Genomic DNA, 144,179 nt, shown 5'->3' with positions numbered 1-144,179 from the left:
AAAACCTTCAAATTATGATTATTCTGCCATTTTATATATCGGATATATATATATATATACCCCGAACATATATATATATATATAATTTCTGATGAATATATTTATATATATATCTCGAATATGCCGGAATATATATATATGGGATATATATATGTATATATATATATATATATATATATATATATATATATATATATATATATATATATATATATATATATATATATATATATATATATATATATATATATATATATATATATATATATATATATATATATATATATATATATATATATATATATATATATATATATATATATATATATATATATATATATATATATATATATATATATATATATATATAAAATATAAACACACAGTAAAGCCCCTGCATTCACAGTCTCACAAGTGTGGACTCACCTATTCGTGGATTTCTCTATGGAACATATATATGCATTATTCGCTGAAAATTTGCCCATTTGCAGTATTTTTAACTGAGAAATATTCACTAATTACTGTATTTTCATCTCATTTTCATGACTAAATACATTTGTTGTGATAAACATATTAAAATACTCAGGTACCCAGTAGTGCTCGAGTTATGATAATTCGCCTAATGATAACTCGATGGGGTAAGCAATTAATACCAATACGACAATATTTAGAAAATGTTTTTAAATTTCCTGCGGGCACAGACAGCAGCGTACAATCAGGTAGTGAGAGAGAGCAAATTACCACAGATCACCTTCTTTTCCTCCATCTCTTTATCACATCTTCTAGTTAAAAAGGTAAAAGAGAAGATAAATGTATTGTTAGTAACGTTATACTCTTGCGTTAATGCGTACAGCCATAAACAACTGAATGAGAAACTGTTGTTTTGCTTATACCTGAATTGGATAACAACAGCTGTTTTGCTTGTACAGTATTTCAACCATCATAAGGTAAACAATTATCGTAGGTATAGTACAAGTAAGTTAAGTAGAATAGGACTGATATATTTTTACATTATACCCTTATTCGGTATAGATAAAAGATAAGCAAGGAAATATACTGCTAAATTTAAGCTGCCAGTTGTAGCTGAAGCTGAGAAAACAATGTTAAAGCTGCTAATGAATATATATTATCATGCATCAGCAACATGGATGAAACTCGACTACTTAAAATTGGAGAGGAAGTATTTTAATCAAAACTACTGGGCATGAAAGAACACATATTACTGCTACAGTATTTCATTTTCTTGTGTTGGGAATATCCTCCCCATCCGCTTAGGGAGGCATCCGTATGGATCACTAGTGATGGAGGGGGAAATTGGAGCGGCACTGACCTTGACAAACTCTTGACTGTCGACCATGGTCGAAGCCTCTTCCTCAATATCTGCGGAATCAGAGACAGCTTGTCTCTGCTTCTGCTGTTGGCTCGTTTCCGCCATACCCTGTTTATATCCTTCAGTTTGGCTTTTAGCAGCAAGTCTGTTACTGAAGCGAACTGAAGAGAGCCTAGAATCCTTTCCTGGGTACGACAAGAGGCTCTTTTGTTTTTGAGGAACTGTCTGGTTGCTTTGGCTATTTCTTTCCTTTTTGCTGGCGGAAGTGACAGTGTGTGTGTGTGTTTAGGTCTCACTGGATTCCCAACCACTGAAACTGAGTCGCCGGAACTAGACGGAATTTCTTTCTGTTTATTTGGAAACCCAGGTATTCCAAGAAGTTGATTACTATGTAAGTTGCTCTTCGACATTCCTTGACGTTGGATGCCCAAATTATCCAATCGTCCAGATATGCGGCCAGCATAATCCCTTGGGTCTGTAGCTCCTGGACTACTGTCTCTGGCAGTTTGGTAAAGATTCTGGGCGCTATGTTGAGCCCGAATGGCATGACTCTGAACGAGTATGCTTGTTTTCCTAGTCTGAACCCTAGGTAAGGGGAGAAGTTTCTCGCAACCGGAACGTGATAATATGCGTCTGTAAGATCATAAAGGTGGTGACGGCCCCACAGGGAAGTAGGGTCCGTACCTGCGAGATTGTAAGCATGCGAAACTTGTCGCAGTGGATGAATAAGTTGAGACGAGACAGGTCCAGAATTACTCTTTGTTTGTCTGAGTCTTTCTTCGGGACACTGAACAGATGGCCTTGAAATTTCAAGAGTCTGACTTTCTTTATTGCCTTCTTTTGTAGAAGTTCTTTTGCAAAGTCCAGTAAGTCTTTGGATGGAAGATGATGGAATCTGACTGGTGGAGGAGGCCCCTTGCTCCAGCTCCATCCCAGACCTTTTGAGATTATGCTGTGGGCCCATGGGCTGAAGGTCCAATGGTCCCTGAAGAGATATAATCTCCCGCTTACCTGAGGTGTTTCATTGAATGGGAGAGGCCTTACTTCCTCTGATACCACGGCCTCCTCTTCCACGTGAGAGAGGTCTGGATGTTGCTCTACCTCTGTAGGCGGCTCTAGCCCTGCTTCCCCTCACATGCCTATTGTAGCCTCGAAACGTCCCCTGGCTTTCAAACGAGGCGTTGAAAGCTGGGGACGTCACGAAGGCTGGCGGAGCAGAAGCTTGCTGAGCCGGCTGCATCAGTACGAACTGCTGCTGAGGTTGTGACTTAGATATAGAAGGCTGGCCGATCTGTGAGACCGGTACCGCCTGAAGCACTGTTTGAGCCTGAGGTTTCTTAAAGCCCTGGAATCTCCTGAACCTTTTCCTTTCTTTAGGTTGAGGTCCGGAGGTCTCAGAGAACTTCCTCTTGAAAGGAAGGCCCCAACGAGAGCGGAGACTCTGGTTCGCTCTAGTTGCCTCCGCCATGACATTATTGACCTCATCCTCTGGAAAGAGGTTAGGTCCCCATATAGAACTCTTCTTAAGTCTATTGGGCTCATGCCTGATGGTGGCCTCTGCGAAGATGTGTTTCCTGCAGTTCTGTCTCGTTACCACAAAGTCGTAAAGGTCCGATTGGAAGGAAGCCAATAACGACTTCGTGAGGACCTGAAATAGAGGTTCGTCATTATAAACCAATGCCGTTACCTCTGAGATGGTGACGGAGTGCAGGGAGCGACTCAACCTGCACTTGGCCTCAAATTCCGCCTTGAGCAGAGCCTCCGGAATTCTGGGAAGCTGCTCGCTGAATAGGGTGGAGGCACACTCGGAATCGAGTTTCCCCACCGTAAAGGTTGCCGGAGCTCCCAACCAACACTCCGAATCTCCGGGGAAGAGAAGGGAAGTAGAATATGTCTCCTGGAGTTGAGGCATGGGCTTGCCATCTATCCCCGCCTGAAGAGTCAACTCTGCAATCTTAGTAGTGCAGGGGGTAGGGATGGCGTCACCTATGGAGAACATCGTAAAACTTCCCTTGAAGGGGGTAAGTTTCGTGTTCTCGCACTCCCAATCTGTGAGAGCGCGCATCAGGGTGGATTGAGGTTGGTCCCTTGGGAAGATGACTGTCTTTTTAGGGACCTTATCAGACCTAATCCAGGCTTCTTCCGTTAACCTGGCAAAACCTGGATAGGGAGGCACTAGGTCGGCTGGAAAGAACTCCAGTTCCTCCAGTCGACGAGTGCCCAAACCCTCAATGGTCAGTGTGCCATTATGCAGGGGAGCATGCAGGGCCAGCTGCCACGGGTTTCCCTTATCAAAGGGGGGCAGTTTGGAGGCATCCGGGACAACGTGGGATTGTTGTGCTGCTCCGGATCGGATGAATCCGGAGAGCAAGCTTTCCTGGGCCTGCACCTTTTGTGCCAATGACTGCATTGACTCTCCAGAGGACTGTAAGCTTGTGACCAGGTGAGTCGAGAGAACGTTTAGCCTAGCTTCTACCTTGAGTCGATTTTCTGCATCAGCAGATCGACAAAGGCCTCAGAGTCAAAGCTAGGCTGTGGAGACTTAGCCTTTGAATCTCTGGACCTCGACCCCTTAGAAGAGGAGTAGCCTTACTTGAGGACGCCACCGGTTTGGGAACCAGAGACGACCTAGAGGGAGCTGGCGGATTAGACCTTTGAGGTCTAGAGGACTTTGGTAAGTCCTTCTTTTTTAGGAATTTCACCTTGGGCATAACAGACCGAGATCTGTCCCCAAGGTTAGCTGGTTTCAGAAACCCTTGGAAGGAAGAGGAAGAAGAAGAAGGTGAATTAAATAAAGTTCTATCTAAACTAACCTCGCCTGCCTCACTTACCACCCTACCTTCTACCTGTTGGTCATCCACGCTCATGGGCTCCAGGTGGATGTTAATAGCCGCCACCTCTTCCGCCACCTCTCCGCACAGGTTGTCGTCTTGGGAGGGTTGCGTCTCTTGTCTGATCTTCTCAATGAGTGGGGCGGCCAACTCCCTCGGTAATGCGGCGGAGATCCGGGCACCAGGGTAGAGGAGATTACAGATCTCCTCCGAGAGCACGTAGGGGTTGCCGGACGCAACATTCCTCCCAAATCCGCCGACCCAGGTCTTCAGGGTCGACAGCGAAGAGGCACGGATTGCTGGGTTAGACTGGAAGAGAAGGTAGGACTTACTGAAAATATTCTCCCAAATTTTCGTATGTTTCCATAAGAGGCATCAATATCAAAGGGGACTAAAGATTAGCAGACTCTCATCACTTACCGACTCATCGGACGCCAGTTCGTAGAGAGCGTAACAAATTTCACAGCTGTCCGGGTGCCAAATGGTTAGGTCCCCAACATGCACTGCACAGCTGGAGTGCGAGCGGCACACTTCGTGTCCGCACGATTGCTGGAGAACGGCAGAGCACCCTGGCTCCTGACAACGTACCATCTGTAAGTGAAATGATGGTACATGAGTATCATTAAGGCAAGACTCGCCGGACTAGGTCCGGCGGCCAGAGATTACATTAACTTAGCTTAAGGGTGATGATACATGTGAATCAACAAGGCAAAACCCCGCCGGAACTGATTCCAGCAGCAAATTCTAAAACATCGCTTAAAACTACCAAATGGTTAACTTATATAGATGTAATAAGCAGGTATTCTATGACACTCCGCCATGAATAGTCACTGAAATCTCACTGTGTCTCATAATATGGGGACGGCGTAACAGTGGCGGAGTAGGGGGGGGGTCGTATATAGCACCTTCTCAAACGCCCAAGGCGGAAATCATATAATGGAAACCGCCAACAACCGTGACTCATATCCACCGGAGTGGTTAAATGGACAAAAACAACGAAAAATCAGACTAGTCCAGCAGAGAAGTAAATTCTAACATACCCTAACTGTTATTATGCATCCACGGGACAATGTTCGACGCTCCAGCTACTAACCACTAAAGCAATTAGAAGCGAGCTAACGAAACACCGCCCGTATGGGAAAGGTAGTGAGTGGCGGAAACCCGGCGAATAGCGACCGGTCAGGTGGGTAGCACCCTCCGGATGCCGACTATAACCACCATATGGGAGTGCCGAACGCAAGCGAATGGCTTTCCTCTTACGAGGACAACGCTCAGGCAACGTCACTAAAATCTAATCATTAAGGTAAAAAGATGGGGACTAGGCTACATACACGAGAATATGGAGTTAATTAATCCTAGCCTGCCCTCCAAAAACCAAGCTTCTTGGTCTGGTCAAGAAGGCCAGGATTAATGCCACCGGTGTGGGGAGAGAAGGACCTACGTCCTAGCTCAGCCACACTCCCCAAAACTGAGACAGCTTGGTCAGGTGGTAAAATAAGAAGTGAGGATCCCCCTCGCTAGAGGGACTCGCTTACTAGCCTAAACTCACCTTCCAAAACCTGATGGCCTGGTCAGGAGAGCTAGGTAGCCTGAACATCGTGTAAGAGCACTGTCATGCCTAGTCTTGGTAGGTTAGGCTAGTTAACTACCTTCTATTAGAAATAAAACTACCTAGCATATGAACAACCAAAATATAAGAGATAACCACTCATGATGTGGGGTAGCCTAGGATTAAACATATATAAATACATAATATAAATACATAGTTGACCCGACGGCAGGGAAGGTCCAGGAAATATGGGTTATTTTGGTAACGTAAGGTACCCAAAATGGCCTCCCTGACGCCGAATCGCATGCAAAAAATAATCCAGGAATAGATATGTCATCCTTCCTTGTAAAAAACAGCTATCATCATGATCAAATAATTTACACCAACGAGAAGGAACCAGTTCGCTGGTGGAGGAAAGAGACCGATAAAAGGCTCAAATTCTATTGTCAGAAAATGGGGAGCCTAATGCTCTCGTGATACCCGATTCCTCATCTCCAACCAGTGACCTGGTAAATTCTCCAAATAAGCTCCAAACTAAATGGAGTTCAGATAAAAACTAGGAGAATTCGAACATTTATCAGATAAATTGAGACTGAAGGTCGAAAACGGGAAAGAGGCAAACATACAGCCCACGCTCGGCTGTGACGCAGAATTGTTTACACTGGTAAACAATATTTACGTACAAATCAAAATTACGATGCCTCTTGCGCTAAACAAACCAACCAGAATTAGTACTCAACTTAGATGGTGGGAAACTCTCGGTGGAAGACATGATGAGCTGCCAAAATACAGAACAAAATCACAAAAACAAAATTCCACGTGTTCTCGAGGTTGTGCTAAAATTGGAATGACGTGGCGGTCGCGTGATGACGCCTAGTGGGTGAGCGGGGAGGCAATCCTTAGTACGGCACACCCAAATTTGGGACTTTGAGAATAGAGAGGTCTATTGGACGAAGACCTGTGATAGTGGAGTCCACTCACCCCTAGTGCATACCGACACCGTTATGATGAGCGATCCTGGGGTAGTAACCCCGGCATTATTGATAGCTTTTTTCTCTGGTATATTTAGCAATAGTTATACCTATAGAAATGAGTGCTATTGGAACCATTTCACTGGGTGACACAGGTCTTCCCCCAGAAATAGATTTCTCCTTTGTCAAAATCCCTTTTCTGAGTCCAGCCCCGTGTCAGCCGGTGAAATTCCATACTAACACAAATTTCTAGGTATAAATTGCTAGATATACCAGAGAAAAAGAGCTTTCAGGAATGCTGGGGTTACTACCCCAGATCAAGCGTCTTCCCTAAGGAAGACGTCGGTATAACCAAGGGTGAGTGAAAGGATCACAACCACAGAGCTACACTCGATAGACATCCCCATGTCAAAAGCCCTCGAAGAGAGTGGTGAGCTGTTACAGCCCCCATGCACAGGCGTCCGCCAGGCCGGCGACACCAGCGCCACCTACTTCATTCCATTTTCTAGCACGTGACTATCTTCACCGAGATTTTTGTGCTTGTGCTTTTTTGGGTGTTTTCCTGCTTTTTGCCATGTCTTCTAGCAGTTTCACCATCTCTAAGTTAAGTACCATCTTATTGTGGGGTTTTTCGATAAGTTTGGCTGCATCTGTCCATATTTCACAATTATGAGATTGTTGTTTATGGCCACCACGGCGTCCCCTAGCCAGCCATGCCGACCGTGAGGTTGCCCCTTCAGTCTTTTCTGTCGGGGTTGTCTCCTTGTCGTTATATTAATTATCTTTTCCCCCCGGATCTCTTCCTGGCGGTGTTTCCTAGACGGGGGTTTTATTGGAGTTTTATTTTATTTAATGACCCCCATAACGAGTCCCCCCTATAGGGTTCCCGTCATTCCCCGCTTAGGTCTCCCCTCCAGGATGAGTTCCCAGTTGGTCTTACTTATTTACTATTATTATTATTATATATTTTTGCGTTGGTGCTATATATATATATTGTTGCCTCTTTGGGGTAGCGTCAGCTCTATGTCTGGCTGCTCCTCGGAGTTAGGCTATGCACCTTGCATGAGCACATTATTCTTAGAAAATAATTTTTATGTATATTGTGTTTATTGTAATGGTTTTTATTTTATATTGTGTGTGGGTTTTTCTCCCTTGCCTATCATAATGTTAGGCTCGTATTGCTTCCTTGTCCTCTCGCCCTCCTCATAGGTTAGGTGTGGGGCGGATCATCGGGTTGAGGGAGTTTTGTCGCTGTTTCCTCCATGGCCGTTTTTGGGGTGGCAGAGTGAGCCCCCTTTGTTCTCCCCCTTCTTTTCGAAGGGGTAGAGTTCATTGGGTGTGCCTCCTCTAGGCTATTTTCTTTTTGCCCCCTCCTTTCCAGTCCTGGTTGGTTCTCAGCACAGAATTTCTCTCCCTGTTATTCCTTCCTCCACCCTCCCCTTACTCCTTTCCGTTAGCCTAGGCCATGCCTAAGCACGGGTGTTCACCTAGGCTTTGCCTAGTCAGGAGTCGGGCGTTGAGTTCTTGGTCGCATCCCTTCCTTCAGGAGTAGGCTTGTCCTGCCAAGCTCATATTATGTTTCTTGGCGTGGCGTGTGATTGCAGTCGAGCGGGTGAATTACTTTCCCTTGTCTCCTGTTTTCATTCTTCTTAGCCTACTCCTCTTCCCTACCCCACCACCCTCCCTCCCCCCCTCATCTCAGGCCAGCTCTTGCCTTTTCTCGTGCGGGTGACGCTAGATGGTGTTTTCTCCGAGTTGGGGACTTCCTCTGGTGGAGAGATTCGTTCCCTCCCAGAACTAGTCCCCGGCAGTGCTGTGTTTGTTTTGATGTTTCGTTTGCCACTCTCCAAGATCGAGCGGGTTTCGAACATTCTTTCTTTGGTCTTGTCCACTCTCTGTCGGGTTGCTTTGGTTGGGTTGTTGACGCCTGCTCCGGCTTATATTATACTTGGCCTTTCATGACGGGCACCTCACCCACCTTTGTTTCTCTGGCGGGGAGGTTCGAGAGAGGGGGAGTGAGAGGGAGAGAGGGATACCTCCGGTCTCCGGAGTTGATTATCTCATTATTACCATCACTTGTATCTTATATATATTTATATTATCTGGTGGAGTGAGCTTCTCACTCCGCCACTACACTTATTTTATGTGTTTATTGAGTCCGGTGCTCCACCCTGGGGTTCCGCCGTCTTTTTTGCTGGCAGCCCTTGTGGTGGGTCCCTGTTGTCTCAAACTTTCTGTTCCGCCGGAGTATTCCGGTGACCGGGAGTATCTTGCCTTCCACTCTGTTTAAGTTATGGCTTGGTGGTCTCGTCTCTGACGAGGGGTTTTTCTCTCCACCGGAGCATTCCGGTGATAAGCGGAAATACCCTGGCCTTCCAGCTTTAGGTTGCTTAGAGTGGTAGGTTCATGTACTTTTTTACACTTACAGACTGTTCGTTGTGAGGAGCCGGGATGCACCGCTTCTCTCCAGCAACCGTATGGGCATGTGGTGTGCCGGACCCACGCTGGCTGTGCGGTCCGGTTGGATGATCTCATTGTTTGGCACCCCGACGGCTGTGAGGTTTGCTTCGCTCTGTGCACTGGCATCCAGGACGAGTCGGTAAGATATAGCTTCTCATTTCTTACGTCCCTCATATCTGTGTAGTGCTTATATGGTTTTCGGGCTTATTTTTCCGTTCAACCCTAATTGTCCGTTCTCTTACAGGCGGACGAGTCTTCCAAGAAGACTTCCCTTGAGTCTCTCCGCGCCTGGGTGGCTGGGTTCGGAAGAAATGTTCCGTCGGGGAAGCCTTATGTCCTTGACGCGAAGTTGCGGGACCTGCTTTACCCCGGCGCCCGGGTGGCTGCTGCGGTTCCCGAGGAGTTGGCCAACCCCATCATTCAGCAGATCCGGGATGCGACCCAGCCACCCCAAGAGGACATCCTTTATGCGGAGGTGTCGGAGGATGTCGCCGCGTTAGACTTGGACCTGGAACCGATGAACACAGAGCCGGACCGAGTGGTAGGTAGCGAGGTAAGTGAGGTTGCGGGGGCGGGCGCCCTTTTTGATTCCCCATCTTCCTCTGTGTCTTCATTTTCAGGTTTTGTTAAGTCTTCCACCTTGGATGACAGGGCTCCATCAGCTGTCCCTAAGTTGAAGCTGAAGACTTCATGGAAGGCGAAGGGCTTTAAGTCCTCGTCTTCCAGGAAAGCATCTCCTTTCCCCCCGTCGAAGGCTAAGGGTCCCCGTACCTGTAGCCTCCGGGAGCAAACCTGGAACCTCCGGCAAAGGCGCGAGTAAGAGGGCATCAAAACCAAGCCCTCCTCGCCAGCCTGCCTTTGACCCGGAGGCGTTTGCAAACTCGTTGTTCGAGAGGTTCTCGGCGGAGGTCGAGTCAAAGTTCTCTAAAATTTCTGAGAAACTTACCAGCCATGATAATATACTGGTGGGAATGGCTCGCCCCGGCGGAGTCGAACCACAGTATGCTATCCCTGACACGGCTGATCTCCCTCCTTTCGATGTCGGGAACCCCTGGCGTTTTGCCCTTTGTGCCATTCAGCACGAGGGTACTTTGACTGTTGAAGGTCTTGGCACGAGACGGTTAGAGGAACTTGAGTTCTTTCCTCCCGATCTCCTGCCCCCTTACCCAGGCTTCGTTAGGCTGACGGAGGAAGCCTGGGTACGCTCAGACAAGGTCCCTAGAGAGACAGTGATCTTCCCTAGGGAACAAGCTCAGTCGGCTCTCCTGCGCACTCTTACGGAGTGGCAGGCAGACAAAACAAAGCTTACACCTTTCAAGGGCAACTACACCATGTTCGCCCTGGGTGATAAGTTGCCGACTCCATGCCTAAATAAAGTGGCTCTGGCTACGGCTCGAGCATGCTTTGACGGCAACCCCTTGCCTCAATTAAGGGAGACAGACTCCACATCCCTGGTATTCCCAGGGGGTGAGGAGTTCTGGAGTGACGCCCCATCCACCTTTACTGTGGGAAAGCTGGACGCTTACTGTGCGTCTACCCAGTTCAGCGAGCAGCTTCCTAAGCTCCCGGAAGCCCTGCTGAAGACAGAATTTGAGGCCCGGACTAGGCTAGCCCGGTCCTTGAACTCCGTCTGCCTCACAGAAGCGACTGCCGTCTCCTGTGCAGATGAGCCCTTCTTTCAGGTTCTGGCTAAATCCCTGTTAGCAGGGTTTCAGACAGACCTTTTTGACTTCATGATGGCTAAGCTAGAATGCAGGAAATTCATCTTTGCTGAAGCCACCATACGTCATGAGCCTAACAAGCTCATGAAGAGCTCTATCTGGGGCCCTAACCTCTTCCCAGAAGAAGAGGTAGCCAGTGTGCTGAGGGAGGCTACTAGAGCCAACCAGAGTCTTCGGTCTCGCTGGGGTATCTCAGCTTACAAGCGTAAGACCCCAGAATCTGGCGGCCCCCAGACTAAGAGTGGTAAGCGGTTCAGGAGACACAAGAGGCCTCATCATCAGACGGTAGTTCAAGCTGTCCTGGTCTCAGCAGTCGCGCAGCCCTCCACCTCTAAAGCTCATCCCCAACAATATGTGCTGGTCCAACCAGCCCATTCCCTTGCTGCACCCTCGTACGTTGCCTCACCGGCGTACAATCCTACCTATGAAGGCCGTGGGTTCTTTCACGGCCTTAATAGGAGTGCAAGGGGGGGAAGAGGTCGGACCCCTTACAGAGGCAAGTCCAACACCGCCCCAAGAGGTAAACCTGGACGTGGTAGAGGAAACAAACCCGCTTCCTCCCACTGAGATCAGTCAGGTAGGTGGTCCCCTTTACTGGTTCAGAGACCAGTGGTCCTTCAGCCCTTGGGCACACAACATTGTGTCCAAAGGTCTAGGATGGAGCTGGACCAAGGACCCCCCCTCCTCTGATCAGGTTTTACCAGCCACCCTCAAGAGTCCTACAGGACTATGTGGCGGAACTGCTCAACAAGCGAGCAATAAAGAAAGTAAGGCACCTAAAATTTCAAGGCAGGTTGTTCACTGTTCCCAAGAAAGACTCCGATCAGCAAAGAGTGATTCTGGATCTGTCGCGTCTAAATCATTACATAAAATGCGACAAATTTCGCATGCTTACGGTAGCACAGGTACGGACTCTACTTCCGCGTGGAGCCATCTCATCGATCTTTCAGATGCTTACTATCACGTCCCGGTTGCGCGGAGCTTCTCTCCGTTCCTGGGTTTCAGACTCGGGAATCAAGCCTACTCCTTCAGGGTCATGCCTTTCGGTCTAAATATTGCACCCAGGATATTTACAAAACTGGCGGACACGGTAGTTCAGCAACTCCGGTCCCGAGGGATATCCCTAGCAGCGTACCTAGACGATTGGATAATTTGGGCACCAACAGTTCTAGAATGCCGGAAGGCCACGGCCACGGTCATCAACTTCCTGGAGTCGTTAGGTTTTCAACTGAACAGAGAGAAGTCCTGCCTGACTCCGGAGTCCCGGTTTCAGTGGCTGGGTCTCCAGTGGGATCTGTCCTCGTACACGTTATCCCTCCCGCCTCCCAAGCGGAAGGAGATAGCCTCCCTTACCAGGAAATTCCTGAGAGACAAAGCAGCATCCCGTCGGGCCCAAGAAAGAATCCTCGGTTCCCTTCAATTTGCCTCAGTGACGGACCTGCTCTTAAAAGCAAAACTAAAAGACATAAACAGAGTGTGGCGGAGTCGAGCCAATGTCAGGCTCAGAGACAAGGTCTCCTCCATCCCCGGATTTTAAAGGCAAGACTGCGGCCTTGGTCCACAGTCAGCGGCCTGTCCAAAACAGTTCCGCTTCAGTTCCTCCTCCGGCACTGGTAGTTCACACGGACGCCTCATTAAGTGGCTGGGGAGGGTATTCGCCAAAACAAAAGTACAAGGAACGTGGTCTACAATGTTTCAAAGGTTCCATATAAACACCCTGGAAGCTATGGCGGTATTTCTAACCTTAAAGAAAATCCGCCCCCCCCGCCGGATTCATATCAGACTGGTGTTGGACAGCGCCGTGGTAGTTCATTGCATCAACAGGGGCGGCTCCAAATCAGGTCGCGTAAACCAGGTTATGGTAGCTATTTTCTCCCTGGCGAACAAGCACAGCTGGCATCTGTCAGCCACCCACCTAGGGGGGTGCGGAACGTGGTGGCGGATTCCCTGTCCAGGACCACTCCGTTGGAGACGGAGTGGTCTCTGGACGGAGAGTCTTTCAATTGGATTTGCCGCCGGGTTCCGGTCTCCAAGTGGATCTGTTCGCGACGGAGAGCAACTTCAAGCTTCCCTGTTATGTGGCCCCGAACCTGGATCCTCAGGCGATGCCACGGACGCAATGACCATAGACTGGAACAATTGGGAGAAGATTTATCTGTTTCCCCAATAAATTTGCTGCTGAAAGTACTGCACAAACTCAGGTCATTCAAAGGTCAACTAGCCCTGGTAGCCCCGTACTGGCCGAAGAGCAATTGGTTCCCTCTTCTTCAGGAACTCAGGTTGCGGAGTCTTCGGATTCCCAATCCCAAATTGACCCAAACAGTACAAACCAAGACTGTGTCAGCTTCCTCAAGAATTCAGAATGCCCTAGTTTTATGGACTTTATAAAGTTCGCAGCTCAAAGGGGAGCAAACATTGACCCCGTTAACACTGTTTTTAGAATCAGACAAGAGAGATTCTACTCTCAGACAATATGACTCAGCAGTCAAGAAATTGGCCTCTTTTTTGAAGACATCTGAAGCCCAAACCATGACTACTAACCTAGCAGTTACCTTCTTTAGATCATTGTTTGAAAAAGGCCTTGCCCCGGCCACTATTACCACAGCTAAGTCAGCCCTGAAGAAGGTATTCTTATATGGTTTTAAAATTGACCTTACAGATTCTTACTTTTCATCTATTCCTAGAGCATGCGCTCGTCTGAGACCCGTATCACGCCCACATTCTGTTACGTGGTTCCTCAATGATGTGCTTAAGTTAGCATCTGAGACTGACAACTCTCAATGCACTTATTTGGATCTGTTAAGGAAAACTTTATTTCTGATTAGCTTGGCTTCAGGTGCCAGAATTTCAGAGCTGTCGGCTCTCTCTAGAGGTGATGATTTTGTTAGTTTCCTCCCGTCCGGAGAAGCCCTCCTTTCTCCTGATCATAGATTTTCAGCTAAAAATGAGGACCCTCAAGACAGGTGGTCTCCTTGGAAGGTGGTGCCCCTTCCACAGGAGCAGTCCTTATGCCCAGTCTATACCTTAAAGTCTTACCTTTTAAGAACTCCTCAATGTAAGTCGGGTCCTCTTTTTATCAGGGAGAAAGGTGGAACTCTTTCGTTAAATGCAATAAGGCAACAAATTCTGTATTTCATTAAACAAGCTAACCCGGATTCAGTCCCTAAGGTTCATGATATTCGTGCAGTAGCTACTTCCACTAATTACTTTCATAATATGGATTTTTCAGAACTTACCAAATATACGGGTTGGAAATCATCTCTAGTGTTTAAACGCCATTATTTAAAATCACTCGAAGCCCTGAAATTTTCTACAGTGGCTGTGGGGAGTGTCATTTCCCCACCTTAATTATCCATTATCCTTTATCCTTCCCCCTCCCCCCTGCCTCATTTACTTCTCTGGCTGCCCTTCTGGATGATCATGCCTCACTGCCTTGCTCCTCATATTGATATTATTATTGTCTTTTTATTATCTTTTGGGGACTGTATTTTGACATGCTGTAATTTTGGATTGTCTTAGGGGTGCTGGGGTGTTTTTATTTTGCTCCATGTACCCCATATATTTTCTCGTGTTGTAGATGTCTCTCTTATGTTTAGTTATAAGTTCATATTTACTTCTTATAATCTTAAGTATTTTTGAATGTATTTTGCCTTATAATCTTAAGTATTTTTGAATGTATTTTACCTGCCATATTGTTTGGTGTATTGACTTTGTATTCTACTTTTAAGGTCGTATTACTGTATTTTCATGTTAATATTCATTTTTTTATGTGAGAGATATCCTCATTAAATCCATTTCCATAGCTTGTGTTTTTCTTCAGATCACCTTTTGTTTCCTTGTAGTTTGCAGTCTTGGCATGATTCTCTATCACTATTTCACCGGCTGACACGGGCTGGACTCAGAAAAGGGATTTTGACAAAGGAAAAATCTATTTCTGAGGAAGGCCCCGTGGTCACCCGGTGACCCTCCCAGAAGTGGCTTCCGCTCCCCTACTTGCACATGCCAAGCCTGGGGTGGTGCTAGTCTGGAATGAAGTAGGTGGCGCTGGTGTCGCGGCCTGGCGGACGCCTGTGTGTGGGGGCTGTAACGGCTCACCGCTCTCTTCGAGGGGTTTTGACATGGGGATGTCTATCGAGTGTAGCTCTGTGGTTGTGATCCTTTCACTCACCCTTGGTTATACTGACGTCTTCCTTAGGAAGACGCTCGATCTGGGGGTAGTAACCCCAGCATTCCTGAAAGCTTTTTCTCTGGTATATCTAGCAATTTATACCTAGAAATTCGTGTTAGTATGGAATTTCACCAGGTGACACGGGGCCTTCCTCAGAAATAGATTTTTCCTTTGTCAAAATCCCTTTTTTACGCTGATTAACAATAAATACGTAAAGCTTGTATTATGATGAAATGAAGTGAAAATAGCGAATAGAATCATTTTTTTTTACACATAACAAACATCCCTCAAACGGCCAACGTCATCTATTAATGAAAAAAATAGCTATATTAATTTCACAACGAGACGTATTTAAGTTATATTTTGACTTAAAAACAGTTCATATAAGGAAAAGTAACCTTGCCCCATATAAATAAAGTATCTAGAGATTCATTACACTAACTAGAAGCAAGAAAAGCGTTCTGAAGTGAGTTAAACACGGCAAAATAAACTTACCGCGTAATCAATTTCCAAACAAAAACACTAATTGGAATTTATACTACAAGAGCAATATAATATATACAATATTATTGGATACAATGAATTAAAGCATAAAATTTTAAAAGATCCATGGAAAAGATGCATATTCTATGTGTTCATAAGTCACTCTGCATGAACCTCCAGAATTAGCTGTTATTAACAATTACTATACCATGTACCTTTAGAGTATAATTTATAGAGTAGCTAGGCTACCATATTTCTATACATGGTGCTGAATACCCTAGTGTAGGTTAGGCTATATTCGAGATATGTTTTTTCTAACAAACGATCTGTATAAGCATGTTTAGAGTTTTTTTGTGTTTGAACTATCAAAATAGGCTGTTCTAAGTGTTTTTAAAAGGGTTCTAAGTATCCGCGTATTTTAGCTATTTGCAGCGGGGTGTAGTACGCATCCCCGCTAATAGAGGGGGTTTACCTGTGTATGTATGTACTGTATATTTATATAATATATGCTTAAAAAATCACAGTAGATGCACGTGACTTCAGTGTATAAGTGAATCCCACAGGAAAAAGACAGGCAGAAGTTCAGTACCAAGCGCTTTCACGTTTATTGACGCATTTATATATAATATAGGCTATATATATTGTATATACTGTATACGCATATTTAAAAAAGAAGTCAGGTCTTAGTAAAAAGTTTATTCAAATATTCTACTATTTGAGAAATCCTTATCTTTTCAATTAAACAAGAGATCAAGGAGCCATGGCATGCATTTCATTCATAATAAAATTATTACCTTTCAGCCTTAATGCAACTTTTAACAGTTGTTTACATTGCATTTTCTGAGCTCGTCCCTGTGTCAGCCGGTGAAATATCCATCCAGCACATATTTCTAGGTAAATACTTTGCTAAATATACCAGAGAAAAAAGCTATTAGGAATGCTGGGGTTACTACCCCAGATCGATCATCTATAATAAAATAGATGTCGGTATAGGTAAGGGTGAGTGATTGTTGTCACTGCCACAAGACCGCACTCTGAAGATATCCCAATGACAAAACCCCCGGAACATGGGGAGCCGATCCAGCGCCCACACTCACCCGCCCGCCAACCGACGACCCCAGCGCCATCTGAACTCATTCCATTCTAGCACGTGCTTGGGTTTAAAGCTTTTTTTGTGCTGCTTCCTTTTTTGGATAATTTTGGATTATATTCATCATGGCATCAAGTAACTTCACTGTATCTAAGTTAAGTACCATCTTCTTGTGGGGTTTTTACTACTTGTGAGGCTCTTATAGGCCCGTAAATTAATATTTACAGGGTCATATATCGGATGCTCCCCGGCGTTCGCCGCCTCAGCCATGACCACCTTGAAGTACACTCTTGCAGCTGGTTTCTGCAAGGGTTTCTTTCGGTCGCTTATATTTTTATTCAGGTTTTATAATTCCCCTTCAAGAAGTTCCCTTTGGAGATGTTTTTCTATGTCGAGCAGGTCCTGGTACCTTGATTAGCACTGTTCCTTACGGAGGCCTCCTCCTCTTATTTTGGTTCTTATAGTTAATTCATAGCATATACCAGGTTCTCGTTCAAGTAGATTCCCTCTCCAGGGTGGTGCTATCTTTTGTCAGCTTCTGACCTATGGTGTATTGGATGTCATGAATAATTTAGCTTTATTATGATCCAAGCTCAGCGTCAGGTGCAGTCTAATGGCTGCCTACTTCCTGTTCGCCTTGCTCAGTTAGGCTATACGCTTAGCGCAAGTTCTTTTAATTTTGTATATTTATTCATATTACGGGTACTTATATGTAAACTGGTTAATTTTAATGATATTTATTAGAAATGGGGATCCTAGCCTAACCCTCTCGTTCCAATCGGTGGGTTAGGCCATTCAGGTTAGGTTTCGCATTGTCTTAGCTCCCATCTCTCCTGACTATGTCGCTTGAGCGGGGGAGGGAGGGGTAGGCTGGTCGAGGGAGTTCCTGTTTGTTGTTCCATCCGCCTTACCGCTTGTTTTGGGTTTGCTGGAGTATCTGAAACCCCTGTCCCCTCCTCCCTCTGATGAGGGAGAGAGAGAAGACAAACAATGTGGGGTATCTTCTTCGAGCATTGCCCTCCTACCCTATGGGTCAGTTGCTGGTTGGACTATGTTACAGGAATTTCTCTCCCTTTCAACCCTCTCCTTCTTCCTTCTCTCCTCCCCCATTGTCTAGGCTTCGCCTTCATGAGGAGGGTGAGAGTTTGGTGATTACTTTAGATTAATGCTGTTACCCTATCCTTCCCTAGTACTCAGGTGAGTGTCATGAGTCTCCCTACGAATAGGTAGTCGATACGTTTGTTTCGGCGCCCCGCAGGGAGTTACAATCAGTGTGTGGGGGGGTATCCCCCATCCTGTTAACAATAAAACTCGGTCCCACTTTCCAAGTATGGTATAAACCTCCCCCCCCCCGTCTTGCCAGTGGTATGTCATCTCCTCACGTGCGGAACGTCGGTCTCTCCGATTGTCACACGGAGGGGGACTGGTCGGGTTCCCAGTTGAGAGTCACCCACCCTCCTGGGCCCCGTCCTAGTGTCATCCGCTAGGCTAGTGTTTCGTTGGTTCGCTCTCCAGTGGATCGAGCTGTACTCCGATCACTTTCAGGGTTCAAATACTTGCTCGCTAATTCCGCTCCGCCGTCCCCGGCCCTCCCGTTGCCTCCGGTGCTTTTGGTCTTCCGAGGGTTGGCTTTAGTCACATCTAGCTCTCTAGCTGTGTAATGACTAATGGTAATGATTTACCCTGCCTTACCCGCTGTAACCAATTGTCAGAGGTACGGGATCCCGGAGGGGTCTGCGCCGGAACACGGCGACCTCCAGTGTATTGTTATCCTATATCGTTAACCAGTTACTTAGTGCCGTTATAATTTATGCATATATCATGTTTTGCTCTAGTTTTTTACCCCACCGGAATGCTTCAGTGGACCCGGTATAAACTAAGGCCTGCTGCCGGGCTCCGGCAGTATCTATTCTTAAGTAAAATTACTATTATGAGTTGCATAATCCTAGATTAAGGTCCTACTCCGCCGTACTATCTCCGGCGCTCCTTGATCTAGTGTGGTTATGTTTTGCTCTAATTTATCGCTCCGCCGGAATGCTCCGGCAGGTCCGGTATAAATTATTTTAATATACTCCAATACCTACTATAGTTTGAAGTCCTTTAAATTAGTAGGTTCATATACTGTTATTATTACAGACGGTTCGTTGTGAGGAGCCCGGGTGCTCTGCGGTACTGCACCAGCCCTATGGGCATGTCGTCTGTCGATCCCATGCGGGCTGTGCAGTCCGGTTGGATGACCTAGTCGTGTGGCACCCGGACGGTTGTGAGGTCTGCTTCGCTCTTTAGGAGCGTGTCCAGGACGAGTCGGTAAGCTTATAGTTACGGCCTTTAGTTTTCCTGGTATCCTCACTTGTTTAATTTACGTTATGGGCTTAATATATGAATTATATATTTCTCACCAAAAACTCAGTTGTTAAGTCCCTCCCCTCTTCCAGGCCGACGAAACCTCCCGGAGTGACGCCTTGGGTTCTCTTCGAGCCTGGGTGGCTGGGTTTGGAAGGAATGTTCCGTCGGGGAAACCGTATGTTCTGGACGAGAACATCCGGAACTTGCTCTACCCCGGCGCCCGGATCTCAGCGGCTGTCCCTGCAGTAGTCGCTGCTCCCGTCATCGAGCAGATCCGGGTAGAAACTCAGCCTCTCCAGTACGAAAGCCTCTACGCCGAGGTGTCGGAGGAAGTAGCGGCCATAGATCTCGACCTGGAACCGATGAATACGGAACAGGACCAGGAGGTAGGTGGGGAGGTAAGTGAGGTAGTGGGGGCGGGCTCCCTTTTTGATTCTCCTTCTTCCACCGCTTCATTTCAGGGTTTTCATAAGTCTTCTCTTTTGAGGGACGGTGCCCAATCCACTGTCCCCAAATTGAAGAAGACTTGGAAGGCGAAGGGCTATAAGTCCTCGTCTTCCCGCAAAGCATCCCCCTTTCCTCCGGTGAAGCCATGGGATGATAGTCCGGCGGCTTCCACAGGCAAGGCCACTGTCTCTGCTAAGAGTGCGAGTTCGAGGGCAGCTAAGGCTAGCCCTCCTCGCCTGCTTGCCTTTGACCCGGAGGCTTTTGCAGGGATGCTCCTGCAAAAATTCTCTTCAGAGGTAGATGCTAAGCTGAGTAAGCTTACAGAGAGGCTGCAGAGCCAGGAGACCATGCTCTCCGGGTTCATGCGCTCCGAAGGGTCCGCAGTTCATTATCCCGTTCCGGACGCCTCCGCCCTCCCTCCATTCAACAAGGGGAATCCATGGCGTTTTGCCCTTCATGCTCCCCGGCATGAAGATCCCCTTACCATCGAGGGTCTAGGCACGCGCAGACTCGAGGAGTTAGAATTCTTTCCTCCTGATCTGCTGCCCCCCTACCCAGGCTTCGCCAGACTGACGGAGGAGGCTTGGGTGAGATCGGATAAGGTCCCAAAGGAGACAGTAATCTTCCCGAGGGACCAGGCGCAGTCCGCATTGATGCGCTCCTGTAGCGAATGGCAGGCGGAGAACACAAAGTTGACCCCCTTCAAGGGCAGCTTCACAATGTTCTCGTTGGGTGATAAGGTCCCAACCCCCTGCATGACTAAGGTAGCCCTCGCGACGGCCCAGGCTTGCTCGGAGGGTAAGCCGTTGCCTCAGCTCCGGGAGACTGATCCTACCGCTGATCTTCCCGAGAAGATGAATTCTGGAAAGATGCCCCGGCCACCTTTACTTCCGGTAAGCTGGACCCGGAGTGCGCATCCAACATCTTTAGTGAACAGCTTCCCAAATTGCCAGAGGCTCTCCTCAAAGCAGAGTTTGAGGCTAGGTGTCGGCTGAGCCGATCTCTTAACTCACTGTGCCTGGCGGAAGCAACCGCTGTGACGTTTGCGGAAGAGCAACTCTTCCAAGTCCTGACGAAGTCCCTATTGGCAGGATTTCAGGCGGACTTATATGACTTTATGGTAGCACGACTGAATTGCCGCAAATTCATCTTCAACGATGCTACCATCAGACATGAGCCTAACAAGCTCATGAAAAGTTCCTTCTGGGGGGCTAACCTCTTCCCAGAAGAAGAAGTCAATAATGTCCTGGCAGAGGCAACCAGGGCAAATCAGAGTCTGTGCTCCCGCTGGGGTATCCCCGCCTTTAAGCGGAAGACCCCCGAGTCCGGCAGCCCTCAATTATTATTATTAATATTATTAAAGTAGTTTAACCAGACCACTGAGCTGACTTTCAGCTCTCATAGGGCTGGCCCGAAGGATTTGATTAAAATACTAGGTCTAGGCCTGAAGTCCAGCGCTAGGACCCAATAGATCATCCAATACTAAGATGAATGAATTAAAATGAAATTAAAAACTGCACATAGGCACATGCTCTCATACAATAAATACATTTACTCAGACTTCCTTACATACATACTAAAACGGTATATTAAAATTCAGAATATAAATTAAATAAAATGTTAAAAATTCTTCTTTTTTGTAAAATTCAAATGTTAAAAGGATTTTCATATTTTTATTATTTACTTTTTTTTATATTTTGTTAATTAAATTACAGTTCTTCAAGAACATCAAAGTTGGAATGATTGAAAATGTGAAAGATTCTGACAAAATTTCTTTCACTGACCTATTTCCAAAAGTAGACATTCGTTGTCGGTCATACTTTGGACATTCACATAACACATGTCTGACCGTTATTATTACTCTGCATTCTGAGCACTCGGGAGCCGGGCCATGTGGGCTGCTCATTAAGTGCCCACGTGTCAGACGAGTATGGCCTATTCTGAGGCGTGTTAAAATTACTTGTGCGTGTCTCTCTCTTTGATATGATGAACTCCATTTTTTAACATTAGGTTTTATTTCTTTCAGTTTATTACTTTCAGGTTCTTCATCCCATACATATTGCCATTTATTTATGATACCCATTTTTATGTGAGGTGCATAATCAGTAACAGGGATATTCACATTTGATCTTGTCATGTGAGTTGCTGCTTTAGCTGCTTTGTCTGCATCTTCATTTCCTTTGATCCCTACATGCGCAGGGATCCAACATATTTCTACATTTTTTCCATTATTATATAATTTATGGAGATATAATTTAATTTGTTGTACTATATTATTATTTGATTTGTAACTTTGAATAGCTTCTATAGCGCTTCTTGAATCACTGAAAATCACAAAATTATTGAATGATGATTCTTTAATTATTTTTATAGCTGATGCAATTCCATACAATTCTGCTGTAAATACAGAAGCATTATTGGGCAGGAGAACTGATAAGTTTTGTCTTGGGACACTGCAGCATATCCTACTCCGTGTTCTGATTTAGATCCATCTGTATATATTATGTAATGTGGACCTTTTCGGTTTATATGCTCTATTGTATGCTGTCTATGGTGTTCTGTTGTATATGAGTTACTTTTTGATAAACACTTGAGGTGTGTGCAAATTCTCATTTTATTCATTATCCAGGGAGGAGGTGATTTTACTATTACAGGCACTTGTAAATTTATATTCAGCGACTCAAACAATCTCCTAGCTCTAATTGGGAAAGGTGGTGGATGGTTGTTTATAAATACATCTCTTAATTCAAATAGTTTTTTGGTTGGAGAATCACTAGTTTGAATTCTTAAAGCACTTTTCATTGTTACTAGCTCTCTATCGAGAGACAAAGGCAGTTCACCACATTCAACTTGTAACGATGATTTTGGCGATGATCTAAAGGCTCCTGAGCATATTCTAGGGCCTTCATTATGAACAGGGTCTAACATTTTCAGAACTGTATCAGATGCCGAGCCATATGCTTAGCTTCCATAATCAATGATGGACAGAACTGTTACTTTTATACAGCTAAGGGTATGTCTAGTGCTCCAATAGTTTCGATAGTTTTCTAATTAGATTTAATGCTCTTTTACTTTTAGATTTTACATATGTAATGTGGGCTCTCCAGTTCAAGTGGGTATCAAATACCAATCCCAAAAATTTTGCTGTTTGGCCAATTGGTATAGCCTACTATGGTTTCGGATTTTTAAATCTATTTCTTCACCTTTTTTCCACTTTTTATTTTTATAAAACATGATTGCTTGAGTTTTATCGATGGAAAATTTAAAGCCTACAGATGAGGCCCATTCATCTATTTTTATTATGCTTTTATTAATGATTCGTTCTGCATGTTTTATTCTGGATGCTGAATAATATATGGCAAAATCATCCATGTACAGGTTACTTTTAATGCCAATAGGTAGATTTTTACTGATATCATTGATTGCTAAAGTAAACAGTGTTCCACTAAGTACGCTTCCCTGTGGAACACCGTTTTCAAGTGGAAATGTTCTAGACAGATCATCATCAATTCTCACCTGAAAGTTGCGGTTTGTCAAAAAGTTCTGTATAAACCTAGGTAGATGTCCACGGATGTTGTTGTTCTGTAAAGTTTTTAATATAGCATACCTCCATGTGGTATCGTATGCCTTTTCAATGTCAAAAAAGACAGCTACAGTAATTTGTTTTCGTTCAAAACCTCTACGTATATGGTCTTCTAAGTTACAGAGAGAATCCAGTGTGGATCTGTTACACTGTGACCCAAACTGAGTGGGAGTTAAAATTTTATTTTCTCGAATGTGCCATGTTAGACGAGCATTTACCATTTTCTCTAACAATTTGCATAAGCAGCTTGTTAAAGAAATTGGTCTGTAATTAAATTATTTACGTTACTGGGATCTTTTCCAGGTTTGGGGATTGGAATTATTATAGCTTTACGCCATTCATCTGGAAATAAATTTCGAAGCCATAAATGATTATAAAACTCTAATAAGTATGACTTTGCCAAAGGTGCTAAGTGGCAGATCATCTCAAAACAAATATTGTCACCTCCAGGAGCAGATTTATTGCTGTTCGAGAGAGCATATTCCATCTCTGACATACTAAATTTTCTATTATAATATATATCGTCAATTGTTTCAAAATTTATTGTTATTAATTCTATTTTATTTTTTTTTGTGCGGAAGTGTTCATCTAAATTCTTATCACTACTTACATTTGCTAAATTTTCTCCCATTATATTACTTATTTCTTTTGGATCAAGTGTTCTTTTTCCCATCCTTTAATATGGCATGTCTAGGTGGTTTGACATGGGTACCATTTATTTTCCTGAATTTTTCCCATATTTTTTGTATGGAAGTATTATTAGAGAGATCTGATACGTATTTCCTCCATGAAATGATTCTTCCTTGAATTACTTCTTTTTAAATTTTGCAGATATTTTGTTGTATATAGGTTTTAATGTTTCAATTTCTAGTAATAATATAGTAATTTTTGTAAAGTTCTTTCTAATATTGGTAATTTTTTATTCATTTTATTGAACTTTCTATTCAAATTATCTAATCGTCTCCCTATAGAGTGTTTCATATTTATTAATTCTGTTAACTCATCAGACCACCAGGGAACTTTGTGTTTTGTTGGATGGGGTTTTGACTTTGGTATTGCTTTATCAGCAGCATTTTTAATGAAATCAACAAGAAATTTATTAGTTTCATTATGGTTTTTTAAATATTCAAATTGTGGGATATTTCTAGTGTGCATTTCATATCGCTCCCAATCTGCTTTATAAATGTTATAGTGAGGAACATGTTTTGCAGGATTATTTTGCAATAAGGAAATTAGTATTGGGAAATGATCACTGGTGTGCAAGTCATCAATTGTATTCCAATCCAATCTGTCAACTATGCTTGTTGTACATAAAGTTAAGTCTACTGAGGAAAATGTTCCATGTGCTTTTGAAAAATATGTGCTAATTTCCGTCATCATTTATACAGCACATGTCGTTGGAATCCATGAACTCTTCTATTTTACTACCTATTCTATTTGAGTTTGTACAATGACAGTCCCATATTGGGTTGTGGGCATTAAAATCACCTACTATTAATGTGGTGCCTTGGTATTGTTAAGTAAATCTTTAAGTTTATCAATGTCGTAACTTTTATTAGGTTGGTTATATAAGTTATAAATTATGTAATTATCATTTTTTATTCGTATTTTAATACTTGATATTTGCAAGTCAGTAAAATTTACAGGTACTCTGTCATAACATACTTTGTTATGTACATATATAGCAGTACCTAAATTTCCTTCTTCTTCTCTAGATGTAGATACTAAGGTATATTTACCTATTGTTGATATTGTTTTGTTGACATGGTGTAAACATATTATCATTGGTTCATATTCTTTTAATAACCGTTGTATTTCTCCTAGGTGTAATCTGGTCTGTAGACCATTTACATTCCATTGTATAATATAACTATTGAAAATATTTTTTATAGCGGTCGGGTTTTACTCTCTTTTTTTGTATTATCAATTTGGAATTTTTCTAATAATTTACTCACCACATTCATCTGTTTTTCCTTATAATAGACTAAGTGATCAATGCACATGCACCCTTTTTCATGGTTACTCAAATCTGTGTTTTCTTTTTTTCTATATTTCATAAAATTTCTTATAATGTTTGTTAAACCATCTTTCGTTATGCTTTTGTTGTTATTGCATAATTCAATGAAACAATCATTACATCCACAAGTATTATCATGTGTATTTCTCTTTTCATTTGCTCTTGTACCAATTACTGGAGAAGGAGTAATCTCTTCTCCCTTGACATAATCATCTATGGTATGATTCTCTTTCACTTCTTCAGTGTTCTCGACATTTGCCTTCATAGGTTCTATTATTATTTTAGGAGATAAAGGTATATTCTTAGCTTGTTTTTGTTTTTGTTCCTTTTTCATCTCCTTTATCTTTGGTTTAACTGATGTTTCTCTATTAATAGTTGGTTTCTTCGTTTTGGGTGGTGTTCTCTCCAAAGGCCTTTTTTTATCTTTAATTTCCTGTCTATCTCTACCCTCTTCTGATACTTTAGTAGCAGCATCCTCCTGTGTTTCTATCTGCATTAATATTTCAAATGAATTGGATAAAATATTATCCATCTCATTTGTATCTGTTTCTTTATTCTTTAGCATTTTATTTTTTATTTCTAAATTATTAATTTTTTCTTGAGGTTTACTTTTCTGTGCTCTGTTATTTCTATCTGTTTCCGTTTTTGCTTCATTTTTTGCTCTTGTTATTGAGGAATATGAATGTTTCTTAGATGGATCTTGCATTCCTCTCACTTTTAATTCCAATTTAGCCTCTTTGATAGACATCCCTGTTCGTTCTTGCAACATTTTCAACTCTGTATTGTATATGCAGTACACACACTCCTTGGACCTAGCATGATGATCCTGTCCACAGTTTACACATTTTGGTTCACTACATTTCCATTGTGTGGCATGTTCAGTTAGATCCACAATAAGCACATACAGGTTCATTATGACAGTTTTTCTTTGTGTGTCCATACTTACTACAATTTTGACATTGTAGCGGTTTGGGAACATAAGGTCTCAATTCTCTATTTTGACCGAAAATTTTTATTTTTTGAGGTAACTCTTGACCCTCAAATTTTATTTTTGCAATTCTTAATGCTTTATTATTTTGTTTACTTGGTATTATATATACCTCACAGTCTTGCATTTTGGTATATCTCATTTTAAGAGAGTCCAACAGTATATTTTTGTCAACCGGTTCGTCATTATTTTCAGGAAGTACAATAGTACCCTGAATGCTGTTCATAGTGTCATGCTTCTTTACTTTTACATTTACATTGTTAACACTTTTTATTGACAGATAGTCCTCAGACTGGTTTTTTGTTGTGGCTTCTGTAAGCCACGTCTTCATTTTTATTTGTCTAAACGACATTTCTGTCGTTGAGTGTCTTTTTAATAAGAAGTTTTCTAACTTTAGGGCTGAGAATTGCTGTTCTGTTTCCATGGTTAGAAACCTTGACCAACTTCCACTCCCAAAGAGGGAGTCGAAGTGAGTCAAATTTGGGTCAAGACGATATTTACTTTTTTTTGATTTGTTGTGTACTGGAGCATAAGGTTCCAGTGTGATTATATTTGGATTCTTTATTGTTTTTTCCAAAGAAAGGTTGTTACAAGAGGTTCCATCGGTCGTCATCTGTGCCGAGTCACTACCATCAAAGGGGCCTAGGGGTACTTGAATCTTTATTTTCACTTTGCATAAAGATTTGAGGGAGGAGAAAAAAATAACCTGAAAACCTTAAAAGATATCATCAGCCTTTCATGGAGTTCATTCCTCCACTAATGGCACAAGTGAGAACCGACTCCCAAATGTCCACATCCCTACCCTACCCCAAAGGGGATGGCACAACATGATTAGAGTGGCTCAAGTGTAAGCCAACCCGCTTGATAGGACTGAGAGCATTACTAGAATACAATCATCCCCACCCTAATCACATTATGGGCAAACCGGACAGAATGCCGAGAGTCCTATTCCCAGAACTAGACGCCCCTGGAATCCGTGGTCCAGTCTCGTAGAATAGTTCCGCCTGAAAACTCAGGTCCGAACATTATCGGGCAGTTGATGGTCCTGCCACGGTTCTCACTATTTAGCTTCGGATATAAACCCAATCCCAGCTATGATACCTTTTCCTATTTACCAGGTCCAAGAAATTTGTACGAAAGTGAAAATATCCACGCCATTTAAATCAAAAGGTTTGTAGGTGATCCGTCAGGGCCCGGGCTCTTATTCTTCATAAGAACGAAGAAGAAAAGCCAGGGCCCCTTACCCCCTCACCACGTGAAGGAACCTACTTCGAGGGGGGCGGCCCTCAAGGCAGACCTGGCAAACGATACAGGAAGCACAGGAGACAACACCAGCAGGCTGTTGTCCAGGCTGTACCTGTCTCAACAGTTTGCCAGCCTTCTACCTCAAAGGCCCAACCCCAACAGTTCGTGCTGGTGCAGCCAGCTCAACACTCTCTTGCTGCTCCTTCCTTCGTGACGTCTCCGGTGTTCAACCCTTCTTATGAGGGCCAGGGGTCATTTCGGGGCCTTAATAGGAGCGCAAGGGGGACTAGAGCGAGAGCCTCCTTCAGAGGCAAGGCTGCCTCGCGAACCCCCTCCCAGGGAAGAGGAGGTCGCGGTAGAGGAGGCAAGCCTGCTCCCTCCCAGTGAGAACAATCAGGTAGGCGGCAGACTTTATCTGTTCAGGGACTGGTGGACCTTCAGTCCATGGGCCCACAGTATAGCCTCCAAAGGTTTGGGCTGGAGCTGGATCAAAGGACCTCCACCTTTGACCAGATTTCATCAACCATCTTCCAAAGCTCTGTGGGACTTTATGACGGAATTACTCCTAAAGAGAGCCATAAAGAAAGTGAGACACCTGAAATTTCAAGGCAGGCTGTTCAGTGTTCCCAAGAAAACTCCAGTCAACAAAGAGTAATCCAGGATCTGTCGCGCGTCTCAATCTTTATATTCAATGCGACAAATTTCGTGATGCTTACAATCGCACAGGTACGGACTCTACTTCCTCGTGGAGCCGTCACCACCTCTATAGATCTTTCAGACGCATATTATCACGTCCCGACAGCGGAACTCTCTCCCTTCCTAGGTTTCAGACTGGGGAAACAGGTTTACTCGTTCCGGGTCATGCCATTCGGGCTCAACATAGCACCCAGAATCTTTACGAAGCTGGCGGAAACGGTAGTACAACAGTTGCGGTCCCGGGGGATATCGCTAGCGGCATACCTAGACGATTGGATAATCTGGGCATCCAACGTTGAGGAGTGCCGAAGAGCTACGGCCATAGTGATCGAGTTTCTGGAATCCTTAGGTTTTCAGATAAACAGGGCGAAGTCCCGCCTAACTCCGGAGGCTCGATTTCAGTGGCTAGGTATCCAGTGGGACCTAGTTTCACACAAACTGTCTATTCCACCAGCCAAACGAAGGGAGATAGCCAAAGCCACCAGGCAATTCCTCAAAAACAGGAAAGCCTCTCGCAGAACGCAAGAAAGAATCTTGGGTTCCCTTCAATTCGCATCGGTAACAGACCTGCCTCTAAAAACAAAGCTGAAAGACATAAACAGAGTGTGGCGAAGACAAGCCAATATCAAACTCAGGGACAAAGTGTCACTGATTCCTCAAGTACTAAGGAAAAGACTCCGGCTGTGGTCCACAGTCAAGGGTCTCTCAAAGTCAGTTCCCCTTCAATTTCCCCCTCCAGCCTTAATAATCCACACAGACGCTTCGTTAAGTGGCTGGGGAGGATACTCACCAAAAGAAAAGTACAGGGCACATGGTCCACGATGTTCCGTCAGTTCCATATAAACATCTTGGAAGCGATGGCAGTATTTCTAACACTGAAAAAACTTCGCCCCGCCAACCAGGTTCATATCAGGCTGGTGTTGGACAGTGCGGTAGTAGTGCATTGCATAAACAGAGGGGGTTCCAAATCAAGCCGTATAAACCAAGTGATGATAGCCATCTTCTCACTAGCAGAGAAACACGGCTGGCACCTGTCAGCTACCCATCTAGCAGGGGTCCGGAATGTTATTGCAGACTCCCTGTCCAGAACAGCTCCGCTGGAGTCAGAATGGTCCCTGGACAAGGCTTCTTTCGAATGGATCCGCCGGCAGGTTCCGGGCCTTCAGGTGGACTTGTTTGCCATGGAAAGCAATCACAAACTTCCTTGTTATGTTGCTCCCAACCTGGACCCTCAAGCTCACGCCACAGATGCAATGTCCTTAGACTGGAACAATTGGCAGAAAATTGATCTGTTTCCGCCAATAAATCTACTGATGCCAGTGTTGCACAAGCTCAGGTCATTCAAAGGCCAAGTGGCCTTGGTAGCCCCAAACTGGCCGAAGAGCAATTGGTTCCCTCTTCTTCTGGAGCCAAGTTACGATGTCATCAATTACCCAAACCACAGCTGACTCAAATAGTGCAAACAAGGACTGTGTCAGCTTCCTCAAAAATTCTGAATGCCCTGGCTTTATGGACTTTATGAAATTTGCCGCTCAAAGAGGGGCGGATATTGATCCCATTAATACTCTGTTTCTTGAGTCAGACAAGAGAGATTCTACCCTCAGACAGTATGACTCAGCAGTTAAAAAGTTGGCATCCTTTTTAAAGGAATCTGAAGCCCAAACCATGACCGCCAATTTGGCAATATCATTCTTCAGGTCACTGTTTGAAAAGGGTCTGGCCCCAGCCACCATAACCACAGCAAAATCAGCTTTGAAAAAGGTGTTTTTGCATGGCTTTAAGATTGATTTAACAGATTCATACTTTTCATCCATTCCTAGAGCATGCGCCGTTTATGACCAGTTACCCGTCCTCATACGGTTTCCTGGTTCCTTAATGATGTTCTAAAATTAGCCTCAGAAATTAATAATGATCAATGTTCTTATTTAAATCTGTTAAGGAAGACCTTGTTCTTAATTAGTCTAGCTTCAGGAGCCAGAATTTCAGAACTGTCTGCCCTCTCTAGAGGTGTCAATCACATAGATTTCCTTCCATCAGGAGAAGTTCTGCTTTCCCCAGATCACAGATTCTTAGCAAAAAACGAAGACCCTCAGGATAGGTGGTCCCCTGGAAGGTTGTCCTCTTCCATAAGACCTGTCCTTATGCCCAGTCGCTACCCTGAGGGCCTACTTACAAAGAACTCTCAGTGTTTGTCTGGTCCTCTTTTTATCAGGGAAAAAGGTGGAACACTTTCTTTAAAGGCTATAAGACAACAAATCCTGTACTTTATCACAAGCTAACCCGGATTCAGTCCCTAAGGTTCATGATACCCGAGCGGTGGCTACCTCTACTAATTATTTTCACAATATGAATTTCGCTGAACTGAAAAAGTACACGGGTTGGAAATCTCCATCAGTGTTTAAACGCCACTACCTGAAATCACTAGAAGCTCTGAAATTCCCTGCGGTGGCTGTAGGGAGCATTATCCCTCTACCTTAAATTAATCCTTAATCCCTATCCTTTCTTCCCCGCCCGCCTACCTCATTTATTTGCCCTGCCATTTTCTCCTGGACCAGACATGCCTCGCAGCCTGGCTCCTAATATTATAATGTACAATCTTGCGGTGTTAGTTTTAAGTATGTGATATGTTATACTCACTGTGATTTAGTTTTAAGGCCGGAGGTACCCTTATAAGTTTTGTCTTTTATTTTGTGTCAGTACCTCGCCACTATAGTATTAATGTTGTATATAGTTTATTCTCATGTTCTTTATTATAGTATAAATTATATCCCTAGTCATATCTCAGTTGTTCTGCTATACCTATAGTATTTAATTATATTTTGGGGATAATTAAAACTATTTTTAATAATGGTGTTTTTATACATGATCACCTAAATTTTTATCACTTTTAGACTTTCACCAAGACTTGGTATGATTCTCTGTTATGATTTCACTGGCTGACACAGGGACGAGCTCAGAAAAGGGATTTTGACAAAGGAAAAATCTATTTCTGAGGGAGGCCCTGTGTCACCCGGTGACCCACCCAGGATCTAGGTTTCCCTCCCTGAATAGGCATACCAAGCTTGTGGGGGGTTGCTAGCCTGGAATGAGTTCAGATGGCGCTGGGGTCGTCGGTTGGCGGGCGGGTGAGTGTGGGCGCTGGATCGGCTCCCCACGTTCCGGGGGTTTTGTCATTGGGATATCTTCAGAGTGCAGTCCTGTGGCAGTGACAACAATCACTCACCCTTACCTATACCGACATCTATTTTATTATAGATGATTGATCTGGGGGTAGTAACCCCAGCATTCCTGATAGCTTTTTTCTCTGGTATATTTAGCAAAGTATTTACCTAGAAATATGTGCTGGATGGATATTTCACCGGGTGACAAAGGGCCTCCCTCAGAAATAGATTTTTCCTTTGTCAAAATCCCTTTAGTATTCCTGTTAGTAAATAAGTAATGTATATACATTTTTTGCATGACACTATCATGTATAATTGTTATAGGACAGGTAATCATGGAAATATTCTTGACTACTTATAAAGAGAAAAACATTTTACTCTTTACTATGCAGCCCAATAAAAAAATAAATAAATCATCAGACAACAGCATCTAGCACATTACCTTTCTTTGACAACTTACAGCTGATATATTTCTAATGGAGTACTTTTGATTATCTGCTCATTACTGTACCTTCTTTTGGGCCATGATGGACAACACTGAAAAAATCCAAGTGGTTTTATTTTAATTATTACCCTAACATCATGTAGTAAACATTAAAATGATATTTTTATGATAAAATAAAGTTTTGTACATACTTACCCGGCAGATATATACTTAGCTATAGTCTCCGACGTTCCCGACAGAATTTCAAATCTCGCAGCACACGCAACCGATAGGTCAGGTGATCTACCTTTCTCGCCGCTGGGTGGCGGGAATAGGAACCATTCCCATTTTCTAATCAGATTTTCTCTTCCACCTGTCTCCTGAGGGGAGGCTGGGCGGGCCATTAATCGTATATATCTGCTGGGTAAGTATGTACAAAACTTTATTTTATCATAAAAATATAATTTTTGTACATGCAACTTACCCGTCAGATATAGGCCTATACTTAGCTGATTGGCACCCTTGGAGGAGGGCAAGAGATAGCTAAAAACTAAAAAATGGGAAACAACATATGTTGCAGGATAAACAAAAAACCATGGTTCTTACCTGATTGGGCAGAAGACTTCATGGATACTGTCTATGAGTCTGCTTGCATCAAGAGCTTTAGTGAGGATGTGACCTATGACTGACAGCCCTTCTGGATCGTGCCAATGGGGAATGACCCACTTACATGGCAGAGCCTATTATGAATCGTGTCAATGGGGGCTGACCCACTTACATAACGAAGAAGTTCAGGGCGCTTACATCCAGAACCGGCCTCCACCCCCCCAAGGATTTCGGCACCAGAAAAAGCCGATTGTAAAACCCTGGGGAATGGAGCTCTTGAACCGGTTCTATGGCTTCCTTTTCCAGCATTTGATCCACTGCTAGTAGAAGAGCCTGGTTCTTGACGGTATCCCTGTAACTGGCAGATAACTCCCTGGGAGTTGATGTTAAGGGAGGACTTTCCCTGAAGGGGATGAGGTAACCTCTTCTTAGAATAGAGAGGGACCAGTCATCCGCCCCTCTCTGTGCCCAGACTTCGGCGAACTTTAACAGTCTGGAGTACTCGTTTTTCACTTAGTCCTTTTAATCGGGCGAGAGGAAGACCTTCCTATTCTCTCAGGTCTTCTACTTCTGAAGGAGGCTCTTGACAAAGGGCCCCCTCGAAAGGGCTCCTGAAAGGGAGCCTTCTCCTTCTTGGCGAAAGGAACAGCAGGTCTCATTCTCTTTGATGAATGGGCCAAAAGATCCTGGGTCGCCTTCTCCGACAATGAGCGAGAAATCTCCTTGACCATATCTTGAGGAAAAAGGTGGGGCGAAAGAGGAGCAAACAGAAGAGAGGACCTCTGGAGAGGAGACACGGATTTGGTGAGGAAAGAGCTGAAGACCGATCTCTTCTTGAGGATACCAGCTCCGAATAAGGCAGCGACTTCAGAGGAACCGTCCCTCACCGCTTTGTCCAAACAAGACAACACGCTTACAAAATCATCCATACAAAGGAATTCAGGGTCTCGAGTCCTCCTGGCCAAAGCCCCAAGAGATCAATCCATAAAATTGAACACCTCCACAACTCTAAAAAGGCCCTTGAGGAGATGGTCCAGTTCGCACATTCCCCAAGTCGCCTTCGCTGAAGAAAGAGAAAGCCTCCTGGAGGAGTCTACCAGATTTGAAAAATCTGCATCTGCTGATGAGGGGAGACCCAACCCCAAAGGCTCCTTGGTCTCGTACCAAATTCCAGACTTTCCCAAAAGCCTAGAAGGAGGAAAAGAGAAAACCGTCTTGCCTGCTTCCTTCTTAGACTGCATCCACTCTCCGACTCCTTTAAAGGCTTTCCTCATAGAGATCGTAGGGTGCATCTTGACAAAAGAGGAGGGTCTTGCTGACTTGGTACTATCCCATAAAGATCCCGGAGAAGGAGGGGCGGCATGGCAAAGAGAATCTCCAAACTCCTGAATCAGCACAGAAGCCAGTCTTTTATAATCTGAAACTCCAGCGTCCTTAGGAGATTCCTCCTCTGAGACTTCTTCCAATGGAGCAGACGGGGAGGAAGGCTTAAAAGAAGAGGAGCGCCTATCAGGTGAAGCGAGCCTGGATGGAGAAGCACTCCTGTCCAATGAAGAGCGCCTGCCAGGAGAATGGCGCCTGCTGCCGGACTGGCGCCTGACAGGAGAGGGGCTCTTGTCCACTGATGAGAGCCTGCCAGGAGAGGGGGGCCTAATGCTAGAATGCCTGGCAGGAGAGCGGTGTTTGCTGGAAGGAGGGAGTTTATCCCACGAGAGAAGCTTGGAAGAAGAAGAGCGTCTGTCCAAAGGAGAGGTTCTGCGAGGCAAAGTGCGCCTGGAAGGAGAGGCGCTTCCCTCCGATGATGAGCGCCTGGAAGAAGCGCGCCTGCTGGGAGTAGAGCGCCTGCTCGGCGAAGAGCGTCTTCGTGAAGAAGAAAACTTGCTGCTAGAAGGAAGCTTGACAGGAGAAGAGCGACGACTCGAAGAAGGGCGCTTCCTGGAACTCTTGATGGGAAGAAAGTCATCCTTCCTACGAGACGAGGTATCCTTGGAGAGAGATCCTACAAGCGCTGACAACTGCTCCTGGAGGCCGACCAAAATTTGCTTCGTCGACTCCTTAACTCCTGCTGGAGAGGAGGAGGGGGATCTTCGAGCTCTCTTCCTGACAACAGGCGAATCCTCCGGGAAGCGCTCAGGGCTCGAGTCCAAAACCTCTACTCTAGGAGCCTTCCAGGATCTCTTCAGAGGGCGCGACTCCTCAGCCGAACTCCAACCGCGCCTCGGAGAAGACGAGTCAGACGAAGAAAAGCACTTCTTCAGGATGCCTTTTCTATGGCGATCCAAGGCAGCCTGGGACGCAACGACAGGATCTGCCGAAGGGACGCCTGATCGTTGGGGATGCTCTACATCCTCCTTGCGGCTTTTGACATTCCTCCTCCACTGGTCCTGGGAGTTTGGAAGAGGTCTAGGCCTAGGAGCAATGCGGAGCCGATCAGACGCCCCCTCCACTGCACTGGGGACACTGCACATATCACTATCACTCCTACCTTCCTTCATCGCACGCAGTTGCAATTTCATCCTAAGGATTTCCGCCTTCATCGCAGCCATTTCAGAAGACGAATCCACAGGTTTGGTGAAGGGAGAAGGGGCTGAAACCAAAGGATTAGGAGAGCCTACGGTGTTAATCTCTACTTCGTGCTCAGCAGAGCGAGACCTACTCGAGCTTCTAGAGGAAGCCTTTCTAACTCTATCCTTTTCAAGCTTCTTCAAATAAGAAGTCAAAACCTTCCATTCCTGATCAGACAACTTCTCACACTCCTTGCACCTATTGTCCGAAGAACAATCATTCCCCCTACACCTCATGCATACAGTGTGAGGGTCTACCGAAGCTTTCGGCAACCTCACCTTACACTCTTGCCTAACACACACACGAAACACAAGTGTAACAGTGATATCAGACATCTTAACAGAACAAACCAAGAGCAAATCCAAAAAAAGTCCACAATAGCGTATACCAAGCCAAAAATCCAATACGTCACCAAAATCAGTCCAAAAGATCCTCAGCAAGCGAGAAAACGAAAATCAAAGCAGGAGGAACCAACAACAGATGTTGCCGGAACCAGCGACAGAGAAAATCTGATTAGAAAACGGGAATGGTTCCTATTCCCGCCACCCAGCGGTGGGAAAGGTAGATCACCTGACCTATCGGTTGCGTGTGCCGCGAGATTTGAAATTCTGTCGGGAACCTCGGAGACTATAGCTAAGTATATATCTGACGGGTAAGTTGCATGTACAGAAACAAGCATTTATGTTACAAAAATACACTTATGTGACAAATATTACATACTGGTCCACAATGGACCAATTAGCATCATTTTTAGTACATGATGGACTTCCTTCTACAGGTAATATGTATCGTATCACTTCAACATAATTTTCCTTTTGCCTTCTCCTACTTCTTAATGAGCACCATATTCTTTGGAAGCTTCAATTTCAAATCAATAGCCCCTGTGGGGTTGTTCCATATGAATAGTATTTATCTTCTGAATAATAATAATATCTAAAGTGTTGTTATTCACACTGCGAGCTTCTTGGCGCACGCTATGCACACTGGAACACGGCGCTGCTGTCTCCCCTACTGGGGCAGACAAACCAGTTTGCAGGAGGAGGGTGGGTGTCTCCCCTACCCTCCCATTCCCCTATCAGCAGACAAACCAGTTTGCAGGAGGAGGGTAGATATCTAACCTAACCACCCCCAATCCCCTACCTACCCTGCCCCCACCCAGGGTGGTCAAACAGATCTGCAAGAGGAGGGTGGATAGCTCCCCTACCCTCCCATTCCCCTACCTAACCCGCCCCCACCTGGGTCAGACAAACCAGTTTGCAGGGGGTGGTTGGCTGTGTCATGTCTCATCTACTGTCACCCAGGGGAGGACAAACAAGATCCACTTGGATTTTATTATTATAGATAGATAGTGGTAATTCTAAGCCGGCTGTCCGCGGTGAGCTAGACTGTGGCAATTGGCGTTTATCTATGTTATTTTACTTGCTTTACAAGAATTTAAAGTAATATTTTGTCGCCCGGTTGTAATTAAATTGTGATTGACCTTTGAAGACTACACGACTTGAATTACCTAACGCAGGGTAGGTCTAAGCCGGCATTCCGCTGCAAGCCCGCCCCCCCACCTCCATAGCTAATACGGCAAAATTGTAACCTGTAAACACCTCTAGGATACATTATGTTGGTATTTTTAGGGGTGTTTACTGGTTACAATTTTGCCGTATTAGCTATGGAGGGGTGGGGGGCTTGCCGCGGAATGCTGGCTTAGACCTACCCTGCGTTAGGGCAATTCAAGTCGCAGAGTCTTCAAAGGTCAATGACAGCTTAGTTACAGCCGGCCGACAAAATATTACTTTAAATTCTTGTAAGGCAAGTAAAATAACATAGAAAAACGTCAATTGCCATAGTCTAGCTCACCGCGGACAGCCGGCTTAGAATTACCTAGATAGTTTTTGTGGGAGGTAACAAGGAAGGTTGAAATCTTATTTATAAAACACAAATACACATCACACCTGCTACATTTTATCATGGATTTTCCTTTCCAATCTGACATGTTGCATCACTGCAACTCATCATCATACAATGGCTAGTGTTCTATTGTGTCTTGCCTTACCTCCTGTACAGGCTTTGTTGAAGAGGAATCACTAACCTTTTTTGCTCCATTGGCTTATTCTACCACCGAGCATGTACTTGGCTTCCTCTTTTTGGAATTACATTTTTGTGGCATTTTAGTAAAGATTCTGCTACCTCTATTCTCAAGAATATTCTACAGAATAATGATTCAAATCGTTTAGAAGGCAAAAGTCATAGAATACATATCTCATAATTAAATAAAAGCTGGAAAATCTAGAAAATAAAAGGTGATATGCCTTATTTAATCGGATTTTGATTCTGTAGTAAGCTACTAACCCATCCAGCAGGTCAACTCCCCCCTTGAAGATGTAGTCCACCTGCACAGCATCTAGGAATACATTTTCTACAGTATTCTTCCTCTTTTAGTTCTCTCTTTTGCCACTGTATAAGGCTCTGCATTTGCAGAGGTACAGATTAATGACCTTTTGTCTTCCATGGCACTTATCTTTGCTCTACCAATTGCCCTTTCTCTCTCTTCATAAGAACCACGGTTAAGTTTAAAGTGATTCTTTGTATTTAAATAATCTGTAGTCCTTCAATCAATTTTTCTCTCAATGGTCTTAGTGCACATGAGCCTATTGGCATGTTTGCACAAGTAACTAACACACTCGGAGATGTAGCCTAAACCACTTATCAAACAGAGAAGGCACAACAAATTTTATGGAATAATGTGATTTGGGAAAGCCTCAAAACAATAACAGAACTTGCAATTAACTGGATAATTAGGAAGAACTAAAATATTATGGGGTATTATTTTATAAGTTGCCAATACACACTATGAAATTGTAACTTACATTTTTGAAAAGAGCTCTTCATTCTCATTATTTTGAACCCCATAAACACTATGCGCAAATGACAAATAAAGAAATTAGAAAATTTACGACTTATAAGGTAAGAATACCCTCCCCCCCTCCATAGCTAATACAGCAAAATTGTAACCAGTCAACACCCGTAGGTGAAGTTATATTGGTATTTTAAGGTTCTTTTAGTGCCCTATTATTTCCTAGTTATTTTTGCATGAAAAACTCAAAATGGTTTTTTGTGCAAAAATGGCTGGCTGGAGTCTTATTGGCAACTTGTAAAATTTTACCTATTATGGAAACATTATCAAAGATTTGGATGGGTCACGGTGAGGTTAGGCCAAGTCTCGCTGATCAGGTGAGGAAGCTGCGAAAATAATGCTAAAAATGAACAGCCTAGTTTGATGGGCTAATGGGTTTGACTTACGCTATTTGAGGAAAACACATTACCTAAGTCTTTCTCATCAGATAATTGTGCGTCATTTTCATCAGTGACAGGAATCTCATCAGCTGAATCTGTCAATATCACCTGGAAAATCTTCCAGAACACTAACCAGTTATTTTTTGGAAGACTCCAGCCACCTCATACATAATAATTTATATTTTACTTGGGTAAAACATCTCAAAAAAAATTTCTTCTCAATGCATAACCTGCGCAAGTGGTTACTAACAAAGAAAAAATTAATAAAATTACTCCTTGTAAGGCAATAAGGTGCCCACGCGCCTCCATAGTTAAGGCAATACGGCCAAATTGCAACCAGTAAACAGCCCTATGTTAGGTTAGGTTGTTATTTATCCAAGTAGTGGCTCCGCAGCGGCGATTTCCTTCTAACTTCACTTTTTCTACAGTTTTTAGGTTGCTAATTATGGATTTACCTTCAATTTTTGTCGCACGAATGTAATTAACCTGTAATAAACCTCTTAAGTCCATCCAACTGGGGTTTCCATACGCGATCTTTTTGGTTCTTTTAGTGCCCTATCATTTCCTAACCATATTTGCATGAAAAACCACTTGCAAAGATGCTGGCTGGAGCCTTCCGAAAAATTACCCACCAGCCTAATCATACTCTAGGAACAACGAAATAAACAAGAATCCATCACAAATACCATATTATCCGGCGTTGAAGACACTCCCACCTCTATATCGCAAGTTTGGTTTCACCAACAAAATTTCTAAAAAAGAAGAAAAAGCAGTGGCAACTGGCAACACTGAGGGATCGATGCTTTTACTTCAGTTGCAGCGTGCGAACATTCTTCTCTCTCAATGCGATATAGGTTAGCCTGATACAACATACAGAATATTGTAGTTTTTCCAAGTTCTTTTCATTCCGAACGCTTTGTTTATATTTTTTCTCAAGTTCATTGAAGTGGGCTTATCAGCGTCAGCGAACTGACAAATGTGAACACGTAAAGTAGTAACGTATGTGGTATAATGTTTCCAGCCGGGTTAGGTTTCAGCTTTTCCATGGTCAACATACTCCGGCAAATAAATTGAAATATAAAATTTAGGCCAAAGTCCGAGCGCTGGGACCTGTAGAGTCACTCAGTCCTAAAAATAATGTTGTAACACTTGTTAGAAGATGAAATGTAAGATGGAAGAAAGAGAATATGAATGGAAGCATAGTGAAGGGAAAGAAAGCGGAAGCAGTTAGGAGGCGCCGTAACACCGCATTGGACGTAACTCCGGAGGTAATAATGTCTACAGGGAATCAGGGATATTGGTCTCAGTGTTGCCACTTTTCAAAAAGCAAATTCCCACAAAACACAAATCTCTGAAATGGTTGTAAATATACCAAAATGTAATTGGTTCCTCTTTATTATGTGATAATGCTTAAGAAATTTTGCTGTATGAAATCTTTAAAGGAATGATTTTTATGCAAGAACGTAAAAAAAAGGAATAATATTAATAACAATATTAATAATAATAATAATAATAATTATTATTATTATTATATTATATAGGCAAAATAAGGAATGCTCTTCATGAAAACAAAATAGTAACTCTCAAGCATAACTATTCTAAATTAAAGATTTGTGTTTACATTTTTTTAACAAACGAAATCAGGAAATAATTTTCAAAATAAATATTTGTGTGATTATTTCTATTAGAAGCTTGAGCTTTTAACATCATTAGGCTACTAACTTCTGCTATGTACCTGTACCTTTTAGTAATCTGTTGCAACTAACACGTCTTCTGACACATCATCTTCGTCTTCATGGTGGAGTATCCTTTGCTCCAAAATTCTTCACCATTTCATCACTAGGAATGAAAGATACGCACGTCCTTGATTCCAGTCTTAGCCCATATCGTATTTGTAAAATTGCTTCAACTGACCTTGCCAATAAGCGATTTCTTCGCTTGGAATGCACAACTGAGGCATTCGAAAATGGGAGCGAGAATAAGGCTAAAGCCAAGGAAGACATATTTGGAAAGGACTTTTCGCCAACTGAATTTGTCTTACTACTCACTTCAGCCCAGACTGATACTGTAGGCCTACTGCTAAAACAAGTCTTTGGCCATTCTTCAAATCGACACTTCCTTTCTCTCTCTCATACTGGAGTAATGTTTTTTCACCATTCTTTGGTCTACAGTACACCGTATTAGGTGCACTGACGACGCAACCAATCTGCGAAGACCTGCAAATAAATGGTCCGGGCTACACCTAATGTAGTCCAGTTAACGAACAATTGTGCAAAGGTATTTTAAATTGTGTTTACCCAAATAGAATTTTTTTCGTAAGATAGGCTACATAGTTTTTGAGATAACGGAGATAAAATTGGAAATGTACCTCATCACGGGGGGTTTTGCCCCCCAAAACGACATTTCTACACACGTTTTGAGAGAGGATTTTTTTCTGTGAATATTGATGGCGATGCTATCAAATATTCAAAGAAAAAATTATAATTTCTTTAATATCTTTCAAACAAGCACTCTTTGGTATACTGCATTGAGATGAAATTAAAGTGTAAACTTTCCTCTTTGATTTGATATGTTTATCAATTTGTAAAGTGTGAAGATACTAAATAAATACAGGAAAATACCAAGTAGAGTATACCTCCAGTCAAATCACGATGGGCGTAAGAAATATGGCACTGGTATTTGCTTATTTTGTTTGCCCCTTTGGAAGTCTTAAAATACTCACCATCGCTCCTACACATTAGAGAAAACTATATATTAGTGTTATGAAATTTAACCACAGCGCACTGTTTCTTGCTGGTGTTATTAACTATATGATTGCGAAGGATGATGAGAACGTCTACAAGCCAGGGAAGGCTCAATGAGACTAGTTTTTAAAATGTTGACTTAAAAAACTTCTTTATTTACACAATTATTTACATACAAGCACTCATCACTAATGGATGCATGATCACAATGGCATTCTGCCAGTCAAATTATATCGCAATAGCAAAACGAATCACACAGCACACGTTACGTTACGTTACTCAAAATATCAATTACCACACTCGAATAGAAAGGAAATTCATTTTAAATATTTACTACCGGTTTGAAATAACTTACAATTAAACCTCGGTGGACACATTTACAGGCTTCAATTACTTATCCTACCTTACTTGCTGTACAGTAAGTTCCAAAAGTGAAGCTACAAATTTCAAAATTGATCGTACTTCTTTAGAAACTCTCGAGGGTTGCCAGTTAGTATACTTTATTCCAATTATTGTCAGCCTCTTTATCTGATTATTTTATTCCAATTATTGTCATCCACTTTATCTGATAATAAGTATCAGCAATTAACTGTAGAACCACAGAAGGTATTTCCCCAGGGAATGGTCAATGTTAGTTCGATAACTTTATTAAAAAAAAAAAAAGAATTCTCCCCCCCACAAAAGAATTTCCCCGTAGAAACATCTGCGGCATTCAATTTGTGATATCGAGTGTTCACCACTGAGTGGCAGCAGGAACCGAATGCATAAGCACTGCCCTAATGTGATTTGTAACTTAACTTTCTACTTTTATAGAGTCATATTGAAAGTTATTATGATTTCTTTTGGTAAAGCACAAAGAAGTTTAGCAACTGATTGAATGCAATACAAATAAGACACAAGTTGGTGTTGGAAAAAAAAAACGAAATCCAAGTTATATGCGTGTCTAGCATTGGCTACATGGTTAGGCCTATTTCAATGATCAAGGAAATATATTTGCCAGCTTGTTATTTAATAAATTGAGTTGTTTGGATATCTACATGGTTGTAAACATGATTTTCCATTAATTAAGTTTCATTATCAAGTCAGGGGAAATGAGGAAGTCTAGGCCTAAGTTAAGTCAGGGGGAGTGAGGAAGTCTAGGCCTGAGTCAAGTCAGGAAAGTGAGGAAGTCTAGGCCTAAGTCAAGTCGGGGAAAGTGAGGAAGTCTAGGCTTAAGCCAAGTCAGGGGAAATGATGAAGTTCAGGCCTAAGCCAAGGCAGGGAAAGTGAGGAAGTCTAGACCTAAGCCAAGCCAGGGGAAGTAAGGAAGTCTAGGCTTAAGTCGAGTCAGGGGAAGTGAGGACGTCTACGCCAAAGTCAAGTCCAGGGAAGTGAGGAAGTCTAGGCCTAAGCCAAGGCAGAGGAAATGAGGAAGTCAGATAGATGAATTTTCAGTTGTTTTCGGTCAACCTTGGTGGATCTTAGACTTGAATGATTTGGGAACACTTTTATTATTTGTAATGGAAAACCTGTTTGTAATCAAGTTTACCCTTTCAATATTGGTTACTTTCTGTCAGTTATTGCAAACATAATGAAGGAGGGAACTGATTTACCTGTTTATTCAATATTACTGGCTGGTGATTCATAGGTTGGGTAGATAATGTTACGTTTGTGTTGTGGGTCGAAGCCAAAGCCAAAGCTGAAGTAGAGTCCGAATGGTCGAGTCCTAGAAGCTAAAATCAGAACTACCAACCACACCCAACTTCTCTGTTGAATCTAGGTGCATTCATGGTTGATTATGTTTAATGTTACGGAGATTTTCCCTTTATATTCCATTGATACTTGCATGGTTTTATGCATCTTCGCTAAAATAATTGATAATACACTATGATATTAAATATTTGTTTCCACGGTAATGTTGGTAATCCTATGTTGAACGATAATTTCAAATTGTTTCGTTTCTATAGTTTGAAGTAATTACTATACTTTGAAATAATTACTATTACCGTAATTTTTTCTTATGATTGTTATAAATATCATAGATTTGATATTTGTGCATCATATGTTATCTTTATTTTGCTTGATAGAGCTTTCAATGTAAAAAAAAAAGTTTTTCAGCTATGTGTTGTAGTTGCCAGTTAGTGAATTTCGAACAAAATCCTCTCAAATTTGTAGCTTCACTTTTGGAACTTACTGTACCATAGGATGGGTGATATAACAAAGAACCTCGTAGTGCTTACACTTTTGCAAGTTATCTCTATGATGTCCTGGATCGAGAGCCAGCTATCTGAGCTGGCTGCCCCTTTATATGGACGCTCACAGAGGGCGGGAAGGTTCTCTAGCTGTGCCAATGTGTATTAGAATGCTTTATCCAACAAGGCTCAAATTTCAAATATTTACTTATTACTGGTGACATTACTTAGAAAAAATGATCTTCACCCTCACAGGTGCTTCGTTAATTAGCATTCAATGATGTGTAATTACTACTTTCCCGCCAACTGGACACGTCCCAGTTGCACACCAGCCCTGTCCAGATGAGGTCGAGGTACGTCCGTCCGGCCTCATGTGCAATCAGGAAAAACAACGTGGTTTTTGGCGCCCAGGGGCCCAACAAGTTGGTGAAATGCGTAATTTTTCACCATGTCCTTCCATCTACAAAGTGGAGGGCTCATATGATAGGCACTAAATCTACATACTTAACTACCAACTCTCAAAGAAGGAAAAAAAAAGGGGGGGGTTTTCATGCTTGGCCCAACTCCAATCGGGCCCTGTTGTAGCTGGGTCAAATGTGACAACAAACAGCAATAAAAAAAAGTGTGAGTGGCCACCCTTAATCTATGCAATGACAAATACTAACTCAACTGCCTCAATCCTGTTGAGGCGTTCTTCAATATAACAAAGCACTACCTTATCTTACTAAAACGCTCAACACCTGACATGGTCATCATTTCAATTGCAAAAAAGGAACAAATATAATCATTAGTGATGAGTTTACATCATCCACGAACACTGTACATTCTTCACTGTAGCCCTGCACTCGGAGTAGTGATTCATTAGGAACTCGCGAAGTACTTGCTACTTACTATATTTTCCTTCAAGGCTCCCTTATGACTCACACTTGTGTATAAGTTCACCTCACTCGCAATTTTTTTCTGTCCTACACTGTCCCTTCCCGCATCCAATGAGCAATTCTTCTCACTGTGTGAGGGCTGCTTTTCTGTGCGGTCTGGCTTGTTCAGTACCTTCCCCTTCACATCTCAGCGTTTGCTCTTCGGCACGCTCACTACTGTCATCACTTACGACATTGAACACATTTCCATCGAGTCCTTCTGTCTCTTCGACTATCACGCTCACTTAAATCGATCGGATCATTGTCTTCCTCTTTGGACATTTCTAAGGGAACAATGTGATTAATTGCGTGCAGGTGTGCCTCTCCTTCGTAAAGGACCTTGGCTGATCGTGCCACACCCTGGGGGTCAGCATACACTGTAAGGACCCTCTCAAGTGGCCAATCTCTGCGTTTTCTGGATTCGATCTTGATCAGGACGACATCGCCTGCCTTAAGAGGCGTAACTGCTGCTTCCCTTGAATCATGGCACTCCTGTAGTGCCCGTAAGTAGCCATCTCTCTCCAATAATCCTTGAATTTGCTGAGGGTGGCTGTCAGACAAAAATAATGATGACGAAGTTGCTTCGTTGTTAGGGTGTCCCACATCCCTTCGTGGGGCATAACGGGTGGCAGAAGTTGAATCAATTCCCCTCATATAAGGCGAGAAGGCGTAATGACTCCGTCGTCTCTCTTATCACCCGCGTACATCAGGGGGCAGTTGTTGATGATAGCCTCTACTTCTTTTACCAACGTTTGAACCTGCTCTGGGTGAAAGATGTTCCTGCTGAGTGTCGTCTCTAAGGTGCGTTTTACCACATCAATCATTCTCTCGAAGAAACCTCCCTTACAAGTAAAATGGGGGGTTTGGAAGTGCCATCTAATACCTGTATTCCGCAGGTATTGCTGAGTCTCCTCTTGACGATAGATTTCCCTGAGGAAGGTGTCTGCTGCCCTAATTGTGGTGGCATTGTCGTTTTATATTCTCAATGGCGCACCTTGCGACGCCACAAATCTTCTTAGCATAAGTATAAACACGTCTGCTTTCAATGTGTCACAGATGTCCAAATAAACAGCTCGGCTAGCCATACAAGTGATCAGCAGTAAGTAAACCACTCCGGTGTTGGTCTTGATAGGTCTAGTGTGGTCCAATCCCACACATTTGAAGGGTCTGTTCAAGGTGGTTCTTGCAGCAAGAAGTTGCAGAGGTGGTGGGAGTCGTAGTGGAGGCTGGAAGGTTATCTTACACACTCTGTATGCTCAGATCACACCCTAAGCTAAAGTTCTCAATCCAGGCATCCAGCATTCCTGGCGAAAAAGTATGATTAATACATTGACACAACAATGGGCGTGTGTTGCATGTAAATGATTAAGATATAATTTAACTAACTGACTCTTGGCTGGCAATAACAACAATTTAGCTTTGCATCCTACTGCACCAGCAATACTGGAACGGGTATAAATGATTTGATTACAGATAGTAAAGTTCAACTGCTTACACAAACATAGTTACTTATGTGACTGGGAACTTTCATTCCTGATTCTAAATAAGCACAGACAGATGGCAGGTGATGCCTCTGTTCTAAAAAGACAAGTTTGAGAAAGGGGTCAGAGTCTGAACGAACAAATTTCAATGCATTGCGCATTAAATTTAACATACTGTATAAACAAACAAAACCTTACTCCCCTCTATGTGCCATAGTTCTCCCGGCTCTGCAAGTTTGCCTTCATCTCTACAGGACCTGTCGCACGTAAAAAATGGGGGCCATTTCGCCACAGCTCGCTCTGCATCAGATCTTTGGTGTTCATGCTTCGCATGAGGATGTCAGCTGGATTTAACTTGGTGGGGACATACTTCAAATGGATCTCAAGCCGTCTCTGTAGGAATAGAATCTCACCTACTTGATTAGAAATGAAACTATTATGGTTGGATTTTTTAGTCTCTACTCAAGTCTTAGCAACCAAAAAATTGGTCCACACAACCACACAAGCAAAATTCTACAATCCAAATAGGTGACCAGCTAAGTTGAAAGCTACCAATTCCGATTTGGGAATCGACAACTTGCTTTGCTTACACAGCATCCTAGAAGTAAGTAGCTGACTATTTCCTACTGCATCTCTAACATACGTTACTGCTCCGTAAGCCTTACTGGAGGCATCTGCAAAGACATGGAGCTCACTCTGTCTCACGATCACTCCTCTCTCAAACTCCAAAAACTTCCACTGACTCTAACTGCTCGAGTATCTCCTGAGCTTGATGTTGTCTCTCCAGTGACAGCACCTCACCCCATTCAACCCCTTCTCCCCACAAATCCTGCAACAATAGCTTTCCTTTCATGAACACTGGACTAACCAATCCTAACGGGTCAAAATTCGACACGAGCAATGAAAATAACTTAAGTTTCGTGAGTTTTCCATCCCTCACAGACTCATTCATCTTCTTTCCACCCTTCAGACTCAGCGCGTCCTTACTTCTATCCCACTTCATACCTAACACAGTCACCACCTTTGGTTCATCAGCTTCCACTTCTTCATCAAACTCCACCACATTGCTTGCCCAACCTGTTAAGGGCATACCTGTGTCTGCCAACAACACTTTCACCTGCTTGCACTCAGCTTTCATCTCAGGCACTGAATCGTAAGTTTTCAAAAAGTTGTCCACATAAAATGACTTCATCAGCTTTTCTCTCCCATTGTCCCTCAGATGTGTGTGTAACACCGGTTGCAGAAGGTACGGACTGGTGGTGACACCAAAAACCACCACTCTGAAGGCGTAGGTTGCCGTTTTGCCGGGCTTCTGTATGTACTTACGATCTGCGGGGTGTAGTAGGACTCAGAGGGAGGCCTTAATGATATCACTAATGACAGCATAGGGATTTGATCGGAACCTCAACAATAGGTCATACAGAAGCTCGACCAAATTTGGGCCAGTATACAGGCAGTCGTTCAGGGACAATTCGCCCTTACGCCTAGAAGACGCATTGAAAACAATGCGCAACGGAGTTGTGCTACTCTCTTTCCTCACTCCAAAGTAATGCATAAAATATCCATTGTTTCGGGGGTCAGAAACTTCTCCAATGAAGCCTGAGCTCAAATAAGTATCAAGGACTCGCTGGTACGACTCTCTGTACCCAGGATCCTTCTGAAACTGCTTTTCCAAAGCACTGAGCTGCACGGCAGCATTACAGTAATTGTTACTCGGACATTGCATCCCTTTGAAAGGTAAGCTAACCTGATAACCCAATTGCATCTTCACTACACTCTGTTGCACCTGTATCATCGCAGTTATCTCTGGCTCAGTATATTGTTCATCAGGGGAAATACCCAGGGTGTCCAGTCTCCACCAACAATCTACATCATGTTCATTTTTATGATTCTGTGGACTCTCAACATGCACACATTTGATTTCATGACACCTTGCAGTGCCCACTGCAGTGTTTTCCCGTAGGGGGCTACGCCATTATGCCATCTATCCTTACCATTCCAGTCACAAAATAACTAAAATAATCTGCTCCAATGAGAAGATTGATGTCTTTCAGCAAATCACTTTTCACTTTACTATCAGCTAATGTGTATCACTTACCTTCCAGTTGTTTTTTGACGCTTTCTAATCCCAAATTATGAATGGGGGTAACAACATGATCATGAACAACTAACTTTACTCTAACCACACGTTTTCCCAGATGAACTCTACCACCAACAGTCTCGTATTCTCCCGTGACTGACTGAGAAGCAAAGGAGGCTAAATTTAACTTTACCTCTCTTATTACTTTCAATTTCAATTTACAAGCCAATGATGTTGAAATAAAGCTCCTCTGGCTACCAGTATCCAAAAACATCCTGGTAGTAACTGGTTGTTTCTGATTATACATAACTACTGTAGCGGTGGGTAACAAGGTGGTGGGTAATTCAGTAGTTGGTTCATTTTTTACAGTTTTTGTACTGGTGGAAAGTTTTTCATTTCCTTTACTTTTACTTTGATCACTACAATCGGAACTGGCTACAAAGGTCGATCGAGTTCGATTCACACATTTTCCTTGGGAGGATTCAGGGGTGACTGTGACAGTCTTTCGGTGTTGGACTACTGGTCGGGCGACTGTTTGGTGGGACGGACTCGGGTGTGTATGGTTAGAATGATTTCCCGAGAACACATTGTGAGACAATCTATTGCTGCCACTCCCTTTGCAAATGAGGTAGTGATGCTTTTCATTACAGAGTTTACAAGTTCGTCTACTGGGGCATTGATGACTCGCTCGCATGTCCTGTAGCTAAGCAATTAAAACATCTGCGATTGAGTACGAGTTGGTACCTTTTGGCGGCAGCACTGGAAAATTTGGTACACTGATATGCTGTGTGATTACAGTTACAGAATGGGCAATTCTTAGAGCGTGAGGCGCTCGAGTGTACAGTTTCAGTTTGAACATCAAGTGAAAGATCCTCTCCCTTCTGAAGGGCATCATTCTCACATGAACAAATTAGGTAATCAATAGCAGAATACATTTTGTCAAGATTAAAGTCACACTTTCTCAGATGATCAGTAATGCAATGATACATGTCATCTTTTGATAGTTCCTGACACAATAGGCTAAGTAACATACCATGATACAATATTGCCCTGCTAAGCCGCTTAATTTGTTCGGTAAGGGCAGCAACTTCAACTCTGAACTTCCGCAAATCCTGATGATTACACTTAGGCATGGGTAAATCGGCTAACTTATGGTGCAACACAACCAACACTTGGTGCGTGTCACCATAGCTCTCTTTCAACAGCTTTCTTGCTATGACATAGTTATGCTCAGTTATACTCAGGCTGCTAATCAGTCTGAGGGGCTCTCCTTTCAACGATCCAGTTAGATAAGTAAATCTAGTCACGTCGTCTAGATTAGGTTGATCGTGAACTAGCACATAAAAAAATTCTATGAAATTGCTATACTCGCTTCTCTCCTCACTGAAGGTGGGCAAGGGAATCTCCTTAAGTTGTGGCAATTCTTTCTTGGGTTGAACAGAGTTCAATAGGGAACTTATTCTGTCAATGATCAAGGTTATAGCCTTATGAGCGCGGTCTAAGACTTTCTTAACTTCACTTCCAACTTCGGGGTCAATAGCTACTAATGACTGGATGTACGCATCTTTAAGTCTTCCTCATCCGCTTTTACTCCAGGCTATGAGACTCAACGAGGTCTTGGTGTGCTTGGTCTAAAGTGTCTCGTAGCAGGTTAGTTATAGCAGTAAAGAACTTAGGTTCTGTGTGGTTCGTCATTTTGATGGAAGAAGGGTGATTGAATTACGTTAACAATGTGTAAAGAGAAGGGTGTGACTACTTTAATCTGTATAGGAAGAATAAAATGTTTTATTGTGTATGGCAATAAAACTGTTTTCAAACAAAACAAAACAACAGACCAAGACTAACATTACGGCTTTTTACTCTACAGTTTGACGGGCTTATTCATGACGCACGAGTTTTGCGAAGTGATTGGCAAGTGCACTTCTTACACTAAAGATGAAATGAGCATTATTGGCTGTCCAGTTTCGTCGGTACACCCATGCATTCATCGGTGAATGCCTAACCTGATATCTGCTACGTCTAGCACAATACCTTCTCAAACGAGCATTAAAGTTTTTCACATCAGCATCGTACTGTTCAGGATCAATGTTGATGAACCAGCCCCTGGGGGATACATCACCCAGGGACGCCTGGGATGAACTACAAGGTCTCCTGATGCTGCCGGGCTTCAACTCAGACGGACGGAGGAGGGAGATCAGCTTGTTGTGGGAAATTTTCCTGTGGCACCTTCCGCAGGAGGTGAGGGCACAAATCATGGAAGCAGACATGTTCTTGATGGACGAATTGGTGAGCGTTGCACACAAACTCCATGAGGCCACCAAGGCCTCCAGGCACGCCGCAACACCTGCAGCCTGGTAGCAGAAAAAGCCGAAGTGGGGGACACAAATGTGGTATATAGGAAGAAGGTGCCACCACAGCAGCAGAAAACGAGGACAAATCCAGCCCGGTGTTACTTCCATCAGAAGTAACACCAAGAACTGCAGAGCCCCTGTTCTTTCACAAAAAACTAGAAAGGCGGCCACCCATAACAGCAGTGACTGCAAACCTTAGAGAACCCCAGCCAGTAGGATTCCTCAACCACGATGCCACATTGGGACGACGGATGCTGATAGTGTGAGGTTCAAGAAGACAGGTCTGGGTATGACTTCATTTATTTCTCGGAAACCAGGTATACACTGAGGAATGCGGACGGAAAGGAAGTGACTGACCTGCAGATTTCCATGTCATGCATTTGGACAAGAATTTGCATTTGTTAGATGACATATAAATGAGAATAACTTTCGTTACAATAAACGTACATAGTAGTTACATACATCGGTGGAAAGGCTGGACAATAATGTGTATGGAGAGATACATAAAAAATATGAAACAATAACGGGTAACATACTTGGTGTGATTAATGCAGAAATGAAGAGGCGTTTGACGCCTTTACAAGTACTCCCCCCACTAAGAGAATGATTACAGAGATAATTATTGGATGACATGAACTTTAATCACGGAGGCGCTGGGGGAGCAGAAGGTGACCCCTTCTCTTTGGGAACTGTGGGTGGGGGACACCGTCAACTGCTGGATCTGCCGCAGCTGCAGCGCAGCCTCTGGGGTGCCCATGGCCCCTCCTTGGTGGGGCGGCAGGTATGTCTGCAGGCGCGATTTTGAGGGGGGGGCCCCTGGGATGTCTGCCAGCCTCCTCCCTGATTTCGCCGTCCAAAAGGAATGCTGGTTTTAGCCTGTTGGTGGAAACCCAATCCTCCCGGCCATGGACGTCAATGAGATACACCTTGGGGGTCCTGTCGAAGACTTGGTAAGGGCCCCTATGGGGCCTGGTCAAGGGCGGTCGACGGGTGTCTATCCTGACGAAGATGTAGGTGCAGGAATCCAGGCCGGCCGGGCTGTAGGTATTGGTTCTGTCCGTGAAGGTCTTATGGCAGGGCGCGAACTTCTGTGCTAGTTCCCTCAACCTCAGGAGGGGGGTATCTGTGCCGTCGGCGGTAAGAATTCCCCCGAAACAGCTAGTGTTTCTCTGTAGACTTTTTCTGTAGGGGGTACGTTGCCATCTGCCCTCGGTGTAGTGTGGAGACCCAGCAGGACCCAGGGAGTTGGGCCCTCCAGTTTTCGTTGGTGCAACGTGCCATTAGAGCTGCCTTCAGTGAGCAGTGTGCCCTCTCTGCCATGCCGTTTGCTGTGGGTTGTAAGCCGTTGTGCTGTGAAGTGTTGTACCCATCAGGTGTGCCAGGGAGACCCAGAGTTCTGACAGGAATGCTGAGCCCCTGTCCGTAGTAATGCTGTCTGGTACCCCGAAGCGGCTGATCCAACTGGAGAGGAGGGCTTCTGTGCAAGATGCTGTTGATGCCTCCTCCATAGGTGTCTCCCCTGGCCAGCGAGTGGAGCGGTCTGTGATCGTCAGGAGGTACCTGGTGCCCCCAGACTGCGGTAGAGGCCCAACGGCGTCTATGTGGATGTGGCTGAAGCGCTGACAAGTTTGAGGGAAATCACCAATGACTGATTCTGTTTGCCTTGTGAAATTGCTGGTTTGGCATGGGATACAGCTCCTCGCCCACTGGCAGGCGTCCATCCTGATGCCATGCCACATGAACTTTTCTGTCATCAGGTGCGTCATTGTACGCCCTTATGGATGGGAGAGGCCGTGAATGATGTCGAATGTCTGCTTCCTCATTGAGGCGGGGACCAGTGCTAGTGTCGCAGAGAAGCGTTGCGCCCGAACCGCCCAAGGGCACATCCTCCCACTTGATTGCCGTCAGTGCCATCCTGTAGGCTGGTGTTTCCAGGTCTACTGCTTGCTCCCTTGCCAGGTCTTCGTAGCATATGCCAAGGTGCAGGGAATTGATTTCCACTCTTGACAGGGCATCGGCTACTGCATTTCTCCTGCTGGGGACGTAGGTGATGGTGCAACTAAACTTGGAGACGGTGGCCAAGTGCCACTGCTGCCTCGCCAACCACGCATCGGCCGCCTTCGTAAATGTGTGCACCAGGGGATTGTGGTCTGTGAGGATGGTGAATGGAGTGCCGTCCAGCAGGTAATTTGAAGTGCCGCACAGCCTGGTAGATTGCGAGCAGCTCGCTGTCAAAGGCCCTGTGGCAGGTCTCTGCCGGCAACAACTTGCGACTGAAGAAGGCTAGAGACTGGGGGCTGCAGTCGACTACTTGCTTGAGCACTGCTCTGCAGAACGATGTTGCTGGCGTCGGTGGTGAGTTTCAGGGAAGCGGTGGGGTTATGATGTGTTAAGGTGGTGGCACTTGCGAGGGCTGCCTTTGTCTCCTCAAATGCCTGCTGTTGCGGAGTGCCCCATGTCAGTGTTTTTGGCTTGCCCTCCAGGACTCCGGTCAGGGGATACATGATGCAGGCGATACCTGGGATGAATCGGCGATAGTAATTTACCATGCTGAGGAACTCTTGAAGGGCCTTGATTGTCTGTGGCGTCGGGAACTTTCTTATTGCTTTCACCTTGGAGGCTATGGGGCGTACTCCTACTGGGGAGATTTCGTGTCTGAGGGTGTCTGTTTTTTCCGCCCCAAATATGCATTTGTCGAACCTGACAACTAATCCATTCTCCTGCAGGTGCTTCAGGATGGCGTGGATGTGGTGAAGGTGTTCCTCTGGGGACCTGGAGAAGATAAGGATGTCGTCTACGTAACAGATGCAGAAGGGCAGGTCACCCAGGATGGTGTCCATCAGGCACTGGAATGTGGCTCCCACGTTCCTGAGGCTCAAGGTGGAGTAGAAGGTGTAGGTCCCGAACGGTGTGTTGATGGCTGTCTTCAGGACGTCGTCAGGATGCACAGGAACCTGAAAGTATGATTTTAGCAAGTCCATCTTTGTGAAGACCTTGGTCCCGTGAAGGGCGCTTGTTAGGTCTTGCATGTTCGGCAGTGGGTAGTGGTCTGGTGTGGTGACTAAGTTCAGGCAACGGTAGTCTCTGCAGGGCCTCCAGGAACCATCCGACTTTTTACCAGATGCAGGGGAGACGCCCATGGCCTCGATACTTTGGTACAGACGCCCATCTGTTCCATTTCGGTGAAGGCCCGTTTGGCGTCTTGTAGTTTTTGGGGTGGCAGGCGCGATGAAGAAACCTGCTGATCGCGATTCACTGAATTTTGCGGCCACTCCTGTTACCTGTGGCCACCCTTCTCGTTTTTTGTGAAGGAACAGGGGGTTCTGCAGTTCCTGGTGCTTGGGCCGAATCTTCTGTGGAAATAGCACCAGGCCGGGTTCGTCCATGCCCTCTGCTCTGAGTATGTCCACGCCCTCTGCTCCCTTGGTGGTGCTCTCCTCCTGTAGATTGCTTTTGTGTTCTCTGGGTCGTTGTCCTCCGACATCAGGCTACAGGCTGCGAGGGTGGCGGCGTGCTTGGAGGCCTTAATGGCTTTGTGGATTTTCCATGGGAAGGGCGTCTGCATCAGTAATTTGGCCCCTCACCTCCTGCGGAAGGCGCTGCAGGAATATTGTTTTTGTCAGGCTGATTTCCTTCCTGTGCCCATTTGTGTCGACGCCTGGCAGTGTTACTAGACCCCGCAGTTCGTCCCAGGCATCCCTGGGTGATGTTTCCCCCAGGGGCTGGGTTAATAGGTCCAGGGCGTGCTGCGCTCTCTCGGGGACGGGCATGGAATTTGTTTGTATCAGCTTGTCTTGCAAGGCTGTGTACATGACCTTGTCTGGCTGTGAGTCAAGCCATGGGGTAATCTTGTTGAAGACCTCTTCAGGTAGCATCGTCATAGTAACATCTACCTTGGTCTTCTCATCTGTGATGCGAGCCACGTGGAAGTGAGCATCTGCGCGCAGAAACCAAGATGCTGTATTCTGGCACGAAAACAGGGGGGGAGCTTTACCACATCTGGCTTTGTGGGCAAAATGGGCACGCAGACAATCATTTCCGTGTTTTCGGATTGCAGTTGTAATTCAGACTCTACCATCTTTACTTTCACACACCAAAATGCGAGTATGTGCCGTATTTAGTCCGCTAATGGTGTTAGAATTTGAGTGGTCGACGTGAGTCGTGAATGGCGAGGGACAAACCGTTCAAAATGCCAAAACGTACCCTTGTGGGGATGCCGTCATTAGTCCGTTAATGGCGTGGGGTTCCTCCGAGGAAGGAACTTTCAGAGGCCTAGACTGTGTCACTGTTTTGAGTCCGTTAAAGGCTCTCTGAAGGTAAATGTTGCCGTATTTGGTCCGTTAACGGCAGGGCCAAAACCACATGGTTACCTGTCACTGCGGGGTCACCAGTTGTGAGGTTCAAGAAGACAGGTCTGGGTATGACTGATTTATTTCTCGGAAACCAGGTATACATTGAGGAATGCAGACGGAAGGGAAGTGAACCTGCGGATTCCCACATCACGCATTTGGACAAGAATTTGCATTTGTTAGATGACATATAAATGAGAATAATTTGCATTACAATAAACGAACAAAGTAGTTACATACATCGGCGGAAAGGCCGGACAATAATGCATATGGAGAGATAAATACATAAAAAATATGAAATGACAATGGGTAATATACTTGGCGTGATTAATGCAGAAATAAAGAGGCCTTTCATGCCTTTACAATGGACATGGGGCTATGCAGTCGTTATTTCCGCCATAGAGGGAGGACCGTGACCGCACGTCCGGCACTGCAACCGCACTAGTGGCCATATCCATCCTGGGCCATCAATATGAATGGCCCTTTGTCATTGCGGATGTCAATTTCCCCTTACTGGGCACTGATTTCCTCGCACATCATAGAATGCTGGTAGATGTCGGCCGAAAACGCCTGCTGGATACCTGAACCTGCTGCTCCCGACTGCTCTCCACCGGACCGGGAATGCCCGCCGTATGCTCCATCAAACAAATACAGCACCCTCCTGCACAAATTCCCAAATGTCTTCAAGCGAGAACTGTGTCAGGTGCCAGGTATCCCGGCCAAGCACAGCATCCATCACCACATCACCACCACAGGCCCGCTGACACATGCCAAGTTCCACTGCCTGCTGCCCAAGAAATTCCAGGATGCTAAATGAGCGTTCGCCGAGATGGAAAGGATAGGTATCTGCAAAAAGGCATCAAGTCTATGGGCACCCTCCCTCCACATGGTGAAGAAACCAGACGGTTCCTGGAGGCCCTGTGGGGACTATTGTTGGCTGAACCTAGTGACAACACCGGACCACTATTCCCTGCCAAACATGCAGGACCTAACAGGAGCCATGCACGGGGCCAAGATATTCACAAAAATGGATTTGCTCAAGTCCTATTTTCAAGTACCAGTACATCCCGACGATGTTCTGAAGACAGCCATCATCACACCGTCCAGGACATGTACCTTCTCTTACTCCACCTTCGGCCTCAGGAACGCCGGGGCCACATTCCAGCACCTTATGGACAGCATCTTGGGGGACCTACCTTTCTGTGTCTGCTACCCAGGTCCCAGGAGGAGCACCTGGATCATGTCTGGGCTGTGCTGAAACACCTTCTGAATGGATTGGTCGTCAGATTCGACAAATGTACCTTTGGAGTGGAGAAGGTAGACTTCCTGGGACACGAGGCCTCTCCGACAGGTGTCCGCCCCATGGCCTCCAAGGTGGATGCAGTGAAGGATTTTCCAGCACCAAAAACGATCAGGTCCCTGCAGGAGTTCCTTGGCATGGCCAACTACTACCGACGATTCGTGCTGGACATCGCCCACATCATGTATGCCCTGACCAGAGTGCTGAAGGGGAAGCCGAAAGCACTGACTTGGGAAGTCCCGCAGCAAAAGGCAAAGACAAAGGCAGCCCTCGCCAAAGCCACCACCTTAACATATCAAGACCCCACTACCCCCCTGAGACTTACCACCGACGCCAGCAATGTCGCTTGCATAGCCGTGCTGGAGCAGATAGTAGATGGTTCCCCCCGCCCGCTTGCTTTTTTTTTTAGCCGCAAGTTAAAGCCACCGGAGACCCACAACAGTGCATTCGGCAGGGAACTGCTGGCAGTCTACCAAGCCGTGCGGCACTTCAAGTACCTCTTGGACGGCAGCCCTTTCACCATCGTGACAGACCACAAGCCATTGGTACATGCATTCACGAAGGCGGGAGACGCACGGTCGGCAAGACAGCAACATCACCTGGTTGCTATCTCCGAATTCGGATGCAGCATCAGTTATGTCCCCGGCAAGAAGAACCCGGTAGCTGATGCCCTATCAAGAATTGAAATAAATTCAGTCCACCTGGGCATAGACTATGAAGACCTGGCAAAGGAACAGGCTGCAGACCCGGAAACGGCAGCTTACCACACGGCAAGCACTGCACTGAAGTGGGAAGACATGAAATGGGTGAATCCGGATTGACACTTCTCTGCAACACCAGCACAGGCTGCCCACGCCCCCTGATACCCGCATCACGAAGAAAGCAGACGTTCGACATCATCCATCAGGACGAACAACAATGAGCCTGATGACAGAGAAATTCGTGTGGCACGGGATCAGGAAGGAGGTACGAGAATGGGCGAAGAACTGCATACTGTGCCAGACAAGTAAGATCACCCGGCACACGGAATCAGGCATCGGAGACTTCCCTCAACCAAGACGGCATTTTGGGCACATCCACATAGACGTCGTAGGGCCTCTGCCGCAATCAGGGGCACCAGATACCTCCTGACAATCATAGACCGTTCCACAAGATGGCCGGAAGTAACCCCAATGCTAGAAGCATCAACAAACGCCTGCGCGGAAGCCCTACTATAAGTTGGATAAGCTGTTTCGGTATACCGGACGATATAACTACTGATAGGGGCCCGGCATTCTTATCGGAACTCTGGGTCTCCCCGGCATGCCCGGTGGGGACAACACGACACAGTGCAATGGCATACAACCCTGCGGCCAACAGTATGGTGGAAAGAACCCACTGTTCATTGAAAGCAGCTCTGATGGCACGTTGTACTGACGAAAATTGGAAGGCGCAGTTGCCCTGGGTCCTGCTGGGTCTCCGCACTGCACCGAGGGCAAACGGTGAGGAATCTCCCAAAGAGAAAATCTACAGCGAAGCACTGGCCATACCAGGAGAATTCTTTCCCACGGAGCCAGACGACCCGGATACGCCCCTTCCAAGGCTGAGAGAAATTGCAAAGAAGTTCACGCCCTGCTGAAAGACTTTTGCGGACAGAACTCATAACTTCAGCCCAGAAGGCCTGAAAACCTGTACACACATCTTCATGAGGAGCAACACACACCGCCCACCCTTGACCAGACCATATAGAAGACCATACCGAGTCGTCAGCAGTACATCCAAGGTCTACCTCATCAACATCCCTGGGCAGGAAGACTGGATATCTGTCAACAGGTTAAAGCAAGCCTTCCTAATGGACAGCGGAACCCAGGAGGAAGCTGGCAGACGTCCCAGAATTCCTCCACAAAACAAGACCTCGGATGAAGTGATCGACATCCTGAAACGAAGTCGAGGACGTCCCAAGGGCCACGCTAAGGATGTCATCCGCCTGGCAAAACCGCCGGATGATTCAGTAGTCGAAGCTGCCCCACAACGCAGATATCAAGAACTCGGGGTCGGCTCCTGCTCCCAAGAAGATACTGTGATTAACATTCAACAGATCTTCCAATCATTATTTCATAATAATTGTCGGGGTGGGGGGAGTACTTGCAAAGACGTCTTCTTTGGCCATTAATTACGATCATGCATCGCATCTATCAACGCAGCAAGAATCTCATGTATATATTTGTATTTAGAACTTCCTGGCCTTTTCGCCCATATATATTTTATCACTGTATGTACATTATGCCTCTTGTTATTGTTACTTAATTGACTGTTAACAAACACAAACTGCTCTCACTCAGCGTGCGGGTCATGGCGACCGGGGGTCGGGCACCTCGTTTTCGTCCGCACGCTGCTATGTATACCTTTGCCCAGGTAATAAATCAATCAGTGCCCAGTTCTGTCTTCTTTGATCTCATAATGTATATAATGCTATTTGATTGGGAAAACTGAAAAATAGAATATTTATAAAATATACAGGAAGTTGAACTCTGTAACATAACAACAATATATCTTCAATATCAACATGATGAACCTGAATATGTATATAATGTTATTTAATTATGAAAATTGAAAAAACAGAATATTTATAAAATATACAGGAAGTTTAACTCTGTAATATACAAAATAAATCTATAAATGCATTACCTTTCCAAGCTACATTTATACTCTCTAACATAATTAATTCCATACAATGATTTATAAAAATAAAAAATATATATATTGCATAGACCCAAAGTTGTGACTTTGGAATTTCGGACACAAATGATATGTTTATCATCAAAGAGATCAGTATTAGAAAAAAAAAGTTTGCATAATTATAGAAGTTATTATTGTTATTTTTTCTTTGGTATAAAGTTATTACAGTGGTAAAAGATTTGCCACCTGTGGGTAAAGTCAGGAAAATTTGCATGGATATGTATTTCATAAAAGACTGTCTGGGACAAAAAAAAAGGTGCATAATAATTGCTTCTATTATCGTTTTATGTAGCGAACTTTAGCCTAGAAATATAGAGAAGCTGGACTAAAAACAAAGAGAAAAATAATAACTTTGTCTATGAATGTGCAGTCATCCAGTAATATAAAAATCTTGCTATTACTGTTAACTAAGTTTCATACACAATGGATATCTAATTAATAAAACAAAAATCTGCGTGTACCACGCTTCTGAGTCCTATATTGGCTCACAGTTATAGCAGGATACACCTCTGCAACCTGTGCATATATTTGTGCACTCAACTCCATACTGCCTGCATGTGCAGTTTGTACGCATACAATCTGTTTGACAGCCACATTTCACAATTTTCAGCAATTCTGGAGGTGCTATTTTTTTGGTCATTTCATCTTGCATCATTCCTCGTTCAGATATTTTTCATCCCCAACTCAAAGAATCCAAGTCATTTTCGTCTTTTCATTCTCGTATCTGACAGTGCACCCGTAGCAAATGACCAGCAGCATCTGAAGTTGGTCCAAGAGCCTCGGGTTTTACTGCCTGGCGAGCCGGTCCGGAAATTTTGTTATAATATTTGCACACTCTCAGCTCATCCAGAGTTTTGTCTCCTTTCCCACCCAATATATTGAATACAGCTTTTTCTCCTACACACAAGACTATCTTGTCTCTATCCATTTCAGATGATGACAAATCCTCAACAGATCTCTGAATTCTTTATCCTTGCAATATCTGTGAAATACAGCATGCTTCCGATAGAATGTAACCTTGAAGTTGCATCACAAGCTCATAATGCATGGATTGGAAGAATTGACTGGGATACTTCTTCTCCCAGTGGAAGTTGTGATTTCTTGATATCCAAGGCAGTTTTGTCGACATTCGAGGAAAAGTATACTGAGTGGTGCAAGGAAGCTTTGTAATGGAACAGGAGTAAAATTAGCAAGTCAGCGTCTTCCCCGGTGATAATTACAGAATTGTTCCTTGCCAAGGCCAGGGCTTCTGATACTATCTTGAAATCAGCATCTCCATTTGCATGATAAACGTTGACCCCAGCTTCTTCCATCTGATTCCCAAGCATTAGCAAGTATGCCTGTTTATTGTGGTTGTTCAGTAGACACTCAGTTTTATTATTATTTTTTTTTTTACACTGTTAGGGGATTGGTGAGAACTGGGATAATTTTTCTTCCAATTTTCCCATCGCTTCTTCAGAGATGAGTTGTATCTTTAGTGGAGGGATTCAGATAGCCACCATCACACCACAACGAAGTTTTTTGCTGTTCCATTATTATTCAGCAGATGGCGTATGCAAGTTTCACAAATATCTGCAAGTCGGCCTCACACTTCGGTAGCCCGATCATCATTTTTTCTATCAACAATAGCTTTCTGAATTGATTTATCAACTTCTCTATTTTTTCATTTGACACTGTAGACTTTGCCCGCTAGTTTTTCTCTCTGTTTAACCGGAAAACCACACAAGAAACACTCCTCTTTAAAGTTGAATCCCCCAGATGAAGATGTAGTTTTCCTGACTTCGGAGTCACTGGGTGATGTCTTTGGTATTTTAGTATTGAATTTTCTACAGTTGACGTGAACATGTACTCCCGGAGTTACTCTTAGGTTGTCTTTTTTCAGTCTGCTGACTTCATTGATACCGTCTGCACCCTTCTGGTGGATCGTGCTGAAGTTTGATACACATGGCTCTTGACAAATGGGACACATTCTTGAACTTTCCATTCTGTCGATTTATTAACCATTTAATACGATTTAAAATTATATCTGAAAGTCAAATCGGCATAATAGTTTTATAAGAAGTATAACATAAAACAATTAACATACCTTAACAGGTTACAAAGCCTATCAAGTCCTAAATTATTTGGCATCCCTGACAACACAACAGGGACAATAGGATCTTTTATTTTTTTCTTGGGAAAAATCCCATTCAAACTATGCATAGTGCCTAAAATGGGGAAAATATCCTAAATTTAATAAATTATGCTAATTCAATGACTAAATCATCTTCAAATCCCGAAATCTGGTGGTTGTGTCGAATAGTGACCACCTACACAAAAGTTTCTAGATCAGTTTTCCACCTCATGTCATTCAAACTACTAAAAAAGAATCCTACACACCTTTGGGCCGGGGACTTTTTTCCCGTAAAACAACAATGATTTTGCCACAAGAAAAACCAACTTTCGGCGAAACTGTACTGGACTAATGTAGTACTTTAAGATTTTGGTAGTATTGGACGCAGGCTTATGCAGTGAGTTTTTTTTTATCTAAGAAATACAGTAGAAAACGCTAGAAAAACGGAATGATACCTTATTTATACAGTTTAGCTAAAGATCATCTCAAGTTATTTGAGTCAAGATGCAAATCGGATGTGGGCTTATAATAGGGCCTTTCAATCTGTAGCTTCAAAACTGTACAAAAGGCTCCCACATGATATCAGGAAGACTGAAAATATCAAGTCGTTCAAGAAAAAAATTACTTCAATTTTCTTTGAGTATTATATAGTGTGGATATGATAATTAATATGAAGTGCGCATCATAAAAAAAAAAAAACTTTACATATTTTTGCCTTATTACGTATACTGTATGATGACAGCTTGCAGGTCTCGCAGAGCGTCTTCGGTGGAGCGGGACCCTAGAAAAAAAAGGAATAAAAAGTAAACAGTTGCACTTGGCTGAAGTACGGAATAACATGACACCCTAAATAAAACAAAACAAAAGTATTAAAATCCACACAGTACCGATATTACGAATGAGAAAATACACTTTAATCTTCAAAATATGAAAATATTTCGTGCATTATTACTAAGCACAAAAGCGTCTAGAGTGAATTTCAAAAGAAACTATCATAAAAAAACAACGTCTTCCAAAACTTCCACAAGGATTACGAATCTTGTTCTAGTAAGATTTAACCGTAAACCCTTTTAATAGAACATAATTTTATTTTGTCAGATAACAATGCTCCCTTAGAGTCAGGGTAGTTTAAGATGAGCGAAAATACAGGTAATATTGATACATTTAAGTTGCTGCTTGTCCGCCTTTACAATGTGACGAAAATGGGACAAAACTGTCGCATAAAATAAGATTACCTCAATGAACCAGTGTCCTAAATGTGGCACAAACCATGAAATGGATTCGGCACTTCAAGAGCATTCGTCCAGATCCGGTTGAAATGTATCAATGTATTCTATTTACAGTCGTGGACAACTGTTAATTTTATTGTGGTGCTCAGGAGCAGATAAATCACAAGCATAAAGAGAGAAACTCACCTGCCTTGCACCCTGCCGCGCTTGAAAGAATCAAGTGTCTGTTTACATTGTAATTTCTAACACATTCACGAGATGCCTCGACTTAAAGAAAACGGAAGCCTTGATTGTCATAAAAATAGGACGAACGCCCACTACTCAATCATACGATGATGTTAAACATGCCATAAATCAAGTGTAAAGGATAAATTACAAATATGGCACTCTGAACCAAAAGAGGTTAATGATAGTGTCCTCGTGATGAATTTATATATAGCTTTCAAAGTAGTTCAGTTATCCTCATTCATTAGAGTTATATCCTTAACGTAACACAGTAGTAGCCTGAAAGGCTTCTTGTCTTTCCGTTGAACATAAATTACGAACTAATTGATTGATTGATTATGAAATATAGGTCTTGAAAGACCAATCGCCGGAACCCATCAGGATTATTCAGCGCCGATTACGAACTGACGTAAAAATTCAAATTTGTACAACAGGTTCTTGTGAGAATACAAATACCCTCTTAATATGAAAGTTATTGCTGACGGTACGTTCAGATGTTTTGTCCAGTGAATGCCTTTGTGGTACTGCTTGTCAGCTAACATGCGATGGTGTTGAGTCATTACTTCGGTTTAAGGAAGCTGCAGATTGAGTTTACTATATTCCTGAACCTTCTCTCGACATTTTGACAACCTTAGCAATAAACGTTTCCATTTATGTGCGTCTTAAAAATTCCCCGAAATATCGATTGTACGGGCCTACGATTTTAATACTTTCGTTACGCATCTCGTTTTCCTTTTGAATTACAATACTAGTGTTACTCACTAGTTTCACCACGGAGCATCCTCCCGAGAGGATGTCTTCCTACATATAGAGAACCCTTATCTAGAATATGGAACAGAATGCGAAATGAGGATCAGAATCCCAATCCCTATATGAAAGACCGGAACACAAACCTGTCCCTTTTGCTACACAGAAATGTTCTGTTCTCAGATACAGGCGAGCAAAGCCCAACGACACGTTCTAATTTTATTTCAGGAAGTTAAGTTTTAGCAGGCTCGGTAACTGATTTTCGACTGCACCGAAAAGAAGATCATTTTAATATGAACGTAGCTGGTTTTAATTTTCTATCTCGTCCTCTTTGTAAAATCTGAATAATAGTTACAAAGGCAACGGCTTTCAATGCGAGAGCACTGGATGAAAAAGAAACTAAACGGAAAAAACAGCCAGTAATTATACTAGTTAATTCTCATGCAAAAGAAAGGAGTAACAGTCCGGAGTGCGTTTATTAGAACATATGTCACAGATAAAAGCAAAAAACCAACAGCGATTTCAACTGATTAACTTAGGCCAAATGTAGCTTTTCTATTCTTTTTTTAATCCCCTGTGGCTAAGAAACCAAAGTCGGCTCTTTAAAAACTATTCTAGAGACATCAGCATAAGTTGGTCCCCTGCGTGTTGCTTAGTACAATTCCAGCTGACGGTCGAAGTGGACGGGCGGAGGCACAGAGGAACTTGCTCTACGTGTGGGACATCAACGGGAACGTACCGTATTGGCTCAGCAAAAGAGCATCAATATTTTCTGCTACTGTAAGGTATGCTTAATGTTTATTTTGTAAGAGCACACACCAAGCAGAATTCACCTAAGCGAGTTTATGAGATGACCGAATGTCAGTTCATAGCAGAATGCTCACAAGATGAAAAGAAAACTGCTAGCGATTTCAGAGTCCAAACAGATTTCATTATTTTGTTTGTTAGGAAAGCTACTAGCAACAAAAAACGTTTGGAAAGACACAGAGAATTTTTAAGTAAATAATGGACTTTTCCTCTGTGATGACAAATTAATCTGTTCATCAGAGAGAGAGAGAGAGAGAGAGAGAGAGAGAGAGAGAGAGAGAGAGAGAGAGAGACCTGAGGGAAATGGGAGTTGTCAGGGTGACAGTTTGTGGAATTCATCATTTCCACGGAATAGTCTTAAGTGTTTCACGTAACTTGAGAAAATTCGATGGAATACATGGTCTATAGGTCTTGAATGTACATCTCTTGGTGTCGTATTTAAAAAGTAGCTGTCTACACAAAAATACCGAAAAGAGTTGACTGAACGAAATGGGTTCATTGTCCATTAGAAGCTAAGTTGCAGATAAGGCTTAAAAAAACCTTTGAGTTCATTTCTGTTGGTGAGAAGCAGAGAAGAAAATGTCCACTTGTGAATACAGTACTGTGTGATATGATAGTGTTGGAGATCAGAAAAATATCTTCAGCGATTAAACCCTACTATAATTTTTTTGCCGACAAACTTTGCCAACTTTGTAATTTGATTATTTCAAGTTGTGATATAATATTCTTGGCTAAAAAAAAATGATGACTGCAGGAAAATTAACTGTGCCATCATCTGACTTGTAGGAAAACGATGGCTTATATATATATATATATATATATATATATATATATATATATATATATATATATATATATATATATATATATACTGTATATAGGAGATATAAATAACCCATGTTAAGAGCAGCGTAATTCATTGAAATGTGTTTCGTTTACTCTAACCCCATGTGGTCTGAGATCCGCATTCATAACACAAGCCAAGATCGTCGATGACCATAGACGTTATGCCGCCAGAAGACGGAAACAAATATAGACTACAGTGAACGAGGCACCGAACGACAGAGTAATTTATACTACGGCAGGAAAATGAGTTCCAAAGAGAAAATAATTAAAAGAGAAAGTTATCTAAATAAGTCATTCCTGGAAAGTAAGAGCTGAAGAAAATATAGTTTCGGGACACCGGTAACATTAGGAAAAGTAAGCTGGCTGAGAGACGACCAGGAAAGATTTCGACTGTCGATATCTGAGCCAAGATCTAGACACTTGATGTGAGCAGTAGGCTATGAAACTCGGTGCGTGTCTCTAGAGGTGTAAACAGGATGAGAAACAGTACTGTTCAAATATTAAACGTTTCATTAGAGTTAACTGGCAAAGTATATAATTAAGGATAAGCAGGATAAATGGAACTATAACGGGAGGGGCACAGCCTTTATTTCTGGACACAAGAAAGCTTGGAAGGATTCAAAGAGGTGCGAGATGAGAAACAATGAAAAAGAATATCCTAGTATACAAACTGAGGCAGTTTCACATTAATATACAGCCATATGCACAGGTGTGTACGAATACGCATTAATATGTGTGCGTTCGTAACATATGCAAGTTCCCATAAACAGAAATAGATGTGCATAATAAATATCACCGACAGTTTGCAGATACTGAACGAAAAGTCAAAGAAAATGGAATGATTCCTGCTTTTGAATATTTCTCTATCTTCGAAGCACCAAATCCTTTAGTGACAACACGGAAGTCTGTCAGTTTCCCCTTTGCTCTTTATTGCTTTTCCTCCTTATGGTCACTTTGTGAGTACTGAATGTAACCTGAATTAAAGACCTTGCCGTAACCCATAATAATTTTACTGTAAGTGCGTCAGCTGTGTCGCGACGAGTTGGGTTACAGGAAGTTATTTAGTAGCTAAGGAATATTATTTGCAAGCTTGAGCGCGCTCGTTTTGCGTTTGTATGAGAGAGAGAGAGAGAGAGAGAGAGAGAGAGAGAGAGAGAGAGAGAGAGAGAGGCTGGAAATGTCAGACATCCATGATTACTTCTGGCATTTTTTACTTCAAGTATAAAATTAGAAAAAACAAGTAAAATCATTTGCTGTTTAATTTCTGCCTCTCTCTCTCTCTCTCTTTCTCTGCCTGTGTGTGTGAGGGTATCGAGTAAAAGTACGTTAATTTGTGCTTATAACGAATAATTACTTAACGGTGCGTAATGACCATAAGCGTTGCCACGCCTACTCGCATAAGCACACCAACCAACATTTCCGAGCAACGTGATCTGACTGCAAGAGTGCTTTCCTTAAAGAAAAAGAAGAATTTGTGACGGGGTTACGTTTACCAATAAGGCATCGAGTGCCATCGACAGTTGCCAATGGACCTTTGGAGTGAACGAATGAGGAGAAACGGAGCTTCCCTATCGATTACAAAGACAAGTCTCTCACGGTACGGGAAATTTGCTTGAGATTCATAGTATCCAGACGACAGCAGGATGATTGCTTCATTGAAAACAAACTTAGTCACAAGAAACAGAGAAAAATATAAGTTAAAAACAAGAAAATTCTCCAGAAAATGGTATTTAGCTAAGAGCTAATTATTCGGTATCTTTCTGTTTCTTGTGACTAAGTTTGTTTTCAACGAAGCAATTATCCTGCTGTCTTTTGGATACCATGAATCGAGAGCAAATTTCCCTTACCGTTAGAGACTTGGCTTTGTAATTGATAGGGAAGCTCCGTTTCTCCTCATTCGTTCACTCCAAAGGTCCACTGGCAATGGTCGATGGCACTCGATGCCTTATACGGGTAAACGTAACCCCGTCGCATATTCTTCTTTTTCTTTAAGGAAAGCATTCTTGCAGTCAAATCACGTTACTCGGAAATGCTGGTTGGTTGGTGTGCTTATGCCAGCAGACGTGGCAACGCTTATGGTCATTACGCACCGTTAAGTAATTATTCGTTATAAGCACAAATCAACGTTCTTTTACTCGATACTCTCACACGCTAACGATCTTTAACCTAGCCAAGTGAGACCTTTTGGGCACCGCCAAAGAGAATGCACACATTTAGAGGACAATTATATAGTTGCGTTACACCCAGAGCACAGAGAAGTTTGACTACATAATTACTCTAGGGGAAAAATTTAAAGTTAAAGAGAATGAAATCCAAACAAAACAGCTCGTTCGGGAGAATGACGCTGTACATTGTCAGTTTGAACAAATGGACGTTCTCGCTCTTCGCTTGAGGTCCCACAAAGCAACCAAAAATAATTGCTCCCTTACGACCATACAACAACCCTAACGAGAACCGTCTGGGGATTCGTAACGCACAGGGTTACAGTTACGACCTTGAGTAACGGTCTCTTGAGGCATCCTTAATGGTAGACATCGGGTGAACGCTGTCAGAATTGTTCCTGCGCCTTCGCCATTGTTATTGTTGTTATCTTATCCACCCATACACACATACAGAGGCTGGTGGTGTGACCGATGGTAATCTCGCCTACGAGGCGAGTTCTCTCAGGTTCGCCTGTGGATTTGAATGATGGCCTGGGTTCTCGCAGCTGCAAACCCATTGCCACCGTTGACCCTGAGCAGCTGATAAGGTACGTGGTAGTTAGAAGGCTGTAGTAGTCAACGACTAAGATTTAAAAAAAAAAGACTGTAGTTCTAACAACCTCATCCCAAAACCTCGCTGAGAACCAGGAGGCTACCTCCTCTTGCGCCACCCCCTCTAATGAGGAAAGGGACACACGCCCACACACACACACATATATATATATGTGTGTGTGCGTGTGTGTATGTATGTATATCATTCGCTTAGTGGTCACCCATCCACATACGACCCCAGGCCCGACAGCGCTTCATTTCGGTGATCTGAGGAACAGATGCAGCAAACGCAGTACTGCCGATTCCAGTAAAACTGAAAATGATAATGATAGTCTCCGTACCATAATATAACTTTATGAAACGCGTTTTTATGCTGCATATGTTGTTATATCTTACAAATTTGCAACGTAGCTGCCTTCTGCTGCGCATCGGAGTAGACGGCAGCTTTACGAATAACCCGTTTCATACTCTGTCTGTCTCTCAATGACAATGGGAAATATATCATATCACATTACGGGAGAATTTTGGAGGAATGCACCTCTATGATAATGTGAACATCAAAGAGCGAAATAATCTTAACGACCTGGGTGGATTCCAATCATATCGGTCTCAAGTCTTTTCGTACCCTTAACAAGACGTCATTTCAGCCCCAACTTGACATAGCCTACTTCTACCACGAGGAAAGAAAGATTTGAGGCATGGTCTCAAGGGTTACAGACTGGAGTAATTCTGGAAGATTTTCAACTCATCTGCTTATGAATGACTGCTATTGGGTAATACTCGGATAACGTGTAAGGTAACTGAAAATCCGAAAAATAGCCATGATTAATTCACTTCTGGAAATATTTTTTGTACACCTGCTCTCTCTCTCTTTCTCTCTATATATATATATACTGTATACATATATATATATATATATATATATATATATATATATATATATATATATATATATATATATATATATATATATATATATATGTAGAGAGAGAGAGAGAGAGAGAGAGAGAGAGAGAACAGAGAGATCTGAATTTTGCCACCGTAACTGTATCTATGGAGCATCCAGCATTAAGAGAGAGAGAGCGAGAGAGGGCGTGGGCGGGGCTGAGAGGAGTACTTCCTGAAGAGAGCAGAATCAGTAACCATTTCAATTTTAGAAGAAAAGATCACCTGAACAGAGACTGGAAGATTCTGTTTCCTTCGTTAAAAAGAAAAAATGATAAAAAATGACACACGCAAGGCTTGAAAGGAAGAGTCCTCTATATGGAGAATTCCGCTTAATAAATGTGAGAAATACACCTTCAAACTAAAATAACGAAAGCAAAACTGGAAAGAAAGCATTTCCGCTTAGACATACCCCCCTGCCAAGGCCCGGGGAACCTCGTTTTTCCGGCTATTAGTTTCTCTTCAGGAAGTTGCTTTTTTTCCAGGATCAATGGCGCAATTTAATGAAGCATATGCGGGGAAATTGTCAACTAGAAAAAACAAAATTGGATTTAGCAGTCCGTTTAGTGAGGTTTGCTGGACGGAATAGCTTTTCATTTACTTTGATGATGGGGAAGAGGGCGGGCGGGACGGCGGGGGTTCGGGTGTGGGGTGTAAGAGCTGGAGCTGGGGATGCAGCATCAGAAATAAAGAAGTGGCGTTTCACAGTTTTCGTCTTAAAAATTGTGGAGATTAAAAGTGCATACTGAAGCATTAAATGTATTTATTATTACAACAAGAACCCTTCGGAAATTTGCCATTTGGAAATATTTATTTAAAACGTACATAGATTATATGTACAGTTAACAATGCTGCGTAACTGTATGTGTTTCTGCTTTGAATTGTGTTGGAAGACTTACTTCTTTAGTTTAATCTCTTACACCTCTGTACTTTTTCTTTATCTTTGATTTTCTTCCAATCTCTGCATCCCACTTCTTCCCTAAACGTTCTTCTTTCATCGAAGCAGTCATAATTATGTCCCCAGGCTGATTGGTTGTGTGGCCTATTAGTCAGCGATTGGGATTGCGTTGTGGGAGCTAATGATATTTGTTCGGGGCAGAGTGTTAAGAATTCTATCGAAAACTGTCCACGGTTCTGTGGGAAATTATCATTTTCAAGAAACTGGTACTCATTTGGAATTGTATAACCACTTACTTTATTTGGGAGAGGAGCTTAAGAATTAGCAGCTGATTTCTTGACTTCAGTTATGCCTAGTAAACTTTGGGCCTCGAGGATTGAAAGGGATGACAATGCTTACTTGCTTCTCTGCAAATTGTTAAAAAAAGTTTCCAACATTGTATGCACTTTTGCTTTTGAATCTATATTCTCTTATTTCCAAGAAGTCTTGTCAAAACTGCCTGATTTACGTTGTTCAACAACTGCTCAAAAGAGGGGCCGGGCATCAACAACAAACAAGTTGTTTTATAGTTTGCTTAGCATTAACACGGAGTCTGCTTCACTCTATGTAACCCTGAATTTTCATACGGCGTAATTTCCTAGCGGCAAAAAATCCTACTGCGAAATATCTTTACAACGATTTTTTTATACACCGAAATTCCCATCGGAAAAAATCCTGCGGCGTAATTGTTATCGAATTTGCCGGACATTGTTTGCTATATGGTTATACATTTAATTGGCTATATGGTTATACATTTTATATATATATATATATATATATATATATATATATATATATATATATATATATATATATATATATATAATATATACACATGAGTTGTCCGTAACAAACACGTTTGATTACTGGTTTTATTGTGGTATTGATCGCTTAACTCCTCGATCTCATAAGACATTTCAGTCATGCGAGTGGTCTCTCCTGGACAAATGGAAGAGGGTGCTTTTTCCAGTTGTTGGTTACTCCTATGACTTAAAAAAAAAGTATATATTTAGTTCTTAAAATGCTAGCTGGACGTTATTGCCTTTATTGAAATCAATGTGCACTGACGTTTAGTATGAGTTATTAGTTAGTTTTAAATAAATTAACATGATGTATTACTTTATTTATTCATTTAAATAAAATATTCCTAATTTAAAAATATATTGCAATAGTTTTTGTCGTTGCAACGCAATGAAATTATAGTTGATGTTTTCGTGTGCTTGTTAACTGTTGCCTGTGACGCGTGAAACAAAGATAACAATCTCAGGGGTTCTTTTTGTAAATAATCGGTAATCAACAGTGCGGAGTCTGTTCCCAGGCGTTCAAAAGAATTTGGAGCTTGGGAGAGTGGGATCATGTGAAATTTTACCCTTTTTTTTTTTAAAGAGCGGATGGGACCTATCTTGCTCAGCGCTCCTCGTCACCTCGATATAAGTGATTAAGTCACGCCGAGTATTTTTAGTTCAGGTAAGTTCATTGCTAAAATTACTGGAGGTTTCTCTCTGCCTGTCTGTTTCTCTCGTTAGTTCATTCTTTGAAAACAACTTACCCATCCATGGGAAAACTTCAAATTGCTTTTGGACCTTCTTTATACACGGTAAGTTATGGCCTTTTTAACGTCTTCGCTTCATATGCGTGTGCATTCAAATTCAAGGCGACTAAATTATAATTGCCTCCATTATCGCAATACCACACACATCCACGATTGCCTTAAGTGAAAACGACGTCTGTCGCGAAAGAATAACCGCTCCTCAAATAACTCGCATGGATACTGTTTATTCAGGGGAAAGTGTTTAGAGGTTTAGAAAGGAAGGCAAGATTTAATGTTTTGACGATGTCTCGGGCTATTTAAACTTTCTTTCTTCCTTTTTCTTTGATTTTTTTTTACGTCTCAAGTAAATGGTAAACTTTACTCGCACCACAAGTGCGAGCACACGCGCACAGTTCTTCAGATAAACTATAAATGCACATCATTCCAGACCATTAAGATTAAAACGTTTCGTTGCTATCTGATATTGGCCTGCTGTTTAGTCTCCAATATTCTATGACCTTGTTATTTATGTCTTTCTAAAATGCTATGTAATGTTTATATATATATACATATATATATATATATATATATATATATATATATATATATATATATATATATATATATATATATATATATATATATACATATATATACATATATATATTAGTAAAAGGACCTCATTCAAACTGGATGGTACCTAATGGAGTGTTTATTCAGAAAAGTTACAAGCTTTCTTGGACAAACAGTCCACATTATCAAGAATCCGTAATCTACTAATGCACAGAACAATAATTGTGTATGTGATGTTAAAGTTATATATATATATATATATATATATATATATATATATATATATATTATATATATATATATATATATACATACATATATATATATATATATTATATATATATACATATATATATATATATTTGTATATATACAGACATGGATGCATTTTAAATGTCATCAGTATAAATGAGAGTCGGATGAGTATACACTTTTCCCCTTCACCTTAATTTCTCCACAAAAGCGTTTTAGTAACTGTAGCGAAGCTGTAGATTATCCTGATTTAATTCTGCGCTTCCATTTTGCTTGGAAGCGCCTGTAACTGTTACGTTAAATTTTCTGGCAATGTGTTTTGCGTATCTATTTATATATTAATGTTGGTTGTCTTGTCTTTCTTTATCTGTTCTTTTTTTTTTTTACCTAGGTAATGGCGAATATTTTATTCAGAGTTCTGAGGATGTTTGAACATTTTCACTTTTTTACTAATAATGACAGCAACAGCATTCTTCTTCTTGTAATTATTATTATAAAAATATTACTGTTATTACTAGTTCATCTGTAATTCCTGTCCTAACTTCTTTAGGTGAATGGTCTGAGGAGACTAACTTTTCAAGTTAATGGCCTTTTAAGCTTGAGCTATATGATCACTTGGCTTTGCAGAATAATAATAGTAATGAACAGTTCGTCCCAGTAACATAGTGTTCAATAGAGGAAAAGAATCTTCAGTTGTGCGTTATGTGTTACATTGGTAACGCATTCCAGGCACATGTTAGTGGATTTATTTTTCCGTTAATGATATTAGTAGCTAAAATATTTATAACTTATTAGGTAACATCTATTACCTTTGTCTGTTGCAATATCTTTGACATTTCCTACAAAACAGACGTTCATGAATCGGGCAACATTTCTCATACAAAGTAAAAATCTTTCTTACTGTTTGTTTATTTGTGTTTATTGTTTTGTTCTAAATGTCTCCAGCAAAATAGGTAATTGCCTCCCAGCCATTTGAATGACGAGGTAAACACTGGTTGCTCTCCGTATGGTTTTCTATTTTCGTACCTGCAATATGTCGTCTCTCTCATTCGGCCAGATGGTGTGATTTCCATAATTGTGCTTTCTTTTTGCTTGTGAATGAAGGTTCCTGTTTTAGTGATCTCGACTCTCACTATTGGCCAGATTTCATTTCTATGTTATTGTTACAGTTGCGTAGCGGCTGTGGAAGTCTGATTTGTTTATTCTTAGTTTTTTATACTGAAGATTCATCCTCTTTTCAACAATTAGAGGATGACAGCAGTTGCGATTGCTCTCTCGTTTTCCTCTCAAGCTACATGGGGTTTTTTCAGTAAGAAACACCAACGTGTGACCAGATGTCCCTTGTGTTATGGTTATGTGGTTTGACATTTGTGGCTTTGGTTATTTGTTGACTTGAGGAACAATACTGGATTTCTGAAGACGGTGTACAGTTTTCCCGCACTGTAATCCGGAATCGTTCCTGAAACAATAAAGAACTTGATGTTTATCACGAGTATAACGATAATTACCGTTTTATTAGTAGCACTACTGTTTTAAAACGAAAAAGAAACGGAAGCTTTAAGTGGTCTCACAAGCAAAAATCTAGTCTGCTCCGCTATTTTATATTTGGCTTTTTATTTTATAACAGATATTTTGATTTTTTTGTGACTTCTAACATAAATTAGATGACCAGAAATCACAAATAATTAATATACATAAAAAAATCATTTGATTTAGTGTAGTTCTGTAGAAGCAAAATCATTCTTTAAATTTACGCATAATCTATGTTTACTATAGTGACAGGACTTAATTTTCTAAAAGTCGCTGTTGCAAAATGTATGCTAATTTCAATGTAATAGCTCCTGGTTTACAAGACTGCGGTAACTCACCATAAAAGAAAATTTCCCTGTTTTCTAATTGGTCAGTTAGGATCAGGAATAGTGAATTTGACTAACTATATGCAGTCCGTTGCCTTGGAAGTCTGTACTTACAACCACGGCAGACGGATATAGTGGAGATGTATTTGCATTTTATTATTTTCACAAAAATCTGTTGGTTGGCATTATATTCCTTATGTTCAACTCCCTTTTACATTTTTATTAACAGTTAAACTCTAGACAGTAAATGAGTCCACTAATGTGGCTGCTTGCAAAATTGTCGCTTACGTCGTCATCAAAACAATTCAGAATTGATTTACGCAGACAAATGTTAAATTGTACACAAGAGTTTAATTATACTCACCTAGATTATGAACAGAAGAAGTGGTTTATAATGAAACGTCATTAATGCTTGTCATGTCCAATTCTTGGTTTATTTTCTCTTAACCGCCGTAGATTCTCGGAGACAGTATTCGAGGCGGAAACCCGGACAAAAATTAATAATAACTGCTAATGATATCTGTGCACTGCCGATGAGACATTATGTAAATGAGAACAGGACTTCGACCAATTATTGCTGAAAGCACGCACGACCGTTATGCTCAATACATATGCTATTAGACGTTCTTATTCTTTTTCTTTAGGTCGAGTACTTTACTAGTTCGGCCGGATACGAAAGTGAATGGATGAGAGAAAGAAATTATAAGAAGGAAAGAAAGTGAACGGATGAGAAAGAAATTATAAAAAGGAAAGACTGTGTATATATTTCTACACACACCCATATATATATATATATAATATATGAATGTCTTTCAGGGTAATCCAACATTATAATATGAAGATAAAAGGCCCATTAAAACACTATTTATACGTTGCAAACTTATATTTCGAACACTTCTTCTTCTGTGTCCCTGTTCACTGGTAAAGTATGGACAAATGAGGTGTAACACGAGTGTAAGGCATGTTCATGCGTGGCAGATGACCGTTGACCCCAGATGGATGGAAAATAAGTTATTCCCTTGTGCTTTGGGCCTCGTTCACTCCCGTCTGTGTCGAGTCTGGTGGGCATATTTTCCGGAACACCTGCTAAAGAATACGCCACCAGAAGAGAGAGAGAGAGAGAGAGAGAGAGAGAGAGAGAGTATGAAAAATCTATCTTCTGACAAAAATGCATAAAGATTATTTTCAAGACTTGTTTTTAAGCGCAATTAAAAAAATCACTTATTTCAATAAAATATTTTGGATTTTTACATCTCTACATAGACATAGCTGAGTATTCATATTTTCTATTCTAATAATTTCTAATTTTACACTTCAATATAACAAGTTTTCCCGAAAAAGTCTGAAAACTGGTGAAGATTTGCTCAAAGTTTCTTCGATAGATGTGAATAATTCGTCGCAAAGGAATGTTTCGTTCTGTAGTGGACTCAGAAAAAAACAAGTAAAAATTGCGCCGAATTTCTTCTGCGCAATCGCGTTTTCTGTACAGCGTATAATGCTGTATGAAACTCTTGATGTTCTACAGTATGAAACTCTCAGCCACGAACGGGCAGGGCTCAGTTGCTCCCCAGATGCGGTCAAGTGAAGATTCGTCGGCGGCTGGCACCTCTAGCGGTGTCAGACGCACGATCCATGGCTAACTCTAACCTTAAATAGAATAAAAAAAAATACTAAGGCTAGAGGGCTGCAATTTGGTATGCTTGATGACTGGTGGGTGGATGATCAACATACCAATTTGCAGCCCTCTAGCCTCAGTAGTCTTCAAGATCTGAGGACGGACAGAAAAAGTCCGGAGGGACAGACAAATAGACATCTCAATAACTAAAAACAGCCAATGTTCGATGAGAGTGTGGAATCCTATAAGACGCCTTGTTTCCAATGGAAAATATTTTGCAAAATTTTTGTCGTTTGAGGAAATGGCAATGTTGACACTTTTTCAATATCTGCTAAAAAATTTCTAAAAATAAAAGCATAGAGAGCAAACAGAAGGCAATTCCTTTCGTAAGAAGCAAGAAAAAAATGTGGCGTCACGGAAATGTTTTGAACATTGCTATTTAACAAAAGGCCTTTACATTTTCTTCTCCTATACCCATTATTTGACTCGTTTTGAACAAGTCTACCCAATCCTTTTCATAGCATTTCTTTTGTGCCGTCATAATCATCACAGGAACAGAACTAAAGTGCATACCCCAGTTCCTCCTAACCCCCCTCCCCAATAAAAATAAAAAAGACATAAAAAAAGTGCGTCTTTCTTCATTTCACAAACAGCAGCTCATAAGTGGACAGGAACCGAGGAAAAGAATTCGGGATCGCTGAGGAAAAAGATACACCTGATTAATACAAAATGGCTTTTCCGCAAACATCTGCTCTGGCGGACGTTATGTTTTCAGCATATTTCAAAATATCTCAGAAGTTATTACGACACAGGGCACGTAATCAGGTGTTCTGTGGAGATACACGTAACTCTTTGTTAGAACTATTATTACGTATAAAACCGTTACAACTTGACGTTATTTCTTTCCAAAGAACAGGGTATAAAAGAACCATACTGATGATGTAGACAGTTATAATTATGAGATGTTTTCATCTGCACTGCCAGTCAGTAGGATAATCTCGCCTAACCGGGGATCATCGACGTTGCAAATGCTAGATACGGTGGCTCCTCAAAAGAAGATGGGGTAATCAGTCTCTTTCAAACCTTACCATTAATTTTCTGTGCAAGTTGCTCTTTACAGCTGAGGCAGAATCTAAATGTGGATAATCAAAAGAAGAGGGATAATAAGTCGTTTGAACCCTTGCTCGTTAAGGCAACACTCGGAACAAGTTTCCATAGCAACAGCTGCCTGCCTTTTCCTAACAGACTCTTAATAATATGATCGCTGGAGTTGAACCTTCATTTTTTTTTTGTAACTGTAAATAAGAAATAATATTGCTGTTGAATCATACTTTCACAAATAGAAGACATTAGAGTTTTATTAGTATAAATATATGCCACAAGGTTCAATATCAGCGGTAAACAGCGTTTTCCCGGTTCCTCAGTGACTTCTTCAGTTCATTATTTAGGGAAAAGGAAATCGGTTCAGAGAGCTCTCCTTTTCGTTCCTTTATTTGCAATGGTCTACCAAGTTAATTAGGTATGGCATATCTCAGGCCATTTCATGGAGAGAGAGGGAGATAGATCATATATTCTCGGCCATATATTTATGTGTAATATCAGGATATCAACAAAATATCCATTCCTACGTCAAACTATATTTAGCGTCTCGGTTTCCAAAATATTAATTTGCATTCAGTGAGTAACTGTTGAGACTTCTTTCTCATCACGACGGAAATTATGCCAAGAAAACGACAAAACATACACACAAACACCCACACATATACATGAAGGCGTCCTCCTAACAGGGCTGTTTCCATTAAAAAAACAACGCAACAGCCATTACCAATTAATACTCTAATGCAGGATCGTGGATGAACTCCCTTTGCAGAAAGTTTGTTCACCATTAGCCGCTTCATACACCTACACGAAAGGTCATCAGCAATGTGTTGAACCCATTACACACACTGAGTCATTTCCTCACGTTTCCTGGATTTCACAGACCGTCCTTCCTCTATCTGTTCCATACCATCTACCCAACCCATTCTAGGTCTTCGTCTCCTCTTCTTCCTCGCAGTTTTCAATATAAACCCTTTTCACCCCGTCACCGTCGTGGATTCTTACCACAAGACTATACCATCTAATACAATTGTCCATCCTTTAAGCTACACTGCCCTAATTACCACTCCTGTCTCTCCACATTTCTCACCATTTCGAATCTTATGCCACATCGATTATACACACAAACACGCATATATATGTATACATACATATATATATATATATATATATATATATATATATATATATATATATATATATATATATATATATGTATATATATGTGTGTGTGTGTGTGTGTGTGTGTGTGTACGCACGAGCATATTCATATGTTGTTAATTATTACAGATTTTGCTACTTTCATTCAGGGTTTTTGGTATTGCCCAGCATTGTATAGTTTTATGGAGTTCTGGGTTTATTAAAAAAGATATTTTGCTGTAATTGCTGATGAACCTGCATCTGGAAAAAATTTCCTTTTCTTATACTCGTGGAGACCATAACGTTAAAGTATGTCTTTTTAGCACATGGCTAGTTATAATAAACACGAGTGAGCTTAAGGTGACTAGTATAAGAGAAATGGAAAGGCGTCATCATCAAAGGCACAAACGAAAAACCTTTGTATGGAAGTTGGGTGTCTCGGAAAAGAAACGGGACAGAGCTATCTGATCAGATTTTGTGCGTCTAGAGGATTTTAGGCGGCTTTCTGTTGTTTATCTGCCTGAAATGTAATTTGCGGAATAACCGACAGGAGGGGACCCGCCTAAAAATCAGATTTCCACAAGACTGTACTTCATAAATGTTTGTAGACCTTCATAAATTACTTATAGACATATATTTCGTTTAGGTTTAGTCCACACGACCTCACAGAGGGAGAAATATGTTTATAGTGCGAAAAGAATTTACCTGGACACTAAACCTAACAAATCAGCATTAATGTTCGGTACGAAAAAAAGTCATTTCTAAAAGAACAAAGACTTTTCAATGCACTAGAATAACATCGTTCATAGAAGCTGTATGATACCAACTACCCCCAAAATGTCACCGGTTATAGTCACGTAGCGGTTAATGACGGTTCAATAATCGATGATCTTATTTCCTGAATGTTTTCCGTAGGCAGGTGAAAGGCCGTGGCTGATGGGATCAGGAAGAAAGTAGGAAGAGTACATAATTCTTTTTCAATTTGGTTTGCTTTGGTATCGTAACGGATAATGCTTTTCAGTACTGATATGAATACTGTTAAAATCACTGAGCAGACAAAATTATAAACAGTACCTCTCAGAATACCAATGAATAATGGATATCTGTAAAATTATGAGACAACAATTGCTTTCAAGAGCGCCATGAGGACAGGCAGAGGCAGACATGTGAATAGACCAGAGATGATTTGTGATGGTAAAAGTTGACGCTTGGACGGACCGACATAATTATACTGTACTAAAACAGGAAAGGTCAGACTCCAGGTGGGGAGTCAGGTGCACGGAAATCTGTCCATCAACTTAACGGGATAAGGAGACCGTAAACCGCAATAGGGGTCTAGATGGAGACTATTTCTGTTTGCTATTTGGAGTAATTCTTCATTTCGCCTCTTTTCCTGGGTGTGTATTTTACGGTCTTTGGTTCTTCCTTGCTTTGTTCCTTCATATTTTACTCAGCCCTTCTTTTTCTAGTCTATCCTCTGTAGTAATCTGGTGCTCTTATAGCTATATTCATCAGATATTAACAAGATTCCGGCTCAAACAATATATCAGAACTGTGACTATTGATATCTTCCTGAGGTGCACTGATGTTCGGAGCAGCGTGTAGCTATTTAGAACATGTAATTATTACTTGTGTGTTTCTTATATTTCTCTGGACATTGGCCTTTTCATTCCTCTTAGCTTCGCCAGTAAAATTTCAATTAATCCATATAGGTTGTCACATACAAGCCCTAGTGCTAAGAATGCTCAAAGTTGATACAGCCAGTGTTTTGCGATTATTACAAATTTGGTAGTTGCTGACCAAGATTTCCTGTAATATCTTCCATAGTTTTTATCATCATAAGCTGAAGTTTGGTTGGTTGGTTAGATTAAGCCGGTATTATGCCAGAACGAGTCCTATCCCTACGGCAAATGTGTTAAAGGTGTGAGCACGGTCTATGGCAAGAGCTAGGTCTTGGTCTAGGCCCTAGAGAGACCGTGGGTGTGAGGGGAAGTAGGAAGCAAATCCGACTAACAAAGGCGATCAGCTAACTGTGTACCTTTTTCCAGAGGAGCAACTCCTGAGATGACTGAGACAGAGAGCGGAAGCTTACCAGTTGCTGGGAACCTCTTGGGAGGCACAAGCCTCATCAGCAACAACACAATTGCGAAGATTATCACGACTTTGGCCACTCTGCTAAACATCGAAGATGGTAAGACAGAGAATCCAGGGACCGGAGGCAGAATGGTCCGCTGCCCTGAATCGGCTGTAAACATTCTTTGTAATAAAGGAAACAATTAACATAAATGCTCTGGTATTATTATTATTATTAATTATTATTATTGCTGTTTTTATTATCGCAAACACAACTTGTTGTTTGAAACAGGGTGTTCAGATGTTTGAAAGCCTGGTTTTGCTTTTCACTTTAGATAAAGAGTTTAATTTTCTAAGGCATTTGTCATAGATTTTTTGGGATTGTGATTTTCATCTACCTTTCAAAAAAAAGAAAAGGTTCTCTTAAATAAGACTCGTTTTTTCTCTTTTCTTGCAAATTGTCGTCAATAACATTAACAATAAACACCATCTTCTGTTCATTAGCATTTTGGCCATAAGCCATAGTTCAAAATTGCAATTAATCATTATTATTGTTATTACTTTGAACCTCAAACCTCCGTTCCTTACGCAGGATTCCTGGTTATCGGAAACCTTTACTCTAAGAGGCTTTGTTTCAATGATCTTGATTAGTCATATTCAGTCATTTGATTGATGTTGCTTCTTTTTGAGAATGAACAAGGATGTGACGTTGATATGTTGATAGAAATAATTTCAGGCTTTGCCCCTAGAGATCAAATTAGTTGCAAATCTGGACGAAGTTTTGTAAGCGATGAATCTGAACCCTCGTTGATCTCCGACAGCCTCAGAATGGACCCGGGAAGGCAGCGAAATCTTCTCTCGACTGATATCCGTCGGCATCGAGCCCTTATCGCAGGACATCACGTCCAACTGGCTGAGTCTTCTGTTCAGCACGGGTTGGTGGAGCGTCGGCATCTTCAGCGTACCCGTCCTGGTGACCGGCATCATCTGGTACTTCATTCTGACGTGGTTCCTCAAGAAAAACGTCATGGGATTTCTCCTTGGCAGATCGCTCAGGTCTGTTGCCAAGAGATAATGCTATGGAACCTAAGCATTCTTCGCTTTAATATATTTATGCATAAAAGATCGACGCCTTGGCACTCTTGTGGTTACTTATAGCAAATTTGTGACCTTAACATACTTATAATTTGATCATGATCATATTTTGAAATATGATTCTTAATTCAAACAATTCTTTATATTAACTGGTTATTCTGTCCCTAATTTTGATTGAAATAAGGGTCATATTTAATATATAATATATATGTATATATATTGCATATATATTAAATATATATATATATTATAATATATATATATATATATATATATATATATATATATATATATATATATATATATATATATATATATATATATATATATATATATATAAAGTACATGATATGGTCAGCTGTGCTTCTGTAGGCCCAGACCTTCTTGGATGAGAACCACGAGAAAGTTGGAGATTAGGTGGAGATCTGTGGATTATAAAGCACATGAAAGACATGAGTCAGAGTGGTGGAGTTTTATAGCAGCCCTTTGCATTATATTGTGTTGTAAGCGATGATATTGATCACACATATAAATGTATATATATACATACATATATATATATGTATATAATATTTTATATTTATTTATATATAAATATATATATTTATATATATATATATATATATATATATATATATATATATATATATATATATATATATATATATATATATATATGTGTGTGTGCATGTTTGTCTGTTCAAGAGCTGTATATTCACTGACCGTAAGGAATGAGTAAAGTTCGCTCTCTTTGCCTTGAGATGAGTAATGAAACTAGCGGCAAATGTCGTGATAGCCATTAAATGTTTTTTTTAGAGCCGAGACATAATCATACCATATTGATAGCTGCTGGTTTTAATTTTCTCTCAGCTATCATTTCTCTTGTATTACAACACTGATGCATACGATTCCTAAATGCTTACCAAAGATACAAGAATTAATTTATAGAAACGAATACGACCAATGACATCATATTGCTCATCATTTTACAATTCAGTTGGGTATTGAGACGTTTATGCAAAAAATGGATGGTGTACTCCTGAAAAAAAAATACTGACATAAATATTAAGGCTAGTACTAAAATAACCAAAAAAGCGTGTGATTGATAATAGATGCCACAAAATATCATAGAATCTAATTTTTTGCTTAACCAACACGTAAAAGTATTGCTGCAAGGTTATGACATCAGAATTAATATAAATTTTCTTAAAAAAGATAAACACAACAATCAGGTGGCTGGTATGCAAGATTATACACTTAACATTAGAGAAAAAATTCTCCAAGTTTCACTCGACTTCATGCCCTGAATGAGCAAATAGTCTTGGTGCTGACCACAAAACTGACGATTCAAGGAAGTAAATTACAGCATATGTAAGCTATGCAGGAGCAGTGTTGATGTTTACAAAGGTTATTAAGAACAGAGAAAAACAATTGTCGCCCAATTTTGTTTTCTTTGTTGATTTTTTGTACCTTCCGGCACCAGAAAAAAAGACCCTATTCTTTTTCGGCGCGACTGCGGTGTGTTTCTCTGTTTAGTTTTCATCCTTTGCCTTCATTCATTTAATAATCGGTTGATTGATTGATTGATTAATTGATTCTTTAACTAATTTAGTGATTGGTTAATTGGTCTTTTTTTTAAGTATTTTAACAAGACCTCTGAGTCACGTCTCTAGACTCACAGAGACCGAACGAGGGATTTGATCTTTAATGAGAGGTAAACCCTGGAAGGAAGTCAACTGAAAGACGATGAATAACTGTAGATGGGAAGAGACCTCAGGGGAAGGATGAAGAGCAAAGGGAAGAAAGCAAAGCAGCTGGCGGTTGAAGGGTTGTGATAAGACCCTTTAGTGCCATTTGTGGTGAGCTACGTAATGTCTACTGTAAGTGGTATCCCATACGGTGTTCTCTTGTGTCTGAAATAATGTGCGTGCACATCACTCTCTCTTCTCTATCTATTTTTCCACCTACCTGGCCTCGCTGTGAAAATGGCAGCGATCTCAACTCACGACCTATGTTCAATCCAAGTTCTAAAGAATAGATCTTGGGTCGATCCTTGGATGAGGAAGGAACGATAGGCACGTGTTGAAACCAAGTGTGCCTCCGTTGACCTTAAACGTAAATCAAGTTCTTGGTTATTAGTTGGCTGTTGTGAGTCACAGACTGGGTTGGAGAGAAAGGTGAGAGAGAAATAGGGGAAAAATAACAGTTGTGAGTTATCAATACTCCGTCAAAATGTATAATGTATACCATCATTATCACAAATGAAAGCTGGACTCTGCGCGGTAATCCTCATCCCCACCGGTGTGACAACATTCATAGGACACTTAATTAACATCATATCTAATTATTTCATGTCTTTCCTTCATTTTACTAACAAAAAATTTTGTAACTAAGATCCCCTTTTTCCTTCTTTCCCTCCAGCTCGCCTTCCGTAGCACTAGAGAAAGAAGAGGGAAACCAGGCTCATTTGGCTCGCCTTACCAGGAGTGTCTCAGACGCCATCGATCATCCGAGGTAATCGAACGCTGATCTGCGACGAATCAAGAGACAAATGAAACCCACCCTGGGACCGCTCGCCCCGTACCCTTCGTTGGCGCCGTTAGTTTGTTTGCGCTTTTAGTTCGGTTATTTGACCGCATTCATTTGCTATTTTGTTGTTAATAAAATATTTGATATATGAATATTCTTACTGCCCAATTTAATAAAATTTATGAGCATGGTTTAGGTAATGTAATGTCGTTGAAAGTGACTAAAAAGTTTTGGGAATGTCATGCTGTCTATAAGAATTACGATAACATTCATGTCCTTAATTCTGTGAAAGAATGCATTGGGACTGCAAAGTTAATAACAAAGCTCCTGCCGAGCTAAGCTGCTCGTACATTATTTTGCACAACTTTGTAAATCGATGGGCCAAAACACGCTACTTCAAAAAAAAAGCGTTTGTTTTTTTATTCAGTTATCTAAATCGACGTCTTGATTCATCTAGAAGATAATGAGGAGAAAATATCCATAAATCTCCATTTTCGTAATATAAAATTATTTTCACCTTCACATAAGTTTATCATCGCTGTTTTTCTTGCGTGCTTTCATTTTCTGTGGAATTTTCTTTGGAAATTGTACGTACTAGTACATATGGTTTGCTTGGTTCTCAATCTGAGCCTAACATACAAACCCTATCACTTCACTAGATATTAGGTTTATTAAGAATGGAAAGGAATCCGATTAATAATTGTTCATTGAGACTTTTTGCTCGTTCATGTCTTTCTGGTTCCCTCCACCACAACGAGTGAGCATTTACTCTCGTTATTCAGCAGGAGGAAATCCACGCTACTCACTTATAAGCGTATGATAAGTAAGCTATCAGAAGAAAACAACATGCCCCATCAAGCAGGTTATCAGTGAAAGAAGAGTATTTGACGTTGAAGATCATGAGACAGCGGTTTTGTTGGTGAAATTCGTCCTGGAGGTTTGCACTGATCTCGAATTCCTTCATTCTGATTCAAACAAGATTCCATTCGTAATGTCATTTCTAAATAATTTTTATTTGCTGATCGAAGCTACAGTTAAGAAGAGAATAATCTCTAGAATTTATTTATTATTCATTTTAAAGACATAAGGCTTGTTTTTCAATATTTAATTATTCAGATATCTCCTCTGATCACAGGGAATTGTCTAGTTATAAGGAACTTCTTTTTCTGTACATGGATCGAAGATTCTCTTTACTTCTGTCTGTATAGACTTCATAGCGTGTCTTTAATACAGCTCTAAGCAAGATGGAATAAGAAATCTTAGTATGTTCGTGTGGAATTATTTGAATTTATCAAAAGCATATGAAGGAACAACCGCCTTGCGGGAAAATCACTGATATCCATCTCTATAATAAGTTTACATTACTTTTTGAATTTCAGCCTAATTTTTTATTGAGCCTCGAAGTTTTCTGACTTATTAATTTCCTGTTGATTAATCACGAAAGGGCACGTTTACATTTGTGCGACTATAAATAGAAATGAAATAAACATTGAAGATATTTGAGCCAAGCTGCCCCATACACATGCTCTGGTGCACAGGTGTTCAACTCTTGTAACTGTGGCTACAACCGGCTCCGACTCAAACATCACACGTTGCTGTTGTAACTGGTTTGTTAGTTGTGCCGCGCTTCTGCACAAACGAATTTTGAGACGTGAAGTGTGGCGTTTATAGAGTCGCATCAGAAAGAATAACAAAAGAAAAGGGAATAAAAAAAAGGTTCGCGTTATTACAGCATTTAGTGACTGGTCCTTTCTATCTGCCACTAAGCTTTTGAATCCTTTTCCTGACCCTGTATTCGTGACGGTTAGAACCTCAGGTTTTCCGCAATCCTCGTCGTCAAGCCGCACCCTTATTTCTTCGAGCCTGGGCTAGGCTAGTACATTAAATTGCTCGTCCCATTGGCTTTTACTTTGAAGATAATGGTGGAATCTGCTGCAGGTCCTAGACACCAGTCTGACGGAGCAGTACCTACCCCGACGAGGATCACTACCGTAACCACCACTACGACCACGACGACGAGATCCAGAGGAATCTTCGGGTACGGATTATCCGATTTCACAGTTTACACTGGTTATAGAGGTGATTTTTGCCATTGACTGTAGAGTTAGTCCTTCCAATGATCGTAGCATTAACCTTTAGTCATTCATAACGTTCTAGTTAAACCAGCAATTAGGTGTTGTAGATCTTTACCATAGGAGCGCAATGGGCCTTGGTATGACAAAACCAGTGACCTTGCAATGAATATACGTACAAGGCAGATGAACAACTTTACTTCCAGAGCTTCGTCATTATAAAGGATGTCCGAAAAGATTTTAATATTAACATAAAAAGAGAGAAAGTAACTTTAATCAACATTGGTTCCTGAATTTCCTGGCACCCTGTATAACGAGGAATATCGACAGACAGGCAGTTAATCACTAGCTTCACTTATTACATTAGCGTCAGCGAGGTTAATTTTTTACTACGAAAGGAGAGTGAAATACTGAAATGTTTAGATAATTAGTAATCCTGTGAAAAAATCTAGGAAAAACTGAATAAAAATAATGTAAAAAGTTGAAAAGTGAATGAACGAACGAAAAACGACTCATACAAAGGGAACTAGGAAGAAGTCATTGGCTTACATATTCTAGCGATAGCTTATTTTCGTGGCTTACCTAATCTAATGAAGTGTTGTTGTTGTGCGTTATTAACAGTGCACTCAAAAGCATATAGAACAGGTAAAGCGGGCACTGACGTGAATGCATGTATTATGCATTAGATATGAAATAAAGAAAGAGAGGTGTGGGATAGAAGAACAATAATTTTTCTTTTCATATTTCTACACCCATATTGTCCTTACGAAAGAAGCGGAACGAACGGAGTACCTCATACGGGAGGGAAGACCGTCACTTCCCATTAGCTCTGATGAACCCATTAGATTAATGGGCCGTTCATGTCTCCAGTGTCCCCGCTGGTTGCGACCAAGTCACATTTATGGGCCCTGAATTGTTACGGCCTTTACTCTGTATCAGACTTAGGCGTCATTTCGTTTGTGTTTTTAGCGTTGGGCCTTTCTTGAGTCTGTACTAGTTGATAGTGTTTTGGAAGGATCATATGACGGGAATCTCTTTTAAAAAGGTTTTGTGTTTTTTTGTGTGTAAAAGACAGTCTTTTCACATAACCATATATAGAACATTTCTGTATATTTGCGTGTGCTGAAGTTATACAGCTAGGAGGTATACATATAAATTTTGTAAATTTACAGATTTGAATGTGAATATAAGAATGCTCATATAACTGTGTATGAAGAGATAAAAACATTCAATTTATTCCTATCCTTCCAACCTGGGCCTATTACCCATAAATACTCATTCCCACCCCCGCAACTCTTGACATTCAAACGAGATGTAAATGAGATCTAACTTTCATGAAGAGACTGTAATGCTATGCTGATGGTTTATTCGAGGGTTGAACCGGCGTTGCAGCAGGAAAAACCAGTGACACCAAAGTTAAGTATATAATTTATATATATATATATATATATATATATATATATATATATATATATATATATATATATATATATATATATATATATATATATATATATATATATATATATATGTATATATATACATACGCAGAGAGAGAGAGTGCGAGGAGACTTTGAGGGGTGTCTCCGATGGCTGTTAACATTCCTATTTTCTACAAGACATTGCCTCCTGCACCTAGTTGCTACCCACCACTATCGACTAATTCCCAGGTACATAATTCCCTGTTTATGTCAACAGGAGCACAATGGATTTTTCATGGGCCTAAAGTAGTTTCCCTTCTCCATGGGATCAGAAGCTGGCAAGGCAAAGTTGTCAACTGGTGCTACACTCACACACACACACAGATATAATATATATATATATATATATATATATATAGTACCTTCTCACCTTCAATGTTTTTTCTGCCTTAGCCTCAGTTTCCTTGCTATACAGAGTATAGCCAAACACACTAACAACGTAACCACTTGATCTTCCATGCGGAATGTTGGGATGCAAAGAACACCTGCTGAGTTTTCTCACTCTCTCATTCTCATTCTCGGCAGCGATGACCATAGTTACTCTGATGACAGTTTACATAATCAGTATATTAAAACCCCGCCTCTCTCTCTCTCTGTCTGTCTCTCTTTCGTCGAGCCGAGGGTATTCTGGACCGGTTTCAGTTTTAACTCCTTAAAAATAGGTTAAACAATAGAACGATAGGTAGATTGATACTAGTCTGACCCAACGACGCTTGGTAGCCATTTATGGCTTATTTATTCTCCCATTTACTCAACAACCCTTCACCAGATGCTCATATTCCTCAGGAGCCAGTGCATTATCTACAGAAATGTGCCTGAGTTGGGGGGGTCTTTAATATTCAGCCGTTGAGGTAATGCAGTCTACAATACCGAAATGTAGTTTTCTCCTGAGAAACGGCTGTAAAGACCTTAGAGACAATGCTGTTTACTCAGAGAATAAATCATACTGGGATGACTAAGGCTAGTCACAAGATCAGTCGTACAACCTCCATATCCTCGCGTAGGTGGGAAGGTGACGAGATTCTATTTATAAACCACCTCCTGTAATATGCAGTGTTATATTCCATTCAGGGTCAACCTTAGAAACTGCTGAAGCTGAAGAATGTCTGGAAATTTTACGTCCCTTAAAATCAATTCCGCAAATTAGCAAAACATGAACGGAAATACACAAGAGCTTAATGACTCTTCACATTCCAGATATTTCATTTAACTCTATCATATAAGTTCATTTTTATACCCCTCCCCCTCTTTTGGAAGTAATCCCCCATTCCACGGAAGGGGTGGAACCCATGTGCAAGGTTAAATCTTTCTGGTTTCGTAATGCAAGTCATAGCTCACAACCGAGTAGACCCGGAGTGAGAAAGGAATGGTATGAGAGTGCACACTTATAGTTCCAAAATGACTGTTGAAAAATGCAATTCATTGTGTATCTAGTTGTTGGTTGACTGCTGTGGGTCTCAGCACAGACCAACGTATCTATCTAATATATATATAAGTAAATAAATAAATAAATGAATATATATACATATATATATATATATATATATATATATATATATATATATATATATATATATATATATATATATATATATTCGGATATCAATAGGCGATCGAAAAAAATTTGTTTAATGGAAGGCATCAATGATACGAATAAACTACGAACTTCCCAAAGCAGCCAATATAGAAGTACAGACTGATTGCAAACAGTACATGTGCGAATACATGATATTTCCTTGACATTTGCTTTATGCTACTTTATACTCCTCTGCTCTCTATACAGAAAGATGTAATTAGTATGTAAATTCTTTGCTGATGAGAAAACTTTTTTTGTGGTAAAAACAATGAAAGAAACGTTGTAAAAACCTATGAAACTATATTTTGGGATAAAATTCTGGACAGACGGAAACCATGTAAAGTCCACGTGTCAGTTTTCTTCTAAGCTCTTGCTTCACGTGGAAATCCCAAAGTCTGTTGTCCAGAAAAATGTCGCACTGTTGGCGCCAACCTTATCTGTCTTAACATGATAACAGTTCTGCATCCGTTTTCTGATTCCCTCGAACTGAGCAAAAGCTTCTTTTATCTCTTCACAATAAGGAAAAAATAGAGAAAATTAGATTTTCCACGTGTATGAAAAATACATGCTAAATATCGCAAAGACGAAAGATGTGCTTGTCCAGTAGTGGGGTGGTGTTCTGGGAGAGAGAAAAAAAAAGAGAAAATAAAAGAAAAATAGCGGTTCTGGGAACAATGGTACTGTTAGTGCTGCTGAGTACTACAACTGTAACTGATGCTCTTAGATTTCACAATGAAGTTAAGTGACGGTGCTCTTGAGAAGAGAACCGACGTTATTATCTTTAAAAACATTGTATAGCTTCATAAAACGCAGCAGCGTAACCGCAGCCACTAATATCTACCGCGCGGTGTTCGAATGAATTATTAAATTCTCTCTCTCTCTCTCTCTTTGCATCCGAAAGTGAGATTAGTGCCATTGTTAGAGAGATCGGCTTATCAGTAGATTCAAATTTCTTCGGTATCTTAATACGATGTAAGTGTAGTCGCTGATGTAATTTTAGAGATATAAATTAAACGCTAGCGCTACACGTAGACAAAACACTGGAGAGACAAAAGTAAACCACTTTCTCACCAGACAATAATTTTAGTCAAATGTGAACTGAAACTTACCTCGTAAGACACTAGTTCTGAATGTTGCAGCAAATCTAAACTTTCAGTTCCACATTAGAGTGTGAGTTTAAAAGTGATTTTTATTTTATTTATTTTTTTTTTTACGAAAAGACAAAACGGAGGTGACAACTGAGGAATTTCCAAAGGATGGCGTGATGTGGGCGAAGAGATAGTGTTTTTAGAAACCGCTAAATTGGTCTTTAGTAGATCGCAATACTTCAGAACAACGGCAAAATGTATTTTCTACGACACTACCTGAAGTATGCAGTTACAGGAATATATTCAAAGCAAATCAAAAACATTTTTAATGTACACTGAAGCTCTGAAAACCCTTTGGATCGCTTATTTATTACAAAGCAAATTTTGTCATGTAATAAGTTGAGCATCTCCAAAGTGTATCCTGCAAGGCGTAAGCTACAAACACTCGTCTCTTCGCCCACATCCTGCCATACATTATCAGGAGCTTCTTGGAAATGTCTGAGCCGTTATCTCTGACATTTTCAGTCGGCCAAACCCTCTTACACACCTGTTTGAAAGATTATTACCGACTCGCTAACTTATGCTCCATTTCATCATGTTACCTATGGAACTACAGAATGGTTCGTCCTCGTCTCTCATCTAACTTTTGCTTGCCTTTCTGTCAGCTGGCTTTCAGCGTTTCCACTGACTCTTTATTTAATAATGACGTTAAAACTCTTGATTACATTTGTGTACAACACGCTTTTCGTCATCGAATCATTTTCCAATTGCACTGTACTTCTTTCCAAATGACGAAATGCAGTATTTTTTCTGCTTTCTTTGTGCGTGACATCTAAATTTGCAGTGCTGTGTCCGTAGACTGTTTACGTGCTTAAAAGACAAGGAGAAACAAGTAATTGGATGCAATTAATGTTTGATTTATTAAGATTTTGCCCCTTTTAATATCCCATTGAACTCGTTCTGTGATATAGAGTAATCTCATATGTATAGTTATCCTATCTCATAAACATACATATATGCATACATATATATATGCATATATATGAACATATACTTTTATTTTTTAAAGCAGGAGGTGCCAGAAAGAGTTAAACTTACGCTTATCAGCAGAAGCCTTTGTATCGCTTGTAGCGCGAGGGTCAAGTAAATTTTTCTCTATTATTGCTCCTACATAAGAATTACATTTCATCAACCGGAAGACACGTATTTTAAGACAAAGCGAGCGACTGTGGACATCTTTTGAGGGAACATTGATAAGGTCTCAAATTACACTGAGGGTGATAATTCGTTCAGAACAACCCCAAGTCTTCTGCTCAGAAGAGTTCAGTAAGTTGGATCTCGTCACTTCATAGGTGGAACACCACTTGAGAATGTTCCACTAAGGACCCAGAGTCAGTGGAGTTAGAGTTGCACATATTCTCAGCGACCAGGTGGAATATAGGAATAGGTTGTGCAGATGACGGCCACGTTCATTGGTTCCAGTCTACTCCAGCCCTCAAGGACAGCGAGACCCTTCCACAAGAAACAAAGATCACTGCTCCTGTCTCAGGGAAGGAATGGGTTGCAGGGCCTGGAAAAGACTCGAATCAGTGTTGGAATACAAACGAGGTTCAGTTACGAAGTTCGTAGCAGAGAGAGAGAGAGAGAGAGAGAGAGAGAGAGAGAGAGAGAGAGAGAGAGAGAGAGAGAGAGAGAGAGAGAGAGAGAGAGAGAGAGAGAGAACAAAATAACGTAAAGTCAAGATGTATGCAACCATTTCGACAGTTTTACATCACTACCAGCTACTTGACAAATTTCGGTTGACACTTACCTATTCATTTTTCTAATATAAAATAAATAATTAATATATATATATATATATATATATATATATATATATATATATATATATATATATATATATATATATATATATATATATATATATATATATATATATATATAATGTGTGTGTCTTGGTGTATAGATAAGGCTGTGAATGAAATTGTGAGATGGTAAATGAATACTTGGAACGGAGGAGAATGCCAATTTTCCGTTAAATGGAAAAACGAGATCTATGCGACAAGTGACCAAGAGGAATTCATTTAGGTAAATATGGTAAAAACTGATCAGTGACTGCAATTCTTCATCGAAATAAGCGCTAAATAGAAACTACTTTTTGCAATAGTATGCAACACTGCGCGTAAGAAAAGTAAATACACATCACGGATTCATAATACACACACACACATATATATATGTGTGCGTATTCCTAAGTATCCATATACACATAGACCATAGACGCACAGAGAGAGAGAGAGAGAGAGAGAGAGAGAGAGCATTAAGCGACATAGCTTCTGCAGCAAGTAAATCATTAATATTTAAGGATGACATTAAAGGATTCCAAAGAAGTCAATGACATCACTCCCACGAGCATCCACTAAAACTGTGTTGTAAGGTTGGTTGGAAACCTTGAATAGGATAAGCCCTGAGAAGTCTTGAATGTTCATCCATCCCATATATCATGACCCTCGCCATTCCTTTCATTTGATTATTGTTGCCTTAAGCAAGTCATTATCTTTCACAATAAGACTATGCCTCTCCCCTTAAATGAAGCTAATATTTTTTCCATGATTTGTCATACAATGTTGTTATTTTAACTGATTTCGTACGTTGTTAGTACCAACACGTGGTAGTTGAGCAGCAGTGTACTGTATATAATAGCAACTGCTATAAACGTTTGCGCTTATGTAAGGACACGTCAAGGGACAAAAAACTTGCTTCAGTCTACTTGCACAAATTCTCTTACCCCAGCGGCGTCTTATGATATCATACACATCAGTGGTTTCCCTTTACATCTGAGCTTTTTATGACTAATAAAAGAAAATGTAAAGTGATCTAACTTTATTCTGTCTATCTTTCTTGTTTATTAGGACTTGGCAACTGTGGTTGTAGTGAAAACGGGAGAAGCTGAATGTAAAGCTAAGCGAGAGGACGAGGCTGGCGGCCACTAGCGGCGAAGTTAAGTAAATGTTCCCCTCGTCAGCGTCTTAGCGGCCCCCATAGGATGCGTCGGTTACTCCTGATGACTTTTGCTTCTTTCCTAACAGAAGACTCCGTCTGTGAGAAGCGATGTCTGTTGCTTTAATAAGTCATTTAGAAGAAATAACTGGCTAAACTAGTTCATTATTGCTCAGTCACTAAAATAATTGATTACTCTTTCTACTGTGATAGCAAATTGCACTTCCCCGTTTGTTAGTTTAAGAGTAGCCTTGCACTGTCAGGTTAGTTATCAGGGAAGACTTCCATCTCAAGTACAGTAGTTCGCAAGGTCTTTCCAGCTGTTCCAAGGACAAAAGGGAACTATATATATTAGGATTGTGGTCTCTCTTCTACACGAAGCGAGTTGTTTGTATAATTCTAGAGTATGCATTACGAACTGTCTTGAATGAAAATATTATCTTGCGTTACCTCTTCTCTCTCTCTCTCTTTCTTACTCGCGATTATTCCACTGCTGAATTACGATAACTTTATGTTTTCAACGATTACACAGGCGAGTCAAAATAATGGAGTGCCAGCTGTACGATATAGCCTGGAGCGAGGGTTTTTAGGAATTTGAATGAGGGTTTACATTCCGCAGCACAGCTGTTCTAACGTTTCCTTCGTTATACAACTGGGTTTGACATTATTTTTTTTTCAGTGTTCAAAAGTCGATGTGTAAAACGTATATAATAATAATAATAATAATAAAGAAGCGTTATCTTTTCCTCTCAACTAGGGAAGGCAAGAAAGGAAACAAGAATTTTTCGAGGTATTAAATGTGTGGGACTTTTTAAAGAAACCATTTTCCAGGGCATGCGTATCGGATTGGCCTTTCACGTCTCTTGACGGGAAGGTGGGACAGTAACGTTTCAGGAAGACAGTACTCAGAGAGAATCACTTAGGATCTCAGCGTTACAGATTTAGAACTGATGCGTATGATTCCGTATTGCCAGATTGCAATGCAGTTTCAACGAATGTAAGGCAAAGAAGATATTACAATTATCTACGGTATGGCAAGATATTTGTGAGAAAATTGCATAAGAAATTTGTAGATGTCAGGCGTCGATGACCTCGTGAAATGAAACGTCAATTTACAAAATCAGCTCAGCTTCTCTTCCTCCCATGCACTTCCGTCATCTGGGTCAGGTGCAGCCTCTTTGGAGACTGTGGGGGGCGCGGCTCAATTTATTGCCCTTTGGAGATGGAGGTATGATGACTTTGATTATTTTTGTGCCTTTTTTCGTTACCTAGCATCGTACCAAGGTGTAGCCATTGATTTTTCCTACTCCAAAATAGGAATTTCCCATACTTCCTTATCAACAAACTTCTGGCAAGAGGACACGACGAACTCCTTGACAAAAATAATTTTGAATGGTATAAATATGAAGATATACATTGCAGTCTTCAAAAGCGGATAATATCTATAAAAGCGTCATTTTATCCGGCCTCGTTTTCACGTCACAATCAAACAATTGTCTATCTGGATAAGATCGAAACCGAAATTGCTCTTTTCCTTTACTTAGTAGCAGCTCGGGAAACGGATGGTCAATGGTAATTGGAAAGGGGCCAAAACACTGTCTAAAATTATCCTCAGGATGATGTCCCCCAACACGATGGTCTGGGATGGTAAGGTCTAAGCAGGGCTAGCTGTAGCTGTAGGACGCCTTCATCTCCCGCCAAAACAAACACATCAAGACGGGAACTCTATAGTCAGCCTCATGACTTCACTAACCATCAAGAAACTTAAATGAACAATTCATTCCGTCGTATTTCTTTTTAATACGCACCCATCATCAAAATTTCAGATCTATTTGTTAATATAATCTGCGGTCATGTAAACATTGTCCCTGATGCATTAAAACGCCATTCTCAGCCCTATTTTCTGAGGGAATTTTTCCTACATCATAAATGAAAAATGATTCTTTCTTTATCAACCCAATTATGCGATAGTTGTCCTTCTGTACAATTAACTGACTAAAACAGACAGGAATCTTATTACAGTTCTGTCTTTATTGTAATCTCCGCTTACGCTTGCTTCCCTAGTTGTTATGCGGTGAGCTCGACTAACAGAATTGCCTGAACAAGAATAGCGCGTAGAATTATTGTGTCGCTAAGTGACACAACAGTTCAAGACAATTCAGGATCATTTGACGACTCATTGATCGCTGTTTGTACGCACTATGACTGCCTTTGCTGTGAGGTCTGATTTTCGCATTTGCCAGCAACGTAAAATTTACTGAATTTCAGTTCCTTTTCGTTCTTCTTCGTTTATGGTCTGATAAATTTGTCATATTTCTGATTCCAATACTCGGTTGCCATTCTCATGTTCTTCAGATCTTTTGTGTTTTTATAGTTTTTAGTTATTGGTGTCATTCCGCTTGAAAAGTCCGTTTAGGCTTTCCACGAGAAAGGAAAAAATTATAAAAAATATTTATGTTCAAAAAGTTATGTATACCTTTTGGCAACGGTGAGTCATTAATTAATGGGATCACGTATGTATGAAATACAGGAGAAAAGGAAGTTTCTAAGGTCATAAAACATTCGAAACAAAGAAATGGTAAAGAAAGCCATAATTTCAAATACGATATCATCTTCAAACTCACAACAAACAGTTTGCTTAGCATTAGCACCGAACGCTGATTGCTTCTGCTTTAGAAACGTCCATTGCAAGACACAGATTTTCCGTTCCTGACCCCAAAAACCAGGGTCTAAAGACCTTGCCAAACACGAAGAGCAGAACAGACGAAGCTTTCGCGGAATATCAGGTTGAACTCTGCGACGATTCCCTTATCTTACTCGGAACTTTTCCTGCGCACACCTGCGTTCCTATTGACATTGACTTTCTATGCAGTTTTTCTTCGCCACTTGGGATATTCATTTTAATTCTGGAAGGGATTAAGGGAACAGGCCGAAATTTCCACATGCGCAGCCAGAGCTGAAACATATAAGGCAAAAAGAGGTTTTGTTTTTCATTGTCTCCCAACACTGAACGGAAATCGGATTGACTTTGGTAAGAATCTATATATATAAAGAAGAATAACTTTCAAGTCATTTGATGAATGTTAATAAAAATTGTCACCGAGATGCTAAAAGACAAATATTAAACTATGATCCATCAGGAAGTTTAAGAAAAATGAAAAAGAGAATAAAAGATGTTAGCATTATTTACCAACTTAAATGTGAAATCAAACGCAAGGACATCGAAGCGAACTGTATTTCAACCCGCTTCACATTGGTGGGTATTAATGATGTATGTGACATCTCGCGGTCAACCGATTCATGTTGTTCTATTTTTTCCTCTCTATGTTTAAGATCTGGTTACGCAAGAAGTCTGATTGACTGACATTTGCAGCGGATATTCTATCGCTAACACTAGAGCAGAGGCCATCAACGCTGACAGTGTGACGAGTGTTTCACGGCCTATTGCCAAGAGCTTGAAGAAAAGGTGATTACAAATTAACGTAAAAGAAATATATAGCTTGATCATTAAAATCTGCTACGGTCAATTTCACTCTCTCTCTCTCTCTCTCTCCCTTTATCAGTCTTGAAGTAGTTCCAGATTTAACTTACTAGATCAATCAATTTTTTATGACGTTGGAGACTAAATCTGAAAGTGATATAAACAGTTTTGAAAACTGCCAGTTTCACAGTTTAATTGCTTTTACATTAAAAAAAAATATATATATACTGTGTATATATATATATATATATATATATATATATATATATATATATATATATATATATATATATATATATATGTATATATATATACATATACACACACATTTAAAAGGATTTTCCCCGTGCATGAATTCCGTAGAATGAAAGTTTTGGGATAACAGGTTCTCTAATAACTGAAAATGATATAAAAGACATAAATCCACCTTTCAACAAAAGTTATTTTACATTCCTTCAAATAATCCCAAAATGGCCAGAGGCGAAGTGACACCATCTTCCCTTTTTGTTTTCTGATCCTGGAATGTCATCACTACAGCTTCTTCAGTAATGCAAACAAGGACGAGATCGACTCGATAATATTATTATTCTTTTTTTTTTTCGAGGTAGAAACGTTAACACATATTTGGTTGCGGATTATTACCAAGCTTTGGAACGCTGCCCTTTCTTTTGTTTTCCAAGGTTCCTACGGTCTTCTATCCTGTGGGAAGTTAGTCTATTGCATCCTTTCAGGAATGAGTATCACTATTTGAACTCCCCTCTCATCCTTATGTCCATCGGGTTATATTGCAAGAAGATACTAAGCTGCTTGTTCAGTCGGCTTCTGCATTTAAAAATGCCTAAGAACACTTCTATTCACCGATCAAGCAAACTCTGCAATAAACTTGACTGTGTAATCCGAAACCCTGTGGGATAGAAGTTGCTCTCACAGGACCTTTGTTGCACAACGCTGCCCCACAGATCTGAAAACAATGAACGGTTGAATAGTGGTATGGTAAGACTGCTTTCCCATTGTGGTAAGCAGGAATTCATGTAGAACAGGATGCCAGAAATATGCTTAAACGAAAACGTGTTGTACATATGGTACCTGATACACACACACACACACACACGTATATATATATATATATATATATATATATATATATATATATATATATATATATATATATATATATATATATTATATATATCTATATATAAAATTAGGTTCTCCTTGTCCACTGTCTGCGATGCTTGCCTCAACTGCAAGAAATATCACGTTCGAAGACTGAGAGAGCAAGAGCTCTTTAAGCACGTTTTGATAAAACCAAACGTGCATCCGTTAAACTCGGCAATATATTCGATTTCTGGTACATAGTCAACTATGGTGGTTGCAGTTTGGGTGCAGAAGATCATAGAGCCCGCAACCACATTCAAAAAGACTTGTGAACCATCCCCACTAGGGGAAGCGTGTATGGAGAAATATAGGGACAGAACATCACCTACAATATTAGTGCACATATATGGTAGGATTTTAATCAAGAAAGCAAGACTGACTGCAGAATGACAGCGTCAGTTCAAACAAGGGAGTGGATGAGTGGATCAAGTATTTGTTATCACATTATGTGAGAACTTTGAAATTAAAGGGAAAAACTTTGTGTTGCACACAGGGACCTAGGTAACCTTAAAAAAAAAAAAAAAAAAAAAAAAAAAGAGGCAGAATCGTTCGAGGCAATGTGCCGGGTGTTGAGAATGTGTGGTATAGAAGATGAGTTGTTGAGAGCGGTTACAAAACTTTTCGTGATGAAAGTAAGGAGTGTGCTAGAATATGCAGACGAAAGAGGGACTGGTTTGGTGTAAAAGTGGGCCTGACACAGGAGGTGTTATGACTCTGTGGCTGTTTAATATCTAAATGGATAGATGTGATGGGAGGTAGAGAAAAGATTACAAGATAAGTACGAATCTGATAGCTAAGAAAATGCATATTGTGAGTGGGTGACGTTTGCAGAAGACATAGTACGGACTGTGGACAGAGAAGAGAAACTGCAGAAACTTGTGAAAGATTTTGACATTTTCCTTAACAGGAGGTGTACCAGAGAAAAGCTACTAATATGTTCAACTTTTAAATACAGTATCAAGAATAAGCACTCTGTGAAAGCAATATCCACAGCATCAGCCTTTCACATTCTGACACAAAAGGGGCAGCCTCTTGCACTCAATCTTACGCCTCATTGATAATAAGGCTCTTCCACTCTAATGACCCTCGTTACACCATATACCCAGCCCTTTCAGCCTCCTCTCCCTCCAAAGACTGCAGAATGACACACATATTTTAGGAGGCTTATCTCCCTTCGTTCTTACGTGGTAAAACTAATTCAAAACATTTAGATCTATCTTGTCAAGTAAGTTAATGTTAAAATAATTTTACCACACCTTTATCTCAACATTTCTAACTTTCAACGCTTCTTTCTCAACAGATATTTTGTAAACAATTCTTTTCAGTAAATTTCCACACTTTTCCATTCGCATTTACCATCTGAGCATTTCAGCTCCATGTATGTTAGTTGGTGCTGCTTTCCTCTTTCTTACCCTTTCAACTTAAATTTAGTTAGATCTGTCTCTCCTCTGTCCTTTCCTTTCAACAGCTCTTCCTCACACAGACCTGCATTCTTCAGACACCATTCTCCACGTGTGTCATTTGCTCATCGCAACCTCTTTTTCTTCTGAAACTTCATTACTTCTATTTTCTTCCTGCTCTACATTTGCTTGGTTATTCATCCTGCGTATACCTGTACATGATTATTTCTTTTGTCCTGAAACGCAAACAATCTAACGTTTTCCTTCACCAGATTTCTCATTTCATCAAACTTTGCACGTCTTTCATTTTTCCTTCCCAAGCAACCATATATACAAGCTCCCTGCTGACCTAATATAACCAAATATAATCCCTGAACTTCACGTACTCTCCTCCCATTCCACTTGGGTGTCTGCACCCATCGCCCATTTGTTATCACCTAAAGCCAATATCCTGTTCCCAATATATTCTTATCAAACGTACCTGCCTTACTTTCATTTTCAGCCACGAAAATTATTATTTCCTTAACAAACTAAAATTTTGCATTTAACCCCTTGAAAATGACACCATTTACTCATGCTGACCCAGCCCCTCCCAACGTACTTGAATATGATACATTATACTTGAAATTCGGAGAGCAATCTGCAATTTAAAAAAATTTTTTACATTGAAGCTTAAAATACAGTCACTTGTTGTTTTACATGCACGGATGAACGCAGACAGAAATTGCAAGTGGTTGGCGGAATTCCGTTCAAGAGACTCCAGAACTTGTTGACAACAACAGACTCGGGTTCTCGTTTTCTCTCGCCACTTGGTAAGTTATACTTAGGTAATATAACCTAATCCCGATAATAGAACTAACACAAAATTAACACACATAATAAATTACCAAAACAGATAGAGTATTCGCAAAACTGTCACACTTTACTAAGGTCTGGCAAGTTACACGTCGCTGTACGATAACATTAACAACGCACAGCGGTTTTGCGTGTGGGGCGCGATGTGAATACCCACCCACCTGCGAAGGCGAGGGTTGCCATTTAGTTGACACACATACACCAGCAGTTCTCTTAGACCAGCGTTGTGCGTGACACGGCTATCCACATCTGGTGTTTTACTCGAAGCAACTGACAGGTTCGTAGTAGAGATTTTTTTTTTTTTTGAGTTTGAAGTTAGTTGCGAGAGCATGGTGTAAGAAAAGAGACGGAAAAGTTTTGTTCAAACCTTACCTGGCGGAAGCGGATATTACTGCCATACTTCAAAACTTGAAGTTAGGAAGGTGCGGCCTCTCACACATTTCATCGCATTTACCTGCGGTTTGTTTCGAAATAGAAGTTGCCGACTGGGAAACGGTTGGGTTTGGGCGACTGGAAATATGATGAAGATCCTTCTTATTGCGATGTAGCGTCCTTTAGCTGCTATTTTATTACTGATAGTCATGAAGTAGTTTTATTTATGATTGACATTTTTATTAACAGCTTTAAGATGACGCCTTACTGCCAGAAGTGGGTCATTTACGAAATAGTCAACGCTTTCACTTTGCCTGCCGTGCTTTTAATTCAATTTATTTTACAATTCTCCCTTTAAATTAAATATGTGAATGAATTTTCAGGTTTTAAGTCACTTTTCATCTTATCAAACTACTTTCGCTACTCTTACCTAGAATACTAGAGGCAAACGAGGCATAGGAAAAATGAAATACGTGAAACTGAAAAGGAAATGTCGAGTGATTGTCTCTGCTGCATCAAGAGAGTATTTGGGGAAATCATACAATGAGACAAGAAATGTGTGAAACGGTTAAAATTGCTATTTTCTGTTCTGTTTTTCTTTTTTCTTTTTTTTTAACATGATTTTCATTTTTGTTTCTGCCGTTTCTTAATCTTAGTGTCAAGAATTTTTGCTGAAAGTGAACTTAACTGTTAAAATGGATAGTTTTGTAGGCTACTTTGTTTTTAACTTGGTGTTGTTATCCTAACTGTTATAATCACTTACATGGCGGATGGGTTATAATTTATACAGATTAACAAACACATTCTGCTGTTCCTACTGCGATCATTTTTTTCCATGTCGATTTTCTTTTAATATTCTTCCCGTTCATCAGTGTTCAGAGTCCACCGTGCTAATATATTTTGCTGTCTTATATGCATCCAATTTCTATTTTTGTATAAGCCCGTGAGCTGAAATAGAGTACATTCAATGGTATGATGTATGAAGCCACCAACACTCGCAGTTTTAAGAGATATATTATTGCATGACTATTTACATGTAAAAGTGCGTTTGTCGACAGTTACGCATACATATAAATACCGAGAGAGAGAGAGAGAGAGAGAGAGACTCGTTACCCATCTCTGAGCCACGCCCATCCCCTGTGTCGAAAAAGCCCCTACTCGACTCTTCAAACAAAGGGTCTTCTCACGGCGCTCCTTATTCCCCTACGCTTCGCCTTCAGGTATCTGTTTATCAGATATTTACTTTAGTAAAGGCTCCGAATGCCTTCTCACTGCCTTCATTTAATATAAGTTTGAACCGTTCTTTAAGAATATTTACTCCTATGTAATTTCTCGTGTGATATATGGTAACAAAAAGTTAGTAGACGTTTCGTTTTCGAAATCAAGTCCCTAACGCTTCATGAATTGAAATCCTTTGGATTATTTAGTCACTAAGGTATCAAAACATAAAAAAATGCTTTTGGCAAAAATGCATTTCAATAGTTCTGTCTTCTAAAAGTTTTTATAGTTTTGATATCGTAGTGACTAAATGATCTAAAGGATTTCAATTCGTGAATCGTTATGGACTTGACTTCGTGAATTATAATAGTGGTTTGCAATTTGGAAGATTTGTAATTGCATCTGCCCATTTATGATAAAAACAAAGCAGTACAGGGTGCATTTAGATTTATATTTGACGGAATACTGTACATCGCAGTGGAGCACGGTCAAACATGTTTGTTTTTTGTGAAAACGAAAAAATGAAAGTTCTTCAAATGTTTGAGGAGAGGACACTGACTGGAATTTGAGAAGCTGGTTCAACGGACAATCCTTCTCATCGTGGGAGGGCCGTAACGTCTGTAAGCGATAACCTCATAGTATAGGAATGCCCACGACCCGTGAAGATAGCGTTAGAATAAATTAATAGACGTGAAAAAGAAATGAAAGATGTAGATGTGCAGAACCTCATTAGTGTCCTAGGATATACTATTATAACGCCCAAATATAATAAATGAAAATTACATAAGTGTCAAAAATGCTAAGAGCCATTCCGGTGCTCTAAGGCAGACTGGAGACTCATAACATTCAATCGTGCTTAAAAAGCGCCTCCAGAAAGAACCTTCATAAAGCGACAATCTGCAAACGGTATTTTCTTCTTGTCTTCTTCCCCGTGAAATTCGTCCAAGCCGCTGGTAACTGGCAAAGTACGTCATCTCTATTCTGGCATGTGGGAGTAGAGGTGCAGAGGGTCGCTCCATCTGTCTTGGCATTTGCGAGTCTTTATAAGTGTATTTGTTCAGTGAGTTTGCATTCTGAAGGCAACTTTTACAGCAATATTTAATGCTCAATAACAATATGAAAGCTGTTACTGTACGGTTTTTGTTTTTTAAGTCCCTGTAGATAGTGTCCACAAGCTAGATGGACAAATTTGTGTTTTTGCTTCAAGAAATCTATTTATTTTTTGTAAATAATCACGTTATGCGCCGTGATTTAGTATTTTAGCAGCAAACTTTTATAAATAGTTCATATTGGCATTGAAGTTACGCGTGTTCGTTAAGCCGGCGTCGGAGATTTGCACGAGCGCCGTTTCTTGTTGCATAAGCAGAGTTTAGTGGTTTACATCAGTCTTACTAGTCTCCTCAAAACCTTAATACCCTTATAGGGTGAGGGTCCGTGCTGGCACAAAGCCAGCTTCATCTAAACCATTCAACTTTGGTGAGAGTGATCATGAGCAACTTTCATTTTGTCGCAAACACTGGCAAAATTCGTTCCAAGTTTGGCGCCAATAAGCTAGGAAACATCGAAACACGTAATGGCTGGGTGCCGTCCTCTGAGAGCGAAACGTCCAATAATTTTGTAACCTCTGTAAACTGATGAGTTTATCTGCGCACTTGTTTACACTGTTGAAGCCTCATGTGCCATATGTGTCCCATATTCCTCCCTGTAGTATCAACATGCAGCCTAGTACTCGGGTAAAATGGACTCTGTATTGTGAAGGAGTTTTTACCGCTCGCCGTCTTCCAGTGATAATCGTAGAGTTGTCAAAATTATGGACAGTGAAATATTACATTTTGCTAGCTATAAAAAAATCGGAGAAAGATTTCTTGTCAGATGAGTTTTTATCATCATCTGTGTCAATATTATGATTTTATTTAATTTCTCCAGCTTTGATGGAGATTTTATTACTGTACGTAACTATGTCAAGTAAATTTTCCAATTATTCGCGAAACTTTCCTGGGAGTGTGGGTTGAAGGCCATGGATTAATTTTATCAGATTATAACTTTCAGGACACGGGAGAGAAGTCATCAAGTTTTACGAAAACTTGAGGCAGAATTTACAGCACCTACTGTAAATTTTGCGATATCAGGACAGAAGGGTGAAGCATTCTTAGGCTTAGACAGTGTTTGGCAGTTCCCATTTCTTACATAATGGTAGAGCTATTATCGTTATTTTTGTTTAAAAAATAACCTATAAGGCCAACAACTTAATACATTTTATGGGAAATATTTTTGGGTATAACCATGCTTGAGGGAACAGCTGTCAAAGACATATCATCTACCGAAACTATTCTATTTATGAAAATCGTGTCGTAAACACGTCCTCAGTCAGTTATTACTTGAAACACCGGTGTTATGAAGCATTCTTGACATCTAAAGGAAGAGCCAGAATGTTACGAAGTGACGCTTTTGTATGGTCTTTGGATATACATTGACTGATTTGATATTTCAAATTGTAACCTTACACATCTATTCCGCCGTTGGTACGTCAGTCTTATCTGTCACCTTCTCATTTCCTTTTCTGGTACTAAAGAATAGGAAGAATCATTTTGTCTGTTTTTAGACGGCGCGCGCGGGGTAAGGAGAATGCTGATAGAGTCTCATGGTCTTTTTCCTCAAGTTCATGACATAAATGACGATGCATGAAGAATTTTATTACGCGACCTCTCTCTCTCTCTCTCTCTCTCTCTCTCTCTCTCTCTCTCTCTCTCTCTCTCTCCATCACGTTCTTTTATTTGCTGACTGAGTGTAGTAACATTCTTGTGACCAAAAACTTTCAAATGTCACTGCACAGCAGTCGTACTAGTTTGTTTAGTGTACAGACCCACACACAGCAACACACAAACACCCACACACACATATATATATATATGTGTGTGTGTGTGTGTGTGTGTGTGTGTATGACAACATTATAATCTGCAAAAGCAAGTGTAAGTTCAGCAGATAAATGGGCTAAAACTATTCCAAAGAATACTGTTTCGTTACTTGGTATGCAGTACTTTTGAGTGAGTGTGTGTGTGTGTGTGTGTGTGTGTGTGTGTGTGAGAGAGAGAGAGAGAGAGAGAGAGAGAGAGAGAGAGAGAATGAACAAGTGTGCCAGAGCATTCCCTCAATAGAGAAGGCAATTATATGTTGCGGTTACCGATTAGTCTTGATGTCGCTTAAATCTTTTTCTTCTTTTAAAAGAGAATAGCCTACACTCCACGTGTTGCTGCACAGCCTGAGTGTATTTGAAACACGTTATTTCTCTAGTCATTTTTAGAGGTTAATAGATTTGTCTTGCCACTGAAAATTTGACTGCCTCACTTTTGTTTCACTTATTTTCTTTATGTACAAAATGTGAAATTCCTACGCAAAGTCCCTCTGAATGTTATCATTCTGTCATGTTAGCTTAAATGAAAGAATGAAATAAGCAGCATAGTAAATCTGTCACTCATATGAAACATCGAACCATAAATCAAGAACGCGAAGTAGAAATGAAAATAATAACGAAGGAAAACGGAAACGGATAGAGGAACAGAGAGAGGAGTTGAAGTCTTCGTGTTGTTGGCTGACTGCGAAATGACCAAAGGAAAGGGCGGGGAGGAGGACGACGCCATTTCGCGGCTCTTGGCAACAGCCTGCAAGGGAGTCGGGAAGGAGGTTGAGAGTGAATTACTGTGTTGTACCCAGGAGGTAAAAGGGAGGGATAGGAGAGAGGGAGAAACGACCGAGAAACAGAGAGGGAGTGTTGGATACGCCAGAAGGGGAACGCCATAGTTACTGGCTATGGTGGAAAGGGCAAGTGGCGAGGGCGTGGGGTGGTCAGGAGGCGTTGGCTTGTTGCGGCTGCAGCCGCCAGCGTTCAGTGATGCCCCTAAAACTGGCATGACAAGCACTTTTGTGCGTTGACGGGCTGCTCACACGAGAATGATACCATGTTGGCTCAACATCAATTTCCGTGACAACAACGAACGATTTTCTACTTAGTCCGACAGTTTCTACTGTATATTCTGCTGACATTCATGAAATTTCACTACAATTATCTTAGTACCAGTGATGCTACAGCGTGCGGTGCACTGCGATGGTGCGGGGTTGGTGGGGTCGAGGCTTGTGGTAGGAAGGGGAATTTGAGCGTGTCCAAGTGTTTACCTCGGATGAAGTTTGGTTCCTTCACTCTCTTTCCCTTCATTCCCTTTCTCTCTCCTGCTTGCAGGAGGGACCATGAATAATATACTAAAATAATTTACAAACTTTGTAGCGCCAAAACAGTTCGTTGTGTCCCACAAATGCAACCGTTAGGCATATACCCGAAGTTGAAGCTATGTAGTAATTGTTACTTTATTTTTTTAATTTGCATTAACAAAATCATGTATTCATTCCCCAACAGTAACTATTATTATTGCTGCCAGATTATAATGATAATTTAGGTTAAAACTATTGTCACTGTTATTACTCCACAAAACTTTCTGTATTTATACCCTGAATAACGTAAGCTAAGACCATTGCTCTTATTAATACTGGCATACATATTGATTTCTACATTTTATATTGTTATTATTACTGAAATCTACATTAAGGCCCCTGTTCTAATAGCTACTGTCATGTGCGTGTGTGTGTGTGTATTACGGTGATCACTGTAATTTAGGTGAAAACAAGAATATACATCATATAGTTCGGAAGGGTTCTCCTCTTTTTGTTGAATGAATATGTGAATTATGTGTTGATTACATTTTGTGCTGTATTTCCTCTGATGTCGAAGCCCCCTAATGAACGGGCTTGTTCCACTATGCGACTAGGCCGCCTTGGGCATTCTTTCCATGCACCGTCTGCTGATGCTACGTGTCTCTTGATGAGCAGGGTGTCGAAATAAATAAACTAGCCCCTCGCGGAGCACCATTCAGTTCCTTCCCTCACATTTTTTCAAAGATCTTTCGATGTAGCTAGAGAAGCTACGAACTCACCCTTTCCACGAACATTCTTCTTACAGTTTTTTTTTTTTATTTTGCTCGTTTCACCGATCACTGCGCTCCTCAGTAAAACAGGGTAACTTGGTTAGATAAGGGACACAAAGGTCATAGCCATATTGAAATGAAATGGACCGGTTAACCTTGAAATAAGCGCGTGGAGGTAGCCTTGACTTCTGCTGGAGCTTTACACAATAAAGGAGGACAAGGAAAGAGGTCTTGCCTGGCTGTAGCGTCAAGGTCTAGCGAAGACCCATCTGTATTCTGTAGTCTAGGGGCATTGGAAGGGGTGACTTAAGAGTATGGACAGCCGCAGGTCGAAGCGCCTCTGTTACATGGATTCGGCCATTATTTAGACTGGTCACTGAAGCTGTAAAACGTCAACCTTAGGATTCAAATCGGGTGCATGTATCAAGTCTACGTCGTATTCTGTTTGTAACTTGCTAAGGTGCTGAATCTCTCTCCCTTGCTTTTTTTTCATGAGAGATTCGCTTTCCTTTTTTTGGGTATCATCCAAAATTCGTTTTTTGTTCCTTGCAGTCCTTTATTAGAGAGGGAACTTTGGTAACCTCTCTGATACTTAACAGTAGGCCTCCCAAGTTTGCAAAGAGAAGAAAATGGGAATTTGTTATGTCGGATTTGATGATATATTTTTAAATTGCGCTGTTGCAGAGTTGGGCGTGAAAGAGCACTGCAGTGTTATAGATAACTATGCTAAGGGTACAAAATTATCTTGACATTTGACAGTGAAATGGATTTCTGAAAATCATTTTCATAAGCGTAGGGTGACAATAAGGTCGCGGCCTTAGCTACATTTCAAGACTAAAAGACACTCACGGGTAGCTGACATATTTTGAAGGTCCATCATCACACTTTTGGTTTACTATTATCATTATTATTAGAAAGTAAGTAAAGGCGACCATCCTGAATGCTACAAAGAAGTATATTTGCACCATTTCTCTCCAGACTGATTTAGTGACAGAGAAAATGAATCGTGATCGGAGTTCGCTCGCGTTCTGAGTACCGCAATCATGTTCTCTTTTTTCCACCCCTCGGTGCTCACTGTAATTGCGAACTTGCTCATTTCTATTTAGGTCCATGACGTAAACTTGTAGCCGGGCAGAGGGCGAAGTCTTTTGTTTTTTATAGTGAATGAGTGGTTGGAGGGAGAAATCAACTGGGACGTGATGATTCGTTTGTGAAGAAAGGGGATGGCTCACACAGATTGTTTACCAATATAAAATTATTACACATAAAGCGATATAGGATTCTGGTCATTCTGCTTTATAAAAAAAATTAAGTTACATAACGGTACAGAAGTCAAAGAAACTTCACAGTCTTCCCTCGTCGAGGTAAATATGAAACCTCAGTACCTGGTCTTTGAGATAATCCATTGTAAAGTCCGAATCGGAAACGGTCATTGACGAAATCTTTGCTGAAAGTGATGGTACATCAAATTCCTTCGACGATGAATTTTAGATGAGTCGTTACTTTTACATATAAAAGTCTCTCATCGCTTCCTGATACGAACACACCATTCTCATACCACCAGGTCTCCTCTGAAAGTCGAGCTAGATGTGCATGCAATGTGCAACGAAGTAAAAGAATGAGGCAAAGTCATTTATTATGTCACAATAATGACCACTTTAACCTTGTTCATTGGGAAGACCAAGGAACCTCCTGGGGAGCTTACACGGGCTAAATATTGAAGGCCCACGAGGCTGGGCTGAAGAAGCGTAAAGCAAGAACATTGAAGGGCTGGAGTGAGCGGCAATACGTCAGGAGGCCCTGGAACTAATGGAGTGAACGTGGGCTGGACACTAAAATATTATACCCTGTTCTTTAGCTGGACGTGATCCTGAGCTCATCCATTCCTTTCTGGCTGTGATCATATATATGTATATATATACATATATACATATATATATATATATATATATATATATATATATATATATATATATATATATTATATATCTTTTCTTTTGCAAAAAAACATGTACACAACTTCACGCTCAATAGAGGCATGAAGGAAAAGGATTTCAAATAGTTTTTCTAGTATATATATATATATATATATATATATATATATATATATATATATATATATATATATATTATATATATATATATATATATACTATATATATATATATATATATACAGTATATACATATCCATATATATATATATATATATATATATATATATATATATATATATATATATATATATATATAATAGACATAATCAACACACAATCACGTGAGGAACAGAAATAAATTTCTGACCCACATCAGGATCGAACCCAGGTCTTTCAATTGAAAGGCAAGGGCGCTGCCCACTAGGTCATACAAGTTGCTCTCAGGTTCCAACTTCTTTTAGACTTGTATGGCCTAGTGGGCAGCGCCCTTGCCTTTCACCTGAAAGACCAGGGTTCTGATCCTGGTGTGAGTCAGAAATTTATATATATATATATATATATATATATATATATAATATTATAAAGCTACAAATGTCGTTTAATGTCCATTCACGCTACTACAAATGTCGATTTAATGTCCATTCAAGGGGAATTTTTAATGATCCTGATGGTCTCGGAACAGACGGTCAAACCACTGAGCCACCAAGATAAAAATTTCATATATATATGTATATATATATATGTATATATCTATTTATCAATATATATATATATATATATATATATATATATATCCATTTATCATATATATATATATATATATATATATACACATACATACATACATATGTGAATACAATGAAAATAATGAACGCAATGAATATAAACTTAGGAAACTCTATCGTTTTGATCACAAGTGAGAGCCAAGCAAGAAGACTGAAATTGCATCTCATTGAGGGGTTGAAGGTCGCTGTTGATTATAATTATCCTCGAGTAATTGCAGTCCTTATTTTGAGAGCCATAATTTAAGGCCATGCGATAACTCTGTCACAGTTCCCCGAAAGAACCCACACCCTTCCTCTTGACTCCTTTCTTTCACAAGACGTCTGCAGTGCTAAATACTTAATGCCTGGTTGTGATAGGACAGGGGTATTCCAGGGTTGCCAGATTGGCTTTTTTTAAGCCAAATCTCAGAAAATTGGCTTCTTTTCAAGGTGGTTGGCTTTGTAATATCAGTTTGGCTTTTTTGGCTTTTTCTTGGCTTTTTTTCAAGTTGATTGGCTTTGCTATATCTATCTGACTTTTTTGGCTTTTTCTTGGCTTTTATTTCACTTAGATTTAGTTTACAGTATCATTTAGTTTACAAAATCATTTTCATATACTGTATACATAATAAAACATGAATTGGGAGAAAATATAAGTACAAAACAAATCCTCAACATTACTGTATTTAAAGGTACTGGTCTCAGTCTCCGCCAAGCTTATTGCTATAAATATTACACAGCATACGTGTATGACTTTTATACGTGTTCAAACCGAAGCCTGACCGTCTGGGGCGTGTAATCTCGCCGCACCACCAGAAATTCCAGGATTCAAAGGTATATCAGTTAGTCATTTGCCGTTGTCCACACACCTTAGTTTCATGGTCGTTTAGTGCTATTAAGTGATATATATACATACTTCGTTTGTGTAAATTTGTGACACCTATTTGGAACTATGTCACCTAAGTGGAAGCCATCTTATGACAGTAGTCGTAAATCTAACAGTAAATGGGAAGACACTTTTGTTTGGGTAAAAAATCAGATGATGGATCAGACTCAGCCTACTGTAAGATTTGTCATTGCAATATTGCTCCAAGAATGAGCAACCTCGCAAATCATGAGAAATCAGAGAAGCATCGTAAGAAAATCCCATTTAAAGGCCAAACTCGCCTCAGTGTGGTACGTACCCCAATTCAAAGCAATGACAAACTCAAAACTGCAGAACTTCACATTGCTGTGAGTATGACTTGCCATTGTGCAATACGTACAATTGACCATTTAAGTGATAATGAGAGTACATGGAAAAGGTAGTACATTGGAACACGTAAGGTTACAGAGGACTGAATGTTCTTGTATAATAAAGAATGTAGTTTCGCCGGCATTAAAAGCTGAGCTTATTAAAGATCTTCAAAACAAAAAGTATGCAATCATCATTGATGAATCTACTGACATTTCCACTCAGAAACACTTGTGCATTTTAGTTCGTTATTTGAGTGATCAGAGGCAGGAAATTTCTACTGGATTTCTGGGGTTACTTCCAGTGCATGAGGCAACTGGAGAGAATATTTTTAATTTGATTGATGAAGAAATTAACAAATGTGGCCAAACTCTTTCAAACTGCATCGGATTTGCATCAGACGGTGTTGCAAACATGATTGGCTGTAATAATTCTGTATGGTCTAGGCTAAAACAAGTTTCTCCATTTTGTGTACAGCTCAGATGTATCTGTCATTCTTTGGCATTATGCATTCAAAATGCAGTTTCAAAGCTGCCATCAAATATAGGTTTTCTGCTATCTGAAATCCCTCAGTGGTTCAATCACAGTGAAATTAGAAGAGAGAGATATAAGGAGTTATTCAAAGTAATGAATACAGTTACAGAATTTGAACAAACACGAACTGCTCCTCTCCCCTTTGAGAAACTTTCTTTTACTCGTTGGCTTGTGCGTGGAAAGGTATGTTCAATATACTAATGAATTGGGAGGAGCTTAAGGCTTATTTCACTGTCACGGAACTAGACAAATTAAAGCTGGATGTAAAATACAAAGCTAAAATGATTAGAGACATGCTGTCTGATCATAAGAATTACTTGTTTTTTTGAATTTGCAACACCATTAGTACAAGAATTTGAAAGACTGAACCGCTGTTTTCAGCGAACCAAAGCCGATCCCCATGAACTACACCAGGAATTATTCTTGCATCACAAAAGTCTTCACAACAGATTGTATGATATTAATGGACAAAAAAAAAACATATTGATAAAGTTGATTTTGGCATAAAATTCTTAAGAGAATGTAGCAAGTTCCAGCAAAGGAAAAATACAAACGAAACTTTAAAAGAAATAAGGGATGTCAAAGAAAGATGTCTGGCTATGTTACAAGCCCTTAGTCAAGTAAAGAGTAGGCTTCCCTCGACAAGTGATATTTTTAGAGATCTGGCAAAACTAAACCCCAGGGTAGTTTTGAATCAAGCTTCAAGACCAGCATTTTCGGAATTATCATTCTTAAACATTGCTGAAAGCAATATCAATGTAATTGAAGATCAATACAGAAAATTGCCCTTTATTGATTGGAAAGAAGAGGCTGCATTTAAAAGCATGGAATCCCTGCAGACTCTGAACAATTTTGGATTGGTGTACTTCAGCATCAAGCTTTTAAAGAACTAGCCACTTTTGCCCTTACATGTTTAGTAACTCCAGTGAGTAACGCTATAGTCGAGAGAATGTTCTCGCTTGTAACATCTGTAAAAACAAAAGCCAGAAACCGAATGCAGCTAAAACTTCTCGATGCTATTGTTAGAATAAGAGCAGAGCTACTGCTCACAAACAAATGTTGCAAAGACTTCGTGGTGTCTCCAAGAATGATAAAGGATTTTATCTCTGAGAAAGTTTATGCTAAGGATTCCACTTCTGATGTAAACGACACTTCCGCAGAGGATTTGGAGCTTTTTTTTGTAATGTAAGTATTTGGCTAGAATCATAATTATGTAAAAAAAATTTGGCTTTTTTCTATTGCTGTTTGGCTTCCTAGCTAGGTTCACATCTGGCAACCCTGGTACTATTACCATATACACCACAAATTTGTGAATGCGGAGGACGCTATTAAAAAGCCGAATGACTTGAAACTCATGGACCTGACCTGGATGTGAATTTACTGACGAAGTCAAAGATCATCATTATTTCATCTGGTGTCGCAAGTGAGAAGATGAGTGCCCTGGGCATGAGAGCGTGGTGGCGGAGAAATACATTTTAATTCCCTCATTGACAGAATGTTTTCAAGTTACGCACGAACTCCCTGATAAGCAACGTGGAATATGCATGAGCATCAGAAAGTGTACTCACACGCTATTTCTGATGAGCACAGATGTTCATTCATACGTACAGTGAATTGAGTATATAAACGTACATATTATATGTACTTATACTTACAATTACTTCTGTCTACAGATCATATACACTACACTGAATTAATACTCTGTATGTATAAGTACATAAGTGTACAGAGTCTTACATAGATACTGACTGGCTACACTACATGAACACGCATAACTGTAATAGGTTCGGCAGCAGTAGAGTAATTTTCCTATTGGCAAATAGGACTTAATGACAGTCATGAGTCACGCTTAATTTACTCTGTCAGCTTTTGTATCCAGAGCTTTTTGTTTTGGTTATCCGTTCTTGTTACTGCTGGAAAATTGCTGTCAAAGCCTCGGCAGCAGGATAACTATCATCCAGGGTTTGGTTGTTGTCGTTATTGTTATGTTTGTCGGTTTTGCTTTGTAGAATCAAAGCCTAATTTCCACGAGCTACGGTCATTACAGTTTATAGTCATATCCCGGATGCTGAGGAGGGAGAGATTTCGATTACCTTTGGCCTTCATAATGAAGCAGACAGGTCTACGGCTAAGAAACACGTTAGAAAGACGTTTGTACGGCAGGGCATGGGAGTTACGAATGAAAAATAAGAAGAAATCCTCCAGTCAGCTGATTTAAAAGTCCTCTCAGTACTTGTCAATAAATTTATTAAATTTACATAGGTAATACAGAGTATATTTGATAAACCCTTTAATGGGATGGATAATAAATGAATGCTCTAAAGTGAAGATAAACTGAATGAAATAACTCGTTGTCATATAATTGTAGGAGCCATTTTTGTAATTGAAAATTGCTGCCTCATACTACTTCATTGGGGCTGCCTAGTTGGCGCTCATGTCTCCTCGCTTTGCCAGCCATGTTACTTCGCTTCTCTCCGCTGTTCATGTTTGTAGCTATAGGAAAGTGGAGAAAAATACATGTATAGGCAAGATTCTGTGACTGAAATAAGAACACTGCTATGCAACAATCAAGGGGTTCAAGGGGAATTATTAACGTGCTTCCGAAGGACGAAGTTTCCTGTATTTTTCTTATATAGAGTTCAACAACGTCGTTCTTAAAGAACAAACATTTTAGGTTGCGTTGTCGATTTTTTAGCACTTTGTTTTCTCCGGAAACTGAAATGAGTTACATTAGGAATAATTAGGTTTTGAATATGAAAGATTTTGAAAAATTGTTCATTGGTCTAATTGCATTCTCTTTCAAGGCCAAGTATTCAAAGCATGCGGAAAGCAAGAGTCAAATATGTTTACGGGCGTTTATCTTTTTCCTCTTCATTCATAATTGCATCACAGAGCCTTAGTAAAGATGTAAAGATACAGCACCTAAAGTGGCATACTTCACCTCATTTATACTCTTACGTATGAAATAATGCTGTCTACTGTTTTCACGATTTACTGGCAAATGTACTTTTATGGTAATATATTTTGGTTTTTATTATTAATACTGGGAATGTTCTGTGATAACATTGGTAGTAAAAATGCCATTTGCAAAACCAGAAGGCCAAGGCAATGTAAAATAAGAGAAGGAGCATTTAAGTTTTAGATTCTGTATACGTAGTACGTCAATCAATATACTATGGCAATGAAATGATACGAAGTCTCAAATAAAATCGACGGCCAGAGGTAACCAAAGACTAACTTCCACGCACCCGTTCCTGATTTCCACTGGGGTAATTCTGATTATTTTCAAAAACAAATTCAGAAATGGAATCTAAAAATAACCTAATCCAGATGCTGCAAATTAACTCTCTCTCTCTAAAAGAACCTAAGAGAGAGGGATTAGAATTTATATTGTTTAAAACTGAAGGCTCGGCCAATAAAGGCAATTGTCAGCGGTTACAGAAAATTGCCCGATTTTGCCACAAACAGTCTCCTCGAGGAGAGAAGATGGGACGCATACGTTCTTCCAGTTGCTCAGGCAGGACCACTTTGCATGCTGTTCTCTCTCCTTATCTTATTCGTGGAGGTTGGCCTGGCGTCAGTGGCTGAGTTGTAGCAAAGGTATCAGCTACTTCAGTCAGTCACTTAATCAGACATACTTGACAGTGACAGAGCTGCTGGGAAACCAGCAGATATTTTAGTTAGTCTGCTAATCAAAGACACCGCTACCTGTATATTTAAGTGGAACGCTGTTGTTTCATACACACGAATATAAATGTTTATATACCGTATATGTATATATTAAGTAAATCACACACACACAACACACACATATAGTTATATATATATATATATATATCTTATATATATATAGGTATATATATATCAGTGGCTGATATATATATATTAACTTTATCACATACACAATTGTTCTGTGCATTAGTAGAATACTAAAGGACCTGATTCAAACTGGATGGAAACCAGCAGATATTTTATTCAGTCTGCATTATCAAGACATCCGTATTGCTACCTGTATATTTATAATGTGGAACGCTGTTTGTCCAAGAAAGCTTATAAATTTTTATAAAAACTCCATTATGTATACCATCCAGTTTAAATGATACTTTACATATATATATATATATATATATATATATATATATATATATATATATATATATATATATATATATATATATATATATATATATATATATATATATAGACACACACACACACACACTATATGTGTATATCATGGTTTCTGCCAGATTACCCCCATAAATACAATATTGTGATGAGATAAATGAAGGTGAGTCATCCAGTTTCATGAAGTAAAACCTTACTGTCAAGTCATATAAACTGTATTTATCAAAATTATGAGATGAGTGAATTCATTGTCCTTTTCTTAACAAACTAGGCGAGATTTTCTTTATTGCCATTAAGAGTTCTAAATAGCATCCATTTCATTAGAATGAGAATTTGGCGTCAATTTGTAACGTCTTTCTGATCAATTAGGCTAGTCTTACAGGAGACAGCCAGGAAAGAGCTTCTCCCATGGAAATAAAAATCGCTCAAGTGCTCCGTGGATCTCCAGTTGCCGCGACCCACTTCCGCTTATGGAATACAAACGTGTTTTGTAATGAATTTATTTCACGGGACTACCCTTATTTAATATAACTGATACTTACATACACACACACACACACACACACACACACTAAATACATATACATATATATATATATATATATATATATATATATATATATATATATATATATATATATATCAATTATAATGAATAATGATAGCAGTATGGTCGGTAGGATACTAGTCTTTCGATCAGTGAAATAAAGCAACATCGGCTGGCCATTTCTTGCGAAACACTGTTGGTACATAAATCCTTAGTGCTTCCACTGGGCTGGTCATGGAGCTAGCAAACTCATCCCAGCATGTGCTTCTTCTCCATAAAGTGGTGTCTCAACCATCTCTTCTTCAATTCCCACCTTTGCTTTCATAGACATTCTAAGACTTCCCAAACTCTTGCACACGCGCTACTGTCTTCACTGTTTCGCTTATCCCGTAAGTCGCCTCTTTTCTCATACAGCCATCACCCGCTGCGTGACATTTAAACACCGCTTCCATTCCTTCCTATGTTAGCATTCATTGCTCCGTCTTCCTGGTTTTCATTTGCCCTCATAACCTTCATCAAGCTCGCGTTTGCTCTCAATTTTTAGTTTTCTGTAAAAGAAAGCTATTGTGACGGCTTTGTCTGTCCGTCCGCACTTTTTCTGTCCGCCCTCAGATCTTAAAAACTACTGAGGCTAGAGGGCTGCAAATTGTTATGTTCATCATCCACCCTCCAATCATCAAAAGTACCAAATTGCAGCCCTCTAGCCTCAATAGCTTTTTTTTTTATTCTATTTTAGGTTAAAGTTAGCTATAATCGTCCTTCTGGCAACGATACAGTAGGATATGCCACCACAGGGCCGTGGTTAATGTTTCACGGGGCGCGGCTCATACAGCATTATACCGAGACCACCTAAAGACATCTATTTTCGGTGGCATTGATTATACGCTGTAGGGGCTGTACAGAAAACTCGATTGCGCCGAAGACACTTCGGCACATTTTTTACTTTTCTTCTCTTGCCAACACTTTTTAACTTCACCACTAGCTTCGAGCACGGCATCAACTGTAAACATCATCCATTGCATACTCCATTCATGACTCATTTTCTTATCACAGAACTTTGCATCTTAGTTTCATTTCCTATTTCGCACTTCTTGCATATACTGTACATGTATACATACATACATACATAACTACATACATACACCATATATATATTATATATGTATGTGTGTATATGTACATGTAGATGTACATTACCGAAAAGTCTCCTTGCGTGAAGGAATGGACCTCGGAACGAAAAGCAAGATAAAGAGAAGACAGAAAACTAAGAATAATAACCGAAAGTAGACAACAGAGGTCAGATCTTCAAAAAGATGCCAGGTTTACCGGCACCTCACCGGCAAAAAAAGAAGAAAAAAAAAAGTCTGTAGCCTCTTCTTCACATGTGCTGTTATCCGAATATCATTGAAGTGCATCACTAAGTCTTACGGCGGCGTTGGTGAATGAGATTGTCTGTATGTCTCGAACAGTATATTGTATGCACCTCGCTCGCTTGAAACGTTGCTTTTCGTCCATCTTCGTTGTTTCATTGTGATTATATTCTCTTACCATTTGCTTTATATATATATATATATATATATATATATATATATATATATATATATATATATATATATATATATATATATATATATATATATATATATATATATATATATATATTTATATTTGAGTATGAAAACTATGTTAACTTGAATGATGAGATATTATATGAAATATGAAAATGGCAATTTCACAAATGCTCTCTTTCTCTATCTTACACACACCTGCCAACGAGTGTATAAACACACAATGCACACAAGCACATATGCACAAATTACACATGCACACACATACTGTACACACACGCACGCCCATGTCTACACTTGAAAGCCGCAGATAATGTTATGGGAATGAAGGGTCGTAAAGGGGGGAAGAGGATAGAAGGGGTCAGGGGAGTGGAGGCCGGTAAGCCACTGGATGGAGCCTCCCAGGGAGGCGCGAACCCTACTGTAGGGCTACACGGTAGAGATTTAGAAACCAACCGACCAATGAGAGAAGAGGGTTTGTTAGTAGGTTCCCTCTGCTGTATATGGCCCTCTATAGTCAGGGGGTCATACGATATGGCCCCTCGTTCCTCCGCCGTTCATTCAAGGACTTTACCCTTCTTAGGTCTCTTCTCCTCTTGCAGTCTTAACCTAAAAATAACACAGCTGTTTTTCACTCGCGTTCCCAATGAGTATTCATGTAATGTTCCTGTTTCACTCGAAATGTTACATTATTAATGTTTACAAAGCTGTAAATATCTTTATGGAATGGTTTGAAACGGACGAAGTGGATCAAATTAAATAAAGGGAACTTAAATATCGTAAAATGGCTAAGATACGTGGATGACATCGTGCTTATTTATAAGGGAGAAAGGGAAGAGCTACACAAGTTCCTGGAAAACATAAATAAACTAAATGAACACATCAAGTTCACAGTACAAGGAGAGAAGGAGGGAGAAATTCCTTTTTTGGATGTCCAGGCAAAGAGGGAAGGGGAAAATTTAAAATTCCAGGTACACAGGGAGAGAAGACACACACCAATTCATACATACGTATGTTCTTCAGTCATATGAAAGAAGTAAAAATGGGAGTAATGACATGGTTGACCATTAGGGCTTAAAGGATTTGCAGTCTAGAATTCTTAGATGAAGAGCTGGAATACCCGAGGGAGAGTTTTAGGAGATCAGGAATTCCTAAGTACTGGTGGGAGCTTGGCACACATCAAGGCAAGAAAAAACTATTTTGGGGAGAGGGAAGGGATAGAAAAGGAACATTTGGTAGGGAAGAAAATAATCACAGACCCGGACAACAACACTATCACACCCATCAACAGGAAGCTAGATAATTTCAAATTGATAGGTAGTTACAAAAACACCATTAGGAACAAAATACTTAGAAACAAAAAGTTGGTAGAAGGGAAGGGGGAGATAAGAGGGGGGGTTATATATGGCAGCGTGTCTAGGCTGTGAAAATCGGTACTACGGTGAAACCGGCAAATCCTGAAAAGAGCAAAGCAAACAACACATACAGAACATAAAACATTATAATCAGACATCGACAGTTGCCAAACATTGTTGGGAAAAAGACCACACAATAGACTGGGGAAAATATGAATTTTTTGTACAGGAACACTAACAAAACAGCCAGACTGGTTGTAGTGAATGCCTTCATCACATGCACTAACAACAAAATGGCAGGGAACACGAGAGCGGGCTTTGCAGACAGCATATCAAGAAAAATTGTACACTCCACAGTGGAAAGGAGACACAAAAACGCAAGAGGTCGCACGGGACATGCACACCTGGACGAAGGAACGGTCATGAGGGCGGGGTCATACAGGAGGGGGAGGGTAATCACAGGATTAAAGACCCAGCACACAGATTTAAATACTGCTGGACTACGTGTCTGGTCATTGTACGGATACCTGAGAATGAGGACTGTTTGTCCTAGAAAGCTTGTAACTTTTTTGAATAAATATCTCCACTAGATACCATCCAGTTTGAATGAATTCCTGTTAGTAATTGTACTAATGCACAGAACAATTGTGTATATGATAAAGTTAAAATATGTATGTATATATATATACACATTTGGATATATATACTCATATATGTATATGTATATACACATATGTATATATGTACACACACACACACACACATATATATATATATATATATATATATATATATATATATATATATATATATATATATATATATATATATATATATATATATATGCTATTTGGGCATACTGCATTTTCCCTCTTATGCAATTTCTATTGAAGTCAATGGCATTACTTACATAGAATATCTTTTTATTTAGACTTTGAATCAGTCTATACTTATTTTTCTCTTCAGATAAGCTTCTCAGGAATAAAGAAAGAATATTCACGTTTGCTTCCATTTACTCCTTATAGTCGATGGACCGTTTCCTCACCTATATATACATACACACATATATATGTATTATATATTTATATATATCTATACAATAAATATATATGTAATATATATATTATTACGTGGGTCGGTCGGTTATTTACTTTAATAATTAATTCATTGGAGTTATATCACCTTGCTTTACCTAAAACCCACGTACTTCTGCCACTTAAGGCCAAATAAAGTTCTAAAGGACATAATGAAATGGATGAGGTCACCAGATGAAAACTAGTATTACAAAATAGAAGTTTATTACGCAACCACATGGATTAATTAAGTAAACTTACTGGAAAACTAGTTCCAACAAAAGTAAAATAAAAGGAAATGGATTATTTACAGGAGTTAACAGCAGCTCAAAATATTAGTCCTAAACAGGACAGATACCTCAATGCTAAAACGTATTGATCGCAACAGATTTAATAAGCCTCTTCAAACGCTTCGATGATGCATCTGAATTCAGTGCTCGTTGAACTGTGGCTTATTGGCACTAACGATGCGGATTCTTCTCCGAGCAAGAGGGAATGTCCAGTCTCAAGGTATACACACGTCTGAAAAATAGGTATCCAGATAACAATCTTGCACTAGAGAAGCTCTCACTCGTCATTAATTAATCACAAGTGATGAGTCTTATATCAAGAATAGTACTTTTAACCTCATGGAGGGTAAGTTATGTGATTTCACTAGACAACAATGAATGCACTTAATATATGACTTCATAAATGGGATATGCTTTACCAGGGGGTTCTTATTTAGGGATTGCTTAAGAGATGAAAATTTGAACAAGGAAAATGAGAGATTTAATTGAAGGGAAAGAGATCTGGGAGTAATTGTCACAATCCCGACTTACCGCTGGGTTAAATAATGCAGTGATCAGTCCCATTACTATTCGTTGGTCTTTTTGGAATAACAACTGCCCCACGTGATGGAGAGAGACAAAGGGGGAGAAACAAAAGAGTGTTCAGAGAGAGACCTGAGCGCGACCGGTCATGATCGAAATTGGGCTTAGAGTCTGGGGATGTGGGGTTAACTTGGGTGGCTTGTCTTCACGCTCTCCCCCCGAAAGCCTACTTAGGACTTGGTCACGGGTTCTCGTCTGGAAAATAACAAAGGCTCACCAGCACATAGGTCAAAGAGAAGTAGGTTTTAGGAACAGTATATCTAAGGTCTGGCCTAGCAAAACCTATCCCTCTTTATGACACTGAGTTAAAATTCCCACCCGTCGGTCGGCTGGCTATCTTAGTTTGCGAACATCTGCTTCTTCCCGCCTTAGCTTTAATAGAAATTTAATTCACTATTCTCCTATGTGGCAAGGAAGGGGAGTCGAACAGCAATATTTATAATATGTATATACATATATACATGTATGTATATGTCTATTTATATACAGTTTATTACATATATAGCATATTTTTCTACATATATACATTATATACACACACACACACACACACATATATATATATATATATATATATATATATATATATATATATATATATATATATATATATATATATATATATATATATGTACACGTGTATGTATATATAGATAGATTGATAGACAGTACTTGAATAGTTGACTGATATACAAGGTCGTCCGTGAATTAGTACTGTAACAGTATGGATAACGCCTGAAGCCTTCTCCATGAATGCGTGCAAGTAGGTGAGTGTGTGACAGGAAACACGGTTTGCTCTCTGGAAGAAAAAACAAGATGCAATGGTCCCGGAAAGAGAGCAAACTTCTTACGAACAAGAAATGTATTTACGGTTAGATCACAGCAACATTCATAAATACATACACAGAAATTATATTTTATACATACACACAAATAACTAAAGGAGTATGTCACCATCTTCTTCTTGTCTGCCAAGACAGTGATACGAATGATTATAAGTAAATGATTAATAACTAAATCGAGACGAGTAACAGGTGTGCATATTGGATGGTGACGTCACCAGTCACGTTCTCTTCCTTGCACAAGTTTTCTTGCCCAAGTGTCCCTCATTACCAGTCACGTCCGCCATATTGGTCTCACTTTCATCGCTTTTCCACTGTCTATCTGTTCTGGACCGACATAGGTACCAATCATAACAGATTGGAAAGTTTCGCATTTCGTCTGTCGTTAGTAATGTATAAGGTGATTTTTATCCTATGTATCCCTAATTATCTGCCTTTCTACTTTTTTCTGTCTGTGAAATTTTTATTCAGTACCTTATCCAATACTAAGATTTTGGCTACCATACCTGGATCAGTATGCGCATTACAAAGGACCCACCCAAATATTTACATCAATCAAATTTATATCTTTAAGTTACTATTTTATTTACTAATTTTTATCTCTTTTACTATTCTGTCGAATTCTCTGATTTATTCTATACATAATCTCTCTCCCTCTCTCTCTCTCCGGAGGGGACGGCCGCCACGAAGTAATCCTCGAGGGTGGAATCAATCTTCGGATAAATCTTCAGGTGAAAAATCTCTCTCTCTCTCTCTTTGATGGATCACCTAGTGCCTCCTGTCCTTCAAGCTCTGTTATGCTTCTGTTTACATATGCAACGACTCATTAACTGGTGGTCAGACGGATGAAAATTAATGTTACTGCTGCAAAGCGTTAGGTAATCCTCAACCGAACCCTGGTGGACCAGTTATCAGAAGTGATCAGGTATCAGAATAGTCTCTCACTGCTTTAGAAAAGTATTTCTGTATCACCGAGTGTCTTCAAAATAGGGCGCACTGCAAAGCAATGTCACAGACGTGTTGAATAAGCCAATTCATCAAATATTTTGCTCGCTTTCAGAGGACGTTCAAGCACAGTTACAACTCTTGAACCCAGCTGCAACCCAAGGTTGCATGTCATATCCTTAAGCCACAAGTCAGTTGGAGGCAGGTGCTGCCTAGGACGTCTGATGGACACGAAGAATAAAGTCATATAACGCGCAAGTGAAATAATAGCTTGCCAAGAATCTTCTTGCAAACGTTTCAGCATTTTCTTTCACTCTTTTCAATTTTTCGCTTTATTATTTCGTTACCTATGATTTTTCGTGGAAACGTTTTCAACATTTCGTTCGCTTCTTCTGACATCAAAACTGAAAGATGTTATGATTTTGGTTTCAGGGGTTTTGCCAGTTTGTTTGTTAGCATGGATACACAAAATATTGTCCTGGGTGGGGTCCTTCACTGATGTGAGCAGATACGTAGATGTATATGTGTATGAGTGCAACAGGACCTGTGGCATCGCATGTAAGATTTCTGACACAATTTCTACTTATTATTTCCTTGAATAAATACTGTTTAAGGGGTTTCTTCGATTAATGACGAAATGGGTTGGGAAAAATGCAAAGCTAAATGTATTCTGTTACAACAACTGCAATAATAGTGACTATGCTATTGGTGTGGCATTCAATTTCTGTTCTTGAGTTATTCTTAAATTCTAAACCGGATTTTGACTTAATGTTATTTCGATCATTTCAAAGAATACACTTTGAGATTAGCAGCCCAGTAGAACCTTGAGGGAGAACGAAAGTTTCAAAGCTTCACCTGGGCCTGTAGCCAACACCACCCCAACCATCTCACCCACCCAATTACAATGGCAAAATCACTGAAATAATTTGCTTTCTTTCTAGAAAAAAAAAAAAAAGTCAGGTTATATCCCACCTGGGGCAGGAGGTTTACATGTGGCTAATGCTAAAATGTATTCTCTGTATAATCATGGCTATAACTAACAGTAATTAATTATTATAACTATTAAATAATTAGGTGTTTCATTGCAAGAAGCCTTAGCTGTTCTAAAATGTTCTTTTATTAACATCATCATTACTACTGTCACTGATTTTTTTATTTCTTTGCAGAATGGGGGAACACAAATGCCTTTTGACCCAGTGCTGCTGTGGATGCAGCCTGCGAACCGGCTCTCTGGCCATCGGCATCGTTGGATTGGTGAGGAAAACACAATTTGTTTTTATTTTTGATGAAATATTTACTTGATGTGCAGTCAAGTTGCCATTTATGACGTCGATAATCATTTTATTTATTTTTGTTTTTACATTTTTGTTGTCTGGTTTGTCGATTTCGTTTACCCTTGTCCGAAATTATGGTATCTTACTAATGAGGACTCGATATGTAGTTAGTTCAATTCAGGTCAGTTTAAGTCAAGTTCAATTCAGGTCAGTTTAAGTCAAGTTGGGTCGTTTTGGGTTTCTTGTCTTATCGTTCAGTCAGTAATCCCAAATTATTGTTTTTATGTTGTTTCCGTCATGCAGATCAACATTAACATTATACGAATCGCCTAAAGTCAAGTTTTATCTGACACTGAATTTTTTTTCACGCCATTTCCTGTGTTTGGCTGACAGTGGCACGATAACAATATCTGCGAATTTTCACGAATGACATTCGCTAACTTTTGTGATGTTTGATTCTACTTGCTTAGTTCACGCTGCCATTAATCATCAAAGCTGCCTTTTTGTGAAGTCATTTTTAATTGTAGTCCGAAACATATTAACAAGAGCCCGCCTGAGATCCTGTGGGGACGTACAGTGTCAAGAATGACAAACGTAGTTCTTACGTGAATCAGTAGAATGCAATTTGGTATTCATATGCAATCGGTAGCTCTGCAACGTGGCTGGTGCTGTAATCAGCATCATCAACATTGTTCTTGTTTATCCTCAGAGTCCCTTCTATTGGCTCTCATTTGGGTTACTGGGCGAGTCTCTTAGTTTAAACATTTTTCTAACTTTTTCGTCAATAACGAGACCTTCTATTCTGTGCCTTAGTCTTTTTTCTTATTTTTTTTTTTACAGTAGACTTCCTGTCATGATCTTTACGAAGATCACGTTTTACTCAACTTTATCCAAGGTACCCAGGTCGTCAGTATGCCAAAAGATCCTGTTTATAGGCAATGGAAGAGCCAAATGTTTGGTATATTCAGTGCACAGAGTTCTGTAGAAAATGCAGATTGTAATGCAAAGTAGAAAGGAAATTGTAATACTGAGCGTTCTGCATATAAATTGCACTTGTGTGCAGCACTAGATATGAAGTACATCCTGTTTAAGGATATATGAATTGGCCTAATGCATCTTATAGGCTATTGGTCCATCTGGGAAGATATCCAAAAACCCATTTACCTGAGTACTTGCTGAATAGTAATCGTTGATAGGTACCCAAGACCAAAGTTCTGTAGGTTACAGGCTGTAAAGTGCACATTACAGCTTGGATTGGGTTACAGAGCGTGTGGATTGGGTTTACGGAGCATCTGACTCCATTTTGATGAATACGAAGGAATTAAAGGGCAAAAGTCCCCAGTTCTAACGGGTGTTGTGACACACATTCAGTTATGTCTCCTTTGTTTTAGTTAATACGTTTATTTTAGAGTGCTGAAGGCTGTCCTGGGGTCTTCATAGTTTCAAAGACTGGAGTCTAACTTAAATACGGAAGGTCTTGCAGGTCCAGTACTTTTTTGCTCGTGCAATGACGTAGCACTCTTTTAGGTCATTCTGTCTGGAACTTTTCCGTAATGGGAAAATAAGTCTGACCGAAAATGACTATGTTATCCCCACTCAACGCCAAGTATAATGTACATCAGCAGTATTATTAGGTTCCATTTGTCATAGTAATTGGGTTTTTCCCGTAACCTTTTGCCGATGCGTATCTTTTCAATTTGATCTCCTTTAAAAACTGCTTTGCTTTTGGGGATAATTTATATCAATAGAGTTCATCAGATCCAGGTTTTGAGGAGAAATTTTATCAGTCTAAGAACATTTCCACAGTCTTCATGAATAACACACATTAATAGACAAATTTTGATGCCATACTTTAATGACAGTAGTGATAAGTTATAAAATTCATCAAAACTGATGACAAAAAAAAAAAAAAAAAAAAAAAGAGGTTTTGTCTTTAGCAAATTTTCCTGATGAATGGCATTCGGATTGCCTGTGGGTAAATAGCTACGCAAAAGCTTTCAAATGCGCTCTGATCGTCAGAGCGATTCAAATGTGACTTCCTCTCATTCTTACAATAATTTTTTTATTACATCTTTCTAAGCTACGGTCATCGTAAATGACATTAAGTCTTTCTAGAAATTAGCGTAGAGGATAAATGAATCGAAAAAACTGACTTGCCGAGCTCATGTTGGCTGACTCTCAAAGTTCGACAGCGAGAGAAGAGCAAAGAAAATTTTGATGGCAGTGAAATTTCATGACTGATTCCCAATGCAATGTTTCCCAAACCTGTTCGCACTTGGGCAGATAAGCGGGCTAATATTGAGGTAAAAATCTGTTATTCGTGTTTATATCCTTTTAAGGTAGTTGGTGACATTTCAGCAAATTAAAGAAAATCTTAGTTGACTATCATGGAATGAATAATGAGTAATTTATGCAATGCTAGATTCAGTGAGCATTTCAGCACTTTGTTGTCTTCTAAATAAGCATAAGTCACGTTTGCACCGAGAATATCTTACACAATGATAAAAAATTCGATGAGAATGACACTGATCGAACCACTCTCAACCTTCGCTAACAGCTTTTCAAATTCCCCCGGCCAACGGCGTGTCTATTGAGATATGACCCGCCTCACTGAAGGAGCGCTTCCGAGAGAGGCGAGGAGAAGGTGCCCCTCTCCTTAATTGAAACTTACTCCTCTTCCTTTCCCTTCTCTTCTCTTCCATTCTATTCTCCCCCTTCACTTTAGATGAGAAGAAACGAAGGAAATGACGGTAGGCAGTGGTGGTTTTAGGGGCTGAGTGACTCCCCGACTCTAGGATGTGTTTGTTTCCTCCTCAGACTCGCTGCGGTAGCCACATTCTACGAGATAAACTCTCAGAAAAAACATTAATATACAAATTGTTATTTCAATCTGTTATATGTAGGTGACCACGCAGTGGATTATAAAGTTTTATAAGATAGTACAATAAAAGTAAAGCAATGTAAGTAAGTAAACGCACAGCAGGCCACAGATTTTCTCTTGTTCACAAATGCCTGCACTGTGCACGCTCATCCGAACAAACTCCTTCGAGGAGTGTAGATGTTTTTGGCATGAGGTGGTTGCGCCCACAACCACCCACACACGCCCCCACCCACATAATGTGATCACACCCACAGCGGCTGAACGCCAAGTTTCTCTTTTTCTCCCATCCGAGCGGCAAGACTTTGCCACAGGTTTATGCACCATTTGCTCAGGCGATTCATCCGCTCTGATTAGGCAAATGGCGCTGTTTTTTTTTTTTTTTTTTTTCGCGAATCACAGTTTACTAAAAAGCCAGAGTGGCCTGATAAGAAAAGAGCGAGGAAAAGAATTTTATGTGGCCTAAAATCTAAATATTTATCATGATAACCATATAAATGAAGAAGTCACTTAAAAGTTTTTATTATTTCTTGTCTCAACTCAAAAGCAGTGTTCTTTTGGTGTATGATCTGAAATTTAAAAAATGAAGAAGGTGAGGGTGGCAGGAGAGAACGAAAGAGCATTATTTGTTTTTATTCAAATCATTCGGGTTATTTTGATTCGTACTTTATAGCACAATGAATAAAAAGGGCAAGTGTACCGACCAAGCACTGACAGGGAGAGAGTAAACCCGATCTCTTTTCATTAACTTCCACAATGACAGCAGAGGTTTGTGACTCATGTGTCAATGACCGATGAAACACCAAAGATCCCTTCAGAGTCATCTTTACTGAATCTATAACTTACAGATTTGAGTCTGTGTAATGTAGTATGTGATTGTATATATAAGTATAAAAATAATAAAGAAGTATGTCTTTCAGTTTTTTCCTATTATATAAAAGCAATCCTAATATTTTGCTTATGAGAAACGTTACCTAATTGTAGTGGGTAGATATTATTCTAGAGGGTGCTATATAAATAGCATGGCAACAGCATGTGTGAAACCATGTTACAGAGTACTTGGCTATATGTTGCTTTAGTCAATTCTCCTAAATTATCCTTATTCTAGCGCCTATCCTATAATGACCTACTAACCAATCCTTTTCCCACTCCCTTGCCTACTTTAAAGTATTATCACAGATCAGCGTCAGTGTAAACTGGTAAGTCTGTACCATATACATTCATTAGTCTATAATGTTAAATTATGTTAGCCTATGTACTTATTTACCGGTGTTATTGTGAAACCTCTGGTTGCTGTCCAAATGAGTGGCAGCAGACTAACCTTTTAAAACCCAGGGAAGCGTGTCCTAACTAAGGTAAGATATTATATCCCTAGCCTATCCTACCACGAAGTGATCAACAGTATCAATTTAACCTAAGTAACCTCGTAAGTTTTATGTAATGCTTGTCGGCCAAGCCACTACAGTCTGTTATTTCATTACTTATGATTTTTATCTCTACAGCAATATCTATATTCATATTTATAACTTACTAGTGATAGCTTACCCTTTTTAGGTCATAAATTAATTATGACTGACGGACAAAGAATAGTTACGAAAAAGAATGAAATGAAGTTCAAGTTATTAAAACCGACTCTTTTCCTCTCAGATTTCTGGACTGTTTTGAAATTTGGAAGGAAGGGGAATTACAAAAGTAGTTTGACACTTGGCATCGAACTAAGCCTTTTTGATATTTGCAACTATAATACCTGCGAAGAATAGGCCTGCTTTTAATATCAGCATCAAGTGAATTCAGTTCATACGAACTGTTGGAAATTATCAAATAAAGTGCTTACAGATGGCTCAGTACAAAGATAAATATAAAAAATATATAGACAGAAAGAAAAGACAAATGTCAAAAAACCAATAAAATGTAGACATTACTGAAGAGACAAATCAACAAAACTGACAAAATGCAAAAATTAAAGTAAACAAGCCGTATCGTTTACAAAATATAAATAGATAAAAATCAGCTTCATCATCGGTAGACTCTAGTTCTGAAAACGATTGCTTTCAAAGGTCCTCGTGTCCTTAACCTCGCCGCATGCTTGACTCCTGAAAACAGGTGTTACGAGGAAAAATTGTGTACCAGTCAGATGGTGAAAAGGCGGAGCAAGACCAGCGCCTCAAACGTGTTTGCAGCTAAATTTAATCCGGTAAATGCACGCCTCGTGGCTCCGCTGGTAACGCCCTCAAAACAGTATAATGGTCGGTGAGTCATAATTGTTTAGGAAAAATTTCGCCCAACATCTCTGGCATTCTTGACTATCACTCATCCGAGTGTTGACCAATCCTAATGGTACTTGACGTTGCCGAGCGAGTGACTAAAGGGAAGTGAAATATATTTTACAAATGCATGCGATTTTTTTCAGTATAAGAGACTTTCATGTATGCCTAAATGGTTTGAAAAAAAAATATATAAATTCTTACTTGGCTCTATATTATAAAGCCAAGGTAGAATTTACTTTTGCTACGAAATGTTATTGAGTCTATAACATTTAGTAGCAAATTCACGTACATACACACAAAGAACAAACAAACCAACATACATACATAATATGTAGGTGAAGCCACAAATATTGTTCATTACTCCGAATTCACTATACCTGTTACATAACTAACACCTAAAACCTATCTTGAATTGCAAGCGATGAATGCCTCTGTGTCGGCCAGGATTCGAACAGTTGGCAGTGACTTTGACCACTCCGGCCGGCGCAGAAGAACTTATCAGTTATAATTTCCTTTGGGTGGACGTTATTCCCGAGGTACAGTGAATTCGATACTAAACTGTTTGAGGCTTAATGTCTTTGTATGGAAAAGTAACGCGTGTATAAGTAATATGTGAATACACACACATATATATATATATATATATATATGTGTGTGTGTGTGTGTATGTGTGTGTGTGTGTGTGTGTGTACTAGTATTTAGCTCTTAAACATAGGTGCGACTGAATGACCAGGTGAGTTTGATCACTGCATTCAACATACATTGTATAGAGCAAATTTTATTCAAAAGAAATGGAGATAAAAGGATAAACCTCTTGGACAAAATACAGGTTCTTCGTAAGACTGAACTTTGTAATTATGTGGAATTAATGGCACAATTTATTGATGTAATAATTCAAAATTTTGTTTTACAGGTGTTGGCGGTTATGCACACTATCTATGGCATCTATCATGGGATTAACGGTAAGTGTATGTATGTATATATGAATGTATGTCATAACTTTAATAGTTTCCCTTTCTCAGAGAGAGGACACCTGTTGATTGGTTCATCCTCTCACGCCACAGGTGGAGGACTATTTAGTCGAGCCTTCCTGTCGTAAAGAGAAAGAGAAAGCAATAAATCAACGATGGAAAGAGGCCTTGGGTGTCCAAAGAATTTTATTTGTATTATTTTACAACTATTTAGGTGACAAATCGGATTTTAGATATCACCCGAAAGATTTTTCACTACCAGATCCCAGCTAATCCTATATCTCAAAGAAGATATATTTATTAAGCTCTTATCATTCAAATAAAATATATTTTGTTTTTCAATTCCCTTGATTGTATATTTATGTGGAAAGGATACTCTATATCTATAACGATTCACGTGTTTTCATTTAGATTATGCAGTGTTGTACGAAATAGCTCTGACGTAAATATGTCATTATTAAAGTCACGATGATACGTCAATTTGTCCTCATGGCAAAGGAACCATAAAGACGGGTCGTCAAAATGTAACAGCAGCGTCACTGCAGAAAGAGGCCGAATCATGATTAAGCCTAACTTTGTTTGGTTAATTAATTTATTAACTTATTTCTTATAAAGTATTTGTACACACACATATACAGTATATATGTGTATATATAATTATGTACGTGTAAATACATACACGTGTATTTACATATATATAATCAGCAATTCCGTAGGGTAAGGTTGCCAGCCCCAAGCCTTTCTTGATCCCATCAGACCCGAGTATCCATCTGCGTATGGGTAGACTAGTTGGCGGTAGGCCAAGAGGAGTCACTGGACCTAGCAAACCTAAATTGAGTACCGCAGTAATCAACCACTGCGCCCAGTTAGCTGGTTATCGTAACATCTCTCTCTCTCTCTCTATATATATATATATATATATATATATATATATATATATATATATATATATATATATATATATATATATATATATAGAAATCATCAACAAACAATCACGTGTGGAACAGAAATAAATTTCTGACTCAGATCGAACCCAGGTCTCTCAGGTGGAAAGCAAGGGCGTTACCCACTGGGCCATACAAGTCTAAAAGAAGTTGGAACCTGAGAGCAACTGCACCCAAGGAGTTACCTGGGCAAGCTAACTGCTTGCATACCAGCGAGTTTTCCCCAACTTCCCGACTCAGCAATGACCCAATAGACAACATTTCATTCGAATTATCCCTCTGAGTGAATAAGATAGAAATCATCAACACACAATCACGTGTGGAACAGAAATAAATTTCTGACTCACGTCGGGATCGAACCCAGGTCTCTCAGGTGGAAAGCAAGGGCGTTACCCACTGGGCCATACAAGTCTAAAAGAAGTTGGAACCTGAGAGCAACTGCACCCAAGGAGTTACCTGGGCAAGCTAACTGCTTGCATACCAGCGAGTTTTCCCCAACTTCCCGACTCAGCAATGACCCAATAGACAACATTTCATTCGAATTATCCCTTCTGAGTGAATAAGATAGAAATCATCAACACACAATCACGTGTGGAACAGAAATAAATTTCTGACTCACGTCGGGATCGAACCCAGGTCTCTCAGGTGGAAAGCAAGGGCGTTACCCACTGGGCCATACAAGTCTAAAAAGTTGAACCTCAGGAGTTACCTGGGCAAGCTAACTGCTTGCCCAGGTAACTTGTATGGCCCAGTGGGTAACGCCCTTGCTTTCCACCTGAGAGACCTGGTTCTGATCCTGACGTGAGTCAGAAAATTATATATATATATATATATATATATATATATATATATATATATATATATATATATATATATATACTGTATATATAATATTTATAATTGGCACCACCCTCCAAGTAAAAGAGGCTCATAGTGAAAAATATGTATACTGTGCTAATAGTATTGTTTATGTTATATATTTTTATTTATTGCTACATAATAGTGAATACAGTTTGATTTCTTGTTATTACTTACAGTTCTATTCTTTCTTACTCTTTTTTTCTCATAGGGGTATTCTTCCACGAGAGTGTAAATCCATAATCATAATAGTAATGATAATAACAACGCTAATAATATTAATGTTTCAAACGGGAAACTAACCCTCTTCAATATCTTACAGGAATTAGTCAAGGATGGGTGAACATGTTGGTTGGAATTCTCAATGTCATTCTGTGTGCAGTCTTGATTCAGGGCATCAGACAGGTAAGTCTGGGGTTTTTGCTTCTAATTCCGTTAAATGTTTTGTGGGTAGGCTCCTTCCAATCATACTCTCTTATAATTTTTAAAAAGGAGGTCTCGCATGGTACACTATGTTCTTAGAAGTGCATGTTTTCCTTTAGTCAAAATGCACAACAAGGGTATTTTTAGACATTCAGTTCCAGTCAGTCCTGTGAGAGTTTCATATCAATCTTTATCATCAGAAGCAGCATTAATGATAATACTAACTTTTATTTATGCCCACAATGCGCCATTTTGATAACTAAAATTGCTTGGATTAGCGGGCCCCTTTCAAATTTATCTTGTTTTTCTATATTCTATATTGTAAGCTAATGGATAAACTGACGTATCTCCTACTTGCAGGAGAAGCGATCCATGATAATGGCGTGGGTGTGGGTGCAGAGCATCCTGATAGCCATCAACATCATCCTGGGAGTGATCGAAATCATCCTGACTCTGAACTTCATCTTTGCTATTCTCCTCTTTATCATCATGGGAATCGCTATTTACTGTGTCCTGGTCGTCCGGTCTTATGCTATCTCGGTAAGTAGCTAGAAGGAAACGCTATCGTAGCTAAAATTCTTTGGGTCTCGAAACCCAGCAAAGAAGAACCTAAAAAACACCAGGAAAGAACTTTGCAGACAACAAGAAATCAACGGTGCACCAAGCAAAAGGACTATACACAAGATATCTAGGACGAGAGAGGAGGGCGTTGCAAATGCTTGTTTAAAGTACTTTTCTGTCACAATGTCTACTTAGTTTCTCTTACTGAGCTATTAATAGTATATTTTTAAAGTTGTATATTCATACCGTGCACTTTCAAATTTTGTGGAAAACTGAGCAAGAATGAAATAAAATAACATTCGTGAAAGTCTGCTTATGAGATTTTGTTCTTTAATGAAATAAGTTCCCTTGGAATCAAAGATGGAATTGAAACCCTTCCACTGACCTTATCTTTCTTTACAGATTTCATCAGGCGCAGGCGGAATGGCTTAATCTCCACCATTCTTCACCCAGAAAGACACCAACCCTCCAGTTTCAAAAATGGAAGAAGACAAGCTTCACAATATGAGTAACGGAAGTAGCATTTTGGCGACCTCGAGACAGAGATTGCTGTTCAGAGTATTTCACATTCGAAATATTCTTTACAGCCGGCATTATTTTTCTAATAGAGTTCTACCAGTAAAATAGTAACATTCAAAGTATTTTTTTTATAAAAGACGATGCAAGGTGTTTGGGAGGTTGACGTGGAATAGAGCCACAGAAATGCCTTCAATCCATTGTTTTGGAGAACCGGAAGCTAAAATCACCATGTTGGATTTCAACTTATTCAGCTCTATTGTTTACAGTACGGTTCAACATTTCGTAAGGGAAAACAAACAAGTACCAGAAAAATTCGTCGGTTTGTCTGATTTCGAATTCAGAAGAAAATTCGTGGTGTTTTGGTTATGAGAATCATTACAAGAAAAATGAGTCTTGACCCGTATAAGGGGTCACTAACACAGATATGTCCATTGATGTAATTTTTTAATAAATAGCTATTTGAAATCAAAGAGAATTCAGGTAATTCCACTTAATCTTCTCACCGGTGTTCAGAATTTCACACGTGTACAGTTTTCACTCCAACTCCTTTTAGTTTACTCTGAATCTCACAGTATTTCATGTCTATGTCTAATTTTTTCTTGTTCACAAATTCATTGTGTTTATCTTATCATCCTCCTGTTTGTTTCTCTTTGACAAAGACCTCAAAGTACTGAGTGTAAACAGACCTCTCTGTTGCTTAAAGTGTTCAATATATGTTTAAGGTATTAGTCTGTCATAATTCACTACTGTAGTAGTTTTTCTTATCAGCCAGATGGCAGTGTATTGCTGATGCTTTGCGTGTGCCTGTGGTGGTCAAGCACTGTTGAATCTGGTGTTGCATCACTGCTTTCCTGTTTCTCTCACTTCTGATGTCCACAAAAGATGTCATCCGTGTTCTCATAAGCAGAACGTCTTTCGCTCTTTGTCAAATTGCATTGTGCAATACAGATTAGGATGTAACGTCCTGAAATGAGAGAAGTTTGAAGGTTAAATATGGTGCATCCTTTGTGTTTTCTTTCGAGATAACATTATCAGACTTATCTTGTCTAATTCATGTGTTGTAAAGGTAAGGGTGATCTTACCTCTGGAAATTGTTTTCAACTCTTTCAAACTTCAATCGATGTAAGTTGGCCATGATTAGTTCAAGTAGATTAATGTAATTGAATTTAGATGTTATTTTTTTAATCTAGATATTTTGCCCTGTAAGTGAGGAAGATTATAGACTGTGTATGTAAAAGCACAGTTTTTCTATCTCTCTTTTTATTGAATACGTGCTATTTCTATGCTGTGGACAGGTTTAATCAAGCAAAATATCTGCATAATAAAGTGTTTTACTTATTCTGTTTTTTTTTTTTCAAATTACAGCCTGTTTTCCTGTCTTAACGTTAACGTTTTAGTGTCAATGTAAGCCAATAATGATAACCTGGATCGCTCGAGACAGTTTCACTGAAGCAACCGGGGTGAAGTGTTGTGACTCTTCAATAATCATTTTCCAAATCAATTTTTGACTGATATTATTTAATTTTTATCACACTATCCATCTCTTTCAATATTAATTCTTGGATCAGCTTGAATGATGTTTATCCCGTATGTGCAGGGCAATACAGAGGTTTAGGGCACACGGTGAAAGTTAAAAAGGGTACATAATTATAAAATGAATTAAATCTACACGCATGCATTTCAAACTGACTTCACCTCCACACTATGGAACAATAATATAATGGAGAGATCTTTATGAATCTACTTGAGCAAAAACCGACAGTGCATTTTAAGTTATAGAAAATACTAAAACACGGAACGTATTTTTATAACATTACGAATAAATAACGTTCCGCAGGGAAAGTGTCCTTTGGCCAGTGTCTGAAATTATCGATGACCTCACTGGTCGATTTCAGTGTCTTATTTTTTTTTTTTTAACAGTTGAAGGTCGAACAAAACTTCTTCTCTGTACAGATCGCACCTATTTAATTTAGCTGCTTTTGGTTAGGATTATACAGTACAATGTGTCTGTTAACAGATTTTGAAGTAGTATAAAAATATTCGAGGTTTGTAAAAAATATATAAATAACAAAATACGATCACACGAAAGTAGTCATGCTGTTGTACATATCATGAAACTTATATTTACCTATAAAAGTTGTAGATCAGTACGTGCTACGTAATTTGATAGCTATACTTGAATGAGTGCCAAAGAGGCCAACTTTATGAATGTCACGACGAAAATTTTTTAATTAGTTTCCGAGGAGAAGGGTCACTAAAAGCACATGAGCCAAATAGGGCAGGTTCTTGGGCACCCCAGCAATCACCCCCTGCCTCTGGATATGCGTGGCAATTAAATATGGAAATGTCTTGAGTCTCAGATGAAGTATTTACAGGCCATCCATCTCAGAAGTTTTGACTGAAGGTCTGCTGATGTATAAGCATGGTCTGTTGCACACAAGCCAAGGAAACGATCTTTTTAGCTCTGCAACACAGAAAGGTAAAATGTCATCCGAACATGAAAACCAGCGCATATCAAATATCAAAAATGAATATTCTTGGTGAATCACCTATAGTATCAGAGGCTCAGTACTTCGAAGTATATTCTTTATAAATTATATGATGCAAGATGTAACAGACCTTACTGGGAGGAAGGCTTCCGCCTCAAATGCTCTGTTCTGATTGTCATTTGTGTGGTCTGAATATTTTTCTAAAAAACCAGAAAAAATTCCTTGGCCAAAAAAATGATGAATCCTACAGGAACTTTTTGGGTATTGTAAAGGTTACGCCTACCCTGCAATAAGTAACAGTGTTTTAGTTTTTGTCTTTATTACACTTTTTATTTCTTAAGAATGGCAAGTCATAGATTTGCCTGGCTTTCCGATTAAAGTTGAATGCCTGTCAGAATGGTTGTATGGAGTTACTACAACAAAATGCCCCAGTATAAAAACGGGATTATCATTATTATCACTCGCCACAAGGGATGTCAGCCATAGGGCTCATACACTGACAAATGAGATAACCTGATGGGTGGTCTCATTTCTGTTTTGCAACTCTTACTATGGGAATCATTTTGCACTAACTCTCGCCCATTTATAAGTAATCTCCTTTGAGACGTGAGAAAGGCATCATGATTTTGTACCTAAATGAACGCCCATTACAGGGCTTCTCTCAGATATGAACCTTTTAAAAAACGGAAACTGTAATTGCTAACATATCAGCTTTTAAATTCTTGGCATGTGCCAATGTCAGATAAACATAAAAACATGTCCCATTACATGTTCTGTCACTGAGAGACTAGTTAGTAAATTGTAGGGCTGTAGGAACGATAGGTCTCCCATATACGGCGGATTTAACAACGTAAGCTGAGAAATGTCAGAAAATAAGTTATCTCTTTCCAATAATGATCTTTTCATTAAAGAAGGAGTAGACTTATTAAAGTATTTCTAGTATACCTTCTGTCTTTTACATATACTGACAGGTTCATACCATTCCAAAGAGGTGATTGTTCCAACACTTCAAATTCTCCTTATATATTGCTTTAGTTTAACTTCTCAGTTCCAGAGGTCCTTCATTTCTCATACCGTTGGACTGGACCAGGGTCGCAGAGGATGCCGTGCAATTGGAACTTCATTAGTTCAAGCGAGGATGCTATGCATTACTACCCTAGTACTGTTCTCCTTGCATTTTAATATATTTTTATCTTATCTATTAATTTATTTTTTCTTTTTTAATAAGTAAGAAAGATCTCTTCTTTCTGTATTTCCCTTTACCTACTTTTACTTCTTCCTAATGAACACCATATTCTTTGGAAGCTCGAAATTCAAGTCAACGGCCTTTCGGGCTTGTTCCTTATGAATAGGTTTCACCTTCTGAATAATAATAATAATAATAATAATAATAATAATAATAATAATAATAATAATAATAATAATAATAATAATAATAATAATAATAATAATATCGGTTTTCTAATTCATATGTATATGGATAAGCTTCTTCTGAGAACAGAGTCCAAAGAGGCTCATTGCAATTAGTCACATCTCTAAAGTGAATGGTAAATATCTGATATCTTCCGCGTAACAAGCTGTAATTTAACCCCACTAATGTGGTCGAAGCATTTAAGATAACTATGTTTGACAGTCGGGAGGACTGAAGTTACACTTAGCTACAATCAGTAAATTTATTTTCCAAAGAGTTTATTTTAAAAGATGGCAATGCGTCCGTGTCTAATATTTACTTGATGGTCAGAACACGATACAACTGCCCTGTGTGTCAAGATGGAAACCATTAAAACTTCACAAATTTTCCTCGTCCTTGTCACAGGGGCTTTCAGTTAATTTGGGACCTACATCAGGGCAGAGTAACAAAAAACCATATATCGTTTAATCTCAAATGAACTGCACTATCTTCGTCATATTACTATCCCTCAAAATACTGCCACATTCAAATGCAAAACACCTAAATCACTTAGTCTACTTTCACTGAAAAGAATGTTAATAGGATTGAAAAAAAAAAAAAGATTAGAAAAAAGCAAATACGCAACGCACACAAATGAAAGAAGGATGTCTTTTGAAATATTAAAGACTAAAAATAGGTAAATGTGATATAATAAACACGCAAACAGATTTATGCACAATCTGCAGCAGCTGAGAAGTAAATTGGAAATCAAGACAATGATACATGAGACATTATATCCTTTTTTAAACATCAGGATCCATAATACTAACAAGAAGACTGTTCCCAATTTTACAATGGGGGGAAATCAAGGCTGCCGGTAACTGTCAGCGTGAAGCAGCAGCATTTAGCAAGGAAGTAGATGTTTGCATAGCACAATTACACAGAGACATTTTCGTGCAGAAAAATAATCAAGGTGACGCAACCCTACTTTGGTTCGAATCATATTCATCAAACTTGGACAAGGCAAACTCTATAAATTGTAAACATCCCATGATTCAAAGGAACCTGATGTCGTGTCTGTTATTATAGAGCATCAGAACGATGTCATGTTACCCACTGGATCCCAGCCTTTGTAGTGAAGTATCCTGGTAGTGACAAGAGTATCCCAAACGTTAGAAAATATCGAGAAGTCAAGAAGTCTTTGTGTTTATTAGGTACACACATATTTAGTAAAAAGTGACCAATAGGTTATGTGTATATGTATGTATGTATGTATGTATGTATGTATATATATATATATATTTTTTTTTTTTTGTTTATGTTTTTACTGGACAATCCGGTTTTGAGATAGTTTCTATGAGACAGGTAGCAAAATTTACAGATAATTTAGCCTTGCGATTCTGACCTTGTGGGTCCAGTGAAACATAAAACAAGAGAAAGGGGGGAATTTCATATGAGCATAAGGCTCTTACTTCTGAGAGGAAATATTACGTAAACACGTGGGTGAACTAAAAGGCGTATATTTACACAAAGACATTAGTATGGGAAGGAGAAATGCAATTAAACGACTGATCCTGAATGGGATTCCTACGGGATGAATGAAACTGGGGATTCCAGGCACAGTCCGAGATGATTCCACGATATAGGGTCCCTCTGAAATGAGAGATACACAGATTATACGCCAGTAATGGAAATAGACAAAAGGATAATAAATCGAAGCTGCACTGAGGGTGCCAATGGGGCTTTGACGAGTTAATAATGGATTAGCACTGAGAGCAGACACTAGAATAGCACGGGTGGAATTGAACAAAAGATTCTGTGATTACTGGCACTCAAGTTAAGTAAATTCTACGAGGACAAAGCGTGACTGAATGGATGTCTTTACAGAGCACTTTACCGTAAGAGAGAAGTGGTTCCAGCGAAGAAGACGGCATGTAGTTGACTCCTGATTCACAAGGGCGAAGGCGTTGATCTTCCACGTGGTAGGATGTAGGGGCGCCGATGGTGCGGGGAACACTTGGGTGACTTCATGAAGTGCCAGGTAATGGAGTGGGTGGCCCCCTCGTGTTAGGATCAGGCCAGCAGCGAAGGGAACATGTTTGGCGGTCGAAGGGCACGAAGGTAAAAGTATACTTTGAGGGGCCACGTGGTTAGATAGAGAAGGGATGAGATAAGGGCGTCGTTCAGCCAGGGGCATGGTCCTCCTCGTGGGGTCGGTGGTGAGTGTGTTCATCTTGTCTTTACGCCATGTCGTCCAGCAAGAGTCTGAGACAAGGCCCTTGTTCGTCTGTCCTTTTATGCCATCTGCTGGGGCAGGGGGCAAGTTCTTCGATAGGACTTGAGTCATTTCAGCTGTGTCTGTGGGGTTTGCCTGGAAAGAGCTGGCCAGACAGATTCACTTTTGCCTCGAATAAGGAATTATCTACTTAAAAGGAGTGGCCTACAATCGATTTAATCCCTTGTATTCTGACCGTGATCCTCCATTGTCCAGCTCGGGCTGATAGATAGGTAGGCACGCATGTCGCCAGACAGATATGTCTATCGATAGACTGGCAGACAGGAAACGAAAAGGGAGCAATTTGCTAGCGAATTCTTGCTAATTATAATAGCTCCCCACACAAGATGATGTACACACCTTCATTCGGGTTTGAACGTCGATTTAAGCAAGAAATGAGCGGCAAATGCTTTACGTTAATCTACATTCTGCCTTCCAATGAATTTTACTTTTAAAAGATTTATGAAACTCTGCAGCATTACTGTTAATGACATACTGGGCTAATTACTCTAACAGGACACAGGGTAATTTTCAACACTTGCAAAAGAGAAATTACTGTGTATTTGGCTACAAAGTGATAAGTTTATGAAGTTACTTAATTCTAGATATCCCCTAAATGCATGCTGTTAGTTTGCCTTTTAAGCAGCGTTGAAATGACGAAATGCACTTGGGTTTAATTGACATCGTGATATACGTCGTTTGGTAGACCCATGCCAGACTTGGCACTGAATCTCATGGCACTCTTATAACACTTATAATAAGCACCTGAAAGGGTGTGATCAAAGGGAGGTAAAATCATTTTAGCTTAAGGCTTATTTTATCATTTTAAGGGTTCGCCATTTTTACTCTACGATGGGGACTTTACGTTAGACTTTTAAGATAAGCAAGCAAAGGAAAGGGGGTGGAATGAAGTTCCCAATATTATAAGAAGGCAAGGGGACGTGCCTCCGCCTTCTGGATAGCAGGCCACGCCCCTTGTATTACAAAGGTGGCACTGACTTTATAGGTGCCTTGGGGCACTCATCTAAGTGCATGAGGTATAAAAGAAAAACAAATGAATAAATGGCAGACACAAATTAAACATTAATTGTTGTAACTAGATGTTGATCAAGTATGCCAAAATTATATTCCTTAGCCTATAGTAAACAGCTAGGATTATTCTTGGCCCAAGACGGCCACAAAGATAACCAGAGGGCGTGACCCCTCTGGCAGGATCATTTTGCCAGAATCTGCAATAATGGCACCGTGCCAAGTTGGCACTTATGTAATAAGAACTAATGGGGATGGCATATAGCATTTTTAAATGCATCATGCTGCGGTAGGCATGAATGGGGAGTCATAGGGCTTACATTGTTGGCATATCTGTCACTGGCACTCTGCATAGGCAGAAATGATCAAGGTAAAATGAGGGCCTGGGTAAGGCATAAAAATAAATGTGATTGATAATCAAAAGTAAGGAAGGGAAATGTTGGAGGAAGAAAAAAGGACATAGTTATAAGAGAAAAAAAAAAGAATAGTGAAGGACCCCAACATCCTCTTCTGGATAGAGGTGCCAAAGTCTTCGCAGGATAAAGGGATGGCACTGTGCCAGGTTGGCACGGGTGCCAGGAGAGCTTGGGAGCTCGCTTGAAGCTACCTGGAATTATCAACGCCCGTGGTATTTTCCCCACGGACCCCTCTTACTTTGATGGTTTGTCTTGGCCGGGGAATCGGTGGAACCGAGCCCGGGGAGGGAATTGGAGTGCCACCTGCGTCGGCTTCATTGACGGCTGGCACAGAGGCCTTCTTTGCGAGCTCTATCACGATCCGTCGCAGTTACTTGAGTTCATCGGCCGTTTGAAACATGGCAGAATCATTACTCACTGCTGTGTCTGTAGAGGTCTGACACAGAGAGGAAGCGGTTGGGGGGGGGGTAAGGGGCTCCCAGGTAGGAATGACCGGCTCAGGCACAGGTTGTGAGGCCACACCTTTAGGTGAGCTTCCGCTGTGGTCGGCAGGATCCATCTCCCTTACCGGCCGGGAGAAGAGAGGGGGTCCTTATTGGGATCTCTTGAATGGAGATCGGGGGCGTGCTCTGGTGCTGGCACTAAGGCAGGGGCAGGCACTATTATTTGCCTTGGAATTTGCTCATTGTCTGTAACGGACGGAGCTTGGCATGGCTCAGTGCATGCAAGTGGCACTATCAGAGATTTGGAATCGATTTTGGAATCTTCTGGAGGAAGATCTGATTGGGGCCCTGGCACTGGCAGTGATTGCGGTAACTTAAATGGGGACTGGAAGTCCTGTCCCAGGAGGATGCCATAACCTCTGGGAAGATAGCTTGCTACTGCCAGGTTGCAAATTTTAGATTTATGAGGTCTTGTGACTCTCAATTGAACAGTAGGGAGTATCATTTTAAATTCACTGATACCCTCAATTGTGACGAGTTTGTGTCAGTTAATGATAGCTCCATAGGGAACTTTGTCTTTCCTTATGAGGGAAATTTGTGCGCCAGTCATCAAATGCCTTGACCTGGCATGCTGGGTAGCTACCTCGAGGAGGTGCCACATATATGGGACCCTCGGCTGGAGGGCCTAAGGACTCGGGATTTGTAACTGCCAGGGCCACGGCAGGAGTACTGGACTTATTATTTCTAGGGCATTTTGCCCATGAGAGAGTGGCCATAAACCTTGCATGCCATGCAAAAGGTTTGGCTGAAATCTCTTCGCACTGCCCCTGTCGAGGGCGCAGGCGACTTATTAGGTGGTTTTCCAGGAGAAAGAGGCACTGCTGGTTTATTTCGGCATTGCTCTTTGGAATGCCTGATCTTCCTACAGAACCCGCATACAACAGGTTTCTGTGATTGCCCATTCTTTGGCGGAGTGGCACCTGAAAGGCAGGTGGGTAGACAAATTCTGCACTGCAGGGTGCTCTCCTGGGGGTGATGGTTATCCCAGGAGTCAGCGATGTGACAGCATTCAACCAACGTCCTAGGCTCCTTCTCCCCTATGTGCGTGGCGAGGGCCGGAGGCGCGTAGAGCAAGAAATGCTCTATTTTCATTTGCTCTATGGAGTCTGCAAGGGTCTTGACCACCACAGACTCGAACCACTTCGCATGGGTGCGCTCCGACTGGTAAGCCCCATCTGCCCAAGTTTGGCCAACTTCCTTGACTTGCCCTCTCCAGCGCCTCCTCCAGTGTTCAGGGGTTATCTCATATGCCTTGGTAATGGTTTGGCGCATGACGTCCCAGTCCTCTTGGTTGGCCTCAGGTAGGGCGTTGTAGGCAATCATTGCCTTCCCACCGAGGAATTTAGTTACTACTAGGGAGAGTTCAGCAGGGGAGAGGGTGCAACATTCCAGGACCTTCTTGGCTCTGTCGAGCAATACTTCCGGTTCAGCTTTGGTCCATTTGGGCACGAACGAACGGGCCTGGCTGAGGGCGCTCATCCCCGAGGCGGGAGGTGGGGGGAGTGCCACATTGTGCCAGCATCTGGAGTTCATGGGTGCGCTTTTTCTCATTCTCTACTCTTTCTGCCTCCTCTCTTCTCTCTAGGGCCTCCTTTCGGCCTCCTTTTCTTTTCTTTCTGCCTCCTCTCTTCTCTCTAGGGCCTCCCTTTCTGCCTTTATCGTGTCCATCCTCTCCTGTACCCAGTCTTTTAGTTCTTTCCCGGAAAGGCCAAGTTCCTTCCTGGAGGACATGAAGAACTTGAAATCCTCGCTCTGCTGAGATCTTGCCAACATTTTACAGGTGGGGTGGACTCAAGTAATACAAAAAAAAAAAAAAAAAAAAAAAAATTCCTGAGCCTAGGAAGGAGTTGTCCGGGTATAATAGATGCACACAAATTTTTAAGAGTGGTTGTCGGAGACTTTATGGTATGAAGGGTTTTCAAACCTTTAGGAATTGGAATTCTTTGGTCTCCCAAGGTACCAACAAAACGGGTTTGGTTGGGAACGATGATTAGCAAATGATGGGTCTCTCTATTTACCGACGAAGTGGGCTGATTGGGGGGACGATGATTAATAAATGATTGGTCTCCTAAGGTACCGACAAAACGGGCTGACTTGGGGACGAGGTTGGAATATATAGGTCTCCCGATTTACCGACGAAGCGGGCTGATTGGGGACGATATTTAGCAAATGATTGGTCTCCCAAGGTACCGACAAAACGGGCTGACTTGGGGACGATGATTGGAATGGATTGGTCTCACCAAGTTACCGACGAGGCGGGCTGATTGGGGACTGGATTGGAAATGGGTTGGTCTCACCAAATTACCAAAATTGGGTTGACGAATGGGGGCTGATTGGGGACTGGATTGGAAATTAATTGGTCTCACCAAATTACCGACGAAGCGGGCTGACTGGGGACTGGATTCGAAATAACTTGGTCTCACCAAATTACCGACGAAGCGGGCTGATTGGGGACTGGATTGGAAATAACTTGGTCTCACCAAATTACCTACGAGGCGGGCTGATTGGGGACTTGATTGGAAACGACTTGGTCTCCCAAATTACCGACGAGGCGAGCTGATTGGGGACTGGATTGGTCTCACCAAAGTACCAACGAGGCGGGCTGATTGGGGACTGGATTGGAAATGACTTTTGTCTCCCAAATTACTAACGAGGCGGGCTGATTGGGGACTGGATTGGAAATGGATTGGTCTCCCAAATTACCGACGAAGCGGGCTGATTGGGGACTGGATTGGAAATAGATTGGTCTCACCAAATTACCGACGAAGCGGGCTGATTGGGGACTGGATTGGAAATATATTGGCTCCCTAGGAGAATTCCCGCACAGATGAGGTTTGATTAGCGAGAGCGCAAGTTTTAAATTTATGGACTTGCGGGAGAAGTTTCCTTTTGTAAGCAAAGAATATTGAAATGATAAAGGCCCCTAATTCAATGAGCAGACGACGCACACACAAAAAGGATAACCCCAAACAAACAAACAAAACAAACCAGAAAAGAAGAAAAAAAAATTTTGCTGGAACGAGCCCGAGGTAAAACAAGGGAAAATTAAACAAACAAATCCTAACAATGAATGGATGGTAAGATGGGGGGGGGCGATAGGGGTGAGTAAGGTCGCTATTTTTAGACACTGGATGGGGTGGTATGGCTTCCACCCTAGCGACGAAGGAATGGGGAATGTTTATAAAGCACAGACTGTAGTTTTCCTCAATGCGAATTGTGTGGGAAAAAAAAGGAAAATTTTGGGAACCTAAATCAATTTCACGCTTGCCTACCACTCAGTCTATTTGTCTATCTGGAACTTTACCTTCGCTATACAAGAGAGAGAGAGAGAAAATCAGCGATTCAAGCTGACTTTTGTTCCACGTAGGAGAAATGTGAATACGCACCTAACTAGATTTTGCGATAACGAAATGGGCGTGATTTTCGAGGAACTATAGCACTATTCCTCGAAATGGTTAATACCTAAATATCCTATCATGGTCATGCGAGCCGCATGCAGAGGCTTTCAAAATCTAAATTTCGGCGGTTCTCGTTTTTTTTTTTTGGCATGTGTCCCTAGTATTTTTTCCCTAGGCTCAGTCACGTCTTTAAAAATTCCTATGCTAAAATAAACACAACTTACGTGGAATTTCTGGATCTGTGTGCTGGTTTTACACAAAAGGTTCGTAATTGTCTCGTACCCAGTGTAGCTTTACTAATTGCTGATTTGGCACATGCAAACCCAAACAAAAGCAGAAAAACAAGGGGGGGATGCAGCCGCTAAAACAAGAATCTAAGGCAAAAGGTCGCCATTTTTATGTTTTTACTGGACAATCTGGTTTTGAGATAGTTTCTATGAGACAGGTAGCAAAATTTACAGATAATTTAGCCTTGCGATTCTGACCTTGTGGGTCCAGTGAAACATAAAACAAGAGAAAAGGGGGAATTTCATATAAGTGTAAGGCTCTTACTTCAGACAGGAAATATCACATAACACGTGGGTGAACTAAAAGGAGTATATTTACACAAAGACATTAGTATGGGAAGGAGAAATGCAATTAAATTATTGATCCTGAACGGGATTCCTATGGGATGAATGAAACTAGGGATTCCAGGGACAGTCCGAGATGATTCCACGATTTAGGGTCCCTCTGAAATGAGAGATACACAGATTATACGCCAGTAATGGAAATAGACAAAAGGATGATGAATCGAAGCTGCACTGAGGGTGCCAATGGGGTTTCGACGAGTTAATAATGGATTAGCACTGAGAGCAGACACTCGAATAGCACGGGTGGAATTGAACAAAATATTCTGTGATTACTGGCACTCAAATTAAGTAAGTTCTATGAGGGCAAAGCGAGACTGAATGGATGTCTTTACAGAGCACTTTACCGTAAGAGAGAAGTGGTTCCAGGGAAGAAGGCGGCACGTGGTTGACTCCTGATTCACAAGGGTGAAGGTGTTGATCTTCCACGTGGTAG

The 144,179-nt window shown here is 40.6% G+C and overlaps 4 protein-coding genes and 1 long non-coding RNA gene across 8 annotated transcripts in view; 2 read left to right on the top strand and 3 right to left on the bottom strand.

Moving 5' to 3' along the window:
• The window catches only part of LOC136848469 (uncharacterized), a 100,709-nt gene extending 61,910 nt beyond the window's left edge, over window positions 1–38,799 (bottom strand). The window contains exons 1-2 of the long non-coding RNA XR_010856026.1: window positions 38,656–38,799; window positions 31,529–31,623 (exon numbers count right to left, since the gene is read on the bottom strand). This is a non-coding gene — a long non-coding RNA (uncharacterized lncRNA). The remainder of the gene's footprint in view (window positions 1–31,528; window positions 31,624–38,655) is intronic.
• Window positions 38,800–46,000: 7,201 nt separating this feature from the next.
• LOC136843272 (uncharacterized) lies at window positions 46,001–46,474 on the bottom strand. Its single transcript, XM_067111431.1, has one exon. The coding sequence runs from the start codon at window positions 46,472–46,474 to the stop codon at window positions 46,001–46,003; it is 474 nt and encodes a 157-aa protein (XP_066967532.1).
• A 156-nt stretch (window positions 46,475–46,630) lies between these two features.
• Window positions 46,631–47,636, bottom strand: LOC136843268 (uncharacterized). Its single transcript, XM_067111416.1, has 2 exons — window positions 47,381–47,636; window positions 46,631–47,148 (listed from the first exon to the last, which is right to left on the bottom strand). The coding sequence occupies exons 1-2, from the start codon at window positions 47,634–47,636 to the stop codon at window positions 46,631–46,633; spliced, it is 774 nt and encodes a 257-aa protein (XP_066967517.1).
• Window positions 47,637–66,505: 18,869 nt separating this feature from the next.
• Window positions 66,506–82,546, top strand: LOC136848430 (uncharacterized). The gene is made up of 4 exons (XM_067120723.1): window positions 66,506–66,796; window positions 78,796–78,938; window positions 79,642–79,876; window positions 82,337–82,546. Exons 1-4 carry the CDS (start codon window positions 66,681–66,683, stop codon window positions 82,431–82,433), a joined length of 591 nt encoding a protein of 196 aa, XP_066976824.1. The 5' UTR covers window positions 66,506–66,680; the 3' UTR covers window positions 82,434–82,546.
• A 1,426-nt stretch (window positions 82,547–83,972) lies between these two features.
• Window positions 83,973–132,952, top strand: LOC136848279 (uncharacterized). 4 transcript variants are annotated; one of them, XM_067120665.1, is made up of 7 exons: window positions 98,722–98,832; window positions 121,349–121,474; window positions 122,083–122,170; window positions 128,249–128,297; window positions 130,434–130,516; window positions 130,895–131,074; window positions 131,498–132,952. In XM_067120665.1, exons 3-7 carry the CDS (start codon window positions 122,084–122,086, stop codon window positions 131,525–131,527), a joined length of 429 nt encoding a protein of 142 aa, XP_066976766.1. In that variant the 5' UTR covers window positions 98,722–98,832; window positions 121,349–121,474; window position 122,083; the 3' UTR covers window positions 131,528–132,952. The 4 variants fall into 4 exon arrangements, with proteins under 4 accessions (XP_066976764.1, XP_066976765.1, XP_066976766.1 ...); XM_067120663.1 differs by lacking the exons at window positions 98,722–98,832; window positions 121,349–121,474 and adding an exon at window positions 83,973–84,482; XM_067120664.1 differs by lacking the exon at window positions 121,349–121,474 and having other exon boundaries at window positions 98,655–98,832.
• The last annotated feature ends 11,227 nt before the right edge of the window (window positions 132,953–144,179 follow it).

The sequence above is a fragment of the Macrobrachium rosenbergii genome, chromosome 2 (genome assembly GCF_040412425.1).
Source record: "Macrobrachium rosenbergii isolate ZJJX-2024 chromosome 2, ASM4041242v1, whole genome shotgun sequence".
In the NCBI taxonomy this organism is placed as follows: domain Eukaryota; kingdom Metazoa; phylum Arthropoda; class Malacostraca; order Decapoda; family Palaemonidae; genus Macrobrachium; species Macrobrachium rosenbergii.
The sequence above is the reverse complement of the archived record's forward strand: the minus strand, read 5'-3'. Positions and strand labels throughout refer to the sequence as shown.

What these genes read in the sequence shown, in the direction of transcription:
- LOC136843272 (XM_067111431.1), bottom strand. Translation starts at nt 46,474, where the DNA reads ATGAAGTCATTTTATGTGGACAACTTTTTGAAAACTTACGATTCAGTG.
- LOC136843268 (XM_067111416.1), bottom strand. Translation starts at nt 47,636, where the DNA reads ATGTTTTTGGATACTGGTAGCCAGAGGAGCTTTATTTCAACATCATTG. An exon ending in CGTCAAAAAACAACTGGAAG is followed by an intron (nt 47,149 to 47,380) that starts GTAAGTGATACA and finishes AACATGATGTAG; the next exon opens with ATTGTTGGTGGAGACTGGAC.
- LOC136848430 (XM_067120723.1), top strand. Translation starts at nt 66,681, where the DNA reads ATGGTAATCTCGCCTACGAGGCGAGTTCTCTCAGGTTCGCCTGTGGAT. An exon ending in GACCCTGAGCAGCTGATAAG is followed by an intron (nt 66,797 to 78,795) that starts GTACGTGGTAGT and finishes ACCTTTTTCCAG; the next exon opens with AGGAGCAACTCCTGAGATGA. An exon ending in CTCCTTGGCAGATCGCTCAG is followed by an intron (nt 79,877 to 82,336) that starts GTCTGTTGCCAA and finishes CTTTCCCTCCAG; the next exon opens with CTCGCCTTCCGTAGCACTAG.
- LOC136848279 (XM_067120663.1), top strand. Translation starts at nt 84,364, where the DNA reads ATGGTGGAATCTGCTGCAGGTCCTAGACACCAGTCTGACGGAGCAGTA. An exon ending in AGATCCAGAGGAATCTTCGG is followed by an intron (nt 84,483 to 122,082) that starts GTACGGATTATC and finishes ATTTCTTTGCAG; the next exon opens with AATGGGGGAACACAAATGCC. An exon ending in CATCTATCATGGGATTAACG is followed by an intron (nt 128,298 to 130,433) that starts GTAAGTGTATGT and finishes AATATCTTACAG; the next exon opens with GAATTAGTCAAGGATGGGTG.